The 124,327-nt window shown below is 39.4% G+C and overlaps 9 protein-coding genes, 1 long non-coding RNA gene and 1 pseudogene across 17 annotated transcripts; 6 read left to right on the top strand and 5 right to left on the bottom strand.

Annotated features, from left to right (window-relative positions):
• Positions 1–12,785: 12,785 nt before the first annotated feature.
• Positions 12,786–18,780, top strand: LOC103449199 (kinesin-like protein KIN-14I). The gene is made up of 19 exons (XM_008388488.4): positions 12,786–13,355; positions 13,548–13,714; positions 13,831–13,974; positions 14,136–14,372; positions 14,482–14,553; positions 14,783–14,851; positions 15,005–15,082; positions 15,193–15,300; positions 15,372–15,453; positions 15,561–15,656; positions 15,735–15,908; positions 16,029–16,135; positions 16,242–16,420; positions 16,572–16,733; positions 16,831–17,084; positions 17,179–17,342; positions 17,424–17,618; positions 17,819–18,306; positions 18,409–18,780. The coding sequence occupies exons 1-19, from the start codon at positions 13,229–13,231 to the stop codon at positions 18,530–18,532; spliced, it is 3,027 nt and encodes a 1,008-aa protein (XP_008386710.3). The 5' UTR covers positions 12,786–13,228; the 3' UTR covers positions 18,533–18,780.
• A 2,792-nt stretch (positions 18,781–21,572) lies between these two features.
• LOC103423134 (probable polygalacturonase) lies at positions 21,573–25,281 on the bottom strand. Of its 3 annotated transcripts, none has more exons than XM_029098492.2 (7): positions 24,651–25,281; positions 24,232–24,316; positions 23,490–23,807; positions 23,158–23,278; positions 22,886–23,060; positions 22,720–22,790; positions 21,573–22,631 (listed from the first exon to the last, which is right to left on the bottom strand). In XM_029098492.2, exons 2-7 carry the CDS (start codon positions 24,241–24,243, stop codon positions 21,964–21,966), a joined length of 1,365 nt encoding a protein of 454 aa, XP_028954325.1. In that variant the 5' UTR covers positions 24,244–24,316; positions 24,651–25,281; the 3' UTR covers positions 21,573–21,963. The 3 variants fall into 3 exon arrangements, with proteins under 3 accessions (XP_028954325.1, XP_008359428.1, XP_028954324.2); XM_008361206.4 differs by having other exon boundaries at positions 24,872–25,201; XM_029098491.2 differs by lacking the exon at positions 24,651–25,281 and having other exon boundaries at positions 23,158–23,807; positions 24,228–24,367.
• A 1,702-nt stretch (positions 25,282–26,983) lies between these two features.
• LOC103449196 (fumarate hydratase 1, mitochondrial) lies at positions 26,984–35,277 on the top strand. Of its 2 annotated transcripts, none has more exons than XM_070808134.1 (18): positions 26,984–27,131; positions 31,084–31,481; positions 31,572–31,689; positions 31,764–31,913; positions 32,026–32,136; positions 32,216–32,299; positions 32,382–32,480; positions 32,615–32,665; positions 32,758–32,807; positions 33,122–33,203; positions 33,343–33,437; positions 33,532–33,598; positions 33,721–33,771; positions 33,920–34,015; positions 34,339–34,437; positions 34,548–34,577; positions 34,661–34,726; positions 34,930–35,277. In XM_070808134.1, exons 2-18 carry the CDS (start codon positions 31,102–31,104, stop codon positions 35,014–35,016), a joined length of 1,716 nt encoding a protein of 571 aa, XP_070664235.1. In that variant the 5' UTR covers positions 26,984–27,131; positions 31,084–31,101; the 3' UTR covers positions 35,017–35,277. The 2 variants fall into 2 exon arrangements, with proteins under 2 accessions (XP_070664235.1, XP_008386708.4); XM_008388486.4 differs by lacking the exon at positions 26,984–27,131 and adding an exon at positions 27,332–27,524.
• Positions 35,278–44,320: 9,043 nt separating this feature from the next.
• Positions 44,321–52,010, top strand: LOC103449273 (ABC transporter C family member 4-like). 4 transcript variants are annotated; one of them, XM_070808132.1, is made up of 13 exons: positions 44,373–44,726; positions 45,598–45,640; positions 45,731–47,917; positions 48,030–48,350; positions 48,576–48,662; positions 48,747–49,376; positions 49,490–49,654; positions 49,755–50,049; positions 50,239–50,453; positions 50,592–50,897; positions 51,018–51,081; positions 51,184–51,423; positions 51,520–52,010. In XM_070808132.1, exons 3-13 carry the CDS (start codon positions 45,812–45,814, stop codon positions 51,618–51,620), a joined length of 4,530 nt encoding a protein of 1,509 aa, XP_070664233.1. In that variant the 5' UTR covers positions 44,373–44,726; positions 45,598–45,640; positions 45,731–45,811; the 3' UTR covers positions 51,621–52,010. The 4 variants fall into 4 exon arrangements, with proteins under 4 accessions (XP_028953998.1, XP_070664233.1, XP_070664232.1 ...); XM_070808131.1 differs by lacking the exon at positions 45,598–45,640 and adding an exon at positions 44,875–44,943 and having other exon boundaries at positions 44,494–44,726; XM_029098165.2 differs by lacking the exon at positions 45,598–45,640 and having other exon boundaries at positions 44,321–44,726.
• An 872-nt stretch (positions 52,011–52,882) lies between these two features.
• On the top strand, positions 52,883–55,205 carry LOC103449194 (nucleolar protein 16). The gene is made up of 3 exons (XM_008388485.4): positions 52,883–53,303; positions 54,242–54,363; positions 54,451–55,205. Exons 1-3 carry the CDS (start codon positions 52,955–52,957, stop codon positions 54,565–54,567), a joined length of 588 nt encoding a protein of 195 aa, XP_008386707.3. The 5' UTR covers positions 52,883–52,954; the 3' UTR covers positions 54,568–55,205.
• Positions 55,206–56,088: 883 nt separating this feature from the next.
• Positions 56,089–59,198, bottom strand: LOC103413407 (probable E3 ubiquitin-protein ligase BAH1-like 1). 2 transcript variants are annotated; one of them, XM_070808130.1, is made up of 7 exons: positions 59,153–59,198; positions 58,453–58,942; positions 57,645–57,889; positions 57,286–57,540; positions 56,727–56,864; positions 56,537–56,595; positions 56,089–56,437 (listed from the first exon to the last, which is right to left on the bottom strand). In XM_070808130.1, the coding sequence occupies exons 2-7, from the start codon at positions 58,598–58,600 to the stop codon at positions 56,332–56,334; spliced, it is 951 nt and encodes a 316-aa protein (XP_070664231.1). In that variant the 5' UTR covers positions 58,601–58,942; positions 59,153–59,198; the 3' UTR covers positions 56,089–56,331. The 2 variants fall into 2 exon arrangements, 1 of the variants encoding a protein (XP_070664231.1); XR_011573165.1 differs by lacking the exon at positions 59,153–59,198 and having other exon boundaries at positions 56,389–56,437; positions 56,537–56,607; positions 58,453–58,847.
• A 5,631-nt stretch (positions 59,199–64,829) lies between these two features.
• LOC114823388 (uncharacterized) lies at positions 64,830–65,711 on the top strand. Its single transcript, XR_011573164.1, has 3 exons — positions 64,830–64,959; positions 65,113–65,202; positions 65,455–65,711. It is a non-coding gene; the product is annotated as an uncharacterized lncRNA (long non-coding RNA).
• Positions 65,712–67,409: 1,698 nt separating this feature from the next.
• LOC103413369 (uncharacterized) lies at positions 67,410–69,296 on the bottom strand. The gene is made up of 5 exons (XM_070808129.1): positions 69,226–69,296; positions 68,370–68,476; positions 68,199–68,237; positions 67,908–68,050; positions 67,410–67,741 (listed from the first exon to the last, which is right to left on the bottom strand). Exons 2-5 carry the CDS (start codon positions 68,440–68,442, stop codon positions 67,601–67,603), a joined length of 396 nt encoding a protein of 131 aa, XP_070664230.1. The 5' UTR covers positions 68,443–68,476; positions 69,226–69,296; the 3' UTR covers positions 67,410–67,600.
• A 4,947-nt stretch (positions 69,297–74,243) lies between these two features.
• On the bottom strand, positions 74,244–114,723 carry LOC114819818 (probable E3 ubiquitin-protein ligase BAH1-like 1; annotated as a pseudogene).
• Positions 114,724–116,755: 2,032 nt separating this feature from the next.
• Positions 116,756–118,645, top strand: LOC108173441 (DNA replication licensing factor MCM7-like). The gene is made up of 4 exons (XM_070808128.1): positions 116,756–116,922; positions 117,534–117,706; positions 117,886–118,144; positions 118,364–118,645. The coding sequence occupies exons 1-3, from the start codon at positions 116,896–116,898 to the stop codon at positions 117,962–117,964; spliced, it is 279 nt and encodes a 92-aa protein (XP_070664229.1). The 5' UTR covers positions 116,756–116,895; the 3' UTR covers positions 117,965–118,144; positions 118,364–118,645.
• A 1,548-nt stretch (positions 118,646–120,193) lies between these two features.
• LOC114819693 (uncharacterized) lies at positions 120,194–121,371 on the bottom strand. The gene is made up of 2 exons (XM_029089275.2): positions 120,771–121,371; positions 120,194–120,414 (listed from the first exon to the last, which is right to left on the bottom strand). Exons 1-2 carry the CDS (start codon positions 121,306–121,308, stop codon positions 120,389–120,391), a joined length of 564 nt encoding a protein of 187 aa, XP_028945108.2. The 5' UTR covers positions 121,309–121,371; the 3' UTR covers positions 120,194–120,388.
• Between the last annotated feature and the right edge of the window lie 2,956 nt (positions 121,372–124,327).

Below are 124,327 nucleotides of genomic sequence, written 5' to 3'. Positions count from 1 at the left end.
TTCGAAACGAAAGATGAGTTGTATTGACAATTAAATACGAATTAATACATTAGCGTCATCAGTTAAGGTGTTGGTAAGCTTAATTGGTTTTCAATTATCCCGCTGGTACTCTTTCTTCTCCTAAAAAACATAAGTAGTCAGCTATGTTGATGAATGATTCTTTCTACCGGCACATCCGTGATCTTCCCGGTTACAATCATGTCATAAGTCTCTACTTCCCCCATCTCCAATCTCCTCTCCACTCAGGCTGTCGAACTTGCTCGCACTGCCTCCACCTTAGCCAATATGCTTGACATACAATAGAGACCTTGCGAATTGGAAAACTGAAATAAATAGAGAACGTGAATAAAGGTATCTCATGAACTACTTCCTAATCAATTTAATTAATGATTTTTATGCATTAGTTTATGAATCGTAATCATATATCTACTAATTAATAAAACACTCATTGTCAACCAAAATTCTATAAAATTATTAGTTTAACCCTCTAATTAAAACAAAACATAAATAAAAAATATGGGGCAAAAATGTAATTTCACACAATCAAATTTTGTTTTTTTTTTCTTTCAAAACCTCACTTACATATAATCCTAACATATCTCTAATTAAAAAATAAAAATAAAAATTTCCCACTCCCACATTCTCTATCACTCTCTTCTTCTCTCCTTCTATTTCAAAAACAAATTTTTTTTTTTACACTTTGTGTGTGCCCATATGCTAGTAAGTAATTAAAAAAAAACCTAAAAGTGATTTACAATTTTTGGGGAAAAAACTAAAAAGTGCCGAATTTGATATGGGACGATAACGTTTTGTATGAAAGAATAAAATATTGCTTATTGTTTTGCATTGCACCATATGGAAACTTTTTTCTACATTGCCAGACCCAGATCATATGACCCATATAAAACAACGTTGTGTTTTATTCTTAAAAATAGCCATTTATGTGCTATCTGAACTGCCCTAATTATCTCCTCATTGATTCAACAAATATTATTATATTTGTAATTGCATGGATCCTTAAAGAAGATGGACAAGAGTATATCATCGAGGAATTTGTAATCAGCTATTAACTGGAAATTAAAGAATAATCAAGGAAACAAACATTATATAATACTATTAATAAATTAAAACTAGTCAAAGGTTAATTTGGTACAGCAACACAAAGATATAAGATTAAACTGCCAACTGCTGCACTGCATCCAAATCTTAATTAGTATATATAATTAGCTATTGAATATGTTAATATATAATGACGTGACGATCATCCAACGATTCGGACCAAATCCCAAAAGGACTTGGACTATACTAGCTCCGACTGGCCCATGATCACCATAATCCATCCCAGAAGTTGGCAAGGCCAGCGGCGGCTTTTGGCTTTCATAATTATATATTCAGCCATCTCTGGTGGCAGCTGCGGCGGCATTTGGTTCTCGGCATCTAGGCTTCTCATCAGATACTTATCCACGTAGACGTGCACAGGAGGCTCCCGCGGCTCGAGTATATAGTACTCTTTCCAATTGCAATTAGTAGCACCATAGTGATCATATCCAGTAGCATAATTAATATAATCACTTTCATTATTACCATAATAAGGAGCAATAATCTCACTTGTCGTCGGAACACGACAACTATGACGTTGAGCATAACCCATTGTCGCAACATCGTCGTTTATGTTCAACTTCTCATCAGTAGTCAAATTACTTGAGCAGCTTGTCTCTCTGGTTTCACATGATCGATGTAATTACTTGGTTGCCCTAATTCTAATGGTTTCTCTAGTTCTAATTGTTTAGATAATTTTACCTTTTTGTTTGCATCAATTGTCCGCTGATGGGTGTATACCGTTTTCTGTGGTAATTCTTTCTAAGTCGGCAAATCGCCACCAGCGGTTGATCATCATCAGGAATGCTAGCGAGAGTGTACGTTTCCAAATACCAATCGTGATGGTGCTTCGACCCTTCATTGACTGTTGGAACTCATTGTTGTCCCACGGCCAGAGGGCCATAGAGAAAGTAGTTTAAATAGAAATACCCTTATCTAACTAACATCGAGGTTTTTTTGTAGTAAAACCCCACACTTAATCGATTGTGCAAGTAGTTAAGTGGGGACAGTATCGGTGTTGCTGGAGTTGGCGCTCAGCCTATCGACCTGAAAAATTCTACGTTGACATACTTAAACTGTCTTTTTCGACCAATAATCCGCTTATTATTCGTGTTTACATCATGATGAACAAAAACGTCTGTTGTTTGCCTCTTGATCAGCTGGCTTAAACCTAAAACCCACGTCATCATCATAACCGGCCATTGTTAACTTGTTAAGCAAGTTTGATGCTTGTCTTTTTTCGAATTGTGATTGGGAAAGAGACAGACTGGAACATTAGTTAGCTAGGGTTTCAAATTTATTATTAACTATGTGTGATGGTTCACCTGATGCGATACACACACACATACATACATATATATATATATACACACACACATACATACATACATATATATATATGGATGCCTTGCGCCTGCTCACCATCTTAATTAATTAATTACCGTATGTAATTAGGAAAAGAAGGAAAAAGGAAAGTATTTATTCGCCCATGCACCCGGTTGGGTCGGGATGGCTTTCCCGTTCCTCCTCGACCTTGTTCGTATTACCTAAAATAAAGGATAATACTTGCATATTCCATGACTTCCTCAACAACTTTAGAAAAAAAATTAGATACACACGTTCACAGATAAAAATCAGACCGGAAATCCATGGAAATGCACGTCCCAATCTCTCATTCTTTCAAACAAAAATTGTGTAGAAGGGTAGTGTGCAGAGGAAAGCTTAGGCCGACCTTATATAGTCTAAATAAACAAGACCCTAACTTCCTTGAGTCTAGAAAACTCTCCTAACTTCCTTGTAGAATACTTCTTTAACCTCTTAGCTTTCTTTTCAATCCTTACGTTAAAACTTCTATAATTTGAGCTAAATATAAATGATATAAAAACGTAAGAAATAATGCACCTCTCAACATAGGGCAAATGGCCAAGCCCATTCGCTAGTGGCTCTAAAGCTCACCCTCCTATGTACGTTTAGGGACCAAACATACAAAACTTAAAGCCCTCTCAACCCACCGACCTAAAGAAAGCCCATCCATATCCAATTATTATGTTGTTAACTTGTCATTTGGTTCCACCCAATCAAGAGTCAAGACCCATAAATCAAAGTTTCGGTGGATGAAATCTCACTGATCTTGCCATCTACGTTTCCTTAGGTTTAGTCTGGTATTAGAAATTGGAACCAACCAACCTAATTGAACGTGATTGCAAAGCCACCAATGGAGGAATATCAACCCCCTTGCCTAAGCAAAACCTCATCAAACAACCGAATCGAACACTATATGCATGCGATGAAACAATTATTTATGTTTATAAATTGCATTTGCAAGGCACTACACCACATAAGTATACTTTTGATGATTTGAAAAACTTCTTGAAAAACATTCATTGACGTTTTTCTATTGCAATGATTGACACCATATAATTAAAGATATCGTTGTGGAAGTGACTCACAGCACAAAAAGAATATTTATATATCCTTGCTCGATCGACAACAAAAGGAAATATTTCTTTAAATCTCTTCATTTTTTTCTCCTTTTTTTTTGGGTACATGGCGTTAGTGCATGAGTTGGAATATCATTAGAAACAAAATGGAGCAACAGATAGCGAACAATATGCAAGTACATAAGATGATTAAGGGGAATGTGAGGAGCATAAGGACTAGTGTAATGCCCTTGATCTCTATGAGGGTCTCAGCCCTCATCATAGCCTGGTCGGCTCAAAAAGTACACCAAAAGATGCTGGAGTGCAAGGCTTTAATGATTTACAGGGAATGCATATGATGCATGTTGTCCCACCAACAAAATACTAAAACACAACCAAACTTTATCATCATTTTTATTTGAGGAGTTGTTATCCACACATTTCTTTTTGCTTTATACACACCTTTCAATTTTCAACCGTTATATGAAATAAATTGAAGATAATCAAATGTCAGAAATTAACAGAGAATATGTGGATTGCACCACCCTTTATTTATTTCCATATTCATTTTCATCATGTGACTATTGAAGAAAGTTGAGGTTTCAATCATAAAAATAAGAGCAATCATCAATTTAAGGAGTAACTCAACTATTCCGTATAAACACATGTAAAGTTTGGTAAACTTTTCACATGAGACATTTATTCACATTCCCACACGGCCCTCGCGTGGGGAGAATTATTAAGTCTAACATGTGAACAACATAAATTAGGTTACGTGGAACACATGTGAATCATGGGCTTCACAAATCAACCAAATTGCTATGATAGCATAAAAAATTGAGGTTCCACCATATAAAAATACCAGCAGTAATTCAACTCTTTATAAACACATACAAACTTTGGTAAACTTTCAATATGAGACACATTTTTTCAATCTCACTGTTATCGATTACACATTCATGCATATATTAAAGCAAACCTTCTAATTAGTAGTTCTAACAACAAGCATTTGCAATCTCACGAGGAACTAAGAACCACCCACTGGAAAGTTTGACAAATTGGTGTTTCTTCATATAAAAGGTTTGAATTTTTCATTTTTATATATATGATCAATATTCTAAAATACGGTAGGCGCTAGTTGGGCGGTGAGTTCAGGCTTAGGAGGCTAGGCGGGAGCCTAGGTGGATTTAAGTATATTTTTTATGTATCACACGTATAAATAAGTGTATGCTTATACTTAAAAAATACATAATTTCATTTGGGGATACATACAACAAAATAGAATGACATATAGATTTTAAAGTATTAGAATATAATGAAAACATGAGGAAAAACATATAATATGTGTTTATTTAAGTATTCAACAAGTCTCTTACAATTTATTGAAAAAAAATGCAAAATGAAAGTTATACTTTCTGTCTAAGTAAGAATTGCGACCTAGGCAGATATAGACAGCTAGACGAGCGCCTAGGCAGGTTAGTCAGACGCCTATAAAGTAGATATAGGTGACCTTTTTATTTTTCAAACTCCTAAAGATTAATCGGGACCAACCGCCTAACGCCTATGCAGAAATTTTTAAAATAATGTATTGATATGGTAATATAACATATACCACTTGGTTTATACATTTGTTCTGAAATTCATAACTGCATTTGTGGGTGGAAGTGGCTGGTGTTGGCTTTCCAGTGGAGGACGCCTATGATCCACATTTGCCACCAAAGAGTCCTTTTTTTTTTTTTTACACTCTGGCCAATCAAAAATTATAATCATAATTAATTATGATCATGAACGTGATGAGAATGAGTGCTTTAGCTTTACATTTGACAATGACATGGCAATATATATTCCTTCTCTATGTAATATATCTATTGCTAAAGAGTCATTGTAATTATTCTTTGAACAAAAAAACAGTCAGTGTAATTATATCAAGGCATCAAACTAGTGGGCAGTGGCTATCTTTTTATGCATTTTTTCGGGTCATGGCTGAGAAACGAGAGGAATTTACCTAGGGCCATCTCTAAGATTTCGGGGTCCTGTGCGAAATTTATAAAATGGCTCATTTTTTAGGACAATATATTGGTATTAGAAAGTAATAACTTAAATCAAAACAAACTTTAGGACTCACTAATTGTAAGTTTACAAATGTCATTAAATAATAAGTAAAAAGAGTTACAAACATAACCTTCACTAAATACACAAAAGCAGTTCAATCTTCGGCAACCAAAGAAGAACAAAAAAAAAAATTCAAAAACTCTTTAAAGTTTCACTTGAATATATAGCATTATTATATAATAAAATGAAAAAAAAACCATTTTTTAAGGTGTTATTGACACTCCTAATCTCTTATGTGCACCCCAAATTTTTATATTTAGAAAGAAACAAATTTACACTTATAAGAAGTGCACTATGAGATTTTAAAGTGCTAATAAATGTAATTTTTTTAATATATAACATTATTACATATAAATATAAGATATCACTACTTAGTACTACGGTCTAGTGGTATTCCTCTTCACTTGTAAGTAAGAAATCTTAAGTTTGATTCTCACCAAAAACGAATTTCAACCACATTATTGCTAGCCAATTGTAAGGTTTAGCTCACTTTTCACCCCCTTAGTATAAATAATCATTTGTTCAAAAAATAAATATAAGATACCCAAAATTTTTTGGAGGCCATGTGCGATTGCACATTTTGCTCCCCCTTAACGCCGCCTCTAAACTTACCTACAAGGCTACACCAGTATCTAATGTCACAATGATGCTATTTTAAATCAATTAAGCGTTATTATGTAAAAAAAAATTAAACGCATTACAAAATCTATAATTGTAATGTATACAACCACAACGATATCTCGAATACAATTAAGTTTCTCTCTGAAAGCCATCACCTCAAGGAAGGAAGATATGCCATTTCGGTGAAAACCATTAGGGTTTCTTCACTTTGTAAATTTACTTTGAACTCTACCCTGAACTGGGAAAAGAAAATGCAAGGATAGATGAGAAAATCATGAGTACAGTAGAGCTTAGTTAGGTTGTATGATCCAAGATGTCAAAAAGTCTATTTCTATAACTTATCAACTACTTTCACTTTTCTTAAACTAACTTAATAAAAAACTGCATCTATGTATGTGGACGAGGTTTGTATTTATCAAGTATCTTTTTGGTTTTTTGGCCTATGAATTTGGATCTTCTCCAGAACATAGCATCTATAACTTAAGGATTAGGAAATTTAGGGTTTTGATTTGTGCAAAAGAGAGATCGGAACCTTTTGCTTATGTGAGTAGGGTCAACCAACATAATAAGTTAATAAGGACCGTCAAGTTCAATTTAAGTTGTCCAAATTGTCTAATTATTAGACCGGACAGTGAAATTCGAGACGATCTCTTTCCTTCGCCTACTAATATGCTTGCTTGTATGACACTTTTGCTTCAGTTGAGGTCCACTTTCTTTTTCGTAAGAGTTAAAAAATCACCTATGGGATGATGACGTGTGTATTGTTTCTATTATATGACAACATTCCCGTTTCTTGGACTTGTGGTCTAAGAAAATTGTGATCACTTGCCGTCCAATCTTTAATCTAATGGCAAGTGGTTATTTAAACTTTTGTTGTTGTACTTTCTTCTTCATTGGATTAAAATAGAACGGTGCATGATCACTTTTTTTTTTTTTTTAAATTATGAGGTCTAAGAGAACGAGACTCTACATGAGTATGACAAGATAATATAGCACATAAGAGGTTTTTCAGGTGTCAATACTTATTATGTATTTTATCTTTGTTTATTCTAAATACGTCACGTGATGAAAGAGATAAATGCTTTAACATTTAACATTAATAAAATAAAAAAGTTGTACATAATTATATACCATCAATGACCTGACTATTTTCTGATGCCACAAGATGGAGAAACCCGCACAATGCCGTTGCAGAAAGAAAGTGACGGAGAACCTACAACGAAGGCATTCATGCGAAGTAGCATGATGACCATATGGCTACAGATAATCTTTCGGAAATTGGTAATTGCAATTATAATCCAACTATTGACAACCTTTTAATACAACTAATCATGATTAGCAACTCTCTGTATTAATTTGATTACTTTTGAGAATTGCATAATTTCAACCCATTTCTTACATTTCTTCATTTATTCCCTTCCCACATTATCTGACTTTTACTTGTCAAAATATTTGTTAGTGTAAAATCTATACTACCTATTAATAGAACGGTCTTTATCAACAAAAACAACAAAAAATTAATGAAAATGCTATTATTCTCTTCCATACATAATTGAGAGAAAATATTAGAAAAAAAATCATGGGTATTAAATTTTTTTCACTTACCCACATGTCATCAAAGCATGCCTCTAATTTTTTCTGTCCCTCTCCTTCACATTTCTCTCCAACTTTCCTCTCTTCCATAAGAGCAGCTCCAGCGGGAGCATTTGCTGGGGGGACAGTGGATTGAACAGTGGGTTGTTGCCCGGTGGACATGCTCCAGCGTTTGGGAGCCCGAGGGACAGGCCAAGCTCGAGCGACAGGCCCGGCAGCGATTGCCAGCCCGAGAGCCCGAAGGCCATGTGACGCAAGGCTGACGTTTGGGCGACGTCAGCCATCATCTCCTCTGCAACGATTGAGATCCCCTTCTAAATTACCCGGATCCAGGAACGATATGCTCATCAGGAAACCCGGTCCGGTGAACAGCCACAACTTCTTCCACGAAAAAGGTGGGACAGCCGTGGACTCGTCGTCGACGGCATCGTCGAAGATCAGGATCTTCTCCCGCGCCTCGAACGCGACCTCCTCCTCGTCGTCCCATGTCGACGACGACAGCGACAGGGAATGCGGCTGCAGTAGGCGGTTGGCTTCGTCATCGTCCGCGCCGTCTTGCAGCTTCGACGACTCGTCATCGTGTTCGCGCAATTGGGCACTCATGGTTTCTGTCTCGCAGCTTCCGTGTGTTTTTTTTAGTTGTGGTGAACTATTGGAGATAGTGTTGGATTCCCTTATAATATTAATATAATTAATAATATAATATTAATTTATACAAAGTAAATAATATAATATTAATTATAAATAAAAAAATACTAATATTTTATTGCCAATTGCCATGGCTATTCAGTGCAGGGATAGAGATGCAAAAGACAATTGCCAGGGGAATGCACTATTCATTAAGGGCAGTTACTGTTCATTAGGTGGATTAAATAGTGAATAGCCTGAGGGGAGAGCTCCTACACTGGAGTTGCTCTAAGTTCTTTTTCTTTTTAAATCTATTTATATTTGCAGTGTGTGGACTTCATCTGGTCCTAATTCACAAATAATTAACACATTTAGTATTACTCACCCTATCAAAATTTCCCAATTACGATTCGTTTCAACATTGATGTGTTAATTCATATTATTAACTTTTTTTAATACATCCAAATTATTAACTTGATTCTATGTTTTCATGAATCCGACTAATTATGTGAATTTCTTTTTGTACTTTTAAAGAAACAACATATTACTCAAATTTAAAAGAATTTTTATACATAAGAGACGCAATAGTAGCAGTATTCCAACCGAACTAATCACAAATTATCATGGGTTTCATTAGTTGGCCAGATTATTGAGGACATCATAATAACTTCCTGAGCTAATAATACAATACCATATACAAAAAATTTCTTCCATGATATTGCGTTGTTAAATATAAATCAGTGTTCTAAAAAACGGTCTAGGCACTTGGCGGTGATGACCCGAGATGTTTTCTTACAAATCAATTGGAAAAATCGGCTGGGCTCTAGGCAGGCTAGGCGAATTTTTTTTTTTGAAATAAAAAAATAAAAAAAATCCTATCTACATTACTATATTTCCTTATTTTCCTCTTATTTTGCATTTTATGTGGTTTTAAATTGTTAACTTATTGTACATGTGTCATCCTACAATACTCCTCACTAGGGTTATACGACATATATGCTTAATGTGTTTTTAAATTTTGGATTTGTTGGATACTCTTTTTGTATTTTATCATTCTTTTATTATCTTATCCATGGATTTCATATAAGTATAATTTTTTGTAAGTGTCAATATACACTTAATTACAAGATATACAAAAAATTTATCTAAATCTGTCTATGCCACCTAGACGTCTACTTAGACCTCACCTAACCGTTTAGGTGTTAAGCGTCAGCTCACCTCCCGACTAGCGCCTGACATTTTTTTGAACCTTGATATAAAACGAAGAACTCTTGCCTTCCTTCCAGTAAACCACTTACTCGCGACATTTGCCGGGTTTTGTTGAGGAAGATTGATCAAACACTTCCGCAGCTCCGCTAATTACAGGGCAGATTGATGTAGACCGAACCTTATCCACTGAAAGCATGCCACGTACGAAGCAACCGTTGTCCATCGTGCTTGACCGCTGACTCCCATTGGTCTGTCACTCAAATTTTACTTCACAATGTGTCATTATATCAGCTACTTTTGCTATTGAGTGTTAAATTCCCGCCGAGCGGTCGCGAGTAGGACCGGTAAACACGCTCTACGTGGGGCCTCTACTTTATCCATACCTGGAGGTTCGGCACCGAACCTACCATTTGAATTTTTCGAACGTTGAAACCATCGATCTGCAACCGCAGGACGCATGCCCCATGCCACCCATAGTGTCCCATTTGTTTGTTTCCTTCTACTGATATAAGGAGAATACTTGTTTTTTTCAACTCATGGGCACATAACATTTTCTGGCCAAAACACAAACTATTAGTATTTACCATGCTCAATTAATTTGTTCTCTCCCTAGTCACATTATTGTCACCAAATCTTGCAATTTTGCAAATGATTCATAATAAATAAAGCGAAACCTACAAGTAATTAAATGCTTTTTATCGTATTCGAGAACTTATATCAGGTAATGATTATAATCGAGAATGTGAGGACGCGAGAGGTCGTCTCACGTCAAAACGTTAAGATTCGTACATGAACTTATAAAAAGTTTAGCTACTCCTCTTTTGTATGCAGGACCTAATTATATTAGAGAATGTATTAGTAAGGCAATCAACTTTGTGTATCTAGCATATTTCCCATGTGTGAAACCAATGTATGGTGGCAAAGGTGTCAGTTAAAATCTTTTGAAAATAACTCGTTGTTATCAACTAATATCGCACAAAAACATAAAGTTTTAACACTTTTATGGTGAGAGTAAACAACTACTGTAGTATTAGTATCAATGATAAAAAATTATGAGTAACTAACTTTTCTTCAACATACATAACGTAGTACAATTGACACGAGATGTCATATAGACGGTGTACCTCTACAATAAAAGTTGGTCTCTTAGTGATTAGTATATATCGAGAATTTAGTTCAACATTTTGACCTAAAAATTAGTTCCAAGCTTGGTAACTTAGAGCTCAAGGCCATAGTCTTTACCTACTTACAACATGGGACGTGTAGTGGTTATTGGTTAATCCCATGATCAACATGACCTAATAAGATATAACTGGAAGGCAGGCGGGTTACTGTTTTCAACAACCGTTTTTCTGCTATCTGATTGCAACACACGACCAACCCCACTACCCTTCCTCTACATATTATTATTGGGGGCATTGGGTGATTGGATAATGTCGATTCTTTCATCTTGCTTTCAAACTTTTCACATGACCAAGCTTGTATCAAGGTCTTCTAACTTCCCACATGTCTTCGTTGCTTTGAAACAACTTAACCAAAATCCCATATATAATAATATGAATTTTAAAATTTAAATAATTTCCCTCCTTTTTTTTTTAATTAGAAAGGTGGCTGAACATGACCAAAATTATGACGTTAAATACAAAGTGTGCAGAAGAAATGGGCACCACTCTGGATTTCCCCATGTTGAGCCTAGGACTATGTAATCAGGACCACTCAAATTGAATTCGACAGTCTCCATTAACTCATTCCGATTAATCAATCTCACACAAACCAAAGGCTCCAATTTCTCTTTCACACAAACCAGAGGCCCCAATTTCATAGTCCTTAAGTTCCGGAAACTAAAGTTCGGATAGGATCCAAATTCAAAAGAAATAGACAAACCCACCGACTTCTCATAATATTTGAATGGTTCGTATATATTATATAGATAGCTTTTGTTAATGTTTTCAAATAAGATTTCAAATTTTTAATGTTTTTGAATCCATAGATGGAGAAGTTTTGTCGTTTAATTAAGGCAATAGATTAGTGGCACAAACACTATCCATCATTAACAAATTAGAAAACACGAGTGATGATCAAGGTTTAAAAGAATTTAAGACTCTTGGATTTAAAGCATATGGTGCATGTTAGGTTTCATGAATCTTAATTATGGCTTTAAAACCTTAAACTAATTTGGACCGTCCTTCAGTATCCAAAACGTCGGGCAAATATTTTCATGCAATCATATATATCTCGTATAGAAAAAAAGGTTATTGTGACAAATGAATTATTACCATAGATAGTATTTTTTGTCTAACCATCAGACTTATACGTGTTATTACTAATTTATTCATATTATTGTTAGCACATTGCAAAACTTAGCTCATTCTCTCATCTCTTTAGTGTAGATAATATCGTTTGTTAAAAAAAATTATATTGATTTATTTCTAATGTATACAATGTTCTCTAACTATTCACAAATATAACATTATAACCGTTACCCCAAAGGTTATGTTGAGTATTGCTTTCCCTTGCAAGAGCAATAATTTTACTGTATACAATGTTCTCTAACTATTCACAAATATAACATCCTAACCGTTACCCCAAAGGTTATGTTGAGTATTGCTTTCCCTTGCAAGAGCAATAATTTTATTCTTCTTTTTGGTTCTAATAAGATCAAATAATTTGGTGAGCTTACAAGTTAGAACATTAAATAGCTTTTCATCAAAATAAGATTTACTTAAAATGCCGTAATGTATGTCTTCTAAGTAGGATCTTAACCCGAACCATGTAGCCAAATCATCCACCACCACACTTTCCGTTGGCATGTAAAACCGACTTTAAAATTGAGGAGTTTTTCCTCAATTTACTCAGTGACCTACTCACAAAAACTTGTGTTTATGATCGGAACCATTTATTAATGAGCTAAAATAATAAATTAATTAATTTCATTTTGAATAGTTTAGACTTCTAAGTTAGAATGCATACATCAACATGTTATTATTTTTTCTTGAAAGGAAAAGAGGGCAGTTTGGTAATTTGGAATAAACCCGGGAAGGCTCTGAAACAGGTTCGGGCGGGGGAGAGTAGGTTCAGAGAAAAAGGGTGGTCGGAGGGGAGAGAGAGAATATTAAAACAGAGGAAGACAGAGAGAGAGAGAGGGAGAGAGAGAGAGAGAAAAGAGAAAGAGAAGGAGAAAAGCAAAAGGTGCCTCATCCTCATGGGACTGTGAAGGGAAAAAGAGTCTAAATTGGAAACAAAGAAACCTTTACATCAATTCAAACACCAACAACAACAACAACACAGATACTCTCTCTCCTCTCTCTCTCCTCTCTCTCTCTTCATCTTCTGGCTGTGAGTTACTGGTTTTGGTTCTCTAGATCTTTTCTGTCAGCAGGCAACACGGCAGATAGCTGGGATTGCATTGATTTCGTATAGATTCTTTTGGGAAGTTGAGGGGGATTTGATTGATTGATGGCTGAATTGTGAAGGAGTTCGATTTCCAGTTTTCGGAATTTGGAGTGAGAAATTGTTTGTGGTGGGGAAGCAAGCAAGAAGAAGAAGCGATGGCTGCGGCAGCAGGAGGAACGGCATTGTCGTTTTCGGTCGCGTCGATGGTGGAGGACGTGCTTCAACAGCACGGCACTCGCCTCGGCGATCTTAATTTGGAGTCTCGAAAAGCTGAGGAAGCCGGTACTCACTTTTTTTTTCAATCCAAATTCTCTCGATTGTATTTTCCTTCATTTTCTCAGCAACCAAACAGAAAATTAGCTCTCTTTCCATTGTTTGGTTTAACTTTACCAATAAGTTTGAAATAATTGCATACTTGAAAATTGAGTTTCGTTTCATTGTTTGAGGTAATTGAGATAACCTTTTGCTGTGTAGCATCAAGGAGAAATGAGGCGGCCGGGTGGCTTCGAAAGATGATCGGCGTTGTTGCCGCTAAAGATATGCCGGCAGAGCCTTCGGAGGAAGAGTTTAGGCTTGGATTGAGAAGTGGGATAATCCTCTGCAATGCGATCAATAAAGTTCAACCTGGAGCTGTGCCCAAGGTGAACCTGATCCTCTAATCCTCTGATCCTATCCCAATTTCTCGCATTTTTTCGTCTTCAAATCCAACTTTGTAAATGTTGAGCCATTGTTTGCAATGCTTAATTATTTTTTTCAGGTGGTAGAAAGTCCATGCGATTCAGCTTTGATCCCCGATGGGGCGGCTTTGTCTGCGTTTCAGTACTTCGAGAATGTGAGGAACTTCCTTGTTGCTATCGAGGGGATGGGGCTTCCCACGTTTGAGGCATCTGATTTGGAACAAGTATGTATTTTTACACAGGGGTATTCGATAAGTTTTCGATAAGTTTCTATGTGCATCAAATTACTGGAACTCATAACCGGACAACTATAGTTTTCAGAATTAGATTTTCTAAGATAAATACTTCTTTAACATATATACATTTTATTTTGTTATCCCTTCAGGGAGGGAAATCTGCAAGAGTTGTAAATACGGTTCTGGTGCTTAAATCTTACAGTGAGGGGAAACAGACCGGGGGAATTGGCATATCGAAATTTGGTGCAAACATAAAACCCACTACTTCTGCCAAGCCGTTTGTAAGAAAAAATTCGGAGCCATTCACGAATTCGCTGTCAAGAACTTCCTCAATGAATGACAAACCCTTGAGTGCTCCGTCCTCTGATCTTAATTCTAATAAGATGGTTGGTAACCTAACAATTCTAACCTTATATTATTAATTTTGTTTTGTGTATTTGGGCATTCTTGAGCAAGAACTATAAGTTCGTCCTTTCTTGTTTTGCGTTATTGCAGCCTAATTCTCACTCCTTGAGTATGCTTGTTCGCGCAGTTTTATTAGATAAGAAGCCTGAAGAAGTTCCCATGGTAAGGCTGGGGAAACATTCCCTCATCTTGTACAACTCATATCTGCTACTTAATATTGTCTAACTGGTCTGCGTTTAACCAAGCGAACGTTTTTAACTTGCGAGAAAAAAAGGCATTGTTTGATTCTTTGATTCAACTGCCTATAAAGTACTGTTGATTCACTGTCAGTGATATCTTGTAACTTTTCTGCTGCTACTTAATTCAGTTATTTTACCCGAATGTGCAACAGTTAGTAGAGTCTGTGCTAAGCAAGGTCATGGAGGAATTTGAGCAACGTATGTCCAGCCAATGTGAATTGGTATGTTTGTTTTTCTCTTTCAAAACTCTTACCCTTTAAACATTACCCGGAAAATATGTTGTAGGGATGCCTACTTTCACCTATTCAATATGATTCGGGTTCTCTCTTTGTTTCTTTTTCAAACATTTACGCATTTACAAATTTATCGTACAGACGAAACCAAGTTCAAAAGATGTGGCTGTTTCACGTGGAAACAAGTTTCCAACGAAATTTGCTTCTGGTGATAAAAAGGTAACTGTTGTGCTTTTGTTTCCGGTCATCTAGAGAAACTCATATTTTAATGTTGAAGTTCATAAATAGATTGAAACTCAAATATCTTTGTCTTTTTCAATAATTATTAGGTGGAAGACAAATCACTTGTCAATACAAATCACATCTCGGATGAGGAATCAAAAGGTCGGCTGCTTAAACAGCAAATGATCTTTGATCAACAACAAAGAGATGTTCAGGTAGGTTTCAGCCGTGATCTATTTTTTTGTGTTTATTGGTTAGTATACTCATGCCGTATGTCAATTTGCAGGAACTAAAGCAAACTCTTCACACTACCAAATCTGGTATTCAGTTTATGAAAATGAAGTTCCATGAGGAGTTCCACAATATTGGTATAAATTCAGAAAGAATAAATCTGTTGTTTTTCGGTTACATTTTTCCTTTTGAGGGTGGTGAGTAGAAGAAATCTTTATCCTCATTCACTTTTCTCCTTCCATAGGTTTACACATTCACGGCTTAGCTCATGCAGCGAGTGGATATCACAGAGTTCTTGAAGAAAATCGAAAGCTTTACAATCAAGTTCAAGATCTCAAAGGTAATAAATTGGTCTAGACTCTAAACTTTCACAAGGCTAGTCCTCAATGGCTAATTAGTTATCTGTTGTGTTGATTAGGAAGTATCAGGGTTTATTGTCGAGTGAGACCCTTCTTATCTGGAGTATCAAACTGTTTAAGCACTGTGGATCATATAGAAGATGGAAATATCACTATTAACACCCCAGCAAGGCATGGGAACGGACGCAAGTCCTTCAGTTTCAACAAAGTATTCGGGCCATCTGCAACCCAAGGTTGGTAAGCTTTTCTTAAAGGTTTTTTTATTTTTTATTTGTTAAGGAAACAATCTTCAAGTTCTATAATCTTAACTTTTGATTGTATTTTTCACCATGTTATCTTCAAATGCCTCGCAGCTGATGTTTTCTCTGATATGCAACCACTGATTCGGTCCGTCCTTGATGGTTACAATGTTTGCATATTTGCATACGGGCAAACTGGATCGGGCAAAACTTACACTATGGTAATATATGCTGTCTATCACAGTATACATTTTTTTTACGTGAATTGTAGATTTTGCTTGATTGATTATGCAAACTATCACTAAGTTATGTTGTTTAATTGATTAGAGTGGACCCAGAGAACTTACAGAGAAAAGCCAAGGTGTAAATTATAGGGCATTGGGAGACTTGTTTTTTATAGCAGATCGAAGAAAGGACACTTTCCGGTATGATGTTTCTGTTCAAATGATTGAGATCTATAACGAGCAAGTACGAGATCTCCTTGTTACTGATGGGAGTAACAAAAGATATCCTTTACTAGTTTACTGCTTTTATATTTTTTTCTCCAATAGGTCATGAAGGTCAAGCAACATGTCAAAACACTTGTGATAAACTAAAAACTAAAGTTGTATTTTCGTTGTCTTTCACACATTCCAGGCTTTCCTTAACTATTCACACATTAGAAATTCGTAATAGTTCTCAAACAGGTCTCAGTGTGCCAGATGCAAATCTTGTTCCTGTATCATCAACATCTGATGTTATCGATCTGATGAACCTTGGACAAAAGAATCGTGTTGTGGGTGCAACTGCCCTAAATGACCGTAGTAGTCGTTCTCACAGGTGGGAATCTAGTCTTCTTTTTGTGTTTTGAGAGCATGTATATATGGTTTTGTTGCAATTAGCCAACTCTAAGTCTCTAACTTTTATCAATCTGCAGTTGCTTGAATGTTCATGTTCAAGGAAGGGATTTGACATCTGGAGCTATTCTTCGTGGCTGTATGCATCTGGTTGATCTTGCAGGAAGTGAGAGGGTGGACAAATCTGAGGTGACTGGGGATAGATTAAAAGAAGCTCAACATATTAACAAATCACTCTCAGCTTTAGGCGATGTTATCGCTTCCCTTGCCCAAAAGAATCCACATGTTCCTTATAGAAATAGTAAACTAACACAGTTGCTCCAAGATTCACTTGGTAAGGTTAACTAAAACATGCCTTCTTGAGAGATGTTTAGCCTGGTTTATTGAGAAAGTTTTGTTTATGGTTCTCTATTTGTATCATATTTCAGGTGGACAGGCCAAGACACTTATGTTTGTTCACATAAGCCCTGAGCCAGATGCTGTTGGTGAAACAATAAGCACGCTCAAATTTGCAGAGCGAGTAGCCACAGTTGAACTTGGTGCAGCCCGAGTAAACAAAGATAGCACAGATGTCAAAGCTCTCAAAGAACAGGTTTTTACATTCACTGTCACACTCTCACTTGTATCGTTTCAATTCTCATTATGCATTACTGAAGTTTTCTATTGCGATCAGATTGCTGATCTTAAGGCACAACTAGCCAGGAAAGAGGAAGCTGAACACAATCAACCCCCAGTCTCTGGCAGCTCTGATAAATACAGGATGAAATCTGGTGAGATGTCACCATTTCATTCTAAACATCAGGGTACAGACATGATGGGGGATCAGAATGGTTGCCGGACACCAATGATCAATGTAGGCAAAATCGAGGTAAGTGTAAGCTTTTGATGGTGATTCTGAAGGGCGTCATTTTTTTTCAACTGTCGGTAGATGTCATGTCAAATTTTGAGTTTGATGCCTCATTCTTTTGCCTTGTAGTTTCTTGTCCTAGATTTGTTTTCAACGGTCATACGGCTAGTATGTTCTAATCACTGTGACTTGGCGCTCTTGTTGATGTCTTGCTTTTGTAGATTAACGACAATTCTGCTTTGAGGACAAAAAGACAAAGCTTTGATCTTGATGAGCTACTAGGGAATTCATCTCCCTGGCCCCCAGTTGATAGTCCTATTCAGAACTGTGGGGAGGATGATAGAGACATGAGCTCGGGCGAGTGGGTTGATAAGGTTATGGTAAACAAGCTAGAAGCAAGCAGAGCTGGAAATCCTTTACGATCATGGGGAGCAGACAGTGGGAATTTATCTGATGGTTTCTACCAGAAATATCTCCAGGATTCTTCCAAGGTTTATCCAGAACAATCCTACAATATGTTCGCGGGAAGCAATGGGTTCAATGTTGCTAGCACCGATGACATGGATGATCTTGATGCTGCCACCAGTGACTCTTCAGAGCATGATTTGCTCTGGCAATTCAATCAAACTAAACTTACCAGCATAGGCAATGGGATTGCTTCAAAAACCAAGAAACCTAATGGAAAGCCAATGAAAGGCCTAGAACCAAGGTAATTCGAACGTGGCGTTCTGTTTGCAAATTGCATATACATTTAGTCTAGTGAGTTTTATATAACCTGCTTCCTAAAAGAGCTGCTAATGGTTTTTCGCAGCAAGAGCTTTAATCCTTCTCTAGGCCCTTCACCGTCACGAAAACCTTTGAACGGGGTACCACATCGGACTGCAAGGCAGCCAGTTCCGGCTGAGATGAAACGCAAAGCTGGGAGTAGAAAGTAGAGGTGTTAACTCGACACATTGACGGAGTGATTCAGGTTTTTTTTCTTCTTTTTTTTTTCAATGATTTCTTTGATTTATTACGGAGAGAGAGAGGTTTTAATACATTCTTGTTATATATATACACAGTTAAAGTGAAGCAATAAATCCAGTTGCTTGTATATGTTTAAGAGTGAGTTCTGTTGACAAATCCTGCCAGACTTTGGTGTGGATGACATATAATCCCTGTTTATAAATTTTATATTTCCCCATTCTTGTGATTATTACGTGATTTTTTTAATGATTACGAGCGTTTATCTATGCACTCAATGTCTTAAGTTTGTTTCACCATTCCTTAATAGAGCTTGGCCTTTTCTTTGGCTCGCTGGCTCCAAGAGACACAAATAAACCCTCTACTTTTAACATAAAAATATATCATCTAACAGTTTTATATTTGTATAAACGACATGCAAAAATCGAGAAATAGTCTAAATTTTTAACCATGAACCAAAAGGTACATATCCAAACAAGTTGGTGGATTATATTGTCTAAAAAATGATTTAGATGCTTCTAACAATATAGCAAGGACAAGAACAGTTTGTTATATAAATATAATGTTTGATGATTGTAACAACAACAACAACAATAATACAAATATCTACACGTTTGAATTAGGCTATTTTGAAATTACTTTTAAAATGACTAAAAGTATTTTAGTGAAAATATTTTTAGAACCAATTCTTAATAAAAATGCAAGTAAATCCTAAAATAGCACCTAAAGTGCTTTATGCAAAGAAGCACCAGTTATGTGCTTCTTGCAGGAAAAACTTCAAGTGTGTTTAGTATCCAAAAGTAGTTTATTTTCTCTACGGTTTTCAATCATTTTAAAAGCACTTCCATGTCGGTTTCATATCTGTTAGACTATGATTTATGCTTATAACAATAAATATGGTCCAACAAAGCCAACTATAACAACAACAACAAAGCCTTTTCCCACTAAGTGGGATCGGCTATATGAATCCTAGAACACTATTGCGCTCGGTTCTGTGTCACGTCTTCAACAAAGCCAACTATAAAAAGTAAGAAATTCAAATCTATAAGTTTTGAGCCAGGAGTTTATATTCAATTCAGTTCTCTCAACCCAACCTCTACACTCTCTAATTATCATTTTTCATATTAGCAAAAGGCCAATTAATTAGCTAACTATCATGAGTTCCGTAAGTTCGAGGCAGGAATTTACAAGTCCAGTGGCAGCAGACAGGTTGTTCAAGGCCTTGATCCTAGACTCCGACAATCTCATCCCCAAGCTCATGGCTCAGGCCATCAAGAGCATCGAAATCATCAACGGCGACGGCGGCGTAGGAAGCATCAAGCAGATCAACTTTGCTGAGTGTAATTATCAATTAAGCATGTGATCATTTACCCTAATCAAAAGTATAGTGATTTTCACACTCTGGTTTTCTCCGTAAGCAAACCTCTGATTGTCTCTGTCCATTGCTAGAGTGAAAGGAGGAGTGCAAACGGAGAAAAATGGGAGGCGGAAATAACTCCCAAATAAAAAATGATCTTTGTCGCGTCACATTTCTCTTTTACATGTCTAGTTTCAACCACTTGTTTTGTAATTGATGACCTTGATAAAAAAAAAAGGTAGTGATTTTCACACTCTCGTTTTCTCTTTATGCATCCTACTTTTGTTTTTGTCCATTGCTAGAGTAAAAAGGAGGAATGGAGGTGGACAAAAGGAGAGTGCGGAAGTTACTTCAAACTAAAAATCATCACCTTCGTCGCGCCACATTTCTCTGTTTCACGTCTAAATGCGCCTACATGCTCGTCATCGTTGATGCTGTGCTGGTACGCGTTACAAGACACTCTGGACGTGGAGAATTTGGTGTGCAAGTACACTCTGATTGAAGGAGATGTATTGGACGACAAGATTAAGTCCATTTCTTATGAGGTGAGCTTTCAGCTTCCCCTAACGGCGGATGTACTTGTAAGACGATGAGTGAGTACGACGCCGCGGGTGACTTGGAGATCAACGAGGAAGAAATCAGCGGTGGCAAAGAAAGAGCAATGGGCATGTACAAAGTTGTTGAAGCTTACCTCTTCGAAAGTCCTGGTGCCTACGAATAGTTGCAACAGCCTCGGCTGTATTTTCGTGTTAAGTTGTCGTGGGCTTGCATGTGAAAAGCTCTTTCTATTTCCGTCATTCTTTTTCACGGTCTTTTACGTGAAAAGCCCTCTATATTCTCCGTCATTCTTGTTTTCCGGTCAACTTTCACGGTATGCATGTGTCCTTTCATCCAGTTTTTTGTTTCTAGCCTTTTGTTCATGCATAGGCTTCTCTTTTACAAAACTAGCCACTTCAAATAGGTTCATTGCTCCTGCCCAGAATACGATTAATCCGGCATAAGCTACATGAGCCCCCAATACGGGATAGATTGATAAGTCTGGCATTCCCTGCCCACCAAATGAACCGGTGGTTTCTTGGTCATGACCGTCTAAAGATAAAGTTCCATTAAAGAGCGTTTCTACGGGGTAGAACCTCCTCAAGGATTATAAGATTTTTCATGAGGCTAATCTTGAGCCGCCATCCAAGCACGAATACCTTCATTTAAGAGAATATTTTTTGTGTAGAGAGTCTCAAACTCAGGATCTTTTGTTACTTCAAGAGCACTCATCCATAAATCGGTTACTGGTTCAAATAACATAAAGAAATAACCAAGATTTACTGGAAAAAGCAACCCCAAAGATTTGGGACCAAAAACAGTTGGTGGTGACCATTGCATAAGTTTTTTTCAGATTGAGTTGGGTTAAAAGCATGGGACATGAGAAATGTAAGCTTAAAAGTTTATGGTTATTTTCATCTGCAACATTACCATGTCGGAAAGTAAGAAACGAACTTTAGTACACATCCAAATACGTGACAGTGCGTGATTGGCTTAAAATACCGTCACTATAACATCAGTGCAGGTAAGTTTCCCTCCAACAATACGGACAATGACGGAACCAACTACGTGCAAGATCCACAAGTCCATTCATTACCAAACTTGACTGAATCAGGACATTAAACAAGAATTACTCATAATTTCAATCACATCAGTCACTTAACCTCTCTGTGCCAGAAAATTAATCTGGTATCAATCCACATTACACGAAATTTACATCGTAGCTAAAGGTAATCAAAGGAAAATAAAGACACAACGGAAGCAAATGGCTATCTGAGTTGTACTGCACTACCAAAATTTCCTTGTACACGAAGAGATGAGGCCCTACGTGAGCCTATCAGGACGCCGCTAACACTTGAAAAGATCTCGTAGCAAGGCAGAGAATGCCTGTTTGTATTCAAAGAGATGGAAGATACGAAGTTGGAGCTTTATTGGAAAATTCTCCTGTATAAATGGTATCTCATGTACAGATTGCAAAAAACCAATGATTTTGTCTTTTCGACGTTGATCTCACAAAACTGAAGCATAATTATATAAGGGAAAGAAGCAAGCTGCGGAAGAGTTAAAAGCCGAGACTTGGAGATTTGGACATGGTTTGGGAGAAACTTCCTGCGAAAAACCGATCACGTTGGAACAGAACCATGAGGTAGACGAATTCCAAGTGAGGGAGAAGGAGATATTCGAGAGACAGATGGATGTGAAAGGCGATTTTTTGAGTCCAGAAAAGTTTCCGACTAATGTAATATTAGTACCTACCATATTCTCAAAGGTGATTCCTTTAACTACTGGTAGTTCATCAGGATCATATTTTTCATCAGGATGCGAACCGATCTGACCAGTAGCCTCAATTGCCAAGTGAATGTTCTCCATTTCGACATTGGATATAACTATGTCTTTCATATAACCTCCTCTTCCCATAGCTGTCTTGAGTGCAATGCCGATGAATGAGTCATGTAGATGAAGCTGCTCTGCACGTACATTCGATATGCCTCCAGACATCTCGCTGCCAAATGCCAGGCCAGAGCCTAAAGAAGACTGAATGTTAACGCCACGGATGTGCACGTTTTTTGTTGGTTTTCCGAAGGCAATTCCATACTCATCCCAACCGCTCTTGAGAACAATTGCGTCATGCCCCACACTAATGTTGCAGTTCTCAATGCAAACATTTTCTGAAGAATCTGAAGTTACACGAACGAAAGATACTTAGGCTCTTTGTATATGTAGATGCAGTGATAGATAAACAGTGAAAAATAATGTTTGACGCACCTGGGACTATACCGCTAGTATATGGAGATGCATGAAAAGCATGAAGAGTTATGTTTAGAACTTGCACATTGCTGCATTATTTCGACACGTAAAGGTTAGCATCAGTTCTTGAAATGCAACTGGTACCAGAAATGCAAAATTTGACCTCAGAAGCTACGAGCAGTACCTGCAGTATGTCGGATGAATGTGCCAAGCAGGGGAGTTCAAGAGGGTTAAATTCGATACAGTAACATTTTCACATCCGGTAAATTCCACTAGATGTGGTCGGCTATAATTCAAGGCATGATAGCTGAATTGTTCCCACCAGACGGAACCCTGTCCATCAATGGTTCCATTATCACCTGGTAAAATTTATCGAATGTGGAATGAGTTACGTACAAAAGGTAGAACTCGGATATATGTCAGCAAAAAACCATTTTTTACGGGTGAAATCCTCACCTGTTACCATCACATCGGTTAGATTGTCTCCGTTGATCAAACTACGATATCTCCAACCCGGCAAGTCAATCCCTCTACCATAAGAAGGCAGGGGTTCCACAGTTTCCCAGTGAGTGTAATCCTGCATAAGCATTGCCAACACCGAGTGTTTTTTACAATGTGGGAAAGCTTCTATTGGAACAAAGCAGAGAAAAATTTTGGTTACGGAAATGATTTCCACATGCCGCCTTTGAATTGATAAAATCAAAGAAAAATCAAATGACATGAATAAAACGGTGCACAGAAAGAAAAAAGTGTGCGGAAATAAATTTTCCTTTGCGTTATATGTGAACCTGGGATCCAAGAATGATGGCGCCAGCTTCCAGGAAGAGCGTGAGGTGGCTGGTGAGGTTAAAACTTCCGGTAAGCCACCTTCCGGGCGGAACATAGAGCTGAGCACCGCCCTTGTCAGCAAACGACTTGACATAGAAAATAGCATTTTGGAACGCGACCGTGTTCAATGTTTTCCCGTCTCCAACTGCTCCAAACTCCAAGAGTGACACACTGTGAGGTCTTGGATCGAAAAGCTTATTCCCTTCGCATTCTCCGTCCTTCCCTTCTCCATCATACTGAGCAGCACTAGTAAATGCCAGAATCAAAAGCAGAGCCAACTGAAATATACGAAAACAACAGAAAATTAACCTTGGACGGAAGTAAGAGATGTGCCTACAAAAATCCTGCAACCAACTTGGCAGAACACCAAGAAAAACACACTAAAATCGAAACCTTAATCAACGATGCAGAAAGCGCAAACGTAAAAATCAACGATATAGAGAGCAAAGAAGACACTAAAGTATACAGCATTCGATGTCCGAAGATCTTGACAATGTAGGCATAACAAAGAAGCAATCTAATCTGAGAATGATGAATTCATAAACATCGTACGGAAACCCCATATACAATGTAAAAACCAACAATCACTGGATCAAAAAGATCATTTTTTGCAGATTCCCGGATGATGAAAATTAAAAACCAACATACAAACACACATGTATTTATGAATCAAACACCAGAAATCAAAACCAACGTACTTACTAGGCTCTTCATTAGTCGTTTGCCCTTCCACTTAACAGAAAATTACCAAATGACCTAACTCAGAGAGCAGCAGGCTCTAAAATCTCTGCAAAAACGCAGTGAAATATGAAACGAAAGGAGGAAGAAGAAGTGAAAAAGGAACAAGTAAGAGGAGGGTTTGGTGTATAAATTGCCAATGATGTACATCAAAACAAAAAAACAAACAAAAACAAACGGGTGGTGAGAGAAAACGACAGCTTAAAAAAAGTAAAAGCCAGCTGAAATTTGCAATTTGCGTAACAATAAAAAGCATTTTCCACGCTTCAAAGTTGGAAAGTGCAAATTTGAATAATATATATATATATTTTATCTTTTACAAAATCTTCGACAATAAAGAGGTAATCTTGTTCCTTAAACAAATTTTAGTAATTTAATTAAACCTCCACAATTCCCAACACAAAATCCTGTCTTGCCGACACAATCTTGGCCCCCAAAACCCTCCATGAGTCTATAACAGACACAAAAACACAGTCAAAATCTGTGTAATTAATACGAGAATTTGATTGGCGTTTCAAATTAATTATATTTTAATTTTTACAAATAACAATGCGAATTGATTAATTGATTATAAAAACATAATGTATAATTTAATTTGAGATACCGTTGCAGTGACATGCTAAATTACTGGAAGGCAAGGACTCGCTTGTTGGGTGCACTGCGCACGGTGGTGGGGGCGGAGGGACCATAATGTCATTGAAGTGCCGATACTGCAAGGCTGGCGTCAGCCCAAGATGCCAAAGCGCCAGACCGCAGCCACTTGTGCCGCCATGTGTAGGCCACCCTCGCCGGCTCCTCCTCCTTTATGAGTGTTTGTCTGCCCCTCTTGCCGCTGCTTCTCCTCGGAGTGCTGAATTTATTCCCTCATTCCTCCTCCTCCTAGTATCAATTACGAGACTGACATCAAATCAAACACTTCAACTGATGACACACCTTTTACGAACACGTATTTGTTTACTTTTTTAGTTTAAGTTTTCTCCGAGGACTTTGTGTTGTTTTACCAAAATCTGCGGCGCCATTTGTTCCACGCCTAATGGCTTATTAATCTGTCAACGTACAATGCCTACTATTCACTCACTTTGTTACATCGTCACATGCCACACATTGCCTACAAAGTATGAGCACTCGTTTTTTAGTGAAAACGCATTTAAAATGATTGAAAACGTTTTTAGTGAAAACGTAAAAAGTACATAACTAGTGTTTCTTGCATGAAGTATTTTAGGTGCTTTTAAAATCTAAAAACATTTTATCTAAAAACGCTTTCAGTTGCTAATGATGAATTTGATACCTAATTATGCTCGAAGTTCAACAATAGTCTCAAATTTGACTTACACATATACAATTACGTGATAACGGTGCGTTTGATGATCCACGTTTAACAGTTTGGTGATTTGTTCATTACCCCGTTGTAATTTGTTTTTATAAATATCCGGTAGTTGTCGAAAACCAAAAAAGAAGGGATTGGCATCAAATTGCTGGAGCTTATCTTAAGCGAAGCTGATACGTGTTTCTGGTTCTAGAAAAAGGCTGACGATAACTATATGTGTTTTAGCATATTGACAAAAAAAAAACCCTTGGATAAAGGACACAATCACATGGGTAACCCGCGGCGGCGGCCGTGGAGGAGGGGAACAAAGAAAACCAGCTAGCAACCGCCACCTAGAATTTAAATTGTTTGGCTGCTAACTAGAAACGGCCAATATATATCATAAATTCATAAATATTCATATTTCATATGAACTTATGCAAAGCAACAAGCTTTAGTACTTTATACACCTAATTTCAATTAATTAAAGCTCTTTTTTATTTCTCCTTTTCTTTTTTCCTATTTTTGTTGATTTTTTTGTTTGTTTGTGAAGGCTGAGAGCCTGAGAGGGACAGATTGCAAAGCCATGGGGTCAATGGGGTTGGTTGGTTTCATTTAGTTAATTTTCAAAGACCGTAACTTTGCTTTTGTGATTAGTGAAATGGAGCCCAGTGTAGTAGTTTTGTGTCTCTCAATTCTTGTAGAGCACTATGAGTGTTACTGGGCAGCAGTAGTAGGGCATCATAACTGCAGGAGACAGGTCGAGGGTCCCCCGTTATGAGAAAATTTTTCTATGTATTTGGAACGCCACAATGACGCTATCTCAAGTCAATAGTGAATGGTTAAACACATGAACAAGTGATTTGAGATATCATCGTCGTGTCTTTTAGAGATAGGTAAGTTTTATCTACCTCATTAGGTAGAGAGTGGATTCTCAGTTACAAGGAGTCTTATCTCCAATAACAAAATTACAGACTGAAAATACATGAGATAATAACAAGTAATAATTATCAGTTGAAAAGTTGGGATTCATCTCCAACTCAGCATATTCGAAAGAAATGATGCAGCAGTAATAATTATCAATTGAATACACCCTCCTTAGTTTTCCGACTAATTAACGATGCACAGCGAACCAAAGAAAGCCATCGTTTCTGAAGTACCACAGATAAACATTTTCGTTGACAGAAAACTTTTGCCTTTTGACAACACCGGTCCAGTACTTGGTTAAAAAATATAGAGTAATTTCCATTCTTAACCAGGTTGACCCAAAAAAAAAAACAGATCCATAGAAGACGCAACAACCTCGGATCTTGTGGGTGGGATTTCTATCTTTAACAACTTAACAATAAGATTTTGTCTCCCATTCAACACATTGTGCTCGGTTTCGTTGAAAAATATTTGGATCCAAATGCAGTAAGAAGTTTGTTTTTAATACGTTTTTTGAGACAACAACAATCTATCGAAGGGTTGCGATTTCGGAACATCATTTCCCAGCTTGTAGCTCTTAATTTCTTCAGGCGATCGACGCAAAGTCCACCATCTTCGAATTCTGCTCGAGGTTTGAGTTTGAGAACAATTCCTTATTACTTGTCAGAGAAAGATTGAGCAATTAATGTTTTAATGTGAATTTTCTTGTCTACTCTATATTATATAAATTACCAGTACACCCTACACATTTTGAAGGTCTACACCTTAGAAAGTCATTGTTTACAATAGCTCTCTGCAGAGACGAAGTGCAGTGGAGGTTCTGCAAACCAGAAGGAGGAAGAAAATAGATTGATATTTTTAAATGACCTGGCCAGAACTAGGTCGTTTTGAGCCAAAGTTATTAAGAAACCACAGCCCGACAGCCATGTGAGAGATCCTCTGCATATATAATACAGTATATGACAAAACGTGTGGACAACTTCTTCATCAACTACAACTACTAAATGTATTACCGATCCTCGTGGTATTTCTTTAATTCCTATACTTGTTTATCAGCTACTTCATACGATCCACGTAAACTTCTCAATAAGGTATAAATATACCTATTTCTGAAGTTTTGGTTTCAAATACTGGAACTGCGCTTCAAAAATCTTAGCCCAAAATCTCCATTTTATGCTCGTCTTCCTTTGTCATCCGTACTCTTAAAAAAGCTATCTCTCTCTCTCTCTCTCTCACACACACACACACTGATGTCGTTCAATCGGTTGTTCATATTTTTAAGATATCTGTTTTCATGCGTTGTTTCTTCTTTGATTTCGAGTATTTCTCAAACACCTTATTTTAAAAAATTTAGTGTGTTATGTTGCATAACCTACATGCTTGCATGTGAAATTGAGAATTATTTTTTTGTTTATCTAACTTTTTGAACATGGATAAATTAAAAGTTGTGTTGTTTATATTAATCACATTGCATTTACTTGAAAAAAAGAAATCGCATTGCATTTATCATTTGTGACTGATATATGAATGAAAGATAATTTAATTAAGTTGGTTCTTGTATGCATTTATCAGCATGTGGTCTAATATCCTAATGGATAGGGTGTTGAATTTCTACCAATGCGTTCAGGTTCAAAACTCTTCCTCCTCTGTTTATTGTAAAAGTTTTGAACCCACCTCTTCCCTTAATACTAATAAATTAAAAATAAAAATGAAAACATCTACTTAATAACGACTAAATAACAACTCTTGTTAAGTTCTCATCCTTGCCATTGTATGCTTGTGTTCCCTCATGGGGAACCTAGTTATCCCCTCACATGTGATAACGCATCTTCATCGTACAAATATCGTAATCGAAACCGTTCATTCTTTTTATCTTCATCTAACGACGATATACTATTTTGTATACTATATTAGATATAGATATGCTAATGCTATATATACAATACACACACACACACACACACACATATATATATATATGTTTTATGCATGCATGCAGGAGTTTGCATGCTCGCCAGAAATGAAAGGCATACATACAATACACACACACACACACACACACACACACACACATATATATATATATATATATATATATATATATATATATATATGTTTTATGCATGCATGCAGGAGTTTGCATGCTCGCCAGAAATGAAAGGCATACATTTCAGGCGATACAACTTACAAGAAGATTTAACATGCTGAATTAGTGTGTTTGATTTTATTAAGACATGCATTTCGGTAATAGTTATCACGTTGTTGAAGGAAATTTGAGAATGATTTCATTGATTCAATAATAGATAGAGAATTATGGTACGTGTACACCTCACAATAATGGTGATAAGCTAACTTAATCTCCGTCATTAGCTTAAGACTAATGTAACAAACTGTAAAAAACTAGTAATAACTATGTTACTAAATCTAACCCTCCAACTGTAACAAACTGTAGAATGAAAAATTTAACTATACGATTTTACCATTCTGCTGATGTTATAACATATAGATCTATACATTCTATTCTAGATATTTATCATGGTGTCTATTAACATATAGATTAATAACACTGTCACAGTATGACCGTCACATTAAAAATTTTTCCCAAATCTTGAACCAATATAGAGTATTAGTTTGAGAAAGTTAATTTGAATCCAGACGTTTTGCGTCTCTACGCCGAACTAATTAAAGCTTTAATGTGATTTTTCTTTTCTAGCCTACGTTATAGAATTACCATTAAAGACAATATGCAATGAAAAAGAAAAAAAAATTTATCAATACAACCTACACACAATGGCGGAGCTAGGAAATTTTTACCGGATGGGCTAGCTTAAAGATTTAAATCTTTATAAACAAAGAAACTTAATACTGTATTTTTCAGAGTATGCTCTAGCTTAAGAAAATTTCACAAGGTGAGCCGGGAATTTTCGTTATTAAACAAATACATGTTAAAATTCAAATAAATCCAAACTTGTACATGTACAAGAAGCGAGGAGAAAAAGGATGTAACAAAAATAGATGTTTTATAAACTGTATTATATAATTTTATATGGTTAATTAAACCAAAAAAATTAAGATTAATGACTAAATATATAATGTACTATATTCGAAAATTAATAAAAATTACATGTAAAATATTAATTTTTTACGGAAAGCTACCTGTGATATACAATACATTTGAAAGTCATTGGCTCTATGCATATACAATACATGGCCGGCGTACTTCTTCGTCAACTACAAATACTAGTAAATGCATAATTAACCGAGCCAAGTCGTCTTTCTTTAATTTACTTTTTTTTTGTTTATCAACTACTCCAACCAAGTAAAGTCCTCATTAAGTTTATAAATATACGGCTTTCTGAAGTTTTGTTTCCAAATACTGGAACTACGCTTCAAAAATCTTAGCCCAAAATCTCCATTTTATTTGCTTGTCTTCCCTTTGTCTTCCTTACTATTGTTGCATATATATACAGCGCTAGCTACTGACGGGTAAAACATCTACCAGTCTCTCTCTCTCTCTCTCTCTCTCTCTCTCTCTCTCTCTCAAGTTGATGTTGCTCAATCGGTTGTTTTTATTTCCTTTTAAGATATCTGTCTTCATGCATTGTTATTTGTTTCTTCTTTGATTTCGAGTATTTCTCAAACAGCTTGGTTTAAAATTTAAGTGTGTTGTGCTGCATAACCCACATGCATGCATGTAAATTACTTTTTATTTCTCTAACTTTTGAACATGGATAAATTAAAATATGAATGAAAGATAATTAATTTGGTTATTTGTTTACATTAAGGAAACTAATTAATGTACTCACACTATTGACAATGGTGTTGTCCTGGGAGTTTTTCGAATATGATAAACCAAGCGTTGACAATTATAAAAGGAAATATTATAATATCTACTTCTTTATAATCACTAAATAACGACTATGTTGAGTTCTTTTTTTACACAACAATACCTTTACATTAAAAAGTGGAGAAATAAATTGATATTAAACCCGACATTTACTAAACTTGAACCTAAAACATCTTACTTACAAGTAAAAAGTAATAATACTAGACCTAGTAGTGGACGCTCATGCCCTTAATTCTTCATTCACTTAGGATTTTGTTTTTAATATTTTAATAATTAATTAATTTAGTTAAGTGTAAAGAAAAGTTTTAATAATTGGATTGGGTGTTACTTAGTACTACAATCTAATGATTTTTTCCTTCACATATAAGTAGAAAGTTTTAAGTTTGCATCATGTTAATGACTAGTTCGATACCTATTTATTATGGTTGATTCGTTGGGTGACCAACCTATTGTGTGGCCTAACCCAAATCTCCCGCCTTTTTATGTAAACATATATCAGTGTAATAATGGATGTAGAGAGTGACTTCGGGGTACAAATACAAAACATGAGTGTTATCCTATTTTTTATTTTTTAACAATCGGTATCACTACTCTAAACTTCTCTAACCAGAAACACAGAGGTTAAAGGACAAAGTAATTATCCATCAAAACAATTCACCACTTGAATAAATTTTCGCTATTTCTTTTACTTTTTATTTTTCTTCCTTTTAATTAATTTTATTTTTTCCATGTGTAGTGGGCCTAATTGGGTAACATGAATCTCGGACTGCCTATTGCAACCTCATATGGACCAACTCACCAGCCCATGAGCCCTACCATCCGACCCAAATCTCAACCCAAAACGACAGTCGGGTTTGTTAAGGCGACTGCGTTTAGTCCAAAAGCATCCCACTTTCTGGCACGCCGCTCAATAATTTGGACGACTCACCCTACCACTCAGCTCCCGTTCCATACTTCTCTCCATCAGTCCGAGCTCAACCACCTGCAAATGGCGATGTACATCGTGTCACGGCGGGCAGCCGGCGGATCGACGCCGATGGCGGCGTTGCGCTACGCTACTTCTTTGAGACCGTATTCGACGAAGTTTAGGGAGGAAAGGGACACTTTTGGACCCATCAACGTTCCCTCAGACAAGTTCGTCTTTCTCTCAATTCCCAGCTGCTGATTCATTTTTCATGTCTCTAATTTTGAAGTGATTTAATTATTCAAGACGTGATTTTTCAGGCTGTGGGGGGCGCAGACTCAGAGATCGCTGCAGAATTTCGATATCGGCGGCGAGCGGGAGCGTATGCCCGAACCCATTGTTCGTGCTTTTGGGGTGCTCAAAAAATGCGCTGCAAAGGTTTGTGCTTGTTGGTTGTGCCGGTAAGGTGTTTGATGTATTGCCTAGCTGAGTTTTGTGGTGACTAATTGCAGGTGAACATGGAGTATGGTCTTGATCCAACTATTGGGAAAGCAGTAATGCAAGCGGCCCAAGAAGTCGCGGAGGGGAAGCTCAACGAACACTTTCCACTTGTTATCTGGCAGACTGGCAGTGGAACCCAAAGCAACATGAATGCCAATGAGGTGAGCTCTTAGCAGCTAGCTAGCACTGATCCATGAAAGTTATGCTCTTGGGTCATGCTTCTTGTGGATGTCAACTGTCAATTAATGGGGTAATATATTGGACTGTGGCTAGGTCATTGCGAACAGGGCCGCTGAGATACTTGGCCATCAGCGCGGCGAAAAGTTTGTGCACCCGAATGACCATGTTAATAGATCACAATCTTCTAATGACACTTTCCCAACCGTAAGTCATTTTCTTTTGTTTTAGTGAGGTTTGTTTTTGCTTTGTTGCTGTTTATTTGAACGTTGTGTGTTATTTCCAGGTCATGCACATTGCATCTGCAATGGAAATTAACTCAAGACTGATACCAAATTTGAAAACTTTGCATGCTGCCCTACATTCGAAGGTTTAATTTCTCCCGTTGTCCTTCAAAATCATATGGATATCTTATTGGAAGTTCTTGATTCCATCTGTTTTACTGTTACCAGTCTGAAGAATTCAAAGATATTGTTAAAATTGGACGCACTCACACACAAGATGCGACGCCTTTAACTCTTGGGCAAGAGTTCAGCGGCTATTCAACACAAGTGAGCTTACTTTCCTCTGGCAGAGATTTTTTCACCATTGGGCCATACTATTCTTTTTACACCTTTAACTCTTGGACAAGATTAGTATCTTGTTCGAGGAGATACTTATTAAAAGCCTCTTTCTTTGGCTGCAGGTGAAATATGGAATTGAACGAGTTTTGCTTACTCTACCTAGGATGTATCAGGTAGGCAACTCATAGGATTGTGAGTTGCTTTCCCTCCCCGTTTATTTTTTCTTTTATATGTTCTGATTGATCGAATTTTTTTGTTTGAGCAGCTTGCACAGGGTGGTACTGCTGTTGGGACTGGATTGAACACAAAGAAGGGGTATGAATAGCTTTTAGCGTTGAAGAATATTTGTGTGTTCTTTTTCCATGTTTTTCTCTCTACGTTTGCCTGTCTTGGTATTCTGATGTGCTTTCAATTGGGGGAATCGTGGTTTCATTTCAACTCTTATTAATTCTTTTTCCTGCTCTGATATTTCAAGATTTGTTTTAGTACTTCATACACCCTAATTAGTATTGTATATATACTAGAGAGGCATGCTTTGTATCTTATTGCTCAACGTTTAAATATTATAACTTTCATTGTGAAATTTCTATGTGTTTTTCATTTGCATTTATTTAATGTCTTCCGTCCAGATTTGATGTAAAGATAGCTGCAGCAGTAGCTGAGGAAACAAAGTTACCATTTGTCACTGCAGAAAACAAGTTTGAAGCTTTGGTGAGTCACTACACTAAATGTCCATCTTCTTCTTTTGGTGGATGGAATATTTAACTTGATTGAACAGTTGGTAAACATTATTGCATCGTATACAACAAACTAATATTGCATGCTGTTTATTCATTATTGTTTTTTCCAGGCTGCACATGATGCTTTTGTTGAAACTAGCGGAGCCCTGAACACAGTTGCTACTTCTTTGATGAAGATTGCAAATGATATACGTTTACTAGGAAGGTTTGTGTACTTTTTGGATCATCTTGTCTTTTCTTCATCCTCTTTCCATGTGCCCCTTATGTAATTATGAATTCATGGTGCATTTCTTGTACAGTGGTCCACGTTGTGGCCTCGGTGAACTCATTCTCCCTGAAAACGAGCCTGGTAGCAGCATAATGCCTGTAAACTCTCATATACCTAAATATGTTTTTGAATAAATAGCCCAATTCCTGTAATTAGCTTTCTGTGCAAAATTTTAACCCCACTAAACTTATCATTTTGATTGAGTTCATATTTGTTTCAGGGGAAGGTAAACCCTACCCAGTGTGAGGCTCTCACAATGGTCTGTGCTCAGGTAAAGTGTCCTTTTTTGGTTTCATTAAGACATACAAACAACTGGGAACTCATTAATTACTTGTTGGTTTGATACTTTGATTTTAGGATATTGTAATCTTCTTTTTATAGTTTTTCTCATAACCAATCTGTATTTTTATGGCATGCAGGTTATGGGTAACAATGTGGCCATTACGGTAGGTGGATCAAATGGTCACTTCGAACTTAATGTGTTCAAGCCAATGATTGCTAGTGGTCTCCTGCATGTAAGTTCTGTTGTGATATTTCCATGATTTGTAGTTCACAATCAAAATTCATGTTGTCAGAAATTTCAGAACTAAACTCGTAGCAATCAAGTACCGGCATTTCTTGAATGTAGTTCTGGGTACAACAATGTCATAAAGCATTTTCATATAATTGGATGCATTATGATATTTTGAGTTCTCCAGATGATTGAACTTCCTAAAGAAATGCCATTTATTATTGTATGTACTAGTAACTAGATTTGTGTCGGGAGTCTATTGTCGTGCTGCAGCACCATATACATGCTCTTGTTCCTGAACTGGTGTTTTTGGTTATTTACTGACAGTCGGTGAGATTGCTTGGGGATGCATCTGCTTCCTTTGAAAAGAACTGCGTGAGAGGAATTCAAGCTAATAGGGAAAGAATTTCAAAGTTACTTCATGAGGTCTGTTTATTTTTGGTGAAGAATGTGCAACTTTTAAGTCTTCCATATCTTAGATTTAAGAGCTAACTGATTTTACATTGTTTCTGTATGGAAAATGCATGGCTTTGCAGTCACTTATGTTGGTCACGTCCTTGAATCCTGTAAGTTTCCACCCATTCATGTGTATGTTTTCCTCGTGTAACTACGGTTTGAGTCAAGGCTTATGTATCTGCTTGTATTTCAGAAAATTGGTTATGATAATGCTGCGGCAGTTGCAAAGACAGCCCACAAGGAGGGATCCACTTTGAAGGTATTAATTCCCTACTTCTCTAAGTGACAATATGTTCTCTTTCACAATACTTTATTTGTTCCATCAGATAGCTAATTCAGCTTAAACCCGACGAGTACTGGAAAATTCTGTCTCTGGTTGGTATTAGACGCATGGTATTATCAAACCATGTTCGAGCATCGGCTGAAGTATTTGAATCTAACAAAGATGCAACCCTTCTGCAGGAAGCTGCATTGAAACTAGGAATGCTATCCAGCGAAGAATTCGATACTCTTGTGGTGCCAGAGAAGATGATTGGCCCAACCGACTGACTGACTGACAGATTTTGAAGCTGTTGAAAATTGAAGTCCTGATTTCAGCGGCATCGGTTACCTTTTGCGTTTTGTCTTTGCATTTTGTCTCTTCGGGTGACACAAGGATTAGAAGCGATACGTATGTAATTCATAACGTGTTTACGAACGATATTCTTGAGGCTGTCTCATCCATGGCTGGCCGGCCGGCCCTGTTATTTGGGTCAATTCATTGGGTCGCTGAATAAAATAAAGTAGAAAGTTACTATCTTTGCATTCAAACTATCCAAATGTCACCTGAAGATTTTGCTCGTATTCCATATTTGTACTGTCTTCTAATAAATTACAAACTCAACTTGAACCCATATGTCAAACGCTAACGCGATACGTACCATAATCTTAAAATTGCCTACTTCCTTGCCTCCCAACCACGCCGTCCTACGCCTTGGCCCCATCCGAGCCTTCCTATCCAGCCAGGACTGGGATCACCTCCAGATCCTAGCCTGCGGAGCAAACTGAGCGAAACATTTCATTCTTCTATTTTTTATCCTGTGGTTAGAAATAAATTTAAATATTGAAAAATTCCCTTTGGTGCGGTACGGAGAACAAGACAACGGTGACAACTCTTCGCAGGACAAGTTCGTCTGGTTTTTTCTTTTCTAGGAGGATCTTTCAATCACATCCGTTCATCGTACATAGTGCAGTCATAAATTATTGTAAATTTTTTTTTTATTTAAAATTGAATATAAACAGTACCTGACAAAAACTGACCGTATAATATATGATGAACGAATATGATTAAAAGATTTCCGGAATCCTCACAAAGACGATCCGGCGAGAATCCCTCCTTTCTCTTTTCTTGTTGGGAGAATAATTGTTCTCTGGGACAACACCCTTTAATTCAAGTCCTGGGTTGGACCCAGGACTATCAAAGCTTCTCACAATATAGTGATGGCCCTGATGAGACTAGTTTTAGTCCACTCTTCGATCAGTCCTTCACAAATATACATCTTGGACCATAAAGCGACACACCACAAATTACACGTACGTCGACCGTCTTGCTTGTTTTCTTCGATGCTAGGTTAGTTAACAAATGAAAATTGCTCATCTTTCCAAATACGTATCTATACGTACAGATTAGGGTTTCCTCAACTCTCTCTATTAGACGATGTCAGATGTGACATAATTTGTAATGATTGGAGAATTGTGACAACCCGTCCCAAATTTTATTATTTTATAAATTTTAAAATGTGAATTTACGAAAAATACCCTTGATCGGCTGATTCTACGGCTCTAGTGTTGTTTATCCAAACTGAAGATGTCACCGGTTGCTTTCACATTGTTGTTTATCCAAACTGAAGATGTGTTAGCGAGAAGAAAATGAGGAGAGGATAAAATCTCAAAGGTTGTTGAGAAGCTTTGTGCAAGGCAATTTGTGTGTTGAATTGGAGGGGCTTGAAATGTTGCTTGCGACTCTATATTTATAGTGGTTGTCTTTTGCTTGGCATGGCCTGATAGCTTTGTAGAGTCCAATTGCCACTTTAACTTCGTAGAACATCACTTGCTACGTTGACTCAGAACTTGTGTCCAATCACCTTAGCCGTCCAATATCTCCAAGATATGATAAAGGCTATCTCCTAATTCTCCTTGAAAAGATAAATGTATCTTTCCACATGCGTGACCTGACCAAATGAATGCATCCTATTCCAACTGAAACTTCTCTTTCTCCACCAAGTTGGTCCAGGTGCAACCATGCATGCATAATAAATTGCATTTTATTTGCAACATAACCTGATCACTTAAGAGGCCATTTTCTATCAAAAACCATATGAGATACCTCATGACAAGATAGGAGCATGTGCCATTTGTCCTTCATGATTATTCGTGACTTTTCAGAATAAAAACCTAGGCTTACCACATCATCACCAAAAGCCAGGCTTATCTAGGCTTTTTCATGATCTATCCATGCATGCATTAATCTCATGAAATTAATCCATTTGTAGTTGCATTGCCGCTGGAGACTGCCAGCAAAACCTCAATTGCTCCAATCCACACGCCCATATGCCGAATATGCCAGACCAATTTGAATTGTATTGTTTGCTTCTAAGTTGGAGATATGATTTGCATCTCATTGCACCCCATTTATCTTGTACAAGATAATTCATCATTAAAAATAATAATAATTATGATAAAAAACCATAATATTATCCTTTGACAATAATAAAATTATCTTCATTTTTTATCCGACGGTGTGGAGCTTTGCTTACTCAACGGCCTTGATTGCACAGGTCGATGGTGTAATTTTGGGTCCAAACATATATATACAATGCGTAAGTACGTATTCAACTAGAAGTATGGACCATATGATATTCTTAGCAAAAAATGTTGTTAGAGTAAATTGTATGTATGCCCGAAACACTTCTTTACATGCATATGGTCAAAAAGATAAAATATTACAAATTTGTCAATTAAAGTGAGTGAAGAAAGTTGAGGTTCATATCATATATTAATTGGCAATATGGGGAAGTAGTGCAACTTACTTATAAGTTCTCTTATCTCACCAATGTAGGATTTTGTCTCAACACGCCATCTCAGGTGTGGTGAATTTATAAGCCTAACATCGTGGACAAAACAAACGGTATGATATGAAGCAAGTGTGGCTTGGGCTTCACATGAAGTGCTATGCTTTGATACCATGAAGAAGAAGAAGAGGTTCCATCATAAAATCAATTTGATCATATAAAAAATACACCAACTTACTTATAAATTTATGCAAATCTCTCCTCCCATCAACATAAAAATTTTCTCAAGGAGAGAGAGAGAAAGTTCACCTGCGAAGTTTCCATACAATTACAATGTGAATGTGTGGTGTTGAATTATTGAAGTGGATGCATCTATTGGCTAGGTGGCCGAATAAAAAAGGTTGACATGCCATATGATATAAACTAATATCAATAGATTTTACCTAATTTCTGTTGTATAACTTGTGGCGGTGTTAAAAGATAGACCTGTCAGACAGGTAGCTTTAATTTTTGTTATACTTATACATTGCTATCTAAATTTATTTTCTACATTTTATTCAATCTCTTTTGTTTTTGTATTCATCTTTTGTGTTTCAATTGATTAATAGGAAAACTAATGAAAATGACTTGAAAACTATGAGTTTTAACGATAAGGACAAAATAAAAGGTAAAGTGAATAGTACAATGATTGACTTTTTAGTGTAAAAATATGATTTTTGGTTAAAGTGAACAGTACCGAAAGTTTTTCGTTAAATGACACACCCTAACCCGAAGACTAGGACGTGCTGGCCGTCACGTAAGTGTGACGTAACCATAACGCAAGCGGAAACGATTTAATAATAAAATACGAGTCAACGAAAACCACTAATTTCAGTTATTTACAACCTAGCATTCTATGTGCATAAGAGTGTACTAAACACACATAAACAGAGCATAAGCATCTAGGTGCAGTCAAGTAGGACCATAACTATTTTACAACACCCTCGGGTGAATCCTACATTTATTTAGTCTGTCAGAACGCCGAAGCAGTCCTCGTAGGCCACCAACGCCTCAACTATCAACTAGAACCTGGAGGGGCGAAAAACAGAAAACGTGAGTGGGCGAAAATCAAGCTTTTCCAAATCATTTCATAAATCCACATTTATAACCCCTTTTTGGAAAACCTGTATACTTTCCCAGAAAAATAGTATATAGCATATATATCTCAACTGTCTCAATCATCAATCTTATAACAGATTCAATAAAGAATGTACCATGCCAATTTCAACAGTGTAGTATGAATGCATTAACATAATATAATCAGGTAAAAGAAATAATCAATCGGAGGCCCTCTAATAGCCCTGAACGATTGAACCTAGAGCTCAACATCTATCAATCTCACTCTCTGCCGGAGTCACTCCGCGTGACCTGTCCGGCCTTCTGCACATAAGTCGGAACCACCTAATGTAGTCTGAACGACTCATGGTAATATTCGCTCTAGTGCTTCTCTCATCAATCATCAGTATACAATAACCTAAGGTCACCCACCAGTCATAATCTCACTAACACTCTACGACTGGCCCGTCGTACCCACTCCGCGTGGACTGTACGACCAGCATCTACTTGGATCCAAGGCGAGCGTGCGATGCGGTGAATACTATAAGCACTAAACCATGGTGCAGGATATGAGCTCAATATATCATCATCATCATCATAATATTAATTAAATACTTACCTGTGCTTCCACAGCACCATCATACATATATGCATCATACGACAGTTCATAATATCCATAATATTCTATGCATGGCAATCACATCATATTTCATTTCAATATACTTTTCATTTAAATTTGATTTCTGGGGAAATCGAGTATATAGGTATATATAAAAACAAATGCCCACTCACTGGTATGTCGCCGGGTCATAACCCCCTTGACGCCCCTGGATGTGCTCGTCCTCGTTAAAAGTTCCACCTAGAAGTGAAATAACTTAAAACAATCATTTAACGCATATTTAACGCACCTAAACCAAACTAGGTAATTAATTCTTCATACGATGCTCAAATTGGGTATATGAATATACCACAGTGACCTACACAACCTCAGGATCACTCCCAAATTTTTAAAATAATTTTTGGAGGTCTCACGCGCCCCCACGCGCCTGACGTGGCACGGACCTACGCGCGGCCCACGCGCGGCCACGTGACATGCACACTGACGGCTACAGTGAACGGCGTTAGAGAATATTCCGTCAAACCTAGTATATTCCGTTAAAAACTAACGGTTTCCGTTAAAGTTAACTAACGGCGTCGGAATATTCCGTCAAACTTGACGGAAGATTCCCTGTCTTCTCCGGCGAGTCGCCGGTCGCCGGCGACTGTTCGCCGGTTTCTGGAAAAATTTCAAATCCACTATTCTCCTTCGTTTTTCAACCAATTTCTTCGAATTTATACCAAAATGAAGCATTTAACATGTACTAACACGTTGGAAGGGTTTTAGGGCCTAAAAACAACTAGATCATACCTTCCAAAATTCCTCAAATTCGGCCAAACTCGAACCCAACGATCCCGACGTCCATTTTGTTCAAACGAGGCACTCCGAGCCTCCTTAGGACTTCCTAAGACTCGTGGTGATCTTGCTTTAGCCTAAAACACAACCAAATTTAAGTTCGTGAACAGTGTCAATTCACGGGGTGTTTTGAAACTAGGATTTCAGAAATGAAACTTACCTGAAACTTATACCCCCGTGCTCGTGAAGTTCCCAAGATCACGAAGATGATCTTAGATTGGACGTTGGTGCACGTTTGTGGTTGTTCTTGGTGTTAGTCCGAGAGCTTGAGAGAGTTCGAGAGTAAGAGAGAGAGAGTGTTTCTGAGGGAGAGATGAGGAAGAAAGAGGGAGAGAGACAACCTACGGGTTTTGGGGAAGGATTTCAGGAGGTGGGGATCCCACCTAAGTCCAATACAAAATTATTAGACCAAACAAATGTAAATCTAAACCCTAGTTTAAGATCTTAGTGTAAAACAAATACCAAATTTACGCACCTTAATCCCGTTTAAGGTCACATTGGTCATTTCACGTCATCGAAATTAAAATTCCGGGACGGGCTGTGACAATCTCCCCTCCTTATAGAATTTCGTCCCCGAAATTCCAGTCACCAACCAAAACATCAAAACTCATAGAATAATCTCGGATACATATCTCTCATCCGCTCTTCTGTCTCCCAAGTAGCTTCTTCCGCTGAATGGTTCCTCCACAATACTTTTACCAAGCTCACGGTCTTATTCCTCAAAGTCTTATCTTTCCAATCCAGTATAGTCACTGGTTCCTCATCATACGTCAAATCCGGATTAATTTCCAATGGTTGAGGAGGAATCACATGTGAAGGATCTGACACATAATGCCGAAGCATCGAGACATGGAACACATTATGTACCTTAGACAACTCTGGAGGTAGCTCCAACCTGTAAGCAACTTCACCAATCCTCTCAGTGATCTCATAAGGTCCAATGTACCTGGGACTTAGCTTTCCTTTCTTTCCAAAGCGAACCACACCTCTCCAAGGCGATAATTTCAGAAAAACATAGTAGAAATATCAGCGAAGAAATTAACCAAAAATAAATAAATTAACAAATATTATATGATTCTGAAAGTATACTCATATAATAACTTCACTTGTTGAAGGTACAATAAGATAATGAACTTATTTCAAACCAAATATAATTAGGGGGCCCCAGGTAAGGTATTATTCACTTACGAAAATGTAAGTGACATGCTGTATTACTTCACCTAGTATAAAGTAGGTAAATTAATAAAAATAATATTTCTCATAATGTGTTCTACCATATTGAAAGTTAGAATCCACATACGGTATTATATAATTTTTACGTAATTGTAACATCATGTGGTTGTGTTTTAGAGATAAAAAAAATCTCTCCTTGTTATCTTCTCTTCATATGTTCAGTGGTTGTGTTTTAGAGAAAAAAAAAATCTCTCCTTGTTATCTTCTCTTCATATGTTCATTGTCGCCTATGTAATTACTAATTACAAATTATATTAATACATTCCTTAAAAAAAATTAAGTTAACATAGAAAAAAAGAAGAAGAATTAAAATGGAACTACAAGCTATACTAAATATGCACTAATTTGGAAGAGATTTTTCAATGTGATCGGCATACGAGGTGGTACATCACGTATCATTATAAAAATGATAGAATATGTGTGTTAAAAAGTTAATAATTTAAAAAATAAAATTTCTCATCATTTACATAAAAACACGTCGTGTTCTCATCACAATAAAAAATTTCTCCTAATTTAGAAGGATTCTTTAATAATTAAATTATTACAGATCAAAACATGTACATAGGCATCGTTGCATGCAAGTTGCAAAGTTGAAAACAAAAACCTCCCACGTGGAGTAAGCCAACCAAAAGATAGTGGAACTCATTGGCGTTCAGATTTGGAATTTGGACGCTCAAATCTTTCTTTATGTTAATATTTTGGATCGACCCCTTTATGCATGGCAGTTAGAAAACATTATGTACAACAAAACAAATCTGAGATCGAAAACAACAGAAAATTAAAACGTTTGTTAGGTCCACGCGATGCTAACGTTTCTAAACTCACACTCGCTTTGGACAGCAACTGCATCAACCCTTTTCTCTATCATACTCATGAGACGTGTCGACTTTTCTATGAGTGTTAGGTGGACGAATGAGTTTCAGCCACGTCACCGTGTTTAGTGTCTTAAATACGTGTTCATTGGTGGAGAAAGGTCTTGGTTATGGACCTGATGCGCCACGTCATTTGTTCGACTTAAAAAACATTGGTTTGGATTATTTATTAGCCAAGCATTCTTCTTACAGCTAGATTCAATTTCTTGATCTCTGCACAAGGGAAAAAAAATTTCACGTTAAAATCATTTCAACCATGCCATCCTAGCAACTTTTTAACTCATGTTGAATTATGTTTGGGAATATACTAAGCACATGACATGTTAACCCAACGCAAAATCACACAAAAATAACGGGTTTATGGTCCACATGTTAACGAGTTGAGTTGTTATCGTGTAACTTATTAAGAACATTTTACATGTTAAATTGTTATCGGGTTACCCGTTAAGAACTTGATAAGATATCGTTTGCCATATCTTGACATTAGGCATAACATTTTTTTGCATGACTCGTTAATACGATACGAAACGACACAACTCGTTAACTAATTAGATCGTTATTAGATCACCTGTTAAGATAACGAGTTTGACACAACATGACTCATAAATGTATCGTCATGCTATTAAGTGTTTTGATTTAGGTTCTTTTCTTTTTAACCTAGTTGAAGCGTAATGATTCAAAGAGTTGAACAATGGTTTTTCGGGTTGTCAAAGAGTTGAACAATGAAAATAGATGGCACTAGCATTGCACGGGTCGATACACACAGCACCTAGTATCCATCATTTACGGCTATGACTACTGGGGTATCTAATCCCATTTGCTCCCCTAGCTTTCGTCTCTCAATGTTGTTAAGATAAAAGGTATAACATGAACACAACTCCCATTTTTTCGTCTCTTAGTGTCGTTAAGATAAAAGGTATAACGTGAACACAACTCCCATTTGCCATGCTTACTTGTATCCCCTATGGTGCAAAGCATTACCTTTCTTAACTTCTTCTTCTTTCAATTTCAAACCACACACCTAGTTCTCATGAGTACATATGAGTCTAGATAATTATTATTTTTTTTATATTTTATTTCCGTTCAGAATTCCCTCATTTTTGTCACACAATCCCATTTTGATGGACTCAATGCAAGTGGTTATTTTGTATGGGTGTCTTAGGCTGACCGACTACATGTCACGACAACTCACTCTTCATTATTTATTTCTCTAGCAAATAATTATTGTATGATACTAAAGTATAGTCGTATAACATATCCGTCAACGCATTTTAATAAATATTTATTTATACAACACAAAGTTAGAAACACCAACTATAAGCAGTCAATGCATTTGTAATATAAATAGATATTTATTGATACATTCTAAAGTTGAAAATACGAAGATTATAAAAGATGTTAGGCGTTAGTTCGGTGACGGGCTGGAGCCTGGCGTCCAGGCGGCTAGGCGGTGCCTAGGTGGATCCTAGATGGACTAGGTGAATTTAAGGAAGTTTGTTATATATTCTACAATTAATAAGTGGTTACGTATACATAAAAACACATAATTGTATATATAAATTGCTAAATAAAATGACATATAGATTAAAAAGTATTAGAATGTATTGAAAATATGGGGAACAAGCATATAATGAGTGTTCATCCAAGTATTTAGCAAGTCTCATACATTTTATTAAAAAAATAAACAGCAAAATGAAAATTATCGATTTTTTGTCAAAGTGAGAGTAGCAACTTAGGCATGTTTAGGAGAGCTAAATGGACACCCAAACGGGTCCAAGCGTACTTTCTTAATTTTTAAACTCTTAGAGACTAGTTGGGAGGGTCTAAATAATGCTAAGCGGGAATTTTTAGAATAGTATAAAATACCAATCACATGTACTTTTAGCTTAAGGTATTCGACTATCTACATCTTACGGGGAGTAGCCGTCCACGATCTTACATCGCGCGTGGGAAAAGGTTTTCTCCTCGTTTAGAAGCCGCGAAAACTAAAGACAATGAATTTGGTTTCAGAGGGTAGAAACAAACTTGGCGTTTTCTGTCCCATCCCTCCCAATGAATCTTTGACCCCAAAAAATAGAAAATAAAAAAGAAGAAGATAAAACTAAAATATGAATAATAAATAAATAATAAAAATGTATGACACTCACGATGGCAGGGAAGACTACAGAACCCATTCCTCCACGTCTTTTCACTGAAACCATTAATACATAGAAGGCCACACACCCTTTACTTACAGAAAAACATCTCTCTCCGTCTCTAAGCGGTCTCTCTCGCTCCACGCAGTATTTCTGTCTCTCTCTCCGTTATTATATATATAACGCCAATATATTGGTATGAAGGTATGAGAGGTCGAGAGCTGATAAGGGACACGTTTCTATGTTTTATGCCTTGGGATTTTCCAGCAGCTTGTGATTCTTTCTTCCAATTGTGCTTCTGAATTAGTTAGCTGAACCCAAGTTCAATTGTCTGAATCTCTCTCTCTCTCTCTCTCTCTCTAGATTTATTGCTTTTCTTCCTCTTCAAACGCAACCTTCACATTGCTTCAAACAAACCCAGGTAAGCTCATGGCTCTCTCTCTCTTCAAACGCAACCTTCACATTGCCTCAATTGAAAATATTTTTGTGCAAGCAATTTTCTCATTTTCTCATTTTCTCATTCCTCACATTCCTGTATCGTTTTGTTCTTTTGATTTACTCAATCAAAGCTTAAAATGCATTTGGAGAAATTGTTTTATTCAACATAAAGGTCAGAAATGCACCGGAAGGAGAAAATGGTGAAGACCTTCTTCCTTTTCTTGCTCTATATAATGAAGTGAACAAAAAAAAATATTTTCCGTTCTTAATTATTTTTTTCTTTTTTGGATTGAAATTTATTACTTTTGATTGTGATATTGTTTGAGTAGTTGGTGTTTAAATTTTGTTTAAGAGATTGAATGACTCTGAATATTCTCCAACTACTCCCTCCTTGCACTGTTACACTGTGATTATTATAATATAAATCTGTTTGTATTTACCTTAATTATTGCCGTATTATTTGCTACTAATTGATCTTCATCTGACTTGCCCTTTTCAAATTTACTGGTTATTTAATTCAAACTGTTGTAATTTTGTCCATTCTGTTTTCTTAGTTTCGTCTTTGACAAGAATGCTTTATTTAGTTTTAATTTAATTTTAAATTATTGCTTTTGTTCATATGCTATATTTGTGAAAATTCCAAGTAGTCAAACAATGTCGTCACAGTATTCGGGTTCAGTCGGATCCGGCACGAGTCTTGCCCTCATGATTTTCCTCGTACCTTCTTGTTGATTTCTAATATTTTATACTTTTTTTTTGTAACCCTACACTAAACAATATAAAAAAAAGATTAATGTGTTTGTTTAGAGGATTAATTTGATGCTAGTTTTAATTTAATTATTTCTAATTGACAGTATCAATTTTCCTTTTTTTAAGGTTCGTGACTTCTACAAAGAGGTGGTTTCAAAACATGTGTTTTCCTTCTTCTTCTTGTTTATTTTTATAATTTTAGAATTCGTTGCGGCTAATTTCTGTTACTTTTTTCAGGGGAAGGGAAGAAGAAGGATATTGATGTGATTTCAGCACAGAAGTCTGCAACGTTAGCCTCTGCTACAAAGTTTTGTAGCTATGGCTTCCGGAACTTGGATCACGTCCTTTTCATGTTCGCCATCCGTGGTTCAGTCCTCGGAGGACACCGCCGTAACACCAATCGTTCAATGGCTGAGATTCATTTTCCTCTCTCCCTGTCCTCAGAGAGCTCTGCTGTCCTCTCTCAACCTCCTCTTCTTGCTCTCGCTCTTAGCATTTTCGATACAAAAGCTTTATTCCCGCTTCATCTCCGCGGATGGCGGCCGCAACTCTGACCTCAACAAGCCCCTCATTAGGAACAACAGAGCTCATCTCAGAACTACTCTTTGGTTTAAGCTTTCTCTGATTGTGAGCACTGTGTTGACATTTTGTTATGCAGTTGTTTGCATTCTAGCTTTCACCAGAAGCACCGAGTTGCAATGGAAGCTCGTAGACGGGTTTTTTTGGTTGGTTCAGGCCATAACTCATGCAGTGATCGCAATGCTGGTGGCGCACGAGAGGAGATTTGAAGTGGTTAAGCACCCGCTTTCCCTTCGGATTTATTGGGTCGCAAACTTTGTTGTTATTTCCTTGTTTACAGCATCGGGGATACTTCGTTTGGTTCATGCTCAAGGAATTCAGGAGCCTAGTCTGAGATTGGATGATATAGTTTCAATGGCGTCTTTCCCTTCAGCGATTCTTCTTTTTGTTATCGCCATTAGAGGATCAACTGGGATTGCTGTGAACAGAGAATTTGAGGGAGCTACAAATGGAGATGCGGTATTATACGAACCCCTTTCAAGCAAATCCAACGTGACTGGCTTTGCTTCGGCTTCCATAATTTCCAAGACCTTTTGGATTTGGATGAATCCTCTGCTCAGTAAGGGGTACAAAAGCCCGCTGAAGGTTGACGAAGTCCCATCCCTTTCCCCGGAACATAGAGCTGAAGTAATGTCAATTCTCTTTGAATCGAAGTGGCCAAAACCGCAAGAAAAATTGGACCACCCAGTTCGAACAACATTACTCCGGTGCTTCTGGAAAGAAATTGCTTTCACAGCTTTCCTTGCTGTAATCAGGCTTTGTGTCATGTATGTTGGGCCTCTGCTTATCCAAAGTTTTGTAGATTACACCGCGGGAATAAGAACCTCAGCCTATGAAGGATACTACCTCGTATTGATCCTTCTATGTGCGAAATTCGTTGAAGTTTTAACCACACACCAATTTAACTTCAACTCCCAGAAGCTTGGGATGCTCATCCGTTCCACCCTTATTACTTCTTTGTACAAGAAGGGTTTGAGGTTGTCGTGCTCAGCTAGGCAGGATCATGGAGTTGGACAGATTGTGAATTACATGGCGGTTGATGCCCAACAGCTCTCAGACATGATGCTGCAGCTGCACGCTATATGGATGATGCCAGTGCAACTTACCATTGCGTTGGTGCTTCTATATAACAGCCTTGGTGCAGCAGTAATCACAGCTATAACCGGAATCATGTGTATTCTCGTGTTCGTTGTGCTGGGAACGAAGCGGAACAACAGGTTCCAGTTTAATGTGATGAAGAATCGGGATTCAAGGATGAAGGCAACAAACGAGATGCTTAATTACATGCGCGTGATCAAGTTCCAAGCTTGGGAGGAGCACTTTAACAAAAGGATCCAAGCTTTCCGGGAGTCAGAGTTTAGCTGGCTGACCAAGTTCTTTTACTCAATCTCTGCCAATATCGTGATTATGTGGTGCACCCCAGTACTTATATCAACTCTCACGTTCGGGACTGCACTTTTGTTGGGTGTACGACTTGATGCTGGGACAGTGTTCACAACCACATCCATCTTCAAAATTCTTCAGGAGCCAATCAGGACATTCCCGCAATCTATGATATCAATTTCTCAAGCTATGATATCACTTGGGAGGCTGGATCGTTTTATGAAGAGTAGGGAATTGTTGGAGGATTCGGTGGAGAGGGTAGAAGGCGGTGATAGTGGGGTTGCTGTTGAAGTTAGAGATGGGGTGTTCAACTGGGACGATGAAAGCAATGAAGAGGATTTGAAAAATATAAATATAAAAGTTAATAAAGGTGAGCTAACGGCGATTGTAGGGACAGTGGGATCCGGAAAGTCTTCCCTTCTAGCTTCAATTCTTGGTGAGATGCACAAGTTATCCGGAAAGGTATAATCTGATACCATTAGACCATTTTCTAGATGTCTCTTATGATGTAAAATCGCTCCATTGAAGCTTCAATTCAATCACTTTGTTAAATTAACAAAATCTTTGAAAACAGGTACGAGTTTGCGGGACAACTGCCTATGTGGCTCAAACGTCATGGATTCAAAACGGAACCATTGAAGAAAACATCCTATTTGGTTTGCCAATGGACAGAGAGAGATACCGGGAAGTAATCAAGGTTTGTTGCTTGGAAAAGGACATGGAAATGATGGAGTTCGGAGATCAAACTGAGATAGGAGAGCGTGGCATCAACCTAAGTGGTGGCCAGAAACAGAGGATTCAACTTGCTCGTGCTGTGTATCAAAATTGTGACATATATCTCCTCGATGACGTCTTCAGTGCTGTTGATGCTCATACTGGATCAGAAATATTTAAGGTGACATTACTTTATATTTTGTTCTACATTTGGTAGTAAAGAATGATTTACTTTTGATTTCACAGTGATTGAATAGTCTAGCTCACACTTAAGTTAGTGCTTAGAAGGCGGATTTGATTTTTGTAATCAAAAGGTGTTGAAGAAAAATGGAAAAACAACGTTCTTGTTTAGATCTTCGTAATCTAAAATGGCGCTTATGCTTGTAATGTCTATGGCCTTCTGCAGGAATGTGTGAGGGGAGCACTTAAAAACAAGACGGTTTTACTTGTAACTCATCAAGTTGACTTCTTGCATAATGTTGATCTTATTTTGGTAAGTATTTAGAATTGTTCATGCATTCTCGAAGAAATTATAATTGCAATTTGCTCATGTATCCCTCCTACTTATATTTATCAGGTCATGAGAGATGGGATGATAGTACAGGCAGGAAAGTATAACGATTTGCTAAACTCTGGCCTGGATTTCAAAGAGCTTGTTGCTGCCCACGATACCTCCATGGAACTTGTAGAAATGAGCACTGCTGATCCCAGCAAAAGTTCCCCTGGACATCAAATATCTCGGCAACTCTCCTCAAAACGCGGGGAAGGAAATGGTGAAAACAACTCTTTGGACCAGCTGAGGTCTGATAAAGCGACTTCTAAGCTCATCAAAGAAGAGGAGAAAGAAACCGGCAAAGTCAGCCTTCACATTTACAAAGTCTATTGCACAGAGGCTTACGGATGGTGGGGTGTGGTGTTAGTATTGTCATTGACTCTGATGTGGCAAGCGTCTCAAATGGCGGCTGATTACTGGCTGTCTTATGAAACTGCAGCAAAGCGTGCGGCGTCATTCAAACCATCTGTGTTTATTATCGTCTATGCGCTCATTGCATGTGTCGCATTCGTTGCGGTATTGATAAGAGCACTTGTTGTGATGTTTGTGGGGCTTAAAACAGCTCAAACATTTTTCAAGCAAATTCTTCACAGCATCCTGCATGCTCCCATGTCGTTTTTCGATACTACACCTTCCGGAAGAATTCTGAGTAGGGTACGTTTTTGTCATACTTGATGAGATATCTGTTAAGACTGTTATTTGTTTACTCTAATTTCATGTATATGTAGTCCTATTTATTAACTGCTGAGAATTTTTCTGTCCACCAGGCATCAACTGATCAGACGAATATCGATCTACTTCTTCCCTTCATGTTGGGTATTACCATTGTCATGTTTTTTACTGTGTTTGGCATCTTTATCATTGTTTGCCAATATTCGTGGCCCACTGTGTTCTTGCTGATTCCGCTTGCTTGGCTTAATGTCTGGTACCGGGTATGTTCGTTCATTTTGTCACGGTGTTAATATTTATCAGTAACCTGTAACTATAATGTTGCACTCAATACTGAAGATTTTTGTACTTATTTTGTTTTAGGGTTACTATCTTGCATCATCTCGAGAGTTAACTCGACTCGATTCAATCACGAAAGCTCCTGTAATCCATCATTTCTCAGAGAGCATATCTGGGGTCATGACGATTCGCTCTTTCAGAATGCAAAACATGTTCTCCAAGGAAAATGTTAAACGAGTTAATGCCAACTTGCGCATGGATTTCCACAACAATGGTTCCAATGAGTGGTTGGGTTTCCGATTGGAGTTACTTGGGAGTTTACTTCTCTGCATTTCCACTATATTCATGATCTTGTTGCCAAGCAGTATTATAAAGCCTGGTATTTAAACCCTCCCGATCCTTCTTGTTTTAGTGCATTATTATTACAACATCTGATTGAGTCTCGGTTATAAGCAAGATTTGAGGTGTATGTTAGCACCGTGTTTTGATATATCTAACATAACGAGCGACAGTAGACGAGTATCTATTGCAGAGATTTCACTAAACTGATTTTTCCTTTATGGTGCAGAGAATGTTGGTTTAACTCTCTCCTACGGATTGTCCCTTAATAGTGTGCTGTTCTGGGCTATATATTTTAGCTGCTTCGTTGAAAATAGGATGGTGTCGGTTGAGAGGATAAAACAGTTTACAAACATTCCATCAGAAGCAGCGTGGAAGATTGTAGACCGTGTTCCTCCTCCAAATTGGCCTTCCCGAGGCAACGTTGAGCTCAAAGACTTGCAGGTCAGTTTGTCTTCAGTTCTGTTTATAACTTCAACGGTCTGAATGCGCGTTTTCCTTAGTTGGTCATCACCATTACTTTGTCTCAAGCTGAAAGGGCTCGGTTCCTTTTGATGATATTTTATACTTTGTGGTGAGCAGGTCAGATATCGTCCAAATACACCTTTGGTTCTCAAAGGCATTAGTCTAAACATTTTCGGGGGTGAGAAGATTGGCGTTGTTGGTCGAACAGGAAGTGGGAAATCCACTTTAATCCAAGTGTTCTTTAGGCTGGTAGAACCTTCAGGAGGCAGAATTATCATCGATGGGATCGATATAACCACGATAGGGCTTCACGATCTTAGGTCACGCTTTGGGATCATTCCTCAAGAACCTGTCCTTTTTGAAGGAACCGTGAGAAGCAACATTGATCCAATTGGAATGTATTCAGATGAACAGATTTGGAAGGTAAACACAATGCTACGTCGAAAATAATAAGATTGAATTGTACACAATGTCTGTATGTCATATTTTGCTTAGTTGAAACAATGCTGTATGCTATTTGCAATGATCTTAATTTTCTTGTAGAGCCTCGAACGCTGCCAACTTAAAGACGTGGTTGCTGCAAAACCAGAAAAACTTAACTGTTTAGGTATGTGGCTCTCCGCATTGTTTACTCTCCGCGTCTTGAAACTGACACTTGATCACTACGGTTATGTACTGACCATTTTTCATTAAAATTTTATCTCGATAGTGGCTGACAACGGAGACAATTGGAGCGTGGGGCAAAGACAACTCCTCTGCTTGGGGCGAGTTATGTTAAAGCACAGCCGGCTCTTGTTCATGGACGAGGCCACTGCATCAGTGGATTCACAGACCGATGCTGTAATACAAAGGATCATCCGAGAGGATTTCGCTGCCTGTACGATTATCAGTATTGCGCACAGAATACCTACGGTGATGGACTGCAATCGAGTTTTAGTAGTAGATGCAGGTAAGCGCTCCCTCTAACTTAATATCTTGTCACATCCGGCATTCGTTTACCACCTGAAAATTGTAGCTGACACTCTTCTGTTTCCGTCTTTAACAGGACTGGCTAAGGAATTTGAGAAACCATCCCGCTTACTTGAAAAACCGTCACTGTTCGGTGCGTTGGTTCAGGAGTACGCCAACCGATCGTCAGGACTATAACCAGCATTGGAATTCTACATCTCTCGTTTCCTCATCATCGTTGCTTCGGGCGGTGATTCCATTTACGCTTGCGAATTATCCAGAGAATCACTGCTTGCATCTGTCCTCGAAGAATAGCAACAGCCGGAGCATAAAAGGCGTCGGCTCTAATCATTTTTCTCCGAGAAAATAAAACAAATGATGAACAACGAGAACAAGTGTAGCCTACCACTGCAGGAAGTAGCTAATTTGATAGGGTTACGAGCTTCATTTATGTAGCCTGTTTAGGATGTATTTGATTAGAAAATCATGCTTAAACTTTCTTGTTGCACAAGATTTATCAAGATGCTTCTTGAGAAATTTAATTACATTGTTCCTGGAAATTTCAGATACTCAAAATTTGTGGATGCAGTCTCATCAGTTTCCAGTTTCTACTTGGTTGGGTCCTTTTTGTTGGCAGGATTAGGATGAGTCTTTGTACGACGAAAATGACACGTTTTATAAATGGGGTTTACTAAAAATTGGAAAAATTGATCAAATATCGTGAGTTAACATAAATTTACGGTTTTGCGAAAACTTTGGCTGATACTTTATCGTATACACACGAAGGAAGCAAAATGTTGTATGTTATTTTGAAACATTCAATGTTGTATATTATTTTGAAACATTCTTATTGTTTGTTTTATTTTGTAAGTATTTAAAAAAAAATTAGGTTGAAAAATAGAAAAATCAAGAGATAGAAAATACTAGCATGTCTTGGAAGTGGCTTTTGAGGGCCGAAAAATATCGAAAATTTTCTAAATGATGCAACAATGGTACGAAATCGATGTATTTTGAAAAAAATTTTAGAATCAACTAAAAATAATGTGTGTTAGCTCGTAAATTATGTGAGAAATACTACCGTTGAGTTTTTGCAAACTTTTTTGTGAGAACATTATAAAGAAAAAAAACTAATGAAAATGACTTAAATTTTTTGAGTTTTAATCAAAATGACAAAAATGTATTGTAAGTGAATAGTAGCAAGAGGGATTTTTTAGAGTAAAAATGTTATTTTTCGTTAAAATGAACAGTATCAAGAGTGTTTCGTTAAAACTTCTAAAAAAATGTTATAAACAATTTGGGAGCAACTTTTTCATTTATTTCATAGAATACTCTTTTCAACATTAATTAACTCTTTGTTTTAAATAAAAATAAAATTTCAAGGCAATAGGAGGTCATTACAAAACGCAGCGTCTAACGTGAATAAAAAAACGGAGCGTTTAGGTCAGAGTTAGCTTCGCTACTCTAAAACCCCGGGAAACATAAACCCTTCATCCCGCCGTAAAACAGAGACTCGCAGAGCGGCGGAGAGAGAGATGGGAAGGTCTAGAAGAAAGTACAAGCAGTCGCGGACGAAGGTGCGCGTGGGGCTGCCGAAGAGGAAGCCCAACGTATTCAAGCCCGCCTTCTGCCTCCCTCCGAAGCTCCGCGCCTTGCTGGCGCAGCAAGGGCCGGCCTCAGCCCCCCAATGGGACGCCGAGGGCTCCGTCATCCAAAACTACAAGTCCTTCGGCTTCGTCTCCAACCCTAACTTGCTCAGCCTCCGGTCTCGCAATTCTCACATGGTCGAGAGCGATTCCCTCCAGGTCCCCCCTCCGGCCTCCGATGACCCTGACGCCTCCGCAGAGCTCGATTTCGCCGACGGCAGCGATCTCGAAGAGGACGGTGAGTTCTCTCTCCCCCTCTCTCTCTACTCTGTTTTCGAATTAGGAATTGAGAATTTATGATTGTTTTGCTAAAATGAGTAATTTGAGGTTCTATATTGATTGAATAACTGATTGAAATCATATTACAAATGGATTTATTTGAAAGAATGAATTTTTAGGATAAAGATTTCTACTTGAGGTTGAGGAGGAGTATTCGTGTTTCCGAATTAGGAATTGGTAAATAATCCAAACCGTCTACTGGGTTATCAGAATCCAAAAGTTCCTGGAAAAATGGTTGTAGTAACCTTTAGAATAGCAGGCTAACAACGGAGGTAAAAGATTCAGATGGAACCTGTAATCTCATGCCTATTCTCCTCCATATTCATTTTTCGAAGTTTTTCATATCCAAGCTGGATTCGTCTGTGGATTTCAGTTATGTTGTGCTTTCTTGAAGTTCTTGCTCCAGATCAGTATTTGAGTAAGCTGAATCTTGATAATCTAATTGCTCAGATACTTATATTTTATAGGATGGAAATCACCGTATTGAGTTATCTTCGTCGTTTGCGTACTTCAGTTTCTTACTTCGAACGGCCTATAAGCTCTAAAAGTTTGGCTTTGGTGGGAACCTCTTTAAGCTGGCTAGTTTGTTGGTTTACAAACTTCTACAAGGTCATTCATTGGTGCTGTAGTTGACTGGACCCTTGGAATGTAATAATGTAGAGGCTTAACTGGATTGCGAAGATGGAGATTTTTTGTTGTTTGCTAAGAAATGAGCTGTGTTAGTTTGTGAAAACCAGTACTCGTAGATCTACTGCTCCTTTGAATTGCATATAGCATTTGTTGCGGAGCTTCTTGTCTCTTTTATTTTCTTCTCTCTCCAAATTGGGAAATTGAAATGTAGATCATTTCTGGAGTTCATTGCTATTTCTAAAAACACGACTTTCTTTGGCCATGTAGATTTGAAAACTAGTCTAGGGAAGAAACGTAGAGATGGAAAATCTGCACCACTACAACCATTAACGGCCATGCAGCGTCTTCATCTTGGTCGGCTCATTGAGGAGTATGGCGATGACTATCAGGTGTGGCACAAGCTCTTGTCATGTCAGAAATTTAAGTTTGTAAGGTCGCTTTCTTCTCCTTAATGTGGGTTCTTGTTGCTTTTGCAGAGAATGTTCATGGATACGAAACTAAATAAAATGCAGCATTCTGTCGCAACTTTGGAGAAATTATGCAGACGGTATCATGTGCATAAAGATAGAAATCCCTTGATATTGACCCGTTGAGGAATATGCTCGATCTTACATGGCGGGCGACCTCATCAGCATCCTTCCGGCATGAATGCCGCGTCACCCTACTACTATAATTTAATGACATACTCCGAGGGTCAATTGAAACCTTTTGAGTTTCAGGCGACACATTGAGACCATAATTGAGTTTCATGGACTTAGAGTGATTTTCGGAAGCAAAAATGTATATTGTTGTGATATGGATCGTCAAAATATCAAGGCCAATTAGGTTTAAGTTTTCAATTGGTGTTGGGAAAAGAGAAAAGGAATGTGCACAGGTTTTTTTCCATACAATCGGGAAATAGGTTCTTCTTTATAATCCCAATCAGTTTAAGATTAGGAAATAAGTTAGTTTTTCCTATTCTAAAAGGATTCAGGAATCTTATACTTATAAGTCATGTAACCATCGGTCTATCTACTAAAATAGGCTTGTTGGGGCTGATTATCCAAACGAACAGTATATAAAATACAGGGGTAGAAAGCCAAGAGTGATAGAGAGATCTAAAGTGAGGTTTTGTTGTTTAGCATAAGTTTTCAATAAGTTCTTGTAACCGAGTTGCTATTCTTCACAGTGCAGGTGATTTCTCAAAAAAGATCACATGAGAAGTAGCCAAAGTTCGCCGAACCTGGCTAAATTCTTTGTTTGTGTGTGGCGTGTGTACTTTATTGTTCTTATATCCGCATAAAATCATCTTATAAGTTTGCATATATCAATAAACAAGATTGATTAAGGGAGATTAAATCAACATTGCAATGTTCTTGTACTCATCTTTCAAGACCACATTTAAGCTTATTTCAATAGTGTGAACTGTGAAGCTCCTCGTGCTTAAGTTCCGTCCAACCGTTACGCCAATTTGAAACCTCTTCAAGTTGGGGTTCGAAAGCAACTTGGATTTCTTGGAGCACAAGCTGCAACTTCAGAACTATAAATGTACGTGTAAGATGTTCCCAGCTAGCAGAATCAAACACATTCTTCCAGGGTGAGATAGCTGTATAAGTTGATCCATCGCGCCGGTGCCATGCGCCAAGAACATTACTCAACTTGAAATGTAATTAGGTGGGACAGAACTCCTCTAGCTTGTGTCCCAAGTATGGTAGCCATGGACGCAGCCACACGTGAAAAGGAATAGCGTCTTCACGCAGTTCCACAAATCAACGGCATCCTTGAGTTTAGGCAAGACTACCGTAAATGGCTTCAAGAACACGAGGGGGCGGCAAATTCTCCAAAGACTTCAAAACCCGAAGCATTGGTTCGGGGTCCTTGGCCTGCCAAGTATATACAGCAGCAATTCTCACTGCAGGTACCACAACCTCCGAAACCAAATGAACATAATTCCCCGGCTCTCCACTAAGAAAAGCTTTCCAAGACGATATGCGTCCAAGCCATGCATGGGATTCCAAAGAGGATCCCACCCCTGAAATAATAGAGCCGCTATTTGGACTCTCTAAATTCTAATGTAGCTGGATATCATAGATAGGTGGGCAGCAAAGTGATCAATAAATATGATACAAATAGCATTGCAAATTATAAACGCGCCCTCGGATACTTTATAGCAAGGTTCAAGGAGCCAGGATGCACTTGACCATGATCCAAAAATGCAAATTTACTTGAACCAAATGTTTTAAGTCCCAAAACTTTGAAGAACATATGTTATTCAAAAGCTACATACAAGAAGCTAAACATCCAGAAACAAGAAGTTAATGGCTTCCCAAACTACAAAATAGTTGGCGGGTTACAAAGCCCCAACCGCGGGGCAGCGACTAAGCGCCAATGAATGCCCGGCACTGGGATTCCCAGTGCTGCTTTGCTTGCCGAACCCTCTCTACCCTCTCGGTCTGGAGTCTCTGCTCCCAGTATTCACGGCAGCTGTTAAAACATGAATAAATAAGAATGAGAAATTGCATGTATAGGATGATCATTTACTCATAAGGATTCTTAGTGAGAATATGCTGAGCAAAAACATACTTTCGGCTAAGTAACATGTTAAGCTCTTCTAAATGTACAGCGCCTTCAAAAACTCTCGCCTGAAATCAACATGAACAATCACAAAACAGTGAGCAACAATAATTTTGATTGTAGCAATGCAGCTCATTCTCCAGGTCCTAAAAGATTACAGCTCTACAAAACTCCAATTAGAAAGAAGTTAATTACTCACCTCTCGGCATAGAGGGCATTTTTCTTTAGGCTCTGCAGACTTTAATCCATCGACAATAGTCACTGATGCAGCCGAGCAAGCACACATGTAGCAGAATATATGACCGCACGTAAGAGCAACTGGATCAAAAACCGTGTCCTATAAAGCAGAAGATAAAAATAAATCACACGAAACCTCAAATGAAGCGCAACAATAGCAAGATGCTTTCTTCCCAACAACTCCTACTAATGTCTTGGTATTGCTACACTACAGCTACTGAAGGTTTATGTTTTAGTTGAGCTAATGAAAATTGTTCACATTGTTTGTAGTTTGCAGGAAAAAATGTCAAGTGTTATGCACTAGTCATATGTGCTCCTACATCATAAGAGGCATGAAATATGCAATTAAACTATTGAAGAGCGAGTGATATTGTAAGAGCGCTACAACTTTCATATCAATTTTCAAAACCTCTCATTCAAGACTTGAATTCACAGGTAGGATAAAACGCTGTGTAGTGTTAACATAGTAACAACACAAATACGCAGTCAATAATCCGTTATATGGAAACCTTGATACTTACCAAGCATATAGAACAAGTCAAATCAATATCAAGCTTAACAGAATCAAAGAGCTCACAGGCGAGAGATGGTTTCTCATCATTAATCTTGAGGAAGCATCCCTCAAACAAAGCCGGTGCCTTCCTCGACTTAGTCTTGGTTTCCCTTAAATTGATGTGAAAAGCCATAAGCTCGAAAAGCCATGGGCTCTGAAGGAGTCCAATGTGCATACTTTGAGCTTGCGACTTAAAGGCCTGTCCTTGTGTTGAGTAATGAATCTGTACCCATAACACAAACGAAAATTATAAACATATATATTTAACTGGATTACCGAAACTTTCGATAAACGCACTACCAATTTTGAGCAGTTGGATTCACATACCTTATCATATTTCTTTAGTATTTTCCGAATGGCAATGGCGTTGATCAGTGCATAAGTCACGAGGTCCTTGCCTTCTTCTAACAAGGCACCATGGCCCCCTCGACGTTTGCCTTGGACCCAAAACATGTACTTACGAAAGCCAGAAGCCAGATGGAGTTCAAGCAATGTCTGTGCACGCTTATGAAAGAAACCCACCACAGCAGACATCTCATCGAGAAGGGCCGGGAAAAAGCTCCCATCACACACTGCCAAAATTCAATTAAATCAGCATAAACTCCATTGCTGGCACAAAAATCAATATCACTGAGGATTCAGTAACCTTCAAAATTAGAAGATAAAACAGGTTCCATGTGCTTTGAAAATCGGCAACTTTTTCCTACAAAGACAATATTCTAAACTTACTCTAGTTTACGAGATGAGAATTTGAACTTAGACGATGGTGTGGGCACGTTGTCCTAACCAAGTGACCTAATTCACGTGGCTAAAAATTTTAATTGTTGTGACTTGTACATACTCCAACATTTGGCTTTTCAAACAATTGAATGAAATGAATGCAAGATGTTGACTTTCCATCTCAAATATTTCCAATGAAATTAACAATATATACACACATGATATATATATATATATATATATATATATATATATATATATATCCGACATGAGCAAGAAACTGAATGCTAATTGGGATTCAAACAGCCAAATGAACTAGCAAATTAAGTTAAAAAATTTAATCATAACAATCATCAGAAACAGATTAAAAACCAAAAATAAGAAATAAAAATCTGTAACTGAAATTTAAAATCACCTGTGCAATGGTCAGGGCAAGTACGGACGTCATGGAAATCTTCTCTGCGGCATCTCTTCAAGATCTTCTTAAGCTTCTTGAATCCAACCCCGGGCTGCTTCTTCTTCTGGCCTTGCATGTACTCCTGGTATGTCTTGCAGAACTTCATTTTTCATCAATATTTAACCCAAATCCTTCGACTTCAATTAAATTCACTGGATATCAGAAATGGGTTGCGATTGAAATGCCAAAAAAAATCAAATCTTTAACGCTAATCACTGATTAGATATAGAGTTTAACCATCTGCTGATGTCTGTGTATAGGGATTTGTAACGGTTTATCTCTCTCTCCTCTCTGTCTACCGGGTCTACGCGCTTGAAGAAGACATATATAAAGGAAGAAGAGGACAACACATCGTATCGGATAATACTGAGGAGCTGATTTTCCCGAGAAAAAGTCAAGGATTGTTCCGGAAAAGTTCCTTCTTTTTTGGTGGACGATTTCTCGAGGACTGCCTGCTTCCACTTCCGTGCTATTCCCGTGACCTTCTATTTAATGTGATTACAGTTAAGTCAGGTTAATATTTTATATTATTTTTTTATAAATATAATAAGATAAAAATAAATAATAATATAAAATGTTGACGTAGTTTAAGCGTGACCACACAAACAGGAGGACATAAAAATTGAAGGGCAGACAATCCTTATCCTTTCTCGGGAACTTTAAAAGCGGATTTGAAAACGTTTTCTTTTGGGGTAATCCAGATTGGAAGACATTTCCAAATGGAGAGTAATACTAGAAGGAAAAATTGTTTATGTTCCAGTTGTTTGTCACCGATGTGAGACTTCCCACTTTTCTTTGTTTTTCTTGGTTGATTAGTGGCCGAGAAAGTGACACTAATATTAGGTGAGATGTCCAAAAGAAATCATCTACATCCTCCTTTTACCTTGAAGAGAGAAATTATTTAGCTAATATGTGCGTGTAAGTTCATCCGAAAAAGTTATCATTCACCAAAAATAGAAAAATAATAAGTGCATAATGATTTATTTGAACGATGCTGATAATTTATATTATTAAGGTTGTGTTTTGTAAATTATCTATTAAAATGTGGGTCGATAACCTATTATAAAGGTTTTGTCATGTTAAAATTGAGATCAAATAGGAGTCCAAAATTGAGATCAAATAGTAGTCGATTAAAGCACCACCCTTATCTCAACCGACATTTTGACTATGAATAACATATCATAGAGTATCTTTAAAGAAAATGTTAAATATGTCAACTTTGGATTTATAGACATTAAGATTTTCTCCAAGGGAGATATCATGTTGACATGATAGCCGAGTTATTTGGCACTTTGCTTTCTAGCAATCTTTTTATACAACAAACTAAGATAGAGTCAATTTTGTTATTTAATGTGTGGAGTTTCATAATTCATCAATAGGAAATACAATTAAACTATTCTAAACTATTTAAAAAAAATTGTAGTAGTGTGGTCCAATATAGAATAAATTAAGCCAAGTTTGGTAGCAAAGACTTATAATTAAGTAGAGCATTAAAACGATTAATGGGTGATTTGAGATTTGGTCAAGTGAGGCATGGTGTTTGAAAGTTGTTCACCATTCTTGTGAAGTCACTTTAAGCACGCCCTAAACCTCTCAGGTTAATAGGAGACGCCCCACCCTCACGAGTGGGGTAGCAAACAAACAAACACACAATATATAATAAAATAATAATTTAACACATCCTTTGAAATATATATATATATGTTGTTGGGGTTCAACCTCATTTGATACCTCTTCAGAATGGTGAAAGTTTCAGATAGGTTGGTGATGTGTTGGTCAGCATGTTTGCTCTTGACTAGCATATCATCAACGTAAACTTCCATGCTCTTCCCAATCTGTTCAGCGAACATTGAATTGACCAGTCTCTGATAAGTCGCTCCTGCATTCTTTAGGCCGAAGGGCATGACTTTATAGCAATATAGTCCCCTGTCAGTAGTAAAGGATGTGTGTTCTTGGTCTAGAGGGTTCATGAGGATTTGGTTGTATCCTGAGTAAGCATCCATGAAGCTTAGAAGTTCACACCCTGCCGTAGAGTCTATAAGTTTGTCTATGAGAGGAAGAGGAAAGCTATCCTTCGAGCATCCTTTGTTTAGGTCGGTGTAATCGACACACATTCTCCCCAAGACCTTTTGGAGCAGAAGACTTTCCTTGGTCGGATTCTTCTTAACAAGGACAACATTTGCTACCTACGTTGGATAATTGACTTCGCGGACGAAGCCTATGCCTTTGAGTTTTTCAACTTCTGCCTTCATTGCCTTGTACCGTTCAGCGTCATAAGATCTTCGCTTCTGTCTCACTGGCTTAGTCTTGGGGTCAATACTTAAGCGATGACAGATTATATCGGGAGAGATGCCTGACATGTCCTCGTATGACCAAGCGAAGACCTCAGTGTTCTCTTGTAAAAAAGAGAACAATGCCAATCGAATGGGTGGTGACAAGGTGGTACCAATCTTCACCATGCGATCCGGATAATCTTTTGAGATAGAGACCTTCTCCAACTCTTCAGCGGGTTGTGCTTGATGGGTGAAAGAGTCATCTCGAGGATCGTCAGGTTGACTGTTGCCACCGTGAAGATCCAAGTTGGCTTCGTCTGGGCTGGTCTTTATGACTTGGTCATGTATAGAAAGGGTTTCCTTGGGCACATGCAGGTGCTGTTGCTTGACCGAAGTGTTGTAACATGATCGAGCACTAAGTTGATCTCCTCTGATGTAACCATTGCCATAGGGGGTTGGAAATTTCATCAACAACATATGTGTGGATACCATGGCCTTGAGATCATTGATGCATGTGCGTCCTAAGATGACATTGTATGCCGTTGGGCAATCAACCATCAGGAAGTTAGTGGTAATGGTAGCTGTGTAAGGGCATGTACCAATGGTGAAAGGTAAGTGTATGCTCCCCAAAGGTTGCACGATATCACCAGAGAAGCTTATCAGAGAGGAAATCGAGTGGTCGAGCAAATGTTCAGCTACATTCAGTGCCCTGAAAGCTTCAACAAACATGATATTGACCGAAACCCCCGTGTCTACCAGGATTCGTCGTACTTCAAAGTTGGCTATGTGAGCTTCCACGATCAGTGGGTCGTTGTGAGGGTAGATGATACCTCTTTCTTCCTCAGGGTAGAAACATATTGGATCCCAGTTAGGCTTTTGATACTTATCTCCCCTGATGTCTTCCATGTGAAACACTTGGTGGCCAGACCTTAAAGCTCGTTCACTATTTTTCATGGCCCTGTTGGAAGATATAGATATGGGCGTGCCACCACTTATGGAATATATCACATTTACCCGGCGTTGGTTACGGTTACCCCTTGGAGGGTGAAGGAGAAATTAATCAATTTTTCCTTCACGTGCTAAAGCTTCAATATGATCACGAAGGGTGATACACTTCTCGCCGTCATGGCCGTTATGCTCGTGGTAGCAGCAAAACGTGCCCGTGTTCTTCATGGGCTTATAATCCGGGTGCCTTGGCTTTGGCTTCGGTATCAAGTGTGCTATGCTGGGGTAAACGGCCACGCATGTGGCGTTCAAAGATGTGTATGTCTCATACCTCGGGGTAGGGGCTGTCTTGACACGTGCTTGACCCACTGTGTTGACTGCCTGGGGTCGAGGATTATCATGGCGATACCCTTGGTTATCGCGGTAGTGTCCCTTACTCTTTTTACTAAAATGAGACTGGTGAGGTTGGAAATCTTTCCTTTTACCCTGAGATTGATATGTCTGTTGACTTGGCGAAGTATTAAGTAAGGCAGGGGGAGACATCGCTGCCGTTTGGAAGGTCGAGGTCTTCTCATTTGGTTGGATCTGGCTTCCACTCCCTACTTGCTGGTAAGGGGTGGTTGTGGGGGGTTTCCCTTGATATGTCCTTGCCTCGGCGGAGGCATGGTTGTAAGCATGTGCCATCGCCTCAGAGTAAGTCTTCTAAGTGTTGGCATTAATCATGTACTTGAAGAAACAATCACGTAGCCCTGCCGTGAAGGCCTTGAGGGCAGTCTTGTCATCTGCCTCAGCGCAGCGAGAATACTCATGGCTGAAACGATCAGCATACTCTCATAGTGACTCGTCCGGCTTTTGGCGAATAGTGTACAAGTCATCTACAGAATGCAAGCGATCGGTCTGGAAGATGTGTTGAGAGACAAATAGTTTCCTCAATTCCTCAAATGAGTCTACTGTCTCAGGTGGAAGACGGTAATACCAGTTTAAAGCTCCGCCAGAGAGGGTCGAGGGGAAGAGAAGACATTGCTCTTCGTCGGTGTGCATCCGATATGCTATGGTGGACTCAAAAAGGTTAAGGTGTTCAATTGGGTCCTCCCTTCCAGTATAGAGTTGTAAACCAAGCTTTTGTTTTGTCTTCGCTTGAAGGAGGTGTCAAGGATCCTCCTTGTGAGAGGGCCAGGCCTGGGTTGGTTCCAGTCAGGTATCTCGGCCTGACGTTCGGCCTTCAACTTGTTTACTTCCTCAATGAGCTATAGGACAATGGGGTCTTGAGTGGAGTCATGTACCACTGGGATTTTCTTTCGTAAGTCTCCATCGCCTCTTTGAAGTGGGAAAGTTTGAGCAAGGGCGTGTGATTTTTCCTTGGACTCGCAGTACTGACTTCTAGGGCGAGTCTGTCGGAATACCTCATAGTCCCCTGTACCTTCATGTTCCTCTGGGACCTGTCGTTCCTTCCCTAGATTGGCAGCTAACCTGGGTCGTGGGTGAGGACCGAGTTTTTCAGGAACCCTTAGGTCATTGATCTTCGAGCATATGTGGAGGGGATTCTCTCGACGTTGCTTTAGGAAGTCTCGGCAGTCACGATAAACGACTTTCGATCCTTCCAACCCTTCTGCAATGAGGTGTCTTCCTCCACTTCTCATGCTTCGGGTCGAAGCAGCTGGGTTGAGAGAAGTCTCATGTTGATCAATGTTTTGATGATTAGCTCGCTCTTCATCAGGGATACCCATGTCGAAGGAATGTGACCCTCCGTGTTGGAGGGCACCCAGATGATGGTTGATGTCCACAGGGGCAACGAGCTCATATGTTTGAGTACGCCTAGTTTCATGGAGCGTCTCAAAGAGCTTCTCATACTGCTTCTGGAGGACCTCATTCTTCATTGCTATCTTGTTGTTCTGAGCTTCTAGCTCATCGACTTTAGCTTGAAGAGCAACCATCTTTCCTTCCTTCTTTCGTTGCTTCGCACTAGGTGCAAGATGGGTGTCATTATGTGTGCTGTGGTTTCCTTCACTCCCCATGTTGGAGAGGGATGTCTGGTCAAAAGAGAATGTACGAATGGTGGAAACCAGCTTGACAAAGCTGAAGTAGGGGTGGGCAAACGGGTAGAGGAACCGCGGGTCGGGGCGGGTAATGTAGGTTCGGGGCGGGTACGGGCCGGTTCCAAATGTTGTAGAAAATAAACGGGGCGGGGCGGGGCGGGTCCATGTCATTTACGGGGCGGGCCGGGTCCTAAACCCTAGAAAAACGGGGCCCCGGACCGACCCGTTTCTAATTATAATCAACGGTCGAGATTGAATGATACCCTATCATCCAATCTTAACCGTTAATTTCTAACCTAGTTCCCGAGCCCCATAATCAGTCTCACACTCTCACTGTCACTCTCACTCCCAGTCTCCCACCACCTCTCCACCATCTGTCACTCCCTCTCCCTCGACTGCCTCGACTCCGACGACGTCCCAAAGAACCCAGCCCATCATCGCCGTCGCGACCATCATCACCTCATCACCGACGACATCCCAGGACCCAGAACCGCGATTCTCTCGTCTTTGACAACACCAGCGCCGTCGACGACACTGCTACCATAAGTCTACTTCTCCAAAAATTGAAAAGCGAGGTCAGCTGGTTGGGATTGGGTCCATTGGGATTGGGATTTCAATATGAGTAGGCAATTTTGAATTTAATTGGAATTTGGATCAAGAACTGAGTTTGCAGATTTGGGTTTTCTTTTCTTCTAGTTTTTGTTAAGGTTTCGTGTTAATTGATGCTTAAACCTGCCAAATCTAAACCTCTGATGTTAATTGATGCTTAAACCTGCCAAATCTAAACCTATTTCCCAAATTTTGCATTATTTCTTGTGCTAATTGTTATCTGGGATGTATTGGGATGTATTGGGGTTTTTTTTGTTGATGGTAGACAATTTTGAATTTAATTGGAATTTGGATCAAGAACAAGAACTGTGTGCGTTTTTCAGATTTGGGGGTTTTTTTTTCTTCTAGTTTTGATTCAAGTAGTCTCCCTGCGTTTTTCAGACTTATGGCCATCGTTTTGATTTAAGTAGTCTCCCTGCGTTTTGATTTCATGGAAATTCCTTTTCTCAGCTTTTACTCTGTATCCACATTGTGCAGACGTTTTTGGTGTGGCAGCTGAGTTTTTCTGCCCTTCTCTTGGGGAGAACAAACACACTCAATCAGATTGTTCATTCGGTCCAAGCAACTTCTCCTTACTGCCCTTCTCTTGGGTGTCAAAGAATGTGAGCATTTGATTATAGTATAGTCGGATTTATGAACTGTTGTTTGATTATAGTGTAGTCGGATTTATGAGTGACTGTGAATCTGCAGGGGCTGGGATTTATGAGCATTTGATTATAGTGTAGTCGGATTTATGAGTGACTGTGAATCTGCAGGGGCTGGGAATGTGCAAATGTGAATGAGTGAATCTACTAGGGCTAGGACAGAATTTGAATCTGTGCAAATGTGAATGAGTGAAGCAGGAGGTATATGCCATTTTCATGTTTAATTCCAGAAATTAAAGTGCAATTCTAGTTATCATTTTCTGGTTTAGTAAGCTATTTTCATGTGTGTATGTGTGTATGTGCGTGTGTGTGTGTATGTTCTCTGTGTGTGTGTGTGTGTGTGTATGTGTGTGTGTTTTGTTTTACTTATATGTGCAGTTTTTATATATGTGCAGTTTTGATTTATACATGTGCAGTTTTGATTTATAATGTGCAGTTTTGATATATGTGCAGTTTGGTTTTATATAGATCGAGCATACATTCTTTGAGGAGCAAGACTGAGCTAACTATTATGTGGATTTCATTTTTAGATGTTGGAGGACGATGTAATATTGTTATTTTGGATGTATTGTTAAAACTTTAGCCGACCCCACTTAGTGGGAAAAGGCTTTGTTGTTGTTGTTGGATGTATTGTTAAAACTTAATTTATGAACTTGGATATTAGACTTTGTATTTAGATTAGATGTGAATAATGGTGAATTTGTGCAAAATCTGCATAAATGCAGTGTCACTGTGATTGTGCAGTTGCAAATTGCAATCTGTGCAGTTTGCAAACTGTGCAGTTTTCAAACTGTGCAGTGCAGTTAAAAAAAAAAAAAAAGGGTACCCGTGGACCCGGCCCGAACCGGCCCGTTTTAACCGGGCCGGGTAATGTCCGGTTCCTATACAAGAAAATCCAATCCCCGCCCCGTCCCGGCCCGTTTCGGGTAATGTCAGGTTCCTACAAACTTAGGTTCGGCCCGGCTCGGCCCGGCCCGTGCCCAGCCCTAAGCTGAAGAGAGTGGGAATAAGTGTCGTTCCCACAGACGGCGCCAAATGTTGATGCACAAAATCAGCGAGGACTTCGGTACAACAGAAAGTGTTAAGTTTGTGACCTTCGCTAGATTGCTCCAGTCACAAGTATGGATAAGTATGTAAATGGATAGAGATAGGGAAGCAAACACAAGATGTACGTGGTTCACCCAAATTGGCTACGTCCACGGAGTAGATGAGTTCTCATTAATTGTGAAGGGTTTACACAAGTACATATGTTCAAGCTCTCCTTTAGTGAGTACAAGTGAATGATTTAGTACAAATGACATTAAGAAATATTGTGAGAGAATGATCTCTATTTATAGAAGAGAGTTTCTAGTTTCATTCTGACATTGACACGTGTCGTGTTGTGATTGGCTTTTGATGTTGACACGTGTCGCGCTATGATTGGCTTCTGATATCGACACGTGTCGCGCTGTGATTGGCCTCCTGGTTGGTGGGAAACTCTTATGGGTCTTTGATGGTATAACGTTGACCGATACTCAGTAGTTTCGGGATTGGTCAAGTATGGTACAAACAGAATGAAATTTCGGTTTACATCTGTGAAAATTCACTTAATTGTGTGGTCGGTAATGGATCATATGCATTTTAATCTTGTTTTGTCTAGCTGGTACCTCATGCCAAAAGTTACACTGCATAATCAGTCACTGGACATGTATGGTAACACTTGTACACTTCATGTTTCGTTTTAAACTTCCTGCTTACTGGTTCGTTATTCATGAATTAGTAAATGAATGTCGATAGATATTAGCTAGCTTGGTTTGTAGTATGTGTTTTGAAAATATAGTGACATTTCATACAATGTAAGTTCAACAGAGGTTTATCTCAGATTAATATTGGAAACTTGCTTTCACCTCTATTCCATGTCATCGGTTGTAGTTTATTTACGAGTTTCATATGCTTCTACTTCCATTGTAGCAAAGCTTTCTATGCAGGTTTGTGTTCATTCTTAATTCACTAGTTTTTTTTATTTTTCATATGCATTCCAGTGAAATTTACATAAGAGCATCTTTACATTTTATTGCCAGGTCTAGTCAGGCTCCAAACTTTGAATAGGAGTGGATTCCAGCTGCAAATTCAGTTGGCTCAATTGCTCATCATACACCCCTCTTTTCCTTCTCAACGCCATTATCCATTAGTGAGCCAAATGTGTGTACGACCACCCAAAAATGGCTCATAAATAAACAACCAAGGCCAAATGCCTGTTTTCCTTAAAGCAAAAAGTTGAGATTTTTACCAAAGTTGATTTTGCGCAGGTAATGCATTCTTCTCCTAATGCTCATTGTTTCATAAATATATATGATAATACTCAAGAAATGAAATACGACTTGAAGAATAAATGATATTTTCAAGTTAAATTATAGGAGACTTAAAAATGAGGAATAGCTGATATCAGATCATATGAGTAAAGTTCATAGATAGCTCCCAACATAACCTTAATCCAAAGCAAATTGGTCCTATAGTAAATCCTTTTTGCATGTGGAATTACTACTTTTATAAACAAAGCTAACTACACGCACTAGTCGGCACCAAGGTCCAAAATCACACATTTATTCTTCATCTTTATTCAATCCTGAGCCGAACTAGCGCAAGTCGAATCATTCTTGGACGAACCATTCTCAACATCCACCTCAATGCCACACTTTTTCCATAGGGAACCTCGGAAAAGATTAAACTCCGGGTCATCAGGCCCGCCAAAAAGGCTTAGCTGCCATTAAAAGAGAGAGATAGATGCAACACTTGTCAATATTTATGTAGAAACAGATGATCTAGCATCTGTTTTCCATTCCAAAGATTGACAAGACCAACACAAGAAGCAGAACAAGATAGCACATAGACTTTTTTTTTTTTTTCAATCGAGCAACTGAAAGTACCTCAACAACCGCCCGAAGCAACCACTGGCATTGGTCATCAGAAATGCCACGACCAATTGCACTTGGACGAAAATTTGAATGATAAAAGACCGTAGAACCTCCGTTTGGATATCTCACCGCAACCTCGTCACAGGCACTAGGACCTAACTCATAGAAATATTACATGTTATTAGCTAGTTACAATAATTACGTGTTAGATAGCGAGAAAATTATTATTATTCTAGGCATTGAAGCCCCAACAAGCACAAGCAGCGTACAAAACTAAATTACAAGGGCGCCGTTTATACTTACTCCTTTTGCCAGATAAAGCAGAGTAAGTGGATTGGGGTACTGCAAATTAAGAAGAAAAAGCATAAATGACTATAAAAAAAAGATTGAAAGGCTGTTTCATTCTAATCAAACAAATCATCTCACAGATTGACATATTATTTAAACAATCGAAATACCAGCGTAATTACTCACCAGTGGAAATGGAACTCGAACATGAACCCCTACGTGGACCCCAACGTGAACGGGAAGTATAATAACGAGCCATAATTTTGGTTTGAGAATTCGACAAGCCGTCCCAACTAAAAGTTTACAAATTAAAGTTTAGTTCCTGCGAGATAAGACAAAGGCTTACATACTGAAACAAAACGAGAATATAAATGGAAACAGAAAACTGTTCCAAACGATTCAATCCCGCGACAAAGACATGACATAATTAGATGCTAACCCTTACAGAATTAGATGCTAACCCTTAAATCTCAAAACTGATCGCAAGTACCGGCAATTACAATAGATATCAAACTCGCATCGCATGCTAACAATTTTAGTTAAAAACAATTTGGGGTACTCGGCGTGATCATCAAACTACTGGTGTAGGATTCCAGATATATCCCAAAACGTGTATGACAACAAAACCATAGCCCTCGGCTCAATTGGATTACCATGGAGTCCAAACCGATGAACGAAAGCTAACTTTAAGCGAGCATAAGACACAACAAGCTGCATAATCCAAAGTGAATACAAAAGATCGATCTTACTGAGGCTGAATTTAAATTGTCCACGCCCAATAATAAATCTTGTTATCCCATAAAGTATGAAACATACGAACGGTAAAAAATAAAAATAAAAACAACCCCAAATTAGGGTTCTGGGAATATATTTTTAAAATCCCCTGCCTCTGTGTATTTGTGAATTACATGTTAAATTCCCTAACCAACGGGTAAGCATTGAGATATTGAGATCCAAAGCAAAAAGAAAGAAAAAATTTAGAAAAAAAAATCATAAAAATTAAAACAAACAAAGTAAGAGGTTGAATTTTGAATTTTCATACCCGCATAGAAAGAATGTGCAAGGCTTCAGGTTTTGGAGTTTTCCGCGGACATTGAACACAAACCCTAAAGTGAAAGGGGAAAAGGTGTGGCCTCGGATTTTAAAGATAGTAGACTTTGTTTCATGGGCCAAGCGGGCCGGGCCGGTATCCATATCCATAAAATATTATAAATTTTTCATTTTAAATTCTAACAGTTACGAGGAGATAATTAGGCCATATCACATAACACAAAGTTTTATCTTATATCTACATCCAACTACCAAGTTTTATCTACCAAACTTCCAAAATCACCCTTAAATAAATAAGAATAAGAAAATAAAATAAAATAAACATTGGTGTTTTTATATGTACACCCCATAACTCCAAAATTGGCACACCGGTGCACTCCATAACTCCAAAATTGGCACACTGGTGCACTCCTCCATTAATTCCAACAAAACCCACCCAAATAACAGCAAAATATTCTCTCGAGTTCATCAACGAGTCAGCTTGCTAGAAACCCTTATAAGCCCTCATTTATAATTTCAGCGTAGGTTTTCGGCTAATATGTTTGCTTGTTTGAACCATTATCTAGGAGTTGGCTACTTGCATAAATTATTAAAACTAACAAGTCAGCTTGCTAGAAACTCTTGTTGCTATCTCTTCTAAATAGACGCTGACATGGAAGCTTTTTTCTCATATTGCAAGAATTTGTTTCATGTCCAACAAATTGGTAAGAAGTTTTCACTGCTGAAATTATAAATGAGGGCCGCTTAGGGTTTCATGCAACACGGGTTTTTAGCAAGCTTACTTGTTAATCCTAATAGGCTAAACTTCCAATTTGTCTCCTGAACTATCACTTGACTTTCGATTTCGCCATGAACTTTTTATTTGGAAAATCAAGGACTTAAACTTTTTTTGGGGCCAATTTCCCCCCTACCGTTAGTTTTTCATAGATTTTATCCAAATTAACGTTAACTCTTATCACGTGTACACCATGTGATTCTCCTTTGTGGACAAAAACGTCACTTCGCTAGACATTTAGACACAAAAGTTATAGAATCACACATATTTGCTTAGGTTTATATTTTAGAAATCTAAGGTTTTCAATTATTTTAAAAAGTGAAGCGACCAAACTACCCTTACATGTTGTGCAAATGCTTCAATTTAACAAAAATTTGGATGGGGTGAATGAAAAATTAACAGCAGGGGCAAATCGGCCAAAAAAATTAGTTAAGTCCTTAATTTTCCAATTAAAAAGTTCAGGGGACAAATCGAAAATTAGGTGATAGTTCAAGGGGCAAATCGACAATTTACTCATAATAATAATATGATCTAGTAAAAATTCTGGTGTTGCTTGATTAGTCAATTTCATATTATACATTTACCCTGTTATTAGTATTTGCCTTAATCAACAATTAACAATTACTAATTATCCATTGCCAATAGCAGAGAAACAGGAATACCATTAAGCTATATTCACGCGCCAATCTGTGATTGTTTTGCCTTAACCGCCCGTCGTTTCTTTCTAGAGGTAACCTGAATGATTAGGAATTAAGCTATATTCACATCCACCAAATCAGACGACGCTGTTTGTACCAAGTATGAAGAATCAAGCAAGCAAGCTCGCTCGTTCGAACCGATTCCATTGAAAGCACAAGGCCTTCGTATAAATAGCCGGCAAGAAAAGCTCTTATTCCAAAAGCTGACAAAAAAAAGCTGATTTTCTAGAGAGAGAAACGATAACACAAGAAAGACGGTGAAGGACTTGGGAGAGAAGGGTGAGCATTAATGGCGGCAGACAAGCAAGTGATGGTGATCGGGGCGGACGAGAGCGAGCAGAGCCAGTACGCTCTGGAATGGACTTTGGACCACTTCTTCAAGTCCTTCGACGGCGACAAAGCTCCCTTCAAGCTCATCATCGTCCACGCCAAGGTCCAGGTTTCCGTCGCCGTGGGCTTCGCCGGCCCCGGTAAGAATCTAACTGCGACATGAAGTGATTTTCATGCACCTGTATAATGCAAAGTAGAGGAATAAACTGTCGCGGAAAATAACAAATGTGCAGAAGCCGCTTTGTTTTTACGCAATAAGGAGTGATTCCTGCAAACTACTTTTCTCCCATGCACACATTTATTTATTTAGGTTTTTTTTAGCAAAAATAGTCATTGAGATATGTATAACTCATTACTTTGGTCCGTAAGATTTGAAATCAATAGAAGTGGTATTTGAGTTTGTCCATCATCAATCATTTTAGTTTTTTCATAAAAAAATATATTAAATAAGGACAAAAATGATAAAAATACCCTCAATTTAATAAACAATGGGTCAAATGATGTGACAAAAATGGAGGGTATTTTTTTTTATTTAGCTTTATTTAATGAAGATTTTTTTATGGAAATACCAAAATGATTAATGGTGGACAAACTCAATGACTATTTCTATTGATTTCAAATATCAGGGACCAAAGTGAGGAGTTACGCAAATATCAGAGACTATAGCCATTTATTTATTGTGATCTCTTTTGATTTAGGGTTGTCATTTTTGCGGTTTTTTTTTTATCTTTTACACACCTCTTAATTTCGATCCTTGATTTTCTTTACTTTGTTCAACACCATGCAAAGCACACAACTCGTTGTTAGTGACAGAAGGAATTCCTCTCAATGATCCTGCATTTTATAGGAGTATAGTTGGATCCTTACAATATTTGGCCTTCACTATGCCAGATATTGCATTTGCAGTACATTTAGTATGTCAGTTTACGAAATCACCAACTGATATTCATCTTGGAGCTGTGAAACGAATACTAAGATATCTTCAAGGAACATTGAAGTATGGCACTATATAGGACACATAGTGTATACCGAAACAGTGGATTCTATATTCAGCAGATGCAGAAGCAAGTCTTAATGCCTTCTCAGACTCAGATTGGGCCGTAGACTTGAATACTTGAAGATGTGTGACTAGATATATAGTTTTTTCTTGGCAATAATCCTATATTTTGGCAGTCAAAGATTTCCAGGAGTTCTACTAAAGCAGAATGTAAGGCCTTGGCTCACAGTGTTGTTGATATAGCTTGGATCATGTATATTTTAAAGGATTTGGAATTATTTTTGCCTACACCTCCAGTCATTCATTGTGAAAATATGTATGCGATTGCATTGAGTGCAAATTTGGTGTTTCATTCTCGGATAAAGCACTTGGATACCGATTACCACTTTGTTCGAGAGAGAGAGTGCAACAAGGTGACTTAGGAAGTCAGCTACATTCCTACTGAAGATCAATCTGTTGACATACTAACCAAGGGTTTACATGGTCCTTCATTTGTCAAGCACTGTTACAATCTTAAGCTTGGCCACCCAAGTTAAGATCGAGGGGGGATATTAACCAATATTGACCAAAGGGTAGTATAGTCTAAAGATTAGTTGTGCTATGGCAAAACAGTAAGTAAGGTTGTTAGCTAATGCGACAGTTAGTTAGAATTGTTGCAGCTATTAGTTAGAGTTGTTGGTGCTAATAGCTTAGAGTGTAAGGGAGCCATTAAGCTATATAGTGTGAAACTGTCATTGTAATTCACTTGATGAAATATACTGAAATTCATAGCTCTCTCTCTCTCTCTCTCAACAACTGCATTCTTTGTAAGAGTATGAGTATGATTCTTACAAGTCTTGGGATAATTGATATTATAAAGAAGTCTAAATCATGTTGACAAGAGTTAATCCAATAAGCTACTGCTCTCACAAAATATACGCTCCATACTGAACTAAAACCTATTGTTAGTTTGAGTACTTTTGGTTTTGCAAGAGAGGAGAAGGTGCATTGTTTGAAGTCTAATTTGGCTTCTTCTTCTACTGTTTTTTTACAAGTTAGTTTGTCATTATGTTTATCGAATTGTGATTTTAATACTTGTCTAAATTTGTGGTTCATGAGCTTAATCTCTTAACTTTTATTTTTGATAAGTTAAGTCTTACATTCTTTTCTTCCATTATTCTGCAATTCATGAGAAAGGATAAGATTGGGAATGAGGATATCCGAGGTAAAGTAGGAGTAGCCGAAATTGTAGGAAAGATGAGAGAAAATCGGCTCCGGTGATTTGGACATGTGCAAAGAAGGCCGAATGACGCTCCGGTTCGAAGATGTGACTACGGGACAGAGGTTCAGGGCCGAAGGGTAGAGGAAGACCTAGGAAAACTTTGGAAGAGACTCTAAGAAAAGACTTAGAGTACTTGGATCTAACGGAGGACATGACACAAAACCGAGCGCAATGGCGTTCTAGGATTCATATAGCCGACCCCACTTAGTGGGAAAAGGCTTTGTTGTTGTTGTTGTTGTTGTATTCTGCAATTCATGAGTTCTTACAGTACTGGTATCAATTACGTGGGACAAGTATGGTAGCCATGGACGCAACCCCAATGGTGTCTTGACGCGGTTTCACAAATCAACGGCATCCTTGAGTTTAGGCAAGACTACCGTATAGGATTCAAGAACACAAGGGGGCAGCAAATTCTCCCAAGACTTCAAAAACCGCAGCATTGGTTCGGGGTCCTTGGCCTGCCAAGTATTGACAGCAGCAATTCTCACAGCAGGTACCACAACCTCCGAAAGCAATTGAACATAATTCCCCGGCTCTCCGCGAAGAAAAGCTTTCCAAGAAGATACCGCGTCCAAGCCATGCATGGGATTCCAAAGAAGATCCCACCCCTGAAATACTAGTGCCGCTATTTGGACTCTAAATTCTAATGTAGGTGGATCTCATATATAAGTGGTCAGTTAAGTGATCAATAAATATGATACAAATAGCAGTACAAAATATAATTGTACCCTCGGATACTTTGTTGCAAGGTTGAAGGAGCCAGGATGCATTTGACCATAATCCAAAAATGCAAATTTACTCGAACCGAATGTTAAGTCCCAAAACTTTGACAACATATGCTATTCAAACGCTACATACAAGAAGCTAAACAGCCAGAAACAAGAAGTTAATGGCTTTCCAAACTATAAAATAGTTGGCGGGTTACAGAAGCCCAACCACGGGGCAGCGACTAAACGCCAACGAATGCCCGGCACTGGGATTCCCAGTGCTGCTTTGCTTGCCGAACCCTCTGTACTCTCTCGGTCTGGAGTCTCTGCTCCAAGTATTCATGGCAGCTGTTAAAACATGAATAAATAAGAATGAAAAATTGCATGTAAAGGATGATCATTTACTCATATAAGGATTCTAAATGAGAATATGCTGAACAAAAACGTACTTTCTGCTAATTAACATGTTAAGCTCTTCTAAATGTACAGCCCCTTCGAAAACTCTCGCCTGAAATCAACACGAAAAATCACAAAACAGTGAGCAACAATAGTTTTGATTGTAGCGAAGCACTCCATCCAATTAGAAAGAAGATATTTACTCATCTCTCAGCATAGAGGGCATTTTTTCTTTAGGCTCTGCAGACTTTAATCCATCGACAATAGGCACTGATGCAGCCGAGCAAGCACACATGTAGCAGAATATATGGCCGCTTGTAAGAGAAACTGGATCAAAAACCGTGTCCTGTAAAGCGGAAGACAAAAATAAATCACATGAAACCTCAAATGAAGCGCAACAACATCAACATGCTTTCTTGTCTACAACACCTACCTACTAATGTCTTGGTATTCCTACACTACAGCTACTGAAGGTTTATGTTTTAGTTGAACTAATCAAAATTGTACATCACAGTCTTCGCAGTTTGCGGGAAAAAAATGTCAAGTGTTATGGACCAGTCATATGTGCTCCTACATCATAAGAGGCATGAAATATGCAATTGAACTATTGAAGAGTGAGAGCGGTATTTTAAGAGTGCTACAACATTTCATATCAATTTTAGAAATCTCTTATACAAGACTTGAATTCACAGGCAGGATAAAAAGCTGTACAGCCCCTTCAGACGCACCCAGTCATCCTCATGATGCACTATTCCGCCTAATCCAGACACGCGACGATAAAGGCGTAGACACTGGCGGATGCAAAGTTTTCTGACGAACTCAACAACTCAGCCCAAAAGGCAAGCCAAGGGCAGCGAACACTAGAAGAACACACTCGGAAGCAAGTTTTGTCCTTGTCGGCCCAAAAGATTCTACATAGGAGCAACATGTACCGGCAATTGAAAATCACCTCTTGCAATGCATCACATGGCCCCAGCCGACCTTTGCTCCATAATTCAGCTCTAAAGCAGCCTAATACTGGCAGTTAAGCATCTTCTGTTATGTGTAACATGATATCAGCTCCATGACTTCCTACTGCGCCTTCACGCCTAGCCTAGGCAACGCAATAGAGCGGCCCAACGACTCCCCGGAGGTAGCCGAGCACGCCCTAGCCACGCCTGCTCCACCCGATAGAGACTTCTGGCATTTGCATGTCGACGGCGCATCAAACTACACAGGTTCGGGAGCATGCGTGGTCCTTGTCACCCCAGACGATTCAATGCCCGAGCAGGCGATCACTCTAGGCTTCAAAGCATCCAACAAGACGATCCTCGACTGCCTCAAGAAGTCCCTCTCTGACAAGAAGGGAAAATGGCCAGATGAATTCCCCGAATGTCTATGGGCATATTGCACCACCAAACGACGAGCCACTTGTAAGACTCATTTCTCTTTGGCATTTGGTTCAGAAGTAATCATTCATCCCAATATCATCGTGCCAATTATCAGCACTCTACTGCCAAGCATCAAGCAGAATAGTAAGGAGATGGCCACACGCTTAGATCTGGCAGAGGAGAAACGCTACCATCACCCGCATCATAGCCTACCAGCAGCAACTTCTCACCATCTACAACAAATGGCCCAAGATCCGGTAGTTCTAGCCTGGGAATATGGTCATAAGAAAAGCCTTCGCCACTGCCCGCAGAGAAGGCTTCAAAAAGATGAATCTCATATGGGTAAGCTCTCCAGTGTGAAAGGGTAAAGTAATTTCTCTCCAATGTGAGAGGGTAAACCAAATCTCCGACACCCATATGGGTCTGCTCTCCAGTGCGAGAGGATAAACTAATTGCTTTCTAGTGCGAGAGGGTAAACCAATTCCCCGACACCCATATGGATCTGCTCTCCAGTGCGAGAGGATAAACTAATTGCTCTCCAATGCGAGAGGGTAAACTAATTCCACGACACCCATATGGGTCTGCTCTCCATTGCAAGAGGATAAACTAATTGCTCTCCATTGTGAGAGGGTAAAACAATTCCCCGACACCCATATGGATCTACTCTCCAATGCGAAAGGGTAAACCAATTCCCCAACACCCATATGGGTCTGCTCTCAAATGCGAGAGATTAAACTAATTGTTCTTCAGTGCGAGTGTCACATCCCAAACCGACTCCGTCGTAGCACGATATTGTCCGCTTTGGGCCACGCCCTCATGATTTTGTTTATGGGAACTCATATGAGAACTTCCCAGTGGGTCAGAACTCCGAAGCCATTGAGCTCCCAAAATGTCTCGTGCTATATAGAGGTGGGCATGTACATATAAGGCACATTACTCCCTCTTCGTTGGTCGATGTGGGATGTTACAATCCACCCCTTTAGGGGCCCGACGTCTTTGTCGGCACACTCGCACCGCACGGCAGAGTGGCTCTAATACCATTCTGTCACATCCAGTCTCGACTCCGCCGTAGCACGATATTGTCCGCTTTGGGCCCCGACCACGCCCTCACGATTTTGTTTCTGGGAATTCACACGAAAACTTCCCAGTGGGTCACCTATCATGGGATTTCTCTCGCCCAAACTCGCTTAACTTCGAAGTTCCGATGGAATTCGAATCCAGTGAGTTCTCAAAAGGCCTCGTGCTATAGGGAGATGAGCATGTACATATAAGGCACATCACCCCCTCTCGGTTGGTCAATGTGGAATTTCACAATCCACCCCTCTTAGGGGCCCGATGTCCTCGTTGGCACACTCCCACCGAATGACAGAGTGGCTCTGATACCATTCTGTCAAGTCCCAGATCGGTTCTGCTGTAGCATGATATTGTCCACTTTGGGCCCCAGCCACGCTCTCACGGTTTTGTTTCTGGGAACTCACATGAGAACTTCCCAGTAGGTCACCCATCCTAAGAATGCTCTCGCACAAACTCGCTTAACTTCAGAGTGATGAACTCCGAAGCCATTGAGCTCCTAGAAGGCCTCGTGCTATATGGAGGTAGGCATGTACATATAAGGCACATTACCCCCTCTCTGTTGGTCAATGTGGGATGTTACAGCAAGAGGGTAAACCAATTCCCCTACACCCAGATGGATCTGCTCTCCATTGTGAGCGGTTAAACTAATTGCTCTCCACTGTGAGCGGGTAAACCAATTCCCTAACACCCATATGGGCAAGCTCTCCACTACGAGAGGGTAAACTAATTACCTGACACCCATCTTGGTAAACTCTCTAGTGCGAGAAGGCCACATAGGTCAAAAGGTCGAATGCTTGAATACCAACTAGGCAGCAAGTGATCAGGGGGCAACAGCCACTTTGCACTAAACAGTTCGCTCAGCCGACACTTCATCTCCAGCATCTCCGATCTTGGCAACTTCATCCTTGACTGCTCCATCTACAGCAGCTGAGAAATCAAACTCAAGCAGTTCCTCATTTTTGGCAAGCAGCTTAAACAAGGCAGCCCTAACTGTGGCCCATGCCACGCCACTTCCTCAGCCCATGCTGAGTTAATCATTGGCTTCAGTCAAGCCGAGCAGCACAAGCAATGGCCCCTACCACACTACCTTCTTGGTCCATGCCAAGCCGACTCCTGGCTCATACCAACCGACGTGCTGCACCACCCTGACGACTACCCCGTGGCAGCACCACCCAAGAAGAAGACAAGGAGAATTAAGTTTTTCTTACATAGGTGCGGCATGGAGAAGACAAAGAAATCAACGGAATAAGGTTCTTTGCACGGGCAAGAAAATAAGAATGTTAGGGAGGGAGAACAAATATCCTCTAGCTTTCTCTCTTTCTTGTATGGACAAATAATTGCCTTCCAAAGTTGATTTAATCTCATACTTAAGGTAGGCTTAAATAGGATTTGGAGGCGATTTATTTCCCTTTTTTAGAAGAATCTAATTCCAAGTCCAAGTGAGAATCTGCATCAAAGTTGGAGATCTCTACACTTGCTACCCTTTCCTACAAGTAGCCCAGCAGGTGTGGGGGCATTTGTGGAGCAAAAAATAATCAAGAAAAATATGGAGGCGACACATGGATTTTTGGGTTAAAAAGACAAGATTACCCTCGAGGCACATTGAGATTTCTACGCGCAAGCAGTGGGCAATCATCCCTCAATCAAGTCAAAAGTGCCCAAAATAGGTATTTATTCAAAACCTATTTCATCCATCCTCATCAAATCATTTCCACAAGGTAACCCCCAAATCATTCCTTTCTAATTATATTAATTAGCTAATTTATTGATTTATTACCTAATTAATTTATTAATTAGCTAACAAATCATGAATCTCACCCAAAAAACCATCCAAGTGGCTGGTCCTCCTCCTCCCTAAGGGGCCGGCCACACCCCTATATAAACACCCTCATTTTCTCCAAACCTAAGTTCTACACTCTTGTTAAATTCTCTAAATTCTCCAAACATTTTTTTCTTCTCAAAAGTCTAACTTTGGCATCGGAGGTTCTTCGGCCAAAGTCACCCATCCATTCATCGTGGGCGCATGAGGCTGTTGGCCTTGACTTAAGGTGTTGTTTTTTTGTAGGTGCAATTTTGTCCAAGAACAAGGAGGAAGAAATTTGCATCCACATTAGATATACGTTCTATGTTGGAGGTTCCAAGTAGGATATATATTAGGAAAATATAACCTTCGAAATATGCATGGTAATTCATAAGTAATTGGAAGAATTACGTAAGATTGTTAAGGTGACGGCTGAACCCTAAGGCTTTTACAAATTGATTTTCTTTAAATTGGTTTCTAATTAATTAATTTAATTGTTTTTAATTTAAGTTCGTTTTTATTATTTTAAATTCTAAAATCAACATTTTCCAAACTTTGTTTTAAATAATAAATTAAGAGTTGGTTTTAAACACAAATTATTCATTCAATCCATGTGGAAAACAATCTTGCTTGAGCCGTTTATACTACAACTACCTTGTTCTCCTGCAAGTATTTTTAAGTGTTTTTATTCCTACTTTTGCAGGTGGTAAAAACCCTATAAGTGTTAACATATTAACAACTCAAATACATATTCAATAATCCAATATATGAAAACCTTGATACTTACCAAGCATATGGAACAAGTCAAAAAATATCAAGCTTAGCGGAATCAAAGAGCTCATAGGCAAGAGATGGTTTCTCATCATTAATCTTGAGGGGTAAGACTAAGCTTATCAAAAATATAAGTGAAGAGATTAAGCTCATGAACCACAAATTTATAAAAGTATTAAAATCACAATTCGATAAACACAATGACAAACTAACCCGTAAAAACAGTAGCAGAAGAAGCCAAAGCAAAATTGTAAATAATGCACCTTCTCCTCTCTTGCAAAACCAAAAGTACTCAAACTAACAATAGGTCTTAATTCAATATTGAGTGTACATTTTCTGAGAGCAGTGACCACTATTTATAATAGATCAATCCTAATTGATTCTCCTATTAGAATCACTATAGGATACCAAATATGAATTCAAATCATATTTGAATTTCAATCCCACAAGAATTAGGATAGTTTTAAGCTTTCTAGCAAGACTTTTCAATGTCAATTGAAACACTACAACCGGCTATAATATTCAGTTTCATATACTCATATTTTAACATTCTCCCACTTGAGTATGAAACATATTAATCACATAGCCTTTCATATTCATAGAAGTGATCACCAAATCTTTTGGATAGCAAAAGTTTAACCTCACATACAACTTCCTTATGCATTTTTAAGTATGGAACTTAAGAATCTTTTCTGTTACATCGTAGAATTAACCCAAAAATCACAACATACTTAATTTGCACTTGGTAATTATGTGAACCAACTGATGTAGCAAAACCAAACCAATTTGCTCCCACTCATCTAGGCCATACTTCACACAACCAAGTTAAGTACAAGTTAATATCAACTGTATTAACTAACAGTCATTGCAATACACTGAACAACTTATCAGAATCCATATAAGGAACCAAATTCATATCCTTTTGAATGCTAACCGATATGATAGGATCCTTCTGCAGTTTCAATCCTATTCCTTAGCGATTCATATAATCCTTTTATCATATGACCTTCTATACTAGTTTGAATCAATCATACCAGCTGTCAAAATCACAACCCACTTACTATCATGCTCATATCCTTATATCTTATATTTTCCCACTTGAGCATGAACTAAGCTAAATTTTCGGCTTCACAAACTTTTAATAGAAGTGATCAATTTGATCAGTTAGTCTCATTGCATAAGAGATTCACATCACATACATTATATCTATACATTTCAAAATGCATAATCAAAGAAACATTGATGCGACCTATATGCAAATAGATTTCATGATCACATGCATCAAATTTGTATTTATAACAATGTGTTTTTACTTGACCAGAACAAACAGATAAATTAGTTTACTCCCACTATATCAAGTCAAGTTTAGTTCCAACAAATAGCACTAAACTTCGCATTACTTAAAACTAATTAATTAATATAAATAATTTAACCAGTTGCTTCAATAAAACCATAAATTGGTTTTTAAGCATTCAAGTTAAGTTTAGTTCCAACAAATAGCACTAAATTTCTCATTACTTAAACTAATTAATTAACATAAATAATTTAACTAGTTGCTTCAATAAAACCATAAACTGGTTTCTAAGCATCCAAATGAATTATAATGACCGGCCTAAATACTCTTAGCCTTATACTCACATTCGAACATATGATTCTCCCACTTGAGCATAAGTAAAAAGTACTGCACAACCAATAAATTAAGATACCGGAGATTTGAACCTATTGGTTCCCAATTCCTCACCAATTGCATAATCTCAATTTATTTATATACATATAAACCATTATGCAAACAGTCTATGTATCAAAAACAAAAAAAGTCTCAATCCATTCGGAAAAATTTATCTCACATAAACCCAAAATCACTAGTTTAAACAACGATCAAAATCAGAATAGCAAGCACAATATTTTTGCTTTCAATTTGATCCTAACTAGATCAATATCCATTGAGCAAGATCAACCAATCTTGATAATGTCTGGTTATATATCACAACAATATGTCTTGATTAAAACGAGATAATCAAGACCACTATTTTTTCTGGAGAACTCAAAATTCATCTTCCTCCCTATTTGCGATTTCAATCAAAACATAATGGCGGAAGGAAATCACAAATACACCTATACAATAAGCATGCAACTTATTCCATGATTTTCACAATACAATAAGCACATGCTTTCTTATGAATTCATGAATTAAATTAATATGCATTCGGCAATGTCAATTTGTGTTGTACAAAAATATTGACAACAACTCACATAAGCTAATTTGTTTCTCATCCCTGTATATGGATGATACAAACTAATTCTCAAAATTTATAGCTTGACCTATATAATCATACAAATAAATTTTTAAGGCTATGATTAATATATATAGCCACAAAATCTAATTTGGGTCAACTAATGAAAAATAAGATAATTACAAACTAAAACCCACATTACACCAATGTATACAGATCCACCATATATGCACAATAACGATTGTGGATGCAAATTTTCTCCTTCTCGATCTTGGACGATTTTGCACCTACAAAACAACTAGCACTTTAGGTTAAGGCCAAAAGCCTCACGCGCCCACGATGAATGGAGGGGGCTTTGGCCGAAGAACCTCTGATGCCAAAGTTAGAATTTTAGAGAGAAATAGTGTTTAGAGTATTTGGGATTTTTTGTAAGAGAATTGGACTTGGCTTTGTGGTGAGAATGAGAGTATATTTATAGGGATAGGAGGTGGCTAGGGTTTTTTGGGTTTGATTTAGGTTTAATTAGCCAATTTATTTGGCTATTAAACATAAAATGAATGTTTTGGTGGTTTTTGAATTTATTGTGTAATAAAAAGGAAGAAATGGTGAAAAAGGTAGAAAAAAGTGATGGATTAGGTTTTGAAATGGAGATAGCCGGTCATGTGGTGTTTTAGGGTTGAATTTGATGTATTTTGTGGTTATTTGGATATAATGGATGGTTTAATTGACAATTAATGGGTTAATTAGGCAATAAACCCATTAATTAGCCAATTAACATAATTTAAAAGGAATGTGTTTGGGAATTACCTTGTAGAAAGGATTTGATGAGATGGACTTTGAATTGTTACCTATTTTGGGCACTTCTGTCTTGGTTGAAAGAGGGTTGCCCGCTGCTTGCGCGTAGGAACCTCGTTGTACTGCAAGGGTATTTTTGTCCTTTTTGTCCGAAAATTCACGTGTCGCCCTGTGAATATTTTTGGCTCCACAACGATTGTAGCCAAAACATATTTCACACATGTATGTTCATTCATCTATTCATATATTTTCTTGTATGCATGCATCAATATGCAGAGAAACTTATGCAAGTTATATTTGATATAGATTTAATCGCATGCCCATAATTACAACGTCTATGCACAAATCGATAAGGAATCTGTCACATGCTTAAAAATGTAATAATACCGTAAGCCTCAAATTCCATCCCAAACTAATGTCAGCATAAAACCCAAAAACCAGTTAATGTATTCACAGTAATTGACATTCGAAAAATCTATGGATGCTCACATATTTATGTTTGCTTTATTACAAGAAAATTAAGCAACGCAAAACTGTTATTGATCTGTAATTAATCAAATGCCCAAATTGTATGGTGAATCAAACATGGAGATATCATGAGAGTTTTTTAAAACAATTAATGCACAAATGATATCTCCATATGCAGTGGCGAAGCCAGGAATTTTCTGGAGGAGGGGCGAAATATTCAAAAGAGGATTTGGACTATTCAAAATAGTCGAAGGAGGGTTTGAACAACAATATTATTTGAAGGATGATTTAGCACCGTTTCTCGTTGTATCGTCCTATTACTTAATTGTATAATTAGCAAAGTTTTAAAAGATGCTAAGCTCTAATCAAGCGATGGACATGACTTTACACTTAGGCGAGGGCGTAGGCAAATTTGAATAAATTTATTATATACCGTATAAATAATTGTCTATTTATTATATAGCTTATAATATCCAAAAAATATTTATTATAAAACATATAATATATAAAAATATTTACAAATTTTCTTTATTACTTTGTTGAATTTGATGGGAAGAGAAAGAAATAAAATAATGAGGAGTTCGTAATATTTTACAAATTATTTTTTGAAGCTTGTATAAATTTATAATGAATTTTAAGATAAATAATAGTGTCAAACAAATGGCTTAAAAATATTAAAAGAGTGGTCAAATAAAAATCTGACAATAATTAAAAAATAAAACAAAGCAGGTTAGGTGGTGCCAATTGATTGGCCAATATTTAAAAAAAAAAACAAATTGTAATTAAGAAAGGTCACGTGGGATGGGAGAGAGAGAAAGTCTCTCTCTTCTTCCTTTCTCTTCTTCTTCGTTAGAACCAGAGTTCCATAACTTATTTTCCTTTCTCCAGAAATTGCAAAATGCAGATCTTCGTTCCTCCTTTCTTTGGCCTATGTTTTTTTTTTTGTGGAAAATAAGAGAGCACGCGATCAGCCTGTGCTGGGATAGAGCAGGGACATCCAAAAGACCGAAAACCATACGGAATTTCATCACATTCGACGAGACCAGAGGGGCGGAACCACCACTCCTGGGCTTGATTTCCGGCGAGGGGAGGGGCGGCCGCCACTCCTCGCCCTCACGTAGCTTCGCCACTGTCCATATGCATACAGATTTCATTCATATATGCTATTATATATAAATCACAAAGCAATTGACATCCACTTTATATATGCATTTGTATTTGTTGCTTTATAATACATGTCGACTTGCATATGATATGCAGTCAAATCCATTCCAACCCAAACTTGATATAAATCAAATCAATTGAAAATCAGAAATTGAAAATAAGTTGTGCATGTGCCGCTCCCTACAATTATATATATCAATATTCATACATAAAACAAAACATAACCATTTATACATAGCGTTAGCATTCTTTTAAGGGAACTTTAACGAAAAGCTCCCGGTACTGTTCACTTTAAAGAAAAACCACATTTTTTCACTAAAAAGTCAATCTTGGTACTATTCACTTTACCCTTTATTTTGTCCTTATCGTTAAAACTCAACGTTTTCAAGTCATTTTCATTAGTTTTCCTTTCTGTTTGGGCCCAAAATAACAGTTTAGGCCGAATGTAGGGTCATTCTCGGCCCAGAAGGCCTTGCGGCAAGAATACCATTGATCGTTCAGTACGTGGGCCTCCAAACCTAGGTCGGCTAGGTCGTAACACAAGAGGTCGAATCCTAGTGCCATAAGGAGTCTCGGCAGGACCCGGAAGCGAATCTGACTCAGTTAAGGACTAGGTTCACAGTCCTAGTGAAGGTAGGACTGGTCGAGTTGATGCTGATCAGGGGAAGAAAACCTAGTCCGAGTAGGTCTCTAACTCGACCTTGGGGGGAGCCATTGCTATAAATAGAAGAGGTTGCACATCATTCGAAGCCCCCTGCAAATCAATACAAAATTGCCCTGCGCAAACTCTCACAACTTGTGATTTTTCTTTTTCCTTTTTCGCTGACACATCTTCCGTTGGCATCAACAGCACTGTGGAAGCAACCGGTGATATCTTAAGTCGGCATAGATAGCTCTGTCATCGTAGAATCAGTCGGTCTCGCAGTATCTTCCGTTGGCATCAACAGCACTGCGGCGAGAACGATTGATTACCTATCCAAGTCTCGGCCGAGAAGGGTTTCTAAATCCTTATTGGTCGAGGTCCTCTCATCAGCCTTCTCGGCGAAGTGAGGTGTTACAGTTATTACATTCGGCACATTGAAAGCCGAATTTGATATTGAACTTCGTAAGAATAGTAACCTTGTCTTCAAGTTCGAGAGCCCAAGAGGCCAAGACGTGTTCCTTTCTCGGTCGCAATCGCAAGACGCAGAAGTCAGTAGCACGACCCAACGCAACATCAACAAATTTACTCCTCGGCCGAGCTCGGCCGACGAGTTGGCACGCCCCGCATTCACCGAAGGACGTAGTTAGCTCATTAATTACTCGGCCTGCGCGCCACGTAGGCTTGGTAGTTTCTAGGGTCAACATTTTGGCACGCCCGGTGGGACCCAGTGCTAAACTACGAAGTTCATGCCAATTGAAACACGATCGGTAAAAAAGAAAACAGCTATGGGAAAGTCGACATCCAATTTGCCGAGTCAGAGCATAGGACAGAGTGTGCCACAGGCGCAGAATCCCCTTAGCACTACGACACCTGAGTCCACGAGTGCGACTCGCCGAGAGAGAGAAGTTAATCTCGGCGGTCAACTCCGTGGTTTAGAAATCCCTAACAGAAACACATGCGTTCTCAATGAAGGGATAGTAGAGGAGTGTGACGAGGATGGTGGTGAAGGATCTGACCCACCAACGAGGTCGTTTCTCCGAAAGTGACTAGACGAGCAGTCTCGGTCAGTCGAGCAGACGTTCAGCCGAGGCATTGACAAGCTGCATGACGCGATACTCAGTTCCAATGATCAACAAACCAGGCTACTCGAAATGCTGGTTAGTAAAGTTGGTGGCAGCAGGCCTTTCGATCTTCTCCAACATTGTCCACCAGGAAACAACCCGGTGCCGATTGTACCGGGCGAGCCTATTCCTGCTCCGCTCAAACCAATTATTGGAAAAAGGAGGAGGGTCGAATAGTAGGTCAGACGGGACCGACCAGAGGATCGAAGCAACACCTGTTGATATGACCGAAGTTCAGCGGATAATCGACTTGGCCATGAAGAAAGGGCCGAAGTTTCCCAAGTTTATTCATCCGTACCCAGCTTACGTGGAAACATTTGGATACCCGAAGGGTTTCAAGATCCCAGATTTTAGTCTTTTTACCGGTGAATCGTCCCTGTCCTCGTTGGAGCACGTGGCCCGTTTCACCGCGCAATGCGGAGATGTTAATAGTGATTTCCATAAGTTACGGCTGTTCAACTTTTCATTGACTGGCTCGGCATTTGCCTGGTACATCAATCTCCCTCCTAATTCCGTCCAAAACTGGGAGGAGTTGGTCGAGAAATTCCACGAGCAGTTTTATCGGCCGGGGATGGAGATGTCGGTCTCTTCATTAGCACGAATGGCTCAAGCATCTGATGAATCACCAATGGATTATCTTACCAGGTTCAAATCAGCTAGGAATTGGTGCCGAGTGCCTTTACCCGAAGTCGAATTTGTTAGGCTTGCTTTGAACGGCCTTGACGTCGAATACAAAAAGAAATTCTTGGGGGCAAATTTTCGGGATATGTACGAATTAGCCCAACATGTTGAGCAGTATGATTATTTGCTCCGCGAGGAAAAGACTTCGAAGACTCCAACTCGGGGAACAATTTACAAGAACCCTACTGTCAATTATGCATCAACCGAGGATGAATGCGTTAGTGTGGATGCGGCTGAGATAGTGATAGATAAGCCATACGTTTGCAAGGCATTGATTCAGGTTGATTCTAGAGAAGCCAAAAGTCGCTCGGCCACTTAAGGAGCATTGAAACCGTCAAAGGTTTATACTTTTGATATTACCAAGGCCGATGTAATTTTTGACCAACTGTTATCAGCAAGAATCATTAAGCTTCGGCCTGGTCATAACATTCCTAAGGCCGAAGAGCTTAAAGGAAATGTGTATTGCAAATACCACAATTCAAGCAAACATACGACAAACAATTGCGTTGTATTTCGCGATAACGTCCAAAGCTGGATTGATAATGGCAAACTGAAGTTTCCCGAGAAGAGGATGAGTGTTGATACTGATCCGTTCCCCACGGCAACAGTAAATATGGTCGACGCGTACCTACCCAAGGACAAAGGGAAAGGCAAGGCCGAAGTGGTTGAGACACAACGCCCGCGGAATCAGAATTTTCGGCCACGGTTCATGGCCGATTTTCGTTCAAATAAACCACCTACGGCTTTAACGGGGCCCGTTATTGTCAAACCTATGATGGATTACAGCACCGACGAAGACAGTGGGACGGCGGTTTTGTGCAGGAAATGTAGAGCGAAGGTTGATAGTGAACCAGAGGAGAAGCCCTCTTCGCAACCTGTGGCCGCAACTCGGCAAAGGGTAGCCAATGAAGGCCAACACCCCGGGGTTTTTGGGAGGCTCGGTCCTAAAGTACGGATGGAAGAGACACCCCCGGTCAGGCGACGCCTCGATTTTGATGCTTCATTCTATGACGATGATTACTATAAGCGTAATTCTAGCAGTTCAGAATCATCGCGGAGCCAAAAGACCTTTAAGCCTCCCGAGCCTAGAGATCAACGTTGGTATACATACCATTCTTCGAAGGGCGTCTACACCGCGTTGTCCAAATCTCAGAAATGCCGGCATCAACGGATAGATTGCATGGCTCGCCGACGAGCAGCCCAATAAACTTTGGCCCCTAAGTGGCGGCCGAATGACACAGTTGCCACTGATGATGAGCGACCACCTCCAGCAATTATGACAGAGTTGGCTCAGGGGAAACGGCTGGTCGATCAAGATGTCGATACCATGTTTAAAGAAGCTGATAAACGGATCAAACTTCTCATTCGACCAGGGGAAATGAAGGCACGCCTTGAACATTTCAGGCAAGAGGCCGAAAGCAAATTATCCCCGCTGGCTATATAAGAACCTTTGGTCAAAATTCGACGGAATTTGCATCCCCCGTTCCTTGGGGAGTCTTTGGAGTATATGCGAGAGTTTCATAAGAAACATTCGGCCAACGATCTGTATGGTTTGCCGAAGGCATGCCAGGACACCATTGATCTGGTCCTGACTTGTCCGGATGCTGAGCGGATCATCCAGAATACCTCAGATCCAGGATTGAAAGTAAGGTTCCAGCACATACGAGAAACCCGTGTCCTTGGATTTGAAGTCGACCCGTACACCGATATCAATGCAGCCGACCTTCCTTTCTCGCTGGAGGACCTTCAGTATTTACGATATCACTTTGAAGTATTTTCGGCGGTTTCTCTCTTCGGCCTTACGACCGATGAAATCGCACGTATTGCCCGTCTGGATGCTTATCTCGACACTAGGGATGCTCGGCTATATTACCAGGAGCAGGTTCAGGTCCTGATCCCAAGTACATTGTCAATCTCAACCCTACCTGAGGCGGTCACGCAGAACCAACAAGTCGTCGAAGCAGCTCCGCCGAGTGATGTTATTGAAGAAGGGACAGAAGAGTCTCGTTGTCCGACTTTGGCGACAACTAAGTCCGTAGTCGCCGATCAACCGAACGAGGAGGGTCTTGACCAGATGGGCCCGTCAGTCCTGGACAATATGGAAATCAGTATGGTCCATGTGTTACCTGCCGATTTTCAATCAAGCACGGCTCAACCAAATTTCCTTGATGGAGATGTGGTTGCCGAGGAACCCGGCCATGTTGATTTTGTATCGATTGCTGAAGGTGAGTCAACAACAAAAGATGATAGTCTAAAGGCCGCTTTGGCCGAATTGTTCCCTCGTTCATCGTCGGCCAAGCTCCACCATTTAAAGCCATTGTATGTGACGACCCACATCGAGGGATATCCAGTTTCTAAAGTTTTTGTCGACTGTGGAGCTACCGTCAATATCATGCCTCTGAACATCATGAAGGCCTTACGCCGTTCAAATGACGAGCTTATTCCGTCAGGAATCACAATGAGTAGTTTTGTCGGTGACAAATCCCACACCAAAGGTGTACTTCCGTTAACTGTGAATATTGCCGGTCGCACCCACATGACCGCCTTTTTCGTGGTTGATTCCAAAACCGAGTATAATGCACTACTCGGCCAAGATTGGATTCATCAAACCAGTTGTATTCCTTCCTCATTGTACCAAGTGCTTGTCTTTTGGGACGGCAAATCGGTCATTGTTCATCCGGCCGATAGCCAGCCCTTCGAAGCTAACATGATCCAAGCACGGTATTATGACGATCACGTCGGCTACATTACTTTGCAAGGCTTCAATGAAGAGGGACGGCCGACTCGGATTTCCGTTCAGAAAGCTATCGAGGTTGGCGCCGAGACTGTCCAGCAGGATTCGGCGAGACTCGGATTAGCTAACTTTCTCCCCAAAGCTGATGTTTGACACCGATCGGGAAGCACGTAGGGCCGTGGTTTCATCTACTATGGAACAACTGCTGGCCCATTGGTATACGATATCTAAACAACCAAATTCGGGCGTCAACCTCGTCGAGTTCCTTGCTGAGGGAGATAATGGGCCTGTATTATCTTTTGATAAAATTCGAGCCGCCCCGGCCGAGCTCGAGGATCATCGGCCCCTCGTTAAGGACCCTTTAGAAAAAATTAATGTTGGGACGGCCGATGACCCACGGCTTTTGTTTATTAGTGCTTTACTTCCCCAACGAATGAAAGACGAGTTTCGTACCTTGCTTACGGAATTCAAAGATTGTTTTGCTTAGAGTTATCATGAAATGCCCGGCTTAGATCGTACTCTGGTCGAGCATGAATTACGTATTAAGCCCAGATTTAAACCTTTCCGTCAGCCACATCGTCGATTCTCGACCGAAGTACAACTCAGTATCAAGGACGAACTAGTTCAGCTTTTGAAAGCCGGATTCATTCGGACAGCTCGATATGTCGAATGGCTGGCGAATATCGTTCTTGTATTAAAGAAAAATGGTGCACTGCGCATCTGCACCGATTTTCGAAATCTGAATCTGGCAACTCCCAAAGATGAGTATACAATGCCGATTTCAGATCTGTTAATCGATGCCGCGGCCAATCATGCGATCTTATCCTTTATGGATGGACATGCCGGGTACAACCAAATATTTATTGCCGAAGCCGATGTGCACAAAATTGCTTTCCGTTGCCCGGGGGCACTCGGCACTTACGAATGGGTTGTCATGCCATTCGACCTCAAGAATGCCGGCGCCACGTACCAATGGGCGATGAACACCATCTTCCATGAGTTAATTGGCACCATCGTCGAAGTTTACATCAACGATGTTGTCGTCAAATCTAAGCGCCGACAGACACATCTGGACGATTTCCGACAAGCTTTCCTTCGCATGCGTCAGCACAACCTCAAGATGAATCCTGCCAAGTGTGCCTTCGGTGTATCGGCCGGGAATTTTCTTGGTTTCCTCGTACATCATCGTGGGATTGAAGTCGATGAAAATAAGGCACGCGCAATCATCACTGCCCCACCCTCAACGACGAAGAAACAGCTCCAGTCTTTACTCGGACAGATCAATTTCCTCCGCCGATTTATTGCCAACTCGGCAGGAAAAATGAAAGCGTTTTCCACACTCTTAAAACTCAAGGACTCAGATAAATTTGTGTGGAACGACGCGCAGCAGGTGGCGTTTACGCAAATCAAAGTCTCCCTCAAGAACCCGCCTGTCTTGGTTCCTCCCCGGCGCGGTAAGCCTCTTAAGCTCTATATCTCGGCGGCCGAAGAATCCATCGGCTGCCTCCTCGCGCAAGATAACGACGCCGAACGGGAACAGGCTGTTTTTTATCTCAGCCGCAATCTCAGTCGACCAGAGATCAATTATTCAGCCGTCGAGAAGCTGTGCCTAGCCGTTTTTTTCGCCGTTTCCAAGCTTCGGCATTATATGCTCCCATCGGTTACCCAGGTTATTGCGCAGACCGACGTCATCCACTACATGCTCACTCGACCGATCGTAAAAGGCCGCATTAGGAAATGGACCATGGCACTGTCCGAGTTTAGCTTGCAATATGTAGCTCAGAAAGCCGTCAAGGGCCAAGCATTGGCTGATTTCCTTGCTCAACATCCCTCCCCATACGGTTTTGGGGGCAACGACGTTGACATCGGCATGGTTCAGACGCGCGACAACCACTGTACGATGTATTTTGACGGCCCCAGTACGTTATCTTCGGCGGGCGTGGGAATTGTCATTCAATCCCTGAATCACGATCGTTGGTTCTTTTCGCTTAAGTTGGACTTCGACTGCACCAACAATCAGGCCGAATATGAAGCCCTAATCATCGGCCTTGGAATTCTCCATGACCTGGGGGCAACCCGCGCCCTCGTCCTCGGTGACTCCGAGCTTGTGATTAACCAACTTAATGGTTCCTTTCGTTGCATGAGTTGTACCCTGGCACCTTACCATATGGTCGCCAGCTATTTGGCCGAATCCTTCGACGGTATTACATTTCAACATATTTCCCGGTGTCATAATACCGACGCGGATGAATTGGCTCAAATTGCCTCCGGCGCACAACTCCTGGGGGGCAAACTAGGCCAAGAGATACTAGTGATACGGCAGTTATACCCAGCCTTGGTTAACTAGCAAATCCTCCGACGGGACGACGTGATACGCACCAGGGTTATGTCCTTACCTTCGTTGTTAGATCGGCAGGACTCTGTCGAGATTTGCACGACTGAGGTGATACCGGATGATTGGAGAACACCCATTATGCAGTACCTGGACAATCCTAACGGGAAACATAGTCGCAGGACACGGGTTCACGCCACGAACTATGTCACGTACCAGAACGAGTTATACCGAAAGGGTGAAGATGGTTTGTTATTACTATGCCTCGGCCCCCAAGAGAATGCTCGGGCGATCGCAGAGGTTCATGAAGGGGTATGCGGAGCTCATCAATCCGGACGGAAAATGCGATGGCTACTCCGACGACACGGCTATTTTTGGGCGAGAATACTGAAAGATTGTATCGAGTTTGCACGAGGATGCATACAGTGCCAAATCCATGGGCCTATACAAAGGGTCCCGACCAAGTCACTACATTCGGTCATTAAGCCGTGGCCGTTTAGAGGATGGGCCATGGACGTAATCGGCAAAATCACTCCGACTTCTGGAGCTGCTAAGCATGCATGGATAATAGTCGCGACTGATTACTTTACTAAATGGGTCGAAGCAAAATCATATGCCGAGTTAACATCTAAAGAGGTTTGCGACTTCGTGAAGGAACACATTGTGACCCGGTTCGGTGTACCAGAAACGATCATAACCGACAATGGAACAATCTTCATAGCCGAAAGGTTTAAAGAATACACGGTAAATTTGAAAATTCGGCTGGAACAGTCCACACCGTATTATCCACAAGCGAATGGGCAGGCCGAGGCAAGTAATAAAGTGTTGATCGGCATCCTCGAAAAAATAATAAAAGAAAGACCTGGCATGTGGCATTTGAAGTTGAACGAGGCATTATGGGCATACCGAACGACGCCCCGGTCGGCGACCGCGACAACCCCATACGCATTAACCTACGAACACGATGCAATGTTACCAGTCGAGTTGAGCATAAATTCGTTGCGATTAATTGAACAAAGTAGTTTGTTTAGCGCCGAATATAATCAGTCCATGAGACAGGAACTAGAAGATTTGGAAGAAGCGCGGCTTGACGCTTACAACTTGTTGGTGGCACAAAAACAGATTGCTGAGCGGGCCTATAATCAAAAGGTGCGACAGAAAACATTCGGCGAGGGTGAATTAGTGTGGCAAACGGTGTTGCCCGGAGGGCTAAAAGATCCTAGGTTCGGCAAGTGGTCGCCGAATTGGGAAGGGCCGTTCATTGTGCATAAAGTATACGGAAAAGGGGCGTATCATCTTAAAGACCGAACCGGTGTAGTTCACAGATTACCGATCAATGGGAAGTTTTTGAAGAAATACTATCCGGTCACATGGGAAATGCGGGAATAGAAAACCAGTCCATTACGATTGATAAGCATTTACAAATAAGTGGGTCGATTGGTTTACATTCAAAGTCGTTCAATAAGAGGAGGGTAGAAGAGTGCTGAGCAGGGCCTTCAATTCCAACCACCGCACGTCGGCCATGATAACTTCGGCCTGCCGATTCTTTTTATCCAGCTTCAGCTGCTCGACCCGTTTTTTGGTTGCCGCATACTCAGTTAGGCGATCCTTGCCGCCTGACTCAAAGTCTTTAGCGAGCTCGGAAGCAATGGCCGACCGACGTTTTGCTAGTGCGGTCAGCTGACGGTCGAGCTCGGCTAACGCTTCTCCTTTTGCCCGTAGATCGTCGATCTTCGGACGGAGGGTGTCTTGAACGGCCATTGCGGCTTGTAGGTACTGTTCGGCCTTTAGAGCGGTCTGGAAGATACTAAATGTCTCCCGAACACGCTCCAAGGCAGACGATGCCCGAACTATGGCATCTCCGCTCAGGCGACCGTCGGCTCCAAGGTCGTTCAGGCATACGTCGAGTAGATCAAGACCGTTGCGCTCAAGTACTTGCGATGTTGAAAGCGACAAGACTTCTCGCAACTGGGTAAGGGCGCTTGGATCGGCAGTTTTAGTTGTAGCAGCCGAAGGACCGGACTCTGCAGTTGTGCTGGAGAGTAGGGCTTTGAATTCGACCTCCCATGAAGCCTGCACATACAAATCAGGTTAAGTTTAAAAGAAGTCATGACAAGAATAGCAAGAAGGTTTCGTGTTTTTTAACCTGCCGAGATGAGACCTCGGCCATGTCTCCAGGATCGTTGCTCGAACCTAAAGAACTTAATGGCCGAGCCCAGTGTTTCAGATTGCTTCTCAGTTCACGCGGTCGATGGAGATTATCTACGTTTGATGGCCACTGAGGCGGCCAAGAAATGTAGATAACGCCCTTCAGCGCGAAGAATTGTCGGTGAAAAGAATGTACAGGCACCTGACATTTAGTATTTTCCTCGTTTAGAATTCTAGAAAAAAAGCAATCAAGGAAAGATGGTCGAAGGTACTTACGAAGGTCGAGGTAACCTCTTGTGGAGGAATATGGAAGCCCTGGTCTTGGGGATGAACGGGCGATTCCGCCGTTGCCTCGGGTTCCTCGAGCGGGCGTTTGCCACGGTCTGCTGCAGATGGGCCGACCGGGGCAGCCGTTTCGAATGAGGCAGGGACATCCTGGTCCTGAGAATGAGCGAGGGGTTCAGCCACCGCCGTCGGTTCCTCGACCGGGCGCTTTCCACGATCAGCCGTGGAGGGGCTGGTTTGAACCACCATCTCAGACCTTGGGAGAGGTTGCCGACGAGAGTGAGGACGATCTGCCAGCGGGACCTCGTCGCTCCCCTCACTCTCTTCCAGAATGAAGACCGAGGGTTTTGGATTTCCAAGGGTGGTTCCCTCGGTCGCAGAAACCATTTTTTTTTAGCAGGTGTTTCCTCGACGGAGGGAGGCACAACTGGTGTACCAGTCCCAGAGATAGGCTGCGTTCGAACTGTCGCAGCGGCCGGGGCGGGCTGTTTCTCGATCGAGGGTTGAACAACGGCAGGAGAAGGGGAAACACTGGGAGTCGTCGCCCTTGTAGTTTGGCTGGAGATGACGTGGATCTCCCGTGTGCCCTTCTTGGCCAGCTGTTTTACCCGCTTGGCAGGCGGCGGAGGTTCGACGACCGGTTCGGCCTCTTGGCGAGGGCGTTTGGTCAACACGGCCCGACCAGCAGCCTTATCCCTTTTAACCACGGCCAATTTTTTCTCGACCGTGGCCGCGGCGAGAGCCTCTGTTTTTCTCGAAGGCCGACTACCTGAGAAGATAAAAGCAAGTCAGCAAGGTAGATCAGTAGTTCAAAATTGAAAGAAAAAGGTAGAAATAAACCATTACCTTGGGTTTGGGGGGCAGAAGACTTTTTAGGTCGACCACCAAAAAGTGTGTCCACAATGGTATCGACCGAGACCCCAAAAAACCGTTGGGTATAACTGTCCCACCAATCACCGAAGGTGTCGGTGCAAAGGGTTTCTGGAGTGGCCGGTCGAAGGTGAAATTTCTGGCACCGTTCCTGGAACTCCTTCTTGGCGTCGGCACACTCCTTCTCTGATGAGCCAGGTTCGCGTCCTCGACTTAGGACGGACCGAGAGGAGAGAAGGGGGACTGGGCAACCTTGGAGGTAACCAAGCTGCCGAACAAGGAAGTTGGGATGATACACTTCCCAGCCCGCTCGTTTTCCATCGCAGCCGAGGGGGAGGTCGCGAGCAAGCACGAATGACCCCCAGGACTGACGAAGGTCGACGTCTTCATCTGCGCTCCACGCCGATATAGGTAGCCTGACCGAGGAAGGATATTCCCGACGACGACATATCAGGAACTCATCGTTGGAGAGATCGTCGAGGGCGAAAAAGAATTTAAATATTTCTTCGGCTCGGTGAGGGGGTATTGGTCGAGAGGCCAGCTGAGGTCCAAGCGCCTCTGTGGGTGAGAAATCGACGATGGCGGGCCGAAGGGAGGCGAAATACACTTGGAGCCAGAGTTGGAAGACCCAGAGAGGACCATTCTGGTATGGGTCAATTTTGTGCAGGGTCGTCTCAGCCAGGCAACGGAAGAGATGGGCCAAGATGTTGGGGCCAAGTGCCAGGACGTGACCGCTAGCCAGGGCCTCGGCCACTGGCATATTCTCGACCAGGCATTTGTTCGATTTGGTACAACAAATGTACTTGTTGTACCAGTAGAAAAGGAAAGCTTCATGTTCCCCTTCCCGCATGGCCTCTTCTCCTCGGCCAGCGAAATGGAGATAGAGGGTGTTGTAGTTGAAGAAGTTCTTGTGGAGTTTCTGAACGTCTTCTTTTGAGGGGATATGACCCTCACGGCTCAACGTCTCAAAAGCCCGTCGGTCGAAGAGCGTCTTCAAGTCGAGATTCGACCGATATCCGGAGAGGGCAGCATCGATGGGGATTCCAGTTGCTGAAGTCCCCAAGATAGCAGTAACATCAAGAATGGTGGGGCCGATAGGACCAAGAGGGAGAACCATGGTGTTGGTGGCCGAACACCAGAAGCATAGGGCGGCTAGGAGAAGCTCTTTGTCGAGAACGATGTCCATAGACGAAAGAAGAATGGCGTCGTAAATGCCGAGGACTTTCCATTGCTCGCCGAAGAGCTTCTCCATTCGAACGACCCAGGCTGCCCAGGTTGTAGTGGTCGAAGGCCAGGAGCCTTGGGGTTTCGCTGCCTCCCATCTTGACCATTCAAACCCTTGGAACAAGGGTGACAAGCAGTGTTCCTGGAGAAGCTCGGTGATAGTTGATGGTACGGTTGCTTTGAAGAGAGGGCCCAGGATTGGTGAATGGTGCTCATGTCACTTTCAAACCGTATAGTTTTGATTGAGCTTCGGTCAAGAATTTTTTGGCACTGGTCGCATTCCTTGGAGAATTTGGAAATAAAGGAAGCCATTGTAGGAAGATTGAAAAGCACGACGCGAATGGAGTTTTTCTGGGTTTGGAAATCTGAAAACAAAGATTTGAAGACGAAGACTTGAAAAAGAAAGGTGCTGGAGAATAAGAGCGAGAGTTTTTCAGAAAGTTTTGGGAGCGTAAAGTGCGAATGAGAGATTTTCAGTATTTATAGGCTTTTGGCAGGAAGGGTAATCGTTTGAAATTCAAAACAAAGGGGCCAAATCGACCGAAAGAATCGTTGATCATGATGAACATTTGGGAAATGCAGTTGAGAAGACCGAAGGTTTCAGATATTGGGGGCGCACGATTGCGTGTGACGGCGAAATTAATGGCGGAAGACGTTTCGACGCCTGCACGATGACAAGTGGGCTCACGAACTGAGAAAGTGGCTCGCGGATTGAGATAGTGGTCATAATGTCGACGGTTCAGGCAGCCGCACGCCTTGGACGTCATAATTGGGGTTGGCCGTATTAAAGGACGCCATGTGGCAAGTTTGGTTAGCAGGATCAAGATCGTGCAATCGTGTTCAATAAATGTGCCTTGGAACTCGGGCATTAGGGTTCTGGGTGGTAGATTCGCTTCTTCAAGGCCGAAACTCGGCCAAAGAACTCAGGCCGAGGGCCTCAGAAGCGAGGGGGCAATGTTTGGGCCCAAAATAACAGTTTGGGCCCAATGTAGGGTCATTCTCGGCCCGGAAGGCCTTGCGGCAAGAATACCATTGATCGTTCAGTACGTGGGCCTCCAAACCTAGGTCGGCTAGGTCGTAACACAAGAGGTCGAATCCTAGTGCCATAAGGAGTCTCGGCAGGACCCGGAAGCGAATCTGACTCAGTTAAGGACTAGGTTCACAGTCCTAGTGAAGATAGGACTGGTCGAGTTGATGCTGATCAGGGGAAGAAAACCTAGTCCGAGTAGGTCTCTAACTCGACCTTGGGGGGAGCCATTGCTATAAATAGAAGAGGTTGCACATCATTCGAAGCCCCCTGCAAATCAATACAAAATTGCCCTGCGCAAACTCTCACAACTTGTGATTTTTCTTTTTCCTTTTTCGCTGACACATCTTCCGTTGGCATCAACAGCACTGTGGAAGCAACCGGTGATATCTTAAGTCGGCATAGATAGCTCTGTCACCGTAGAATCAGTCGGTCTCGCAGTATCTTCCGTTGGCATCAACAGCACTGCGGCGAGAACGATTGATTACCTATCCAAGTCTCGGTCGAGAAGGGTTTCTAAATCCTTATTGGTCGATGTCCTCTCATCAGCCTTCTCGGTGAAGTGAGGTGTTACAGTTATTACATTCGGCACATTGAAAGCCGAATTTGATATTGAACTTCGTAAGAATAGTAACCTTGTCTTCAGGTTCGAGAGCCCAAGAGGCCGAGACGTGTTCCTTTCTCGGCCGCAATTGCAAGACGCAGAAGTCAGTAGCGCGACCCAACGCAACATTAACAAATTTACTCCTCGGCCGAGCTCGGCCGACGAGTTGGCACGCCCCGCATTCACCGAATGACGTAGTTAGCTCATTAATTACTCGGCCTGCGCGCCACGTAGGCTTGGTAGTTTCTAGGGTCAACACTTTCTTTTAAGCCGTCAGAAAAGACTAAGCATATTTGCTTCATCATGACAATCGATGAGACTCAACATGTACAACAATCCTGAATCATATATGCTCATAAGTTCAAAATTTGGCTTAACCAATGCTAATGGCAAAGCAGATACATGCACCAGCACACCATGCATCCATGTGTATATATATTGAAATAGATTCGTGTTTGTGCTTCTTTATACTTGGAAGCCCTTTGATATTATATAATATAATTTTTATATATTATATAATATCCAGCAAAATATAATCGATGCACGACACTCATGACATAGTATAACAAATGTTCAAAACTGAGCAAAAAGGTTTTGCTAAAAAAGAATTCCAGATAAAACCTTAGGAAAGCCCTACAGATTTCCTCACAATCAAAATTTGATCCTTGCTAATTAACCATCACATCTTTTACTGTTTTAATGTCAAAACTTTTAATTTGAATTCAAGAGCAACAATCTTAGGCTCTAATACCACATGTAAGATTAAACATATCAAAAATATAAGTTAAGAGATTAAGCTCATGAACCACAAATTTATACAAGTATTAAAATCACAATTCGATAAACACAAAGACAAACTAACTGTAAAAACTATAGAAGAAGAAGCCAAAGCAGACTTCTAAACAGTGCACCTTCTCCTCTCTTGCAAAACCAAAAGTACTCAAACCTACAATAGGTCTTAGTTCAATATTGAGCGTAAGTTTTGTAAGAGCAGTGGCCACTATTTATAATATATCAATCATATTTTATTCTCCTATTAGAATCACCATAGGATACCAAATATGAATTCCAATCATATCTTAATTACAATCCCACAAGAATTATGATAGCTTTAAGCTTTCTAGCAAGACTATTCAATGTCGATTGAAACACTACAATCGACTATAATATTCAGTTTCATATACTCATTTTCTAACAGACAAGGGCGAAGCTACATAGGGGCAAGGAGGGGCGGCCGCCCCTCCCCTCGCGGAAAATAAGTCCAGGAGCGGTGGTTCCGCACCTCTGGTCTCGTCGGAAGTTCTGGGTTTATTGCAGTTCTGGTTTCCCTGTTGATGCGCAGCTCTGCTGTGCGGGAGGGTTTTAAGTATTTTTCAAAAGGCCAGAACAAAACAACGTCATATAGGTCTTGGTTCATTTTTTTTTTTTAGAATTCCCATTAGTGGGACGGCACCGTTTCATTGGCTAGTTAAAATAAATAAATAATTGAAGGAACGCTCACTCATCTCACCACGTGCTGCCCACTTTCGAATCCAATCAGATAGCAGCAGCAAGAAGCTGCCCCCAAAATTGGAATTTAATCTTTGCCCTTTCAAAAAGTCAAAAGATCTCTCCAAACCACAAACTGTAAATATATATGCCTATATGGGTTCCAGCTTCCAACTCGTTACAGGAAAGGAGATTTTATTCAAAAAAGAAAAGAAAAAGTGAAGTGTTACTTTTGAGAGAATTATTTCAAATTTGGAACTTCATTCATACTAACATATGCACTGACTACTAGTTTGTCATTCTAAATAGTTCAAACTTGAATAACACAATACATTTTGAAACTTTCAAGATTTTGAGATATATTCCTAGTTCTATTTCAATTTCAATTTTGAGACAATGTGTGTTGTTTTATCCTATATTTCGGGCACATTGAAGAACCTCTCCATATACAATAAGGATGGTTATATTTGCATCAGGAGTCGTATGGATACATTGTCCGGCAGCCGGACAAGAAATTTCTACCTTAACAGCGGATGGAAAATTTGCAAATTAATCACTAAATTTCAGACACCTACTTTCTTATTGAAAAAGGATTGGGCTAGGATATTATTTTAGGTTATCCCCTTCCAAAAATATTGATATCTTGCCTATGATTCCTTTGGATGGATATCTGATTTTTTTGGTCTTTTTGTGTATACTACAAGACAACGGCTGCTGCTGCGCCTTCTTGTTTTTTGCTTTTATTGATAATAAGTTGATTATGCGACTTTTTCATAACATAAAATTTTGTCAGCAACAATTATAATTTGTCTGTATTGATAAATTATGAACGATATTAATATTATTTACTATTTGAAAGGATTTGGTTATCTACATTTGTTTTGAGACCGTTTACGCTTTTAAACTCGCCCCTCCCCTCCACAATTCCTGGCTTAGCCACTGCTAACAGAGGGAGCATCCCTCAAACAAAGCCGGTGCCTTCCTCGACTTAGTCTTGGTTTCCCTTAAATTGATGTGAAAAGCCATAAGCTCAAAAAGCCATAATGTGCATACTTTGAGCTTGCGACTTAAAGGCATGTCCTTGTGTTGAGTAATGAATCTGTTCCCATAACACAAACCAAAATTATAAACATAAATATTTAACTGGATTACCGAAACTTTTGATAAACGCACTACCAATTTGAGCAGTTGGATTCACATACCGTATCATATTTCTTTAGTATTTTCCGAATGGCAATGGCGTTGATCAGAGCATAAGTCACGGGGTCCTTGCCTTCTTCTATTAAGGCACCATGGCCCCCTCGACGTTTGCCTTTGACCCAAAACATGTACTTACGAAAGGCAGAAGCCAGATGGAGTTCAAGCAATTGCTGTGCACGCTTATGAAAGAAACCCACCACAGCAGACATCTCATCGAGAAGGGCCGGGAAAAAGCTCCCATCACACACTGCCAAAATTCAATTAAATCAGAATAAACTATTATTAAGGTTTTGTCGTGTTAAAATTGAGATCAAATAGGAGTCGATTAGGGCCCCACCCTTATGTCAACTTTGATAACATATTATAAAATATCTCTAAAGAAAATGTCGCATACGTCAACTTTGGATTTATAGATATTAAGGTTTTCTCCAAAGGAGATATCATAGTTGACATGATAGCCAAGTCATCTGGCACTTTGCTTTTTAGAATTTTTTTTTTTTTACAGCAAACTAAGATAGAGTCAATTTTGTTATTTAATGTGTGGGGTTTCTTAATTCATCAATAGGATATACAATTAAACTATTCTAAACTATTTATTATAAATATAAAAAAATTGTAGTAGTGCGGTCCAATACAAAATAAAATAAGCCGAGTTTGGTAGTGAAGACTAGTAACTAAGCAGGGCATTAAAGCAAGTTATGGGTGATTTGAGCCTTGGTTAAGTAAGGCATGGTGTTTGAAAGTTGTTCACCACTCTTGTGAAGTCACTTTAAACACGTCCTAGGTTCCTCGAATTAATAGGGGCGCCCCACCCTCACGAGTGGGGTAGCAAACAAAGAAAAACACAATATAGAATAAAATAATAATTTAACACATCCTTTGAAATATTTTTTTTTTTATTTTTTACATCAACATCAAATAGCCACATCAGTCATAAAATTAAATTTTGACATTTTTGTTTGACTGTCTTCATAAGAGATGTTAAAAAATTGTTCCATGTCACATCATGTTTACATAGGATAATGTGGATTTGAAAAACCAAGTATCATATGAATTTGCTAGCTACCAAAGAACATATAGGGGAAAGCAAATAGAGTGTCGTCACATCCAACCATCTCCGTTAGTTTTCGTTGGCATGCAAATTAATCTCATGCATGGTTTCAATGTGAAAGTTCTACCATTATTTGTACCATCTTTCTAATAAAAATGAGATTCATATGTGTTGTCGGGCCCTATCTTTATTAAAGAGATGGTATAAATAGATGGTAAGTATAACATTATTCAATATTTGATGGTGGAGTCTCCATGTCCATGTCCATGTACACATGCGTGGACATGCTCCAACGAGAAGGATAAGAAGAACCTTATAGCATCTCTAACAATAAATGAGAATGTTTTAAAATGAGCATTTTATCCGGGTTTTGGATGATAATGTTTTAAAATGAGCATTTTATCCGGGTTTTGGATGATAATGTTTTAAAATGAGCATTTTATCCGGGTTTTGGATGATTGCTTCTAGGACCGTCCACGAGTGTTGTATAAGTACCAAATACCTTCTAGTGACCCTATGAACCTATGTCTAGCTTGGTTTCCTGAAAGCTTCACCTACAAAGCTTCAACACCAAAGCTTAAATATATATTTTTTTTTCCGAAAATTCGAAAATTCGAAGAAAAAAAAAATTCGAAAAAAAAAATTCGAAAAAAAAAAATTGCCTAGGCCTCATCTTCTTTAGGCCTAACAACTTTCATAACAAATATATATGAAGGAGGAGTTTTGGGCTACCACTTAAAAAGGAAATGCCTCATTCGTTAGCTCCCTCGACCGGAGACTTGGGGGACTCCTACCATATGCTACTGCACCTTGATACTCGGAAGTCTCATGACCACTTAGTGACTTGGATTTTTCAAGTCTCCAACCAAGAAGTTTTCCTCACTCGGGAAATTAAGGGAGCACTACCTCAACATACATGCTTCACTCACAAAGCTTCAACATACAAGCTTCAACAAAAGAAAAAATTCAAAGAACTTAGTGAAGAAGGCCTTGGTGTATTTAACACAATACGTTGAAATGAAGCAAAGCTTGTTTATTGATATCTCCGATAAATTACAAATATGTACATATACATGAATCAAAATAAACAAACAAGAGAGAGCCTTCACAAAGGTTGCTCAGGAGAAGTTTCAGCAGTCGGCAGAACCCCAGAAAGAGGAGGCACCGAAGGGTGATTATTCGGAGCCTCAGTACTAGGCAGAACCCCAGAAGGAGGAGGCACCGAAGGTTGATCATTTGGAGCTTCATTAAGCGGTACATCCCTAGAAGACGAAGACAATAAATGTCTTTGGAACAAACCCACAAACCTCTGATGATCAAGTAAAATCTGACCATCAGATTCCTGCAGCTGGTCGAGCTTCCTCTTCATGTTCGTAGCATAGTCATGTGCGAGCATGTGCAACTGTTTATTCTCATGCTTGAGCCGTCTGATCTCCTGTTTGAGACTTATCACTTCAGCTGCCAATGATTCAACTTGGCGGGTTCGAGCAAATATGCGTTGGGTCATATTAGACATAGAACCTGCACACTGAACACTGAGAGCCAGAGAATCCTTAACAGCCAACTCATCAGACCGTTTGGAAAGTAGTCAGTTATGTTTGAGAGTGAGAAGGTTTCTGGCCACTACCGCAGCGGTCATATCATTCTTCATCACAGAGTCCCCAACGATAAGATGACCAGTAGGGGATAAGAAGGATGGGCGCCATATGTTGACTTGAGAAGGCATGGTTGCCTGTTCACCAAAGTTCAAGTCAAAACGACGGTCGGATGAGCCAGACATTCTCAGAAATGATGAAGGAGAAATGAGGAGCAATAAATCTCTGAAGTACAAAAATAAGGGGAAATTTCATGCAAGCAATAACTCTCTAAACGTACTTCTTGCACACAATTGGTGCCCCTATAAAAGAAAGGGCAACAGGGCCGTTGGTTCAAAAATCGAAGAGGCACCACTTTTCGGATTTCGAGAAGCAGATTTTCATGAGTAAAATATGTCGACAATCCCCACATGCAACATTAGCTTCTTGGGTACCACAGATAACTTTGCCAAATATCTCTGACAAAGTTTGGACACATAAATTTTGAAGGTCCAGCTACCCTACCATTACCCACAAGGATAAAGGAACAGCACCACTGCTTGATAACTAGAAAGTCCCTGTGTGTGTCAACCTTCGTGCTCCGTGGCAAGGCAAACTGGCAAAAATGCCCAACCTTTACTCACATCAAGAAAACACTCCCAACAGGATTACTTGCTTAAAAATCGAATCTCGAGAGCCAAACTCCCACCAGGATTGCTTTCTCAAAAATCAAAGAGGCACCGTTATCCGACTCTGGAGAGCCAGACTCACAACAGGATTGCTTTCTCAAAAATTGAAGAGGCATCGTTCTCCGAATCTTGACAACCAGACTCCTAACAGGATTGTTTTCTCAAAAATCGAAGAGGCACCGCTTTTCGAATCTCGAAAGCCAGACTCCCAACAAGATTGCTTTCTCAAAAATCGAAGAGGCACCGTTCTCCGAATCTGGAGAGCCAGGTCCCCGATAGGATTGCTTGTTCGAAAATCGAAGAGGCATCGCTCTCTGAACTTCGAGAGCCAGATTTCCTTAGATAGAGCTTATTTGCAATCTTCACACGCAACATCAACTTTGTAGATACCATAGACCACTTTTTCAAAGTGCTCTGACAAAGTTAAAACATGTGAATCTTGCAGCTCTCACTATATTGCTATGACCGAGAAGGGTAAAGGAACAACGTTACTACTCGCTATTGGGACAATTCCTATATATGTCGACCTTCATCCTCCACAGCCAGACAAACCTGCAAATAAAAAAAAATGCTCAACTTTTCTTCACATTCGAGAGGGCACTCTCAGCAGAGTTTCTCGAAATACTCAGCTTCTTTTCCCCCTGATAATACCTCTGCAAACAAGCCACACTAGAGCAAGAGTATCTCATATCATCAGGGTTAAAAGCAAGAGTATCCCATATCATGCTTTTTCCCTGTCTTTTCCTTTGGCCTTGTTCTTACCTGCAAGACAAGGAGAAAGAGAGCAATCAGTCAGCACTTGGAATCAAGCTTCCAGTCAGGAACTGACTGCCTGGAACCCCTTACCTGATTACTTACCTGACATTGCTCTCGAGTACTCATCTTCAACATCTTATGCTTCCAGAGAAGATACCACATCTGCCTGAGGAACAGATAGGGCAAGTGAGAAGGATATAAGGAAGCATATAGAGACAAGCGTAACAGAACACGTGTCGATACATCCATTACTTTGTCAACAACAAAAGTATCCCATATCATCAGGGTCGAACGTACTTTAGGTTTGATGGACTTGTTTTGACCCTCAAATTCTTGAGTCGGCCTTATACTTTGGAGGAAACCAGAAAACACTCCAGCCCAGTTCAAGAATAAGTTTGTGGAAAGTTACTTCTTCAAAATCAAAAGTATCTCATATCATCTCTTCTCCTTTTTCTTATCTTTATCCTTCTTGCTGCCTGCAAGATAGGGAGAATGAGAACAATCAGCCGGAACTCGAAATCAAACTTCTGATCTGGGACTGATTGCTTAGAACTCTGATTGCTTACCTTGTCTGTCACCTCTTTCGGAAAATCTCCTAGCTCGGCGACTTGGGGGACTCCTACTACATGGTTTGTATCGCGCTTAACCAAGCCTGAAACTACAAGTAAGCTTCAAGTCAAATTGATACATTACCTTGTGCATCTCCACCGGTTAAAGATACCACCCCTGGATGGAGGAAAAGTACTTCCAGAGAAGATGCACATTTACCTATGAGACAGATAAGGTAAGTGAAGATGATACCACACTTCGGTACTTAGAAGTTTCGTGATTACTCAGCGGCTTGGATCTTGCAAGTCCCCAACCGAGGAGCTTCCCTCACTCAGGAACTTAGGGGAGCACTGTTTGTACCATACTTGACCAATCCCGAAACTACTGAGCACCGGTCAACGTTATACCGTCAAGGACCCAGAAAAGTTTCCCTCAAACCAGGAGGCTAATCACAGCGCGACATGTGTCGACATCAGAAGCCAATCATAGCGCGACACGTGTCAACATCAGAAGCCAATCACAACACGACACGTGTCAATGTCAAAACAAAGCTAGAAACTCTTTTCTATAAAAGGAGATCATTCTCCCACAATATTTCCTAATGTTATTTGTACTAAATCATTCACTAATACTCACTAAAGGAGAGCTTGAACCTATGTACTTGTGTAAACCCTTCACAATTAATGAGAATTCCTCTACTCCGTGGACGTAGCCAATATGGGTGAACCACGTACATCTTGTGTTTGCTTCCCTGTCTCTATCCATTTACATACTTATCCACACTAGTGACCGAAGCAATCTAGCGAAGGTCACAAACTTAACACTTTCTGTTGTACCAAAGTCCTCACTGATTTTGTGCATCAACAGGTATCATCTGTGAATATGACTTGATTTTATATTGTGATTTCTATTGAAATGTGATTTTATATATTTAGCCATAGACGTATGTTTATTAAACATGATTTGGCTTGTGTACTGATAATGCTTGTGATATGCGATTTGACGTGCCTATTTGAAAGGTGGTTGATTTGCATAGATGGTATGATATAATAAAATGTGAGTGACTTTAATATATGTGATATAGGTGATTACCCTGTTTTCATAACTATTATCATGTGTGGATATGAGATGGTTTTATGATTATGTTTCCTATAAAATTGTTAATTTTTATATTTAGCCATCGTTGTTGTTTTCTGATGTGGGATTTGACGTGCATATTGGAAATATAGTTTGTTTTGTATGTTTGGCTTGGTGTGATGAAATGTGAGGGCTAGTAGTGGACCGTTAACCCATTGTCATAAGGTTTGTTGCTTCGAAACATGTTTCACCCATCGTTTCATTATTTCATTTCTCGTTTCGTTGAACCCTTGTAACTTGAGTAACTTGATCCATGTCTTGTTTCATTGAGTAGTTGTTATGCATTGTACTCTACGATTCCGTTGAGTGATGGTCCGGAATCGTATCCACTCGGATTCCGTTGAGTGATGGTCCAAAATCCCTTCTACTCCGCGATTCCGTTGAGTGATGGTCCGAAATCGTATGCTGGTTTCGATTCCGTTGAGTGATGGTCTGGAATCCCTTCTACTCCGCGATTCCGTTGAGTGATGGTTCAGAATCGTCCAAAATCCCTTCTACTCCGCGATTCCGTTGAGTGATGGTTCAAAATCGTATCCTGGTTTGGATTCTGTTGAGTGATGGTCCGAAATCCCTTCTACTCCGTGATTTCGTTGAGTGATGGTCAGGAATCGTATCATGGTTTGAATTTCGTTGAGTGGTCCAAAATCGCATCATTTGACTTGTTGGTTCCTGGGATTTGATATCAACTTCAGAGATGTAGGCTTCAGAGATGTAGGCTTCAGCCGAACTGTGTCGCTCTAGCCCTACATTTTGGTATATGATATGTGTTATTGATTGATGTGATTATGGAATAATGTTGGTTGTGATTGTTGTCATTATGATTAGATTCGTTGACCATTGTGGCTTGAGGATAACATGGTGATTCGTTGACTGTTCTTTGAGATGTTGCATACTATGAATTGCGGAAGCATGTGAAACGTAGTGATTTATTTGAAGGATGAATTGGAAAGTAAATGTGTGGGCATGGTATACCTGCGTGCATGACAAGATGATAATTGTGTTTGGCTTATGGTTGATGTGTAGTGTGGTACCCTATGTTTTCCACTAGAAGTATTTTACGAAAAGATTAGAGTTTGACGAATAACGAACTACAAATGGCTTGATCCCTATTTATGGTACATAGGCAGTCTAACGAGGAAGTTAGATGCAGCCATAAAATGTACCTAAAATGCTATGAAATTCAAATCTTGATCTATGCTTTGTACATATCCCGGTATGTTAGATATATGGGTACTTGGTGATGTCACGTATCGATCTTGGACGTATGTCGGGATCGGGGCATGACAAATATTCTCTTGAACGAATGTATTCATGCTTGGATGGCGGCTCAAGATCAACATCATGAAAACCTTATACAATGAGGAGGTTGTATCACGTAGAAACGCTCTTTAATGAAAATTTAGCTTTAGCCAGTCGTGACCAAGAAACCACTGATTTCACATGGTTGATAGATAGGACTTGCATTTACATTTGCCAGAAATGTAGAATGAAATGTAAAAAAAACAAAAAAAATGTAAAGGTGACATTTACATCTTAAAATGTGCATCTCTCGATTAAAAATACTCTCAGAACATAAATAAAAGTGTAAGTTGTAAGCGATACACATCTTAGAACATTTTTTTTAACGATAGATTTTGTCAAATTAGATGTTAGATTAGCGACCGATGAGAATCGAATCCATGTCATCATACAAGAGCTCAACTTCTTTCTACCACTGTGGTAAAAAAACACTTGCGTCTTCTAAGACAAGTTTATTAGTTACGTTACGTGAAAATATAGCAGCAAGAGCCGACTGTTTTGTCACGTGTAAAACTGGTCCGCGACCTATATGACCCCGGCCGGTCTTGAAGAAGAAATGTTTTTTCCACATCATTGCTTAATTTGCTTTGCTTGTCATCTACGAAAGTTGAGCCCTCCAACTCCATATCTTTCTCTCAAACCATTCTATCTGTATCCGTATGATTTATAAATCATATGCGTAGTGGAGAATACCATGAATAAAGAAATTTAAGATATATGTAGAATAAATGTGTGAAAACGAAGCCTATTGGAATTGAAGTTTATAACATATGTGTTGTTGTCGTTTTTTTTTTTTTAAAAGGGACAACTGGTGGCAAGTTACGGTTATCCATCTTTTTCGGGGGCCCGGAAGACTAACAGAGGCATTTCAGCCTCTCCCTGGCCACAAGTCTAGCTTCCACACTAGCAGCGGGTTTTGAACCCAAGACCTCCACTTTAATTTGAAGGAAGCCTTGCAATCCGCCCGTGGTAACCACCAGCTCGTGGTTATAACATATGTTGTTCGCCTTACCTTCTATACCGGCTCTGATTTAGTCCAACCCTATAAAACGACTTGAGATAATATATAGCAGTGCGATGCATGCGCCCTATGATTTTAGGATGACAAAATATATTTTGCCACCAAGTTGTTTCCCATTTGTATAGTACATGATGCGCATATGCAAATTGTATAGTTGCTTTTCCATGATCGATTTCTCAAATGTATGATGGGTGTTGAAGAATGTAAGGTTTCACGTCGAAAATGAGAGAATCGTAAATCGATTTTCTTTGTCAATTCGAAAAACATAAAATTAAGGCCTATAAGGGGGAAATAGGGTTTGTGGGTGGAAGCAGCACTACGAATTGTCGATCGAGAGCACGCAACTGCTCAAGCTCCGTGATCCAGTCAGTCCAAAGCACAATGCAAAAAGGAGAGATATATTCTTATGTTTATCTTGTTTGAAGAACAATAGTAATGCAAAGTGAAAAGCTGGAACCATCATTGTCCGAATACTTCGTTGATTTATTTAACCCAAATGCATGCACATACCTATGATTAAGCCTGATGGATCGTGTTTGTGTTATTTTTGTGGCATATTTGTTATCTTAACGCGTCAGGTCGTGCCAACTTGTTATCTTAACGGGTTCTTAACAGATGACATGATAATGACCTGATTTGTTAATGGGTCGTGTCGTTTCATGTTGGATTAACGAGCCATGCAAGAAATTGTCATGCTGGCCTCTAGATTTAGTAAACGATAAGGTTTTGAACGGGTTACTCAACGACCCGACTTGTTAACAGACTCTTAACGGGTGATTCAATGATGACCCGACTCGTTAAGAGTGTGACCCAAAACCTATAATTTTCGTGTCAGGTTAACAGATTGTGCAAAAAGTTGTCAGGCCTACATATGATGGCATGCTGAATGAAGATGGTGGTTATCTCACAATCCAAGTTGCCACTTAGTATTACAGTATAATGATATTCCTCTTTACTTGTAAGTGAGAGGTCTTAGGTTCAATTCTCGCCAAAAGCCAATTTGAATCACATTATTGCTAGCTCATTGTGAGGTTTGCCCACCTTTCCCCCTTAGTGTAGATAATATCGTTTGTTCAAAAGAAAAAAATTATCACCCAATTAGTGTAAATAATAACGTTTGTTCAGAAGAAAAAAAATTATCACCCAAACCAATTTGTATTTTCTTTTGAAAAATGATAGGATATTCACGAACATAGTTTTTCAACATACCGTAACCTGCAGACAACAAGCGACAATAAATCACAACTAGATAGAGCTCACTAAAACTACGATTTTTATCACTGTCAATGGATATTTATTTAAGGGAACACAACTTTGTGTCCCTCAAGGTTCCTTGAGGCTCCAATTTATTACTGAGTTGCATGGAGGAGGCTTAGGCGGTCATTTTGGCAAAGACAAAACTGTTGCTCTAGTCCAAGAGCGGTATTATTAACCGAGAATGTCTTGAGATGTGGAGAGATTTGTTAGTCGATGTATGACTTGCCAGCAAGCCAAAGGTGGAAAATAAAACAACAGCCTTTATCAACCGCTTCCGATTCCGACTCACGCTTGGGAAGACATTAGCATGGACTTTGTATTGGGTCTACCAAGGACTCAAAGGGGGTAATGATTCAGTTTATGTAGCAGTCGATCGATCCTCGAAGATGGCTCATTTTATCCCCTGCAAAGGACTACTGATGCTTTGAAGATAGCCCATTTATTTTTCAAGGAGTTGGTTCGATTGCATGGTGTACCCAAAACAATCACCTCTGATCGTGATACACAATTTATGAGTCACTCTTGGAGAACTTTGTGGAAACTATTGGACACTAAGCTTCAATTTTCAAGCACTCGTCATCCGCAAACTGACGGGAAAACGGAAGTGGGGAATCGAACACTTGGTAATCTTCTGCGATGTCTCGCAATTGATAGCCCTTGCCAAATGGACCTTGTCATTCCCCAAGCAGAATTTGGCCAAGCAGAATTTGCTTACAATAGTTCCAAGAATAACTTGACACAAAAGACTCCGTTTGAGGTGGTTTATGGTCGAAACCCCAATCATATCTTGGATCAAGTGTCTATTCCTCATTTTGGTAGGAATAACATGGAGGCTGAGGAACTTGCTGACCATATCAAAGAAATCCATGCAAAAGTTAAGTCCAACTTGAAAGGGCCTACAACAACAACAAAAGAGCTGCTGATGCACATAGGCATCATGTGGAGTTCCAAGAACGTGACTTGGTGATGGCTTATTTAAAAAAAGAAAGGTTCCCCGCATACAACAAGTTAAAGAAGAAGAAGATTGGTCCTTGCAGAGTGCTTAAGAAAACTGGGTCCAATGCTTACAAAATTGAACTGTCAGAGGGAATAGAAATAAGTCCCATTTTCAACATCTCTGATCTATATTTGTTCCATGGCGAACCTGAGTTAGTTCCCACAGCCACAAGTCCCGAAACTACTAATGTCCCTCATGCATATACTACTTCATTGGAAATCCTAGACAAACGTTCAACCTCTACTCGTCGAGGCACCTATGGACAATATCTTACTCGTTGGAAGAACCACCCCTGAGTGAAGCTACATGAATCAGCAAACAAGAACTGCGAGAAGATGATCATAACTTATGGGAATGAATTCACAATCTCAAACTCGATGACGAGTTTATTTTTTCGGGATAGGGAGATTGATGCAGCAGACAGTCCTTAAATGTCAAGTTCATGTGTATTAGGAGTACAAGGTTTAATTAAGTTGTCCCTTAGAAATTGTCAAGTTATTGTTGGAGATTGTAAGAGTCTCATAGGAAGTAGGAGTCTTTTAATATTATAAGTCTTTATAATTCTTGAGCTAAAGGGATTGTCGGTCAGACTTTGAATGTAATTGAAAGCTTCTAGCAAACTCTTTGCTCGTTCTATTTTCTGGCTGAGTGAGTCCCAGTCTCTTGCCTGGTTGAGTGATTCCAGAGCTACGATCCTATTAGTTCTCCACTCTCTCTATTGGCTTCCCTACGTTACCAACCCCCACCGCCACCTTTCCTACCACCTACAAAGAAAACCCCAAAGATCTCAACCATCACTACCCCTCTCCCAATCGTTCTAACAGTCCGACTTATCTGAAATAGTCGACCATTCGAATCTAACGCTCTATTAGAAGTAGGATTGGAAGTTGAAAATTGTAAGTTCAAAACTTCAAATCATGTGGTAATCCTCTCCCAATTGTGCTCCGTTGTATCTGTTTGTTTAGTTTGTTGCCTAGATGTAAGGTTTTAAAAACGTATCAAATTTATAACACTCGTTAAGATGAGAATTTGTCGAACCACATTATTGCTAGCTCATTATGAGGCTTAGCCCACTCCCCTACCCCCAGTGTGGATCATACCGTTTTTTCAAAAAAAAAAAACAAAAAGAGAGAATTTTTCATATATAAGCGAATGCGGATTGAGCGAAACTGAAATTTGGTTATGAGGTGTTTGAACTCCTCCTTGTGTGCCTTGTGGTTTAGGCCAATGAAATTTGAGCGAAACCGAAATTTGGTTATGAGTTGCTTGACTCCCCTACCCCCTTAGTATTTCATTTTAAGCGTTTATTCTACTTACTATACCAAAAAAAAATTCTGGTTTTGGGTACGTCAAATCTGCCTATTGGTGGTGTTGGCTTCCTTGCTTTGCTTTTGGAACCTCAAACTCCCATATAAAGGATGGAGGGTGAGGATGCGGACGCCATTAGCTGCTGCCAAAGATGAAATGAACTTATCGAACCTTCTCGACTCGACTTTTTCAGGTAGAGAAAAAGAGAGGTCGGTATTATATTGTATTGTATTTTGTTGGCTCCAAATGTCCCCACCACAAAGTGCCGACCCCTTTACCCTAATCCTTTATAGCGCGTTTACGTAACGGTAATGAAAATATGAAGAATTGAATTGAGGAGAAATTGAATTGACGAGGAGTTGGAATGAGGAGAAGTCAGAATCAGATTCCTGTTGAAGCTGTTTACTTAAATGTTCTGGAATTGGAATAGAATTCCATAAAGCTGTTTACTAATTCAGCAGAATCGGAATATAAATCAGTATGATTACTAAAATGCCCTTGTCCCAAATCAAATATTTTATATACTTTAATGGGTTTATAAAGGATACTCTTGGAAATAAAAAAAGTAAGTGAGGGCATAAAGGGAACAAAAGTGTCATTCCGATTACCCAAACAATCAGGAATTGGATTACCACTTATATCTAGGGAATCCAATTCCACCAATACAAGGAATTGAATTCCAAAATTTATATGGGCCCCACTGCTTTTTTGATTCCTCTATGTTTAATAAACACCGGAGTATTCCGTAATCGGAATTCAATTCTACATTCTCATTCCGATTACAGATACGTAAACGCGCCATTAAAAGGTTCCAATTCCATGTTTTGTTTTTGACGAAAAAAAAAAAGCATTCAATAAATTACAATCAATTTGCGTACAATCAAATATGTATTATTATTTATCTGAATAATACATAGTTGTGGATCTTCATTAATCATGTGACGATCTAGTGGAAGTCGAATTAACATTCTTCAACGAACCAACATCCAGCTCAATGCCATAAGCACGTTTTAGGCATCTGTCATAAAGACTAACCTCCCACTAATCAGGCCCGTTAAAAAGGGTCAGCTGCCATTAAAAAAAAAAAAGACAAAGATATTTTCATACAGAACATAATTCAGAGTTAGTTTGTCAGGTCATATCAACCATTCATGCTATGCTATTATATATGCAAAGAAGAAAGAATGCTTTTCAATAAATATTGTATTTCATCTCAAAATAAAAGTATATATACAACCCTATACAATCATGTATATTCCTATCAGAATAAAGGAATGAATAATTACATCCTAAACTAGGAAACCAAATATGGTAGGAATCCCACAATTGTAGGAATCCTAATACAAGTCAACACTCCCCCTCAAGTTGGTGCATAGATGTTGCACATGCCCAACTTGTCTAGAAACCTGGAGAACTTGTCACTAGAAACCACCTTAGTGAGAATATATGCTACTTGGTTGTCCGTTCCTATGGGAGGAACCTCAATTACTTTGTTATCTTGCTTCTCTTTAATAAAGAACCTGTCAACCTTTACATGTTTGGTCCTATCATGTTGCACTGGATTATGAGCAATATCACGAGCAACTTTATTGTCACAAAATAACTTCATTGGCTAACTATGTTTGACCCCCACATCTTGTAACAGAAACTTAAGCCACAAGAGTTCACAAATACAGAGTGTCATACCTCTAAATTTGGCTTCTTCGCTTGACCTTGATACAACATTCTGCTTCTTGCTTCTCCACGTTACTAGATTTCCCCCAACAAAGGTAAAATACCCGGATGTCGAGCGCCTATCATCTGTTGATTCTGCCCAATCAGCATCCGTATAGCACTTAATTTTGAAATGTCCATTTTTTTTGAAATAAAATTCCTTTACCAAGGCTTCCTTTCAAGTAACTCAATATTCTCATAAGTGCACTCATATGTTGTTCTCCTAGATTGTGCATACATTGACTAATTACACTTAAGGCATGAGCAAGATCCGGCCTAGTGTGAGCCAAGTACATCAATCTTCCTACTAACCTTTGATACCTCCCTTTATCAATCGGTACTTGGTTCTGATCGATACCCAACTTCATTCCTTCGGCCAACGGAGTAGACACCGGCTTGCACGCCGTCATACCGGTTTATTTCAACAGGTCAAGAACATACTTCCTTTGTGATAGAAATATCTCGGACTTGCATCTCGACACTTCAATCCCAAGGAAATATTTCAAAGAACCAAGATCTTTCATTTCAAATTATGTGGACAAATATTTTTTCAAGGCTACTTGCTCAACAAGATCGTTACCAGTAACCACCACATCATCCACATATACGATGAGAACTGTAACCTTGCCATTCCGGTGTTTCAGGAATAACTTGTGATCCCAATTACTTTGCCTATACTCGAATGCTCTCAAGGACTTGGTAAATCTACCAAACCAGGCTCTTGGAGACTGCTTCAACCCATACAATGATTTCTTAAGCCTACATACCTTTTGTTTCCGTATGTCCGAATCACTCCACCCTAGTGGAATCCATGAAATCTCCTCAGTTAGATCTCCATGGAGGAATGCATTTTTTACATCGAATTGTTGCAAAGGCCAATCTAGATTTGCTGCTAAGGACAATAGAACACGAATTGTATTGATCAATGTAGTCGATGCCATATTTCTGTGTATACCCCTTAGCCACCAATCGTGCTTTAAAGCGATCTACTGTTCCATCTGCTTTGTATTTCACCGTATAAACTCATTTGCATCCCACATATTTCTTTCCGGCTGGCAAGTCAGTTATTTCCCAGGTAGCATTCTTCTTCAACGATCTCAATTTCTCGTTCATTGCATCTTTCCACCGGGAATCTGCTAAGGCCTCATGCACTCTGTTAGGAATAGATACAATAGATAATTGATATACAAATGACTTATTTGATTCTGACAGATGACAGGTAGACACATAATTATTTAATGGATATCTCACTCTTGAATCGGAATTTGGCTCACTCATTTTTCAACCACACTCTTAAGTACATGAACCGTTTAAAAACCCTCACCCACATCCCCATTTGCCGCCAAATCTGAACTCTCATTCATTTCAAGTCTCTCTGTGTGTGACGACTGCCCATCACTCTCTCTCTCTCTCTCTCTCTCTCTCTCTCTCTCTTCTTGGTGAATACTCGATCTCGTTTTATTATTTTGATTTTTGTTTTTTGACAGAGCTTGCGAAGGATTTCCTTTCCAACTTTGCCAATTCGAATGGCGAACCAAATATATGCGCATCCTTGTGAGTTCCCCTCCTCATCTTCTTCATTACCACATCTTATAATAAGCAATGACTGTGCTGTCTGAAAACCCTAATTTCCCGTTGGATTGAATGCCGGATTCATTTTCTAATTTTTTTTTTTTTTTGAATTATGCTGCAGCAGTATCTAAATGTTATTTTCCTTTCCAGCAGGAAGTTGCAAACCGCAAATTTCGAGCTATCGAGATTGATATTGAGGACTTGTTCAGTGTAAGTTCCGCCTATGCCTTTTGTTGCCAAGGCCTAAATTATGATTATTGTCTTTGTGAACGACTTGTTAATTTTCTTATACCTCACATGCAGTACACAGAAATGAATGAAGAATCCCGCAATCGAGTTGAAGTGAACACTCGGGTGTTATATTGGTGTATTTGCAGATGGTATTGATGAGCTCATGCCGGAGCCCACGGAGACAGATCATGATCATGACATTCTGATGACTCAGAGGTCTGATGATGGACCAGAGAATATGGATGGTTCGGATCCACATCAGAAGATGCCTCCTGAAGTCAAGCGCTACTTGTGAGTTCAAAGCAAAATCCTAATTCCTATTGCGCTTGTTTGAATGAAATTTCGGTTTACATGTGTGAAAATTCACTTAATTGTGTGGTCGGTAACGGATCATATGCATCTTAATCTTGTTTTGACTAGCTAGTATCTCATGCCAGAAGTTACATTGCATAATCAGTCACTGGACATGTATGGTAACACTTATACACTTCATGTTTCGCTTTAAACTTTCTGCTTACTGGTTCGTTATTCATGAATTAGTAAATGAATGTCGATAGATATTAGCTAGCTTGGTTTGTAGTATGTGTTTTGAAAATATGGTGACATTTCATACAATGTAAGTTCAACAGAGGTTTATCTCAGATTAATATTGGAAACTTGCTTTTTCCTCTATTCCATGTCATCGGTTGCAGTTTATTTACGAGTTTCATATGCTTCAACTTCCATTGTAGCAAAGTTTTCTATGCAGGTTTGTGTTCATTCTTAATTCACTAGTTTTATTTTTTCATATGTATTCCAGTGAAATTTACATAAGAGCATCTTTACATTTTATTGCCAGCTACAAACCCATACATTTTCAACATATTTCAAACCATCTCTTTCTCTCCCTCTTCGGAGTATAATTGATCCAATGGCACTGGGTCTATACTTGTGCTAGTTTCTTCAAATCCACTTTTATTGATTCATACAAAATTTTAACTATATATTGCTCCCATCTTTTCAACTCTTAACATAGAGTTTATCTGGTGCTTGTAGTGCAGTTTTTGCTAAACTTATCATTCCTTTACCTACTTTGAAAAATAATCTTCAATTCTTAGGTGATGATGGGTGCCGTGTACTAACTTGTGTTATGCCGCAGTTATGAACTTATAGGAGATGAGGAAGAACAAGTTGCACGTTTGGCTGAGGATGGTAACATATATGAAAAGCGTGGTTGATCTCTGGCACCTGAAATACATGGGCGTGAAGATATCAAGAAGGCTCTGCTTCTGCTCCTAGTGGGTGCCCCTCACAGGAAACTAAACGATGGAATGAAGGTAAGCTCTCAATGTAACCAGGTACCACCTTACTCAATTATGCATGTTGTCAAACTGAATTTTGCGTACCATTCTGAGAATTCGGCATTCATAAGATATGGATATCATTTGGATGTATCCTCTATAGTGAATTGAAAGAGCCAGCTTCTCAAACACATAATTAATGTAGGACCTAGGGGAGTTTGTACAACTGGAAAAGGAAGCAGTGGAGTTGGTCTAACAGTAACTGCTGCTGTTCAGAATGATCCCGTCACAAATGGAATGGTCCTGGAAGGAGGAGCATTGGTGAGATACATATGCTCCTTTCGGTTATATGTTTATGTATATTATTTTTTCATCCATACTTATACAAAACAGTAAATACTTGGCGAATATATGCATAATACTCAAGATTTCTTATTGTTAAACTTTCATTGCATCACACCAAATGTGCGCCTTTGATGCAGAAGCAATAGCTAGAAAATGAAGAGGGGAAGTAGAACCCAGCTAGTTTTGCGGAGTCAATGCATAACCAGTTCAATTTAGAATCCCTAATTAAATCAGATCCCCCATAGTTGTCTATTAGGCTTTGTATATGATTATTCTTCTAGTGATTCTGGGTGTTGAACTACGGAAGTATTAACTCATTTCAGGTGCTAGCGGATATGGGAATATGTGCTACTGATGAACTTGATAAGACGGATGAATTAGATCGTGCAGCCGTACATGAAGTTATGGAGCAGCAGACTGTCAGCATTGCCAAGGCTGGGATCACTACGTCTTTGAGTGCACGAACTCCTGTCCTTGCTGCAGCTAATCCAGCACGGTACAAATCTTTCTACTTCTTTTTAATCTGGTTCATTTGGGGCATTACTCTTTGTTGCTTCTCTTCTAAATCATATTGCTCTAGTTATGTGGTACCTTTTTTACTGCTGGAACCTGGAAGCTAACTTTCTTCGTGTAAAATCTATGCGAACTCTTACTATGGTTGCTATATTCTTAAAGGGGGAGAAATAACCTGCGTAGAACTCCTGCTGAAAACATTAACCTTCAACTGGCCCTTTTGTCGAGATTTGATCCTTGATGGTTAATCCTGGATCGAGCAGATAGGGATAGTGATGTTGAGATGGCTAGGCATGTTGTCTATTTTCACCAGAATAAAGTATCACCGGCTCTTGGTTTCAGTCCACTTGAGCCATCAGTTATTCGGTAAATTTTGCAGCACTTTTACCTTGGAAGGCTCAGCAGTACTGATTTCAGGAAGGTAAGTTTTTGCAAAGCATCTTGTGATCGATGGTCAGAGAACTGCACTGCTTATCATGTCAAACAACTAGTACAAAACTTGGAAGTGATAAGAATATAGCTATATAAATCAGAGTAGCAGAAATTCAAAATATATCTCAAAAGTGAAAATACGTGATGATCCTGTCCGAAATTCTACCTATTTTGTCTCAAGCCATGTGGAATGGTTGCTTTGGAACAGGGATACAGTGAAGCCCAACTGAAACAATGTTTGGAGGAATACGCAAACATAAATGTGTGGCAGATTAATCCCCCTTCTTTTGACATCCGGTTTATTGATGCCATTTGAAAGATGAGCGAGTGAGAAGCTACTCAACTCGGCTTCTGTTAAAGGTAGTTGGAGCTTTTCTTAGGAGTGTGGCATGGGTTACTTCATCAACCGTAGCAGCAGCGCCATCTGCCAAGATTTGTCCCTTTTTCTGTTACATTTACCGCTCGAATCAAAGATTTATTTTATCTTTTATTCTATTTCGGACTGTTTAGAGCTTAGCTTGAGTAGATTATTCTATTTCGGACTGTTTAGAGCTTAGCTTCAATACACCAGAAACATTCCTGTGATGCATCTCATATCATGTCACTTCTGAAATTCATTTCGTCTGCCTCCAGAATCCCGGGCAAGTTCCATGTAGTAATTAAGGAGAACATTACGGAATCAAAGAATGAATTCTAAATCTAATTTATTGGCCACAAATCTATTCAAGGCATAAATATTAAATTAATTCACAAAAACACTGATGACAGTAATTTCCATTTTTTTCCATAATCTACTTCATTACAAAACTCATTCAACCAAAAGCCACGAGGGTCATTCGAAATTAGAATGAGAAATTTTATTTAAACTCATGTAACTTCTTTCTACCCCCAACTTAAATTTTAAATATTAATTATTATTTTTATCCTATTGCATAATTACCATCAGTCTGAGATAAAACTAAGGGAAATTTTATTGGAATCCATTCAACCTCTTTCTACACCCAATACAAAAAATATTTTCTTAAAATTCCTAATTCACCCTTTGATTAAAACTGAAAAAAGAAATAAACAAAACTGAAATCTCTTTCCACACCCAGCGGTTCTCTTCCACCTCAAACCCTATGGAAGATTCACCGGCGATTCTCCATGGCAACTTCAATTCAAATTCTTTTGGCATCACAACCGCCTTATATGGCACACCATTCAGTTTCCACAAGTTTCCACAAGTTTCTTGTATTTTCAGCTAGATTGTCAAAACTATATGAAAGCTCCCTCATCATCTCTCTCCCTATTAATTCCTTAAATCTCCAGTCGCCAATCTAATGTAATGAAAATACTCCTTGTCCTTGTTTGGCAACACGAAAGCTTGCCCGGGATCACTTGCCAGGCATATTCTAGCAAACAAAGGTGAAAACCTTGGCGAAATCGATTGTAAAACCAAATTTGCACGTAAAATGAACACCACGGATTTCTTAGGATGACGATGTACAACACTGGTTTCCCTCGCTCAATTGGCAGCATTAAGTAAACCTTTTCCGTGTCGTCTGCAGGCAATGGGCCGGGGTTGCCCTTTATTGGGAGACAGCAGACCCGAATTCCACGATGACTTGCTGCGGGTTCTCTAGCGGGGCTTATTGAACTAATGCACAGAGCTTGTCCGGTGGGCATGGGCATGGGATTGCCTGTGGGAGATGGAATTGCCCATGGTGATGAGTAAATATTAAGGGCTCAAAAGCAAACGAGGAGGATTTGACGATGAGTTGAAGGAACTCGGGTTTTATTCACATTCTATATAGTGGGCTTCTTTTTAGCTTTAGCTTAGCAAGGATTAAGGAGCCTAGGATAGGATAGGTTTCATATGTTCATAGAACCAACAAGGCCCAAGGCCAAGAAACAAACAGAGGGGTGCCCAGCACACCCAGAAACATAACTAAAGAGAAGCAGGATACAAACAGACACCACCACAAAGGTCACCAGCGTCATCCCAAATCCCTATACAAAAAAATCCCCCCACCTAAAGAGGACATGGAAGAGAGTCTTTGTTCAAAATACCCACAAACGAAGATGGAGGTTTCATATGTTGGTTAACCAGCTAAAAAGCATTCCAATTTTTACAATCCAAATTCATCGAGCAACAAAACCTACTGACAAAATCTGCCTCGTTCACTAAAAGAAACTATCAAAAAACTCTTTTGTTCCTTTCTTAGCCTGAATGTTCAAAATTTTATTCACATCATTCTGCTCTTCCACCAAATGATCCTGCATACGATTGAACAATAAAAAGTCAATGCAGTGCCTTCATTACCAATTTACTACCACACCAAAATTATAAAAACTGCTTTCATGAATTTTTATTTCCCAACAACAATGTCTTTCCATTTTCTAATCACACAAAAACAAACATAATTGGCAAATTCACGAATTGAATCAAATCCAAACGAAAAATCAAGAGGGTTAAAACAGTGAATATATGCAACCTTCCTCCTCTAAAAAGACTTTCAGAAAAAAATAAATCCCAAAACGACCTCTAAACAAACCCTAATCTGCAAACAGAAGAAAGAAGAATGCCATAATTAATTTTTTTACTCATTGACATTTGAGAGTCCCGAGTTTACCTTTTAAAATGTCAACTCGAATGGTTCCGTCGCCCTCGCCTTTCCCTTGCCCTTGCCCTTTCCCGTCGCCGTTGCCTTTCCCGTTGTTGTTGCCATTTGCCTCCTGCTTCGACGGTGGTAGAGGACGGACAGGAGGAGGAGGAGACCCCTTTGTGAGTCCATATTTTGCGTAATGTTCTGCAACCTGCTCCAGGTACTCAAGACGGGTTGTGTTCTCACACGACTGGTGAAGCAGGGAAACGATGCGCTCCTCACTCTGCTGGCTGAAGCAACAGCCTTCACCCTTCAACGCTTCCTTCAGGCTACTCTCCTTCGCCTTTAACAGTGTTCTGCCGGACTTCCAGAAAAGATCTGCACTGCCGGCTAGGAGGTTGATACTCTCTTCGTCCTCTGGATGGATGAAAATTTTGATCACATGTCTGGGGTGGGACGAAGAAACATCGTATTCCACCTTCACCTTTGGTTCAACGGCGGCAGCGGAGGTACCTCCTGCTTTGGCTCCAGTCAGCCGCTTGAAGAACTGTCGAAATGCACTCATGTTCTTTTTCTGCGTTGGGTAGCTGTGAGAGAGGAGGAAATGATGTGACCTTTGAATTGACCGAAAAATATATTTTACAGTTGATGGTGCCCTTCCCATACTCTTTGCTCGTTTCTTTTTCAAATTATTTTGATCCGACGGCTGAAATTAAGGAAGAGGTACATGAAAATTAAAAATCTATCCACCCCATTAAAGCATGACAGACAGATTAGTTGTTATTTGAGATCCTACGGCCATAAAAAAATACCCGCTAGCTCCTTCAAACCCCGTATCAGCATATCAATTTCCATTTTTGTGTGGGCCCCAGTCCCTTTTCAACTTCGTTGTTACCGTGCCACATTACTCCTTATTTTCATTGTGATTTCCGTGGATTACTAAACATACATGTTTCTTGAGAAATTCTAAGCATTACAATGTAGGGGTCGGCAAACGGGCTCTGGGCTCGCGGGTAGGGGCGGGTATTAGCGGTTCGAGACGGGTTCATATTATTTTATATACAAAATGGGGCGGGGTGGGTAGGGTCTAAGTAAACAGGGCAGCGGCCCGAATCCAATTTTCTAAAGTCACAGGTCCCCAGCCCGAACCGTATCCAATAAACCTCACACTCTCAAATCTCTCTCACACACACACACACAAATCTCACACGCATCTCATCTTTCTCAAAGACTCTCCCTGACATCCTCCATCTTTATCTTTCTCTCCATTTTTGTGTGGGCCCCAGTCGCTTTTCAACTTCGTTGTTACCGTGCCACATTACTCCTTATTTTCATTGTGATTTCCGTGGATTACTAAACATACATGTTTCTTGAGAAATTCTAAGCATTACAATGTCTAGTCTAATAGTGGTTCGAAACCGAGCTCGGTCGGCCTCGTTACGAGTATAATAGATGTGGTGGTGGTGGTGCATAAGATAATAAAAAATGAATACATAAAGATATTTTATCGAGGTTGAATTATTTCTCCACATCAAAATCATTCCAATGTAAAATGAGGTCTAACGCGGTAATAAAATGAGGCCTGCATATACTTTAGTACCTTAATATGAATTTTTTTTTCCCACAACGATATGAATATAAGGCACGTCACATTGAATTTAGGGAGTTTTAACGAAAAACCCGCAATACTGTTCACTTTAACAAAAAATCACATTTTTATACTAAAAAGTCAAACCTAGTACTATTCACTTTACCCTTTATTTTGTCCTTATCGTTAAAACTCAAAGTTTTCAAGCCTTTTTCATTAGTTTTCTTTAAATTTATGAGAATGAGATATTTTTGTGTCCTCTTCTTTTTTATCAACAATACGATAAATGATGAAAGGTATGAGGTCTAATTTAAGTGAGAGCTAAGACGCATGCGTTGTTCGCCTTACCTCTAGTTCACACCCAATGAGAAAAACATCTTCACATTCGATACGTAGGATTTTAGACACGTATCTATTATCCTACATCTTAATTCGACGGCACAAACGCACAAAACTATACATGTTGGACAAGACGTGTCCAAAATCCTGTTATATATACTAAACTCTAATCAATAATCAGCAAACATAGATAAAAAGATAAAAATTGCGTAAATACTAAATACGTAAATAAATAATGGAATTCGGAGACGGGATTTCACATTTTTTCTCTCATACACTCATCTTAATTTTTGGGAATGAATTGAAGAAGATCAATGAACAAAAATTAACATGAGTGAGTAAAAAGTAAAAAGACTATGCGAATAGCAAACCCCTTATAATATCCCCAGTTGGTTGAGATAAGTTGTAACTTTTTGACCTTGTTGAGTTTTAACTAGAAGAGCAGTGGTTACTTGTTGGCTTCAATAAATATAAAACAAAAGAAATTTGTATGCGTTTCCGCTATCTATCTATCTCAAGCATGAAAAAAAAATTAAAAATTAAAAATCAAATAGTTACCAAACGGGTCTTTTAATTTGGTTTTGCTCATATTCGCTATTGTTTCTCCAGCATCTAGATTTTAATTATTCTTATATGTCATCGAGTTATGCAAGGCGATATTAATTTTTCTCGTCTTTTGGCATTTGATAACCGTTGAACCGTACAAAAATGTTGCGTAGAGTTGGTCTTTTGGAAAGTTGACTAGTAGTGAAAAGTGATGTTGGGATGGATTGGGATATGGCGGGTGGCTAGCTGCTAGTATGTTCCAGTGCAATTACAAAAGGACCGGCAACAATTACTTTTCAAAGGGAGAACATTATTAAATTTTGAGTAAACTGTCGATTTACTCTCTGAACTTAATGTCGATTTATTCTCTGAACTTTCACCTAACTTTTGATTTCCCTCTTAACTTTGCTATTGGAAAATTAAGGACTCGAACTAATTTTTTTAGCCGATTTGCCCCCTACCGTTAGTTTTTCATATATTTCATCCATATTTCCGTTAAGTGAGACCGTGCACAACATGTGAAGATAGTCAAGTTATTTCACTCTTAAAAATGATTAAAAAACTAAAAATAAATAAATAAGCAAAACTTTCACTCTATTTTTTCTCGCTAATTCTTATCCTCAATTTTATTTTTCCCTCTCATTTCTATGCATGAGAAATGACATATGGTGTTATTGTCTTCATAAGTAGCTCAGTTAGTCTTTTTCTTGAAGCATGTACTACCATTTTTATTTTCTCTAACAAATTAATAATTTGACAAATGCGCATGGTGTTATTGTCCAAAGCAATGCATTAATATAAGAAACATATTCATAAATTTTATGAACTAGGGTTTCTCACAAATTACAGCGAAATTCTTATATATCACGTAAAATAATTCAACAGTTTAATAATCCAAAACAATGTAAAAAAAGGTTTGGGTTTTGACCCGCCGGAGGCATTCCGACGTCGGTGGAGCAAGGAATGTGACGGCGGTCGTGTTAGATTTCTCAGAGGATTTGGGGTTCTAAGAGAGTGAGGGAGGAGTGGTTAACTAGAGAAAGAGTGTGTGTGGGAGAATGAGGAAAACGTTTAAACGAGGTGCTAGAGAGCTTGCTGAGCTCGTGTGGTT

The sequence above is a fragment of the Malus domestica genome, chromosome 11, assembly GCF_042453785.1.
Source record: "Malus domestica chromosome 11, GDT2T_hap1".
Classification (NCBI taxonomy): domain Eukaryota; kingdom Viridiplantae; phylum Streptophyta; class Magnoliopsida; order Rosales; family Rosaceae; genus Malus; species Malus domestica.
The sequence above is the reverse complement of the archived record's forward strand: the minus strand, read 5'-3'. Positions and strand labels throughout refer to the sequence as shown.

What these genes read in the sequence shown, in the direction of transcription:
- LOC103449199 (XM_008388488.4), top strand. Translation starts at nt 13,229, where the DNA reads ATGGCTGCGGCAGCAGGAGGAACGGCATTGTCGTTTTCGGTCGCGTCG. An exon ending in AACAACAAAGAGATGTTCAG is followed by an intron (nt 15,301 to 15,371) that starts GTAGGTTTCAGC and finishes GTCAATTTGCAG; the next exon opens with GAACTAAAGCAAACTCTTCA. An exon ending in CGGGCCATCTGCAACCCAAG is followed by an intron (nt 15,909 to 16,028) that starts GTTGGTAAGCTT and finishes AATGCCTCGCAG; the next exon opens with CTGATGTTTTCTCTGATATG.
- LOC103423134 (XM_029098491.2), bottom strand. Translation starts at nt 23,635, where the DNA reads ATGCTATTTTCTATGTCAAGTCGTTTGCTGACAAGGGCGGTGCTCAGC. An exon ending in AACCGATGTGATGGTAACAG is followed by an intron (nt 23,061 to 23,157) that starts GTGAGGATTTCA and finishes AAATTTTACCAG; the next exon opens with GTGATAATGGAACCATTGAT. An exon ending in ATTCATCCGACATACTGCAG is followed by an intron (nt 22,791 to 22,885) that starts GTACTGCTCGTA and finishes GAAATAATGCAG; the next exon opens with CAATGTGCAAGTTCTAAACA.
- LOC103449196 (XM_070808134.1), top strand. Translation starts at nt 31,102, where the DNA reads ATGAATCTCGGACTGCCTATTGCAACCTCATATGGACCAACTCACCAG. An exon ending in ATCAACGTTCCCTCAGACAA is followed by an intron (nt 31,482 to 31,571) that starts GTTCGTCTTTCT and finishes GTGATTTTTCAG; the next exon opens with GCTGTGGGGGGCGCAGACTC. An exon ending in TGGTCACGTCCTTGAATCCT is followed by an intron (nt 34,578 to 34,660) that starts GTAAGTTTCCAC and finishes CTTGTATTTCAG; the next exon opens with AAAATTGGTTATGATAATGC.
- LOC103449273 (XM_029098165.2), top strand. Translation starts at nt 45,812, where the DNA reads ATGGCTTCCGGAACTTGGATCACGTCCTTTTCATGTTCGCCATCCGTG. An exon ending in ATAATGTTGATCTTATTTTG is followed by an intron (nt 48,663 to 48,746) that starts GTAAGTATTTAG and finishes TATATTTATCAG; the next exon opens with GTCATGAGAGATGGGATGAT. An exon ending in GGCTTAATGTCTGGTACCGG is followed by an intron (nt 49,655 to 49,754) that starts GTATGTTCGTTC and finishes ATTTTGTTTTAG; the next exon opens with GGTTACTATCTTGCATCATC.
- LOC103449194 (XM_008388485.4), top strand. Translation starts at nt 52,955, where the DNA reads ATGGGAAGGTCTAGAAGAAAGTACAAGCAGTCGCGGACGAAGGTGCGC. An exon ending in CAGCGATCTCGAAGAGGACG is followed by an intron (nt 53,304 to 54,241) that starts GTGAGTTCTCTC and finishes TTGGCCATGTAG; the next exon opens with ATTTGAAAACTAGTCTAGGG. An exon ending in AGTATGGCGATGACTATCAG is followed by an intron (nt 54,364 to 54,450) that starts GTGTGGCACAAG and finishes TTGCTTTTGCAG; the next exon opens with AGAATGTTCATGGATACGAA.
- LOC103413407 (XM_070808130.1), bottom strand. Translation starts at nt 58,600, where the DNA reads ATGAAGTTCTGCAAGACATACCAGGAGTACATGCAAGGCCAGAAGAAG. An exon ending in TACTAAAGAAATATGATAAG is followed by an intron (nt 57,541 to 57,644) that starts GTATGTGAATCC and finishes TTATGGGTACAG; the next exon opens with ATTCATTACTCAACACAAGG. An exon ending in AACATGTTACTTAGCCGAAA is followed by an intron (nt 56,438 to 56,536) that starts GTATGTTTTTGC and finishes ATGTTTTAACAG; the next exon opens with CTGCCGTGAATACTGGGAGC.
- LOC103413369 (XM_070808129.1), bottom strand. Translation starts at nt 68,442, where the DNA reads ATGGCTCGTTATTATACTTCCCGTTCACGTTGGGGTCCACGTAGGGGT. An exon ending in TGCTTTATCTGGCAAAAGGA is followed by an intron (nt 68,051 to 68,198) that starts GTAAGTATAAAC and finishes TCTATGAGTTAG; the next exon opens with GTCCTAGTGCCTGTGACGAG. An exon ending in TGCTTCGGGCGGTTGTTGAG is followed by an intron (nt 67,742 to 67,907) that starts GTACTTTCAGTT and finishes TTTTAATGGCAG; the next exon opens with CTAAGCCTTTTTGGCGGGCC.
- LOC108173441 (XM_070808128.1), top strand. Translation starts at nt 116,896, where the DNA reads ATGAAGGTAAGCTCTCAATGTAACCAG. An exon ending in TAAGCTCTCAATGTAACCAG is followed by an intron (nt 116,923 to 117,533) that starts GTACCACCTTAC and finishes AACTCATTTCAG; the next exon opens with GTGCTAGCGGATATGGGAAT. An exon ending in GCTGCAGCTAATCCAGCACG is followed by an intron (nt 117,707 to 117,885) that starts GTACAAATCTTT and finishes ATATTCTTAAAG; the next exon opens with GGGGAGAAATAACCTGCGTA.
- LOC114819693 (XM_029089275.2), bottom strand. Translation starts at nt 121,308, where the DNA reads ATGAGTGCATTTCGACAGTTCTTCAAGCGGCTGACTGGAGCCAAAGCA. An exon ending in TCGAGTTGACATTTTAAAAG is followed by an intron (nt 120,415 to 120,770) that starts GTAAACTCGGGA and finishes AATCGTATGCAG; the next exon opens with GATCATTTGGTGGAAGAGCA.